The following is a 142527-nucleotide window of genomic DNA, read 5'->3' as shown; positions in this document are numbered from 1 at the left end:
CCCGCCTTTATTACTTTCACAAGTAACTCATAGCGGGGAACGTATCCTTCCTCCTCCTATTTTCCCCATAGCAACAACAACTCTGTGAGGCAGGGGGCTGTGGGGGGCTGGGCTGAGAGAGAGGGGGACCGGCCCAAATTCACCCAGCTGACATTCATGGCTAAGGTGAGACTAGAACTCACCGTCTCCAGCTTTCTACCGTGTGCCTTAACCACTAGACCAAACTGCCTCTATAAAATAAAGGTAAAGGTTCCCCTGCACATGCGTGCTAGTTGTTTCCGACTCTAGGGGCCGGTGCTTATCTCCGTTTCAAAGCCAAAGAGCCAGCGCTTGTCCGAGGACATCTTCGTGGTCATGTGGCCAGCATGACTAGACACCAAAGGTGCACAGAACGCTGTTACCTTCCCACCGTAGTGGTCCCTATTTTTCTACTTGCATTTTTGCGTGCTTTCGAACTGCTAGGTTGGCAGAAGCTGGGATGAGTAACAGGTGCTCACTCTGTTACGCGGCATTTGGGATTCAACCCGCCAAACTGCTGACCTTCTGATCGACAAGCTCAGCGTCCTAACTGTCAGAATCCATTTATATCATATTCATAAATGTATGTTTAAAACATTATTCCATGGATCCTGCCATCTCCCGAGGAGGAGGGAACGGATGTGTATTGAGCCTGTATTAGGCATTTCAAAGGAAAAGAGAAGCCTTTTGAACTGGGGGAACAAAAGGGTGGGGTTAGGGTAGGAGCATCTGGCTTGTGTCACGGAAGAGAGCAATAAACATAAAAGGTCCTAAGTTCCTTTTTCCCACCAGACGGATGATACGAGGTAAATGATGGGGGACTGACCAAATGGGGTTAAGGGGGGGTTGAACCGGGAACTCTTTATAAGGGTTTAGTTTGTAGAACAATATTAAGTCCTGTCTTGTATTCCTACAACCAAGCATGTCATAGTAAAGATTTCTTTTGGACTAAGATTTGGCTCCAAGAGCTTTGTCTTCCTAAGACGTGATTTGGGGTGGGTCCTGACACCGCATCCCTTCCCTCTATAAAATACTTTACTGTAATTCTGTTGCTGCAGACGGGAGGCTTCCTGACCATTGCACCAGGACTCTGTAACAAAGGATGTGATTCTACCAAAGGAATGACTGAGGGTAAAATACTTTGCCTGAAAAAGTCCTCTTAAGAAAAACATACTGCCTTGCATCTCTGTATTTATGACGCAGCTTTGAGGAATGCAAGATTTGAACATTCTCACTGAATGAGTGCCCGGGTAATGATAGCGGTAGCTGAGCTGGAAGCTTCTGAAGAACTGCTTGTCTACTTTTATCTGATCCACTCAGGGAAATTAAAAAAAAAAAAGAAGGTGAATCTTTAGAAATCAAATCCAGCTTTTCTTTCCTGGCCTAATTTAGCTGCGAAACGTGTTTGGAAAATGAAGGACAGGGACGTTGCCTTAACAAGCTTCTTAAAACTCCTTGCAGGAGAGAAATACGGCTCTGGGAAATCTGACCACATGGAGCTGGGAATGGTGGGTTTTTATACCTTCTTGGGCTCTTGTGTTTGGAGTTGTTCCTGTGGCATGAACTTTGACCTGAGGTTCAGTGTGCCTTTCTGGTGTTCTAATGTCCCTATTATGTCCCAAAGGTCGTATCCTGCTTCCCTGGGACTGTGGCTGATGACTTGTCCTGTGTCGGATTTTTTGAGTGAGGGGTTGTTGATTCTAGGGATCTTTGTCTTTCTAAACCTATCAGCTCTAAGCTTCCTGGCTCCAGTCTTTTTGACAGGATTATCACATCTGCATTTCTACAGACCTGGTTTCTGCTTGGGGCAGAGAGACATGGAGGGAGGGGGAAATGGGGGTTTCTGCCTTTTAAGATCTTCTCCATTATTCCTTTGGGGAAATATAATATTCTGCCTTTTTAAATATTCCCCAAAATATTTCTTTCTTGGTGGGGGGGGGGGGGGCTGACTTCACACACAACTATTTGCTAAGCTCAGATTCCCAGATTTCATGCTGGAAAGATCTGATGCTTTTCAGAAGCTTTTCTTCCCAGAAAATCTTAAACAGCTCCTTCTGATTTTTGTTTTCAGAGTTATTTACTCTCCAGCTCCAATATTTCTATACTGTAGAATCTACTAAAAGAAAGGAAGAAGTTCACGCAATGCTGCCATCATGTGGCTGAGCATCACCAATCAAATCATGTGACGAAGACATTCATGGAGGGTGAGAGAGCGATATAAACCCCACTCAAAGTAGGGTTTCTCAATCTTGACACTTTTAAGATGTGTGGACTTCGACTCCCAGAATTCCCCAGCCTCCTTCCTTCCTTCTGTGGGAAGAATCCAGAGAAAGAAATATTTTGGGAAATATTAAAAAGGGAGACTATATTTCCCCAAAGGATTTTAAAGGCAGAAGCCAACCCAAACACCCACCCCCCACCCCAAGTCTCTTTGCCTGTTGCTCAGGACAGCTTATCAGCTCTCAATCAGAAAGTCAAAGGCACACATCTTTCGATGTTTGCATTTTGTAACTTTATCTTGGTGTGGCTGTGATTGCCTGGAAAACAATCAAGTGCTCTATTTGCTTATTTGGGAGGATATATAAGATAAGGTTGGATGGAGAGGAGCCACGCTGGATTATGGTAACACAAAATCAGGAATTAGGTACCAGTCTTTCTGACCTTTTGTGTCTGTGTGTGTCTGTGTGTGTGTTTGTGCCTTTGAACCAGTTTAAATTTCTGGAAACCGCCTGGACGAGATTTCAGAAGTGGTTTGGCGATGCCTCTTTCTTAGGGCTGAGGGACGGAGTCTGCCCCAAGGTCACCCAGCGGGGCTTTGTAATAAAGCACAACTAAAACACCGCTTGCACCAAACCAGCTTCCCAGTAACCTGCTTCATTAAAAGGCTTCAATTTCCAGGAGCTGCAGCTCCCATCCCCCCATGGCCAGAGCGACTATCCCAAAGCCAGCTGGCTGACCTTGGGCCAGTCTAGCGCTCTCAGGCCTGGGAAGGAGGCAATGTCAAAGACTTCTGAAATCTCATCCAGGCAGCTTAAGGAAAAGAAGGACCAGGGTTGACATGATAGCAGTGTTCCAATCTCTCAGGGGCTGCCACAAAGAAGAGGGAGTCAAACTATTCTGCAAAGCGCCTGAAGAAGCAATGGGTGGAAACTAATCAAGGAGAGACGCAACCTAGAACTAAGGAGAAATTTCCTGACAGTGAGAACAATTAACCAGTGGAACAACCTGCCTCCAGAAGTTGTGGATGCTCCAACGCTGGAAGTTTTTAAGAAGAGACTGGACAGCCATTTGTCTGAAATAATCTAGCTAGGGCAGATTATTTCAGATTAAAAGACGCTTACTCCTCGGGAGGAAAGCCATGACAAATCTAGACAGCATACTAAAAAGCAGAGACATCACCCTGTCAACAAAAGTGCGTATAGTCAAGGCTATGGTCTTCCCAGTTGCAATGTATGGCAGTGAAAGTTGGACCATAAGAAAGGCTGAGCGCCAAAGAATTGAGGCCTTTGAACTCTGGTGCTAGAGAAGACTCCTGCGAGTTCCTTGGACTGCAAGGCGATCAAACCGGTCAGTCCTAGAGGAGATCAACCCTGATTGCTCTTTAGAAGGCCAGATCCTGAAGCTGAAACTCAAATACTTTGGCCACCTAATGAGAAGGAAGGACTCACTGGAGAAGAGCCTAATGCTGGGAAAGGTTGAGGGCAAGAGAAGAAGGGGATGACAGAGAATGAGGTGGCTGGATGGAGTCACTGAAGAAGTTGGCATGAGCCTAAATGGACTCCAGTAGAGGACAGGATGGCCTGGAGGAATGTTGTCCATAGGGTCGCGATGGGTTGGACACGACTTCGCAGCTAACAACAACAACAACAAGGGCAGGGGTAGGGGTAGGCAACCTTGGCTCTTTGATAAACTATGCTGGCTCAGGAATTCTGGGAGTTGAAGTCCACCAGTCATAAAAGAGCCAAGGTTTTCTAACTTGGCGGAAATGGCAAAGATTTCAGCATATTTGAAAGACCAATCGCAACAGAGATACATTGTGGAATGGAGGAGATGGATTGATTATATTCAGAATAAATATGGGACCAAAAAATTTCATCTAGCATTTGAATAAGTAGTGGATCTATAGGATGTATAACTAGTTAGTAGTTGTTTTATTAAGAGTTAAAGTGCGATAGAATTTAATGTTTTGTTAGCATATTTTAGATTATGTTTATTTGTATTTTTATACCCTGTATTCAGCTCTGGGAAGTCGGGGAGGGGGGAGGGGAGGGCAGGGAGGGGTTGGGGAGAGGGGAGGAGGAGTTTTTGTATTCAAAAATGTATTGTAAAACGTTTCAATAAAAATAAATAAATAAAAGAGCCAAGGTTGCCTACCCCTGAGCTAGGGTTTCCAGCCTGAGCAGGGGGTCGGACTATCAAAAGACCTTCAAGACCCCCCAACCTCCGTTCATTCCGCCGGGACCTGAAGCCCTGGCTGGCTCTTTGAGCTCTCTGGCCCAGGCTGAGAATTTTTTAATTTTAATTTTAATTGGGGGTTGTTTTTTTTACTGTTCTCAGGGTTTTATTTAATCTTTTTAAAATTTGTTTTAACGTTTGTATTGACTCTCTTTTGAAGTGCCCTGTAAACCGCCCTGAGTCCTTCGGGGGGGAAAGGGCGGTATATAAATTTAAATAGATAAAATAAATAAATAAATAAATAAGGTCCCTTTCAACCCGTCTCTTATGCCAGCGTTTCCCAACCTTTAGGAACTTGAAGATGCGTGGACTTCAACTCCCAGAATTCCCCAGCCAGCATAGCTGGCTGGGGAATTCTGGGAGTTGAAGTCCACGCATCTTCAAGTTCCTAAAGGTTGGGAAACGCTGTCTTATGCTGCTTCCTCAACCGTGGCCCCTTTAAGAAGGGCCTACTTCCACTCCCAGAATGCTCCAGGCAGCACTCTGCCTTGTTGAATCCTGGGAGTTGAAGTCCACCCCTCTTAAAGATGCAGCAGCCGCTCCGAATCCCCCTTTTTCCCCCAACCCGGGCTTGCCTGGAAGCCCCAAGGCTGGCCTCCGTGGCTTGCGCTTCTCCATCATCTCCATCGGCTCGCGCAGGTGAAGCGGCTCCCAGCCTCCGCGGAAGAAGCGCCTCTTCCCCGCCCACCTTCTCCCGCTGCTTCCCCGCCCTCCGTCCCTGCTGGCCGGCTACTTCTTCCTGCTTTCCTCCGCTGCGCTTGGCAGGCTCGGCCGGGGCTATGGCGTTGACGCGCGCCGAGCGCTGCCTGGTGCAGGTGCTGCGCGCCTTCTCGCGCGCCTTCCTGGCGCTGCTCAGCCTGGCGCTGCGCCTCGCCGACTTGCTGCGCTGGAGGAAAGCCGAGGGCGCCGGTGGATCGCGCCTTGCGCGCGCCGTCCCGCCGCCCGACCAGCCGCTGCTGCTCCTTTCCGCCGGGGAGCTGGCGCGGCGCATCCGCCGCAGGGAGGTAAGGAAGGGGGAAAGAGACCGACCGACCCCCCCACACACCCACACACACACACACACACACACACTCACACCCACACTCACACCCACGCGCGCGTCCCCCCCCCCAGGCTGCGCGGGCGCCCCGTAAAAAGTATTGAATAAGTATTGATGTGATATTTATTTTATTTTTTTAATTCCATTTATATCCCGCCCTTCTCCGAAGACTCAGGGCGGCTTTACAAACTTAGCAGTAGCCTTCATTCTATGTATATGCCTGCTTGTTAGGGCTTTCACACACACACCCCCAAGCGGCATTATTACAAAGTCAGCTTAATTGCCCCCAACAATCTGGGTCCTCATTTTACCTACCTGGGAAGGATGGGAGGCTGAGTCAACCTTGAGCCTGGTGGGATTTTTTATTTTTTATTTTAATTCCATTTATATCCCGCCCTTCTCCGAAGACTCAGGGCGGCTTACAAGCTTAGCAGTAGCCTTCATTCTATGTATATGCCTGCTTGTTAGGGCTTTCACACACACACCCCAAACGGCATTATTACAAAGTCAGCTTAATTGCCCCCAACAATCTGGGTCCTCATTTTACCTACCTGGGAAGGATGGAAGGCTGAGTCCACCTTGAGCCTGGTGGGACTCGAACCTGCACTAATTGCAGGCAGCTGGTGTTACTTAAGGAGGCATTGCTTGTAGTTAGTTTATAAGAGTTAAAGTGCGATAGATTTAATAGTTTATGGTGGTTTGCATAAGGTAGATTATGCTTGCTTGTATTTTTATACCCTGTATTGAGCTCTGGGAAGTCGGGGAGGGGGAAGGGAGGGAGGGGTCGGGGAGGGGGTGGGGAACGGTTTTGCTTTGTTAAAAAATGTATTGTAAAACTTTTCAATAAAAAAAAAGTCGGGGGGCGGGGGTGGTGGTTTACTGATCGTCGCTAGTTTTGCAAACGGGGAAAGTCCCCTCGAGAGAAACAGAACGGGAGGGGAGGGGAGGGGGGGGAGAGAAAAAGAAAAAAAAAGTTCTAGGAAGTTTTATTTATTTATTTATTTATTTATTTATTTATTTATTTATTTATTTATTTATTTATTTATTTATTTATTTCATTGGATTTGTATACCGCCCTTTCCCGAAGGACTCAGTCAGGGCGGTTTACAGGGTAATTAAAACAAGAAATACAAAAATTAAAAACAATGAAAAAGATTACAACGGTCCCTGAAAAAGTAAAAAAAAAAAACCCTTTAGGATTGCTAAAGAGTTTTGCAAGCAGGAAAACTCGCATCCAAGGGAAAAAAAGGTAGGAAAAAGAAGAAGGAGGAAAAAAAAAGGCAAGGAGAGAAAGAAGAGGCGTGCTTTTCTCCATCCCTTTCTATATCCCTTGGAAAGGTCTTTCAAGAGCGCCACCACTCCTGTTTGATCCGTGTGTGGGGTTTATAGGTTGGGCTGGGGGAGAATAGCCCGCCCAGCTGATCCTCCGTGGATTTGAACCTTGGAGCGTGTGTTCTCTCCTGCTTCCCTATGCCCCATCTCTGTGGGGAAAAGGAAAAAGAGGGTGTTCTTATTTATTTATACGCTGCCTTTATTGTTTTTATCCGAGCAGTTTATTGCATTCTGGAGGGCACTGTGCCATGCTTATTCCAGGTGTTCCCCTAGAGTTAGACTACAAGTCCCATCACTAGGCAAGCACATTTCGTGGCGATAAGAGAGGAGATCCAGCAGTGTTTCGAGCAATGCCTTTTATCTAGCCCGGATACGCCACCAAGCGGTGATCCCGCTTGTGATCAGCCACTTCCAAATGGCCTCCCCAATGTATTCAGGCGCCTGAAATAAATGGTTAAAGATGGTCGTGAGGAAGAGAGCTTCAATGTTCGTGTTAAATAATGATCTCTGCCTCCCTCTCTGCATTTGGAATCAACGGATGGGGGTCTGTCTACATGAAGCCCAAATCCATAACGAGAAGCATAACTAGGGCTTTCATCTTTCGTTCTTTTAAAAAACAGAAACCCGCTCTCTAAATAAAAACCGCTAATCTGGGATTAAGGAGAAAACATGCCCCGTTTCTTTAAAATCTAGAGATTTTCCAATCCTGAATTGATGAGAGAGAGAGGCTGAGCAGGTTTCAAAAACCTCTTTAGGAAATGCTGCCATAAAATTCACTTGATAAGATGGAGGCGTATTCGCCTTTTTTCTTTTCTCTAAAGTTCGTATGTTGGTTTGTTTATTCAATGCATGCGTTGGCCACCTCGCCAGTAGGGCAACTCTGGGCTCTGAGACTCTTTTTCTAAATTTGAATTCATTTTTGAGGGAGGGCGTAACGTGTTAGTGGGAGTCCTATTTTTCCTATATTGATCCTCCTGTCTATAATAGCCGTCTCTCCCCCTGAAATAGTCTCTCCTGTTTTGATTTAGACTGATTGAAAATTGGCGGGTAATACTGAGGGGGCCCTTGGTGCTCTCTGAGCTGGGTTGTTTTCTTGCAGACGTTTCATTACCAAACTAGGTAACATCATCGGGGCTAGTGAGTGTTTTTGGACATAGTTCCCAGTGCCTCGATGACAATGGGTATCACTGTTACATGTTTCATCCATAATCGCCCAGTTTCGATGGCCAGGTCGCAAAATTTCGTAATTTTTCCCAGTTCTTTTTCTTCGACTCTTGCATCTCCTGGTGACAGCAATATCAATCAACTGGATTAGTTCAATCAAGTGGATTAGTTTAACAACTCGGTCATGTCTAGCTTTGTAATCAGTTTGCACGATTTTGCTGCACTCACATATTAAATGTGAAATAGTTTCAACTTTGTTGTTGCAAAGTCGGCAATTTGGATTGTCAGTTATTATTATTATTATTGTTGTTATGATTGTTATTATTAGATTAAACCTGCTTTCTGTATGGGGAAAGCAGGGAATTGCAGATGCCTTTGTACAAAGGGCTCCTATTTTATGTCCCCCCCCCCCGGCATTGATAAGAATGCCAAGCTCAAAAAGCTTTACCCTCCTTACAGGAAATATCTGAATCTTGGGATCAAGGAATTTAAAATGGTCTCTTTTTGTAGTCTGTAAAGAAGGTAACAAGGCATTTGCGTCAGTAGCATCTTAAAATTCAGGAGGGACTTTAATTTACAGGAACTGTGCAAGTTAATAAGGAAGATTATGGTTTACAAGAAGTTTTCCTGGTGGCAAAACTCGTCACTATAGAGGCAGAATTTAATAAATACTAAACAGGTGATCAAGATGTGGGAATTATATCTTCTATTCCTCCTCCCTTCTTGCAGACACTTTAAAATAAATATTCCGCCCCTTATAGGTTTTATTTTACCAGATGCAATGGTAATCCTTGACTTACAAAAACAATTGAGCCCAAAGTTTCTGTTGTTAAGTGAGACATTGATTAAGTGAGTTTTGACTCATTTTATGACCTGTCTTGCCACAGCTGCTCGGTTGGTAAGTTAGTAACAAGGTTGTTAAGGGGATCTGGCTTCCCCATTGATTTGGCTTGCCAGAAGGTCGCAAAGGGGAGGGGGGAATCACATGACCTTGGGACATGGCAAAGGTCGTAAATGCGAACTGGTTGCCAAGTGTCTGAATGTTGATCACGCGGCCATAGGGATGCTTGCAAAGGTCGTAAGTGTGTAAAACTGTCGTACGTCACTTTTTTCGGCAACACCTGCGGCCGGCGTTAACCTCCCTCCGTCCAGTGCGCTCCCACAGAGAGGGCCTCCTCAGGGTGCCACCGAACAAAGAATGCTGATTGGTGGCCCCCAGGGGGAGAGCGTTCTCTGTGGGCGCGCCAGACCTATGGAACCGCTTACCGGTTGAGCTCCGGATGGCCCCCGACCTTCGCTCCTTCCGGCGCGATCTCAAAACCTTCTTTTTCGAACAAGCTGGCCTGGTCTGACGGGATGGGGTTGGGTTTTTATAAATAGTTTTAATTTTAATATGTATTAATTTTGTGGGCACAATGGTTTAATGGCTTTTTAATTTTTGTATTCTGTTTTTTATTATGTATTGCCCTGTTCACCGCCCTGAGTCCTTCGGGAGAAGGGCGGTATACAAATTAAATTATTAAATTAAATTAAATTAAATTAAATTTTCTGTGTCGTTGTAACTTGGAATAGTCACTAAATGAACTGTTGTAAGTCGAGGACACAGGTGTGGACACCTGTCAGGTTTAGTTCACCTTATTCTGCCATAAATCAAGGGCAAAGGTTTTGGGCTACCTAATTGGCGTGCGTAGTTTCCCTGAAGTCTTCTGAAATTAGTCAGTCAGAATTCCCAAGAGTTTTCACGGGTGCCCTTGCTGTCACCTCCCAATCCTGTATATCCAGTTTCATGTTTTTTCATCGAACACATTATTATTTGTTTGTTTACGGAACTCTGGAAAACTATAAACAATAATTTGCTGAGATTGGCCTGATAACACCAGCTGCCTGCAATTAGTGCAGGTTCGAGTCCCACCAGGCTCACGGTTGACTCAGCCTTCCATCCTTCCGAGGTAGGTAAAATGAGGACCCAGATTGTTGGGGGCAATTAAGCTGACTTTGTAATAATGCCGCTTGGGGGGGGTGTGTGAAAGCCCTAATAAGCAGGCATATACACAGAATGAAGGCTACTGCTAAGCTTGTAAGCCGCCCTGAGTCTTCGGAGAAGGGCGGGATATAAATGTAATAAAAATAAATAAAATAAAAATAAATCTTCGTGGAGACCTGGGCAATGTTTACAGTAACTAAAATATTGATTCTCACTCATTTCCTTTGAGAGTTTGCTCTTCTCCTTCGCCTTTCAAGAGCATTTTACGTCATCTGGGTTACAGGGAATGAAATGGGATTGAAAATGGGGTAGCCTTTTCTCCTTTTTAAGCACGCTGGAAGGGCCGAGCCCTTGCCCCCGAACCAACATGTGCACAGATTTATTTAGCAGTTTTTCCAGTAGCTTCCTATCTCGCCCCAAAGAGCAGGAGAGCACCATCCCTAATCATAGGCTAGTCAATCTCTCAGCTCTGTCCACCTTACAGGGCTGTTGTTCTGGGGGAAATAGGGAGGAATGTTAGGTAAGTTCTTCCACAGAAAGGGGCCATCATTGAGAAGGCTTCTCTCCTGGTCCCTGTGGGTGGCATTTTATGAAGGAAAGGACTCTCGGGAAAATTCTATTCTATTCTGTTCTATTCTATTCTATTCTATTCTATTCTATTCTATTCTATTCTATTCTATTCTATTCTATTCTATTCTATTCTATTCTATTCTATTCTATTCTATTCTATTCCAGACAAGATGATTCTATTCTATTGTATTCTATTCTATTCTATTCTATTCTATTCTATTCTATTCTATTCTATTCTATTCTATTCTATTCTATTCTATTCTATTCTATTCTATTCTATTCTATTCCATTCCATTCCATTCCATTCCATTCTTATTTCTAATTCTATTCCGTTCCATTCCGTTCCATTCCATTCCATTATTCTATTCTATTCTATTCTATTCTATTCTATTCTATTCTATTCTATTCTATTCTATTCTATTCTATTCTATTCTATTCTATTCTATTCTATTCTATTCTATTCTATTCTATTCTATTCTATTCTATCCTATCCTATCCTATCCTACCCTACCCTACCCTACCCTACCCTACCCTACCCTACCCTACTCTATTCTATTCTATTCTATTCTATTCTATTCTATTCTATTCTATTCTATTCTATTCTATTCTATTCTATTCTATTCTATCCTACCCTACCCTACCCTACCCTACCCTACCCTACCCTACCCTACCCTACCCTATTCTATTCTATTCTATTCTATTCTATTCTATTCTATTCTATTCTATTCTATTCTATTCTATTCTATTCTATTCTATTCTATTCTATTCTATTCTATTCTATTCTATTCTATTCCATTCCATTCCATTCCATTCCATTCCATTCCATTCCATTCCATTCCATTCCATTCTTCTAGAATCTATGGTATTCTATTACGTTCCGTTCCATTCCATTCCATTCGAATAGACAGTCATGGATAACCGGCCCTTGAGCCATGAAGAACTTTAAAAGGGGTAACTGGACCTTGAATTCTCCCAAGAAGCCAATTAGTAGCCAGCTTAGCTGCTGAAGTAGCAGGGTCATAGGAACAAACATCAATCTTCCCATAGCTGACCACCTGAAGCTTCCCTGCAGAACAAATTGCATCAGTCCAAACTGGAAGTGGACCAGGCTGCTCTTGACCATCAGCTGCCAGAGCATTATCTGACAACCCTTTTGAGGCGTCCTTCAACCAGGTCTACATCCTTCCGATCTTTGTGTTCCATCTTTTTCCAGGGTGCTGAGATGCTAGATGTAGGCTGGGAGAACTACTGTAGAAGGTGCCTTCTTTAGAGATTAAAAACGTGCTTCCTGGCACCAGTGTTAGATGCTTGCTGTAAACCCCAGCCAGTAAATCAATGTATGTAATTAAACTTTGTTTTCCTCATTCCTCCCAGTTGAAGTCTGTCGATCTTCTTGAGGCATACATTGAGAGGATCAAGCAGGTGAACCCACTCATCAATGCTCTTGTTAAAGACAGGTAAGCTGGAAAAACCTCGACTTTCTGCCCAACAGGTTCTGGGCTATTACCTTGGGGAGGAACGAGCAGACAGGTGAGGCTTGCTGGAGAAAGATTTCCCCTGTTTCAAATTCTTGCTGTTCCTTTCTGCAACGGGGCTGGGCCTTGAGAATTCGTCTTCCAAACATCCCGTTCTACTGACTTGCTACACAGGCCTAGCAAAAGTAATTTTTTTTTGGTAATCTTTTCTCCTTCCAAGCCCTTTCTCACCATTTCACTGACCTTATACACCCTGAATTCAAGATAAGAGGAGAGGGAAGGGGGAAGACTCCATGCTCAGTTGAGCAGCTGATTGGCTGTCTCCAAGATAGAAACATCCTATTCAGCAATTTTGACCTGAAGCATCTCACAGTCAAACAGTTCTCCTTTTGAATAAGGCTGTATTTACTTCCCACCATTGGCTCACCGCCTTGACCTATTTTGTTGGTAGATAAGAGTAGGATTTCCATATCTGGGTTGCAAAATTACACAGTTGATCAGGGAGGAAGGGCGGGGTATAACTCGTGGTCATTCAGATGAATTTTTTTTCCCCAACTCAGATTTGGTAGGAAAACAAGCGACTAACAAAGCTGATTTAACTGTGAGAAAGTCTTTTAAAAAAGGAACAAAGGATCGGTCTGGTGTTCCTTGCTTCAGATTGCAACGTTCTCTTCTGCATCTTTTGAATTCTGTTAAAATGGGAAGTGCTTAAAAAGGAGATAGGCACCTACGGTCTTCCATATAACAAAGCCCAAGGTGAAGCTTTGTGAAACAAGACAGTGTTCGTGAGGTCCTTGGTGATCTTCGAGCTTGGTTGTTTTCTTGCAGACGTTTCATTACCAAACTGGGTAACATCTTCAGTGCTGGAAGGGAGCAGGCTTTGTTCTCATTATGAAAGAAATCAACCAAGTAAAAAAGATGTCGAGACTCTAGAAAGGGTACAGAGAAGAGCAACAAAGATGATTAGGGGGCTGGAGGCTAAAACATATAGGGAACGGTTGCTGGAATTGGGTATGGGTAGTTTAACAAAGAGAAGGACGAGGGGTGACATGATAGCAGTGTTCCAATATCTCAGGGGGCTGCCCCAAAGAAGAGGGAGTCAAGCTATTCTCCAAAGCACCTGAAAGCCGGACAAGAAGCAACGGATGGAAACTGATCAAGGAGGGAAGCAACCTGGAATTAAGGAGAAACTTCTTGACAGTTAGAACAATTAACCAGTGGAACAACCTGCCTCCAGAAGTGGTGAATGCTCCAACACTGGAAGTTTTTAAGAAGAGACTGGACAGCCATTTGTCCGAAATGGTATAGGGTTTCCTGCCTGAGCAGGGGGTTGGACTAGATGACCTCCAAGGTCCCTTCCAACTTTATTATTATTATTATTATTATTATTATTATTATTATTATTATTATTATTATTATTATGTTCAGAGTGCACCAAAGACCTCACAATTCAACCCCGAGCTTCAAAAGTTCTCTTCCATCAGGACCCTATCAATTTTCCCCCCCATTTTCCTTTTCTTTTCCTCATGCATTTTCTGCCACTCGTGAAGGGATTGTCCTCCTCCTTGAGTTGCTCAGATGCAAAACAGAAGCAACGTTTTGGCTCAACCAACGCCAGAGATATCCATGTTTCCAGGCTGCTTACACAATGAAAGGCTATTCCTTTGGTTCAAAAAGTACAGCCCGCTCCTCAGAATACAGAATAACAAGAGTTGGAAGGGACCTTGGAGGTCTTCTAGTCCAACCCTTTGCTTAGGCAGGAAGCCCTGTACCATTTCAGACAAATGGTTGTCCAATTTCTTCTTAAAAACCTCCAATGTTGGAGCATTCACCACCTCTGGAGGCAGGTTGTTCCACTGGTTAATTGTTCTGTCAGGAAGTTTCTCCTTCATTCCAGGTTGCTTCTCTCCTTGATTAGTTTCCATCCGTTGCTTCTTGTCCTGCCTTCAGGTGCTTTGGAGAATAGCTTGACACCCTTTTCTTTGTGATATTGGAACACTGCTTATCATGTCACCCCTGGTCCTTCTTTCCATTAAACTAAGGTAAAGGTAAAGGTTCCCCCGCACGTGTGTGCTAGTCGTTTCCAACTCTAGGGGCCGGTGCTCATCTCCGTTTCAAAGCCGAAGAGCCAGCGCTTGTCCGAGGACGTCTCCATGGTCATGTGTCCGGCATGACTAGACGCCAAAGGCACACGGAACACTTACCTTCCCACTGGAGTGGTCCCTATTGTTCTACTTGCATTTTTTTTACGTGCTTTCGAACTGCTAGGTTGGCAGAAGCTGGGACGAGTAACAGGCGCTCACTCTGCTACGCGGCACTCGGGATTCGACCCGCCAAACTGGCGACCTTCTGATCGACAAGCTCAGCGTCCTAACCCACTTGAGCCACCGCGTCCCACATTAAACTAGACCTACCCAATTCCAGCCACCGTTCTTTCTATGCTTTAGCCTCCTGTCCCCTAAAACGTCAGCCTAGAAATCTCCCTTTTTTTAAAAAAAACCTCCCTGCTCTTTCCTTACCCATCTGCTCAGGTTTGAGGCCGCCTTGCAGGAGGCACATTCGGTTGATCAGCTGCTCTCTGAGGGACATGAAGATGAAGAATCACTCCGGAAAAATTTCCCCTTGCTGGGCATTCCTGTCACTATCAAAGAAGCCTTTTCATTATATGGTGAGTAGCTGGATTTGGATTTTTTTCCTTTCCATTGCTTTTGACTTCTCTCTTCAGCCTAAAGGTGTGGTAGAATGTAGTCCAGAGTTGCAGGAAGGGGGCGAGGGGGGAGGGGGGGTCTTTTCCAGGAAGCAAAGAGACAACAAAGTTTGGAATTTTTGATATGCAGAAAAAGGGCGAGGGCGGGCCCTCCTGAGCAGTTCAGTTTTGCAGTTAAGTGCTCTAGTCTGTAAGATTATTCTCTATACTACAGGAAAGCAACAATTTAACAAAAAAAAACTACTCGGAAGTGTATTACAACGAAAACAACAACACATATACACATATTATCCCCCCCCCCGTAGTTGAATACTGATTAATACATTGCTACACTTTTTTTTCTTTTCATGCACCTTTTTGAATGTCTTGTTTCTTTTGCGTTTTTTGTTTAAATTTTATGGAGTTTCGTATTTTAACTTTAAATAGAAGGAGAAAAAAATAGATGAAACAAACAAACAAAAAAAGAAACAACTCCGAAGTAACTCCTTGTGTCATTCTTGGTTCCTTGGGTCCACAGGGTGTGGGGAGCCATGGGGAGGTGGTCCAAACATAAAGCACGTCCTTCTGTTCTGTTCTGTTCTGTTCCGTTCCGTTCCGTTCCATTCCATTCTTTAAAAATCCGACTCTATTCTCAATAAAGATTCTCTTCTCTTCTCTTCTCTTCTCTTCTCTTCTCTTCTCTTCTCTTCTCTTCTCTTCTCTTCTCTTCTCTTCCCTTCCCTTCCCTTCCCTTCCCTTCCCTTATTCTATTCTATTCTATTCTATTCTATTCTATTCTATTCTATTCTATTCTATTCTATTCTATTCTATTCTATTCTATTCTATTCTATTCTATTCTATTCTATCCTATCCTATCCTATCCTATCCTATCCTATCCTATCCTATTCTATTCTATTCTATTCTATTCTATTCTATTCTATTCTATTCTATTCTATTCCATTCCATTCCACTCCACTCCACTCCACTCCACTCCACTCCACTCCACTCCACTCCACTCCACTCCATTTCCAAAAAGCCTAAGAGATGATCAGCACAATTTAAAGACTGCCTGCCTGTCTTCCTAACATTTGGATGCTCACTTTTGCTAATGCTGAGAACAACATAGACTGAAAATGAAAAGAACCCCAGAGGATTAGGAACAAGAACAAACAAAACTTCAACTACAATAGCATTGACGAACCGGCACCAAAATCTTTTTTTTTTTTACTATTTGGTAACTTTCTTGGAAAAAAAATTCCGGTTGGCTGGCTTGACTTAGCAGCAGAAGAGATGAAAGGTGGTTTCCCATGGTAACTCCTAGAGGAAGTCAGAAACGGTTTCCTAATAAGATAACGCCTGTAAAAGAGAAGGGAAGATTTTGCTTCAGGGCTAAACATGCTGCAATTAGGAGTAAAGCCACGTTGCTCTTTGAAGAACCCTCTGTTTTGCGTCCCCCCCCCCAGTTTTCCTTATCTGTGGGTTCTTAGATAACGTGTGAAACGCTTTCAAGCCTTTGTTTCTGTACCTCGGTAGGGATGCCCAATTCCTCTGGATTGATTAACCGCCGCAACGTGATCTCCACTACGGATGCTATTGTGATATCCCGGTTGAAGCAAGCAGGCGCAATTCCCTTGGGGGTGACCAACTGCAGCGAGCTGTGTATGTGGTTTGAGTCGAGCAACGTTGTCTACGGCCGATCTAACAACCCCTATAACCTTGACTGCATTGTAGGAGGCAGCTCAGGTCAGTGGATGAGTCCATTCTGGATATGCTGCAATTGGGTGAAAACTGGAATTCTTAACCCACCAAGTTAAAGACAAAAGTCTGAGCAGAAATCATTTCTATGTTTGAAGTTGCCAGAAAACCCAGGGCTTCTTCTTGAGCTGATTTTGAGAGAGTCCTGGTTCACACAGCATGCTCTAACCATAATCAGATTCATTTGGTTTTAGCAGTGTGGGTTGTGCAAACTCACCACTGGAGCTTATTCGCTAAGCTGCATTGCTAAAACAAGTCATGGCTGAATGTAAGGCAGGAACCCACTCAGTAAAGTGGGTTGTGCAAGTGAGCGGGCACCCATCTAAATCAGTGTTTCTTTAACTTTGCAGCTTTTTAAGAAGTTGGCTTTCAACTTCTAGAATTGCCGTGGATTCTGAGAATTAAAGTCTGTGCATCTTAAAAAGTTGCCAAGTTTGAGAAACATTGACCTAAATGATTTGTTTAAGGAATGAGCAATAAATATGTTTATTAGAATCCAGAAACCCTTTGTGGACTTTTTGCTGATGAGTTTGATGATTATAAAGAGTAAACAATGGAAAAGTAGAAAGTTTATGTGGTAACTTTACAGAGAGAACAACACATAAATATACTGGTCGCTGCTGTTAAGAAGATCTTTATAATCTTCCCTTCCCTTCCCTCTCCTCCCCTCCCCTCCTTTTTTCACTTATTATTAACTTTACTGCCGTGTGTGTGTGTGTGTGTGTGTGTGTGTGTGTGTGTGTGTGTGTGTATGCATATCAGTCTCCCTTTAATTCTTTGTTAGCAATCTAAAATTTACACACACACACACACACACACACACACACACTATATATATATATAGTGTTTATTCTTTTAAAAATGTATTTACCGTAATAAAAATTTTGTGTGTGTGTGTATAAAACAGAAACACTGACCTAAATAACTTTATAAGCCAGGTGCGAGTAAAACCTGCATATCTCAGCTGTGGCCCTGGATGTGCATATTTTTGCAGATGAATCAACAAAATTAACATAAGCTCTGAAGTCGTCACTGCCAGAGTAGTATAACTGCTTTTTCCAGAACAGAGTTTCCAGGCTGTTTGGTCTTTATTACAGTGCCAATCGGCCCTTTGTTTCCACGCAGGAGGTGAAGGTTGCATCATAGCAGCTGCTGGCTCTGTGATTGGCCTCGGCTCAGACATCGGGGGCAGCATCCGTATGCCCGCCTTCTTCAATGGGATCTTTGGACACAAGCCCACCACAGGTACGGCCTGGTTATCCCTCCCTAGAAACGGTCCTAATTACAAGTTTGTTATTAGCAATAGCACTTAGATTTATAGACCACTTCATAGTGCTTTACAGCATTCTCTGAGCGGTTTACAAATGTTAGCATCTTGCTCCCCCAACAATCTGGTTCCTCATTTTACTGACCTCGGACGGATGGAAGGCTGAGTCAGCCTTGAGCCGGTCAGGATCAAACTCCAGGCTGTGGGCAGAGTTAGCAATAGCAATTAGCAATAGACACTTAGACTTATATACCACCCCATAGTGCTTTCCAGCCCTCTCTGGGCAGTTTGCAGAGTCAGCATATCGCCCCCAACAATCTGGGTCCTCATTTTATCAACTTCGTAAGGATGGAAGGCTGAGTCAAACTTGAGCCCCGTCAAGATCAAACTGCTAGTTGTGGGCAGAGTTTGCTTACAGTACGGCATTCTAACCACTGTGCCACTATGACTCTTATATAGCAATAGCACATAGACTTACATACTGCTTCACAATGTTTTACATCCCTCTTTAAATGGTTTACAGAGTCAGCCTCTTGCCCCCAACATTCTGAGTTCTCATTTTACCCACCTCGGAGGGATGGTAGGCTGAGCCAATCTTTAGCTGGTCCAGATCAAACTCCTGGCTGTGGGTAGAGTTAGCTTATACCACTGCATTCAGATCACTGCACCACCATGTCTCTTGTTATTCAGTCATGTCCAAATCTTTTGAGACCCCATGGACCATAGCACAGCAAGTCCCCCTGTCCTCCATTGTCTCCCCAAATTCATGTTCATTGCATATGACCCTATCTAACCTTCTCATACTTGGCCGTCCCCTCCTTCTTTTGTCTTCCCTCTTTCCCAACATCAGAATCTTCTCCAAGGAGTTCTCTCTTCTCATTTGTGGGCCAAAGTATTTGAGCTTCAGCTTCTGTATCTGCCCTTCCAAAGAACACTCAGGGTTGACTTCTTTCCTAACTACAAGAGACAGCCACAAGTTTTTATCATTTTTAAAAATGAGCACACCCGTGCTCATGAAAAAGCATCAGGGATTGTAAAATGAAGAAACGATGCATACATTACAGGGATTAAAATAAACTAAAGCGCGGTGGCTCAGTGGGTTAGGATGCTGAGCTTGTCAATCAGAAGGTTGGCAATTTGGTGGGTCAAATCCCGAGTGCCGCGTAACAGAGTGAGCGCCTGTTACTCGTCCCAGCTTCTGCCAACCTAGCAGTTCGAAAGCGCGTAAAAATGCAAGGAGAAAAATAGGGACCACTCCGGTGGGAAGGTAACAGCGTTCCATGCGCCTTTGGCGTCTAGTCATGCCGGCCACATGACCACGGAGACGTCCTCGGACAAGCGCTGGCTCTTCGGCTTTGAAACAGAGATGAGCACCGGCCCCTAGAGTTGGAAACGACTAGCACGCATGTGCGGGAGAACCTTTACCTTTACCTTTTTAAAGCATAAGAAAAAAAAAGAAAAAAAAGAATGCCAGACTAGAAGAAAGTGGTTTGTCAGGCAGGGCTGAACTCTGCTTCTGTGGGTTTATGCAGGCGTGGTGCCCAATGACGGCCAGTTTCCTAATGCGGTTGGTAATCGTACAAATTTCCTGTGCACTGGACCTATGTGTCGTTACGCCGAAGACTTAGAACCCATGTTAAGAGTCATGGCTGGACCAAGCATTTCCAAGTAAGTGGCTTTTGTTGATTCGTAGTCCAGGTCGTTCTCTGCTTAACAACCATTCATTTGGCAACCATTTGAATTTACAACAAGTGACCTACAACCATCACAGCATCCCCACAGTCACGTGATCAAAATCCAGGTGTTTGGTTACAAGCATGTATTTATGATGGTTGCAGTGTCCCCGGGACATGTGATGCTTCCTGCCGGTTTCCCACAAGGAATGTCAGTGGGGAAGCCAGATGGAAGTCAGAAGTCATTCCCACCTCCACTGCCTCTTTGGCCTAGTCATTTATCTGTTTAGGTTACTAAGTATTGGTTTATTTTTAAAGTTCATTTTGCCACTACAATTTTCTATTTATGATATCTATTTAGATGATCATGGCACTGTCTGTGCATATGGTCAGCCTAAAATGTAATGCTGATTGTAGTCACCTCAGACTGTACTACCTTTTTCTCAAAAGTTGACCCAACAGGTCTCAGGGCATCTAGTAGGTTGTATTCAATGAGCTGGACTAAACCAAAGCCAGTGTACACATGTCAGTTGGATTATCTTCCAAGGCAGGGGTCTTACTTGGCCCTTTTATGACTTGTGGACTTCAACTCCCAGAATTCCTCAGCCAGCTATGTCTGGCTGAGGAATTCTGGGAGTTGAAGTCCACAAGCCATAAAAGGGCCAAGTTTGAAGACCCCTGTTCTAAGGTAGGATAGGTCCCATTGTTCTTTGTAGCTGTCTTTTCCATCTTATTCCTTCCTTTTCAGACTGAAGCTGGATGACCCGGTATCTTTACAAAATTTAAAGTTCTATTCCATGGAACACGATGGAGGGTCCATTTTCCTCTTGCCAGTCGATAAAGAGATTCTTCAAACTCATCGGAAAGTAAGAAGTTGTTGTTTTTGGTTGCTTCAAAGCTTGAGTGCTGTTGCAGAAATCAAAAAGCAGATTCAATAAACAGCAGTGTTGTTAGCTAGGATGAATTTCATTGGTTAGATCGCTCCTGTAGCTCAGTAGATCTGGACCCTGTCTTGCTGAGAATCATAAAGAGGTCTATAGCCAGTGGTGGGATTCAAATACCTTAACATATGGTTCTCTGTGTGGATGCAGGCCTGGGCCTCTTGAGGCCTAGAATGGACTTCCGGAAGTGATATCAATGCACTTCTGATGGGCCATTCTAGGCCTGAGAGGCCTCCTCCAGGCCTCTGAGGCCTAGAATGGACTTCTAGAAGCAGCATGGGTTTAGCTACTGGTTCTACCAAACCAGTGTAAACCAGCTGAATCCCACCACTGCCTATAGCTCAACATATTGAATCGCCAGTTTTGTGCACAGAAGGTCTTGGGTTCAGATCTAGGCTTCTCCCAAATATGGAATAGAAAGATAGATGAGTTGACATCTGGAAAGTCACTGTACAGGAAATCCTTGACTTATGGCCGTAATGGACTCAGAATTCCTGTTGTAAACCATGACAGTTATAAATCAAGATCCCCAAGTGAGCGGTCCCAAATTCTACAATTTTTTTTGCAGCAATCGTTAAGTGCATACCATGGTCCTTAAGCCGATCAATGTAGTCCTATAGATGATTTTTTTTTCTGAAAAACTTTTTCTTCTTTCAGACTGTTGAGTAGCCCTTTAATCAGCAGAGTTCTGACTTCCATCTGGCTTCCCCACTGACATTGCTTGTGGGAAACCGGCAGGGAGCATGACATGTCTTTCTGCTGTAAAAGGTTGAGACAGAAGCTGATGGCTCTTTTACTCCTTCTTTTTGCCATCCTGAAGGTGGTGTCGCACATAGAGACAGACCTGGGGGTTGAGGTGGAGAGTGTGGCTATCCGGAAAATGAAATACTCCTTACAGATCTGGTCAGTTATGATGTCTTCCAAGAGCAGTGATAAGCAGGTATGTCAAATGCAAATCTTCCCTTTTTCCCAAGGATTGGAAATCTACTGGAGACAGCCTGAAAAGCTTTCTTAGCAAATAGTATGTAGGCTCCAACAAAGCTGTTATTTCTACATAGCAGCTCACTCCTACTAGCTTGTAAACTGTTATGTATGATCACAATTGCAGCTTCCACATAGTCTTCTGAGTAGATTTTGTAACCTTTCTGAGGCTTCCTGGAATGTCTTGCAAAAGAACTTGGCCTGCAGTCCTCTTTAGGCCTTTGTTAGTTACAAATGAAGGCAAATATACATGTCCCAAGATAACGTTGCAGGATCCAATCTGGTTTGGCTGTACCTGCTCAGCCAACAATCTTAATAGCTGCCAAATTGAGTGCATGTCCTTGTTCATTGCAGTGTGAACGAGTTCATTGCAGTGTGGTCCTCGTCTGACCGCTCACCTGTGTTCTTCCAATCTGGCGGTTAGCTTCTCACGGTTTGCCCTACATAGTAGTTACAGTACACGCAGGATTGTGTGGATTGCCCCTGTGACTGTGTAGGAGGGAGCTAACCATCAGATTGCAAGATCACAAGTTTGTTGTCCGAGTAGGTACAAAAATAGCGAGGGGAATGATTGAAGTGTGGGAAACGGGCCCCTTATCAGTCAATCGGACTGCTGATTTATCACTAGCTTATCAGATAATTAAGAGCCAAGGGCTTGGCAGCAGAAGGAAACAACAAACAACCACTTACTTGCCAGCCATCAACTCCCCAATCAATCAATAAGCCACACCCAACTAGGCACCACATAAATACTACACATAGAAGAGCCCAAACTACATATTCCTATACAGAGGAGTTTTCTGAGGAGGGACACCAGCATGGGTCCGGAAGCTCAGAAGACTAAACCTCTGGTCCTGGTGACCAACCCAGATTGGATCCTGCAACACATTAGTTAACATGTCCTCTGAAAATTCAGATACAGCTACAACTTTCGATAAAAGTTGCTACTAAGAATGAAGAGATGGGCCAAAAAGAAGGAAACATCCTGGAGTTCTCTCTCTCTCTCTCTCTTTCTCTCTCTCTCTGTTTCTTTGTCCATGTTATCTTTTAGGAAAATCAAACCTTCAGTGATCTGCTTGCAGACCACGGAAAACCAGTCTGGCCATCATGGGAACTGGTAAAATGGATGATGAGACTGTCTTCTCACACTTTTCCAGCCATTGGTGAGAACTCAAGAGCTGGGACAGTTCTTTATAGTTTACTGTGCTGCTTCCATTTTTTTACATCTAAGGATTTGCCCTAGGCAGGAGGTTGGTTGGACCAAAAGACTTCCAAGATCCCTTCTATGCCTAGAATTCTATGATTCTGTGTCATGTGACTCTACTCAGTTGTCTAGTGTAGGGCTCTCCAGCCTTGACAACTTTAAGACTTGTGAACCCCAACTCCCCAAATTCCTCAGCCAACATGGAGATTGAAGTCCACAAGTCTTAAAGTTGCCACGGTTGGAGACTCTTGGTCTAGTGGAATTCCTAGGGGGAACTGCACCTCCCCAAAATCCAGACAGCCACGTATCTAGTGCCCACAACAATTGCATAGTTTTGTCTTATGAATTGATCTGTCTCAACATGGTTTTTTCCCCCCAGCGCTAGGATTAACGGAGAAGTTCACGAAATACAACTCCAAGGCAAATGCTAAGATAGCAAGCATGGCACAGAGGCTGCAAGCAGAGATGGTGGAATTATTAGGAGAGAACGGTGTCTTCTTGTACCCTTCGCACCCTGTGCTAGCTCCCAAGCATCATGTGCCTCTGGGAATGCCTTTCAATTTTGCCTACACTGGTAAGAAGCTCCCGTTGTTTGAACTGCTGTGATTCATGTAACACAGTTTGTGGGTGCTGCCCTTGATAGATTAGAAGGGGACAATTCCCTGCTGTGAAGACATTGAAATCTAACCGGTTACCATTGGGAAATTGGGTGGAAATGGTTGACAGAAGCAAGGAACATTGCTCAAGGAGGCATTTTGATGTAGTTATACCTGAATGTGTGCTGCTTTCTTGTTTCCATATTTTAAACAATATGTAAACTGCCCAGGGATGCTAGGAGTTGGGCAGCATATATAATTATCATTTTTTTATGGTTAATCTCACAATCGTCCAGATGTTTAGCTTGGGTTTGGCATTTTTATCCACCTATCAAGTCCTTCCCGAGGGCCTGGGACAGGCAGATGTGGAAGTGTTAAAGGTCTTGTTGCATTATTATTATTTTTATCAGGGCAGAATTCAACCCTCTTGCAACGTTGTCTTAGAAGCGACGTAGATTTCCTCTGATCTCTAGCAGTCGTGGGAGGGTCTTTCATGCTGGATGCTGCTTCACGCAGCATTCCTTGCATTCTTGCTTTAGATAAGTCCCAACAATGAAAGCTGGAATCTTCCAACTAACATCATGTCTAAACAATGATAATATGCTTTCCTCCTCTTTAAGGCCCACTCTGATCTCATAATCCTGGAGAATCCCTTTGGAAGCTGCAGTTGCCCTGAATGGTTTTCTCTTCAGATGCTTTATTCTGGTTTTACAGAAAAGTGCTCCAAACCGTTGACCTCCGTTGTCTTTTCCTTTTCAGCCATCTTCAACATCCTGGGCTTACCAGTGACACAGTGTCCTCTTGGCTTGAGCAAGGATGGACTCCCTTTAGGCATCCAGGTGGTGGCAGGACCCCATAATGACCACTTGACCTTGGCTGTGGCGCAATACTTGGAGAAGGCGTTTGGGGGCTGGGTTCCCCCTGGCCAGCCCTAACACGAATTTCCTGGGACCTGGAGACAAAAGAAGAACACCAGTACCCCATCTGTGAAATCTAGGGCTAGGTGTCTGGGCCTGAGGTTCTGAAGGGCCATGCCACCTTTCCTTCCCTACGCAACCCAAGGGAATAGACATGGGGTCATGAGCTTGTTCACCAGGCTAGATCATTTCTCCCACGCCAGCAAAGCCAAAGTGGTGAAGGAGTCAACTGGCTCTTCTCTTTGACTTCCTTGCTAGATTTGGGGGAAGACGCTGTCTCAGGGAAAGCAAGGCTAAGAGCAAACGACGGGGTTGTGAGATGCCCTTTTGGCCCTTTGTTCTGTCTTGTTTAGACAACAGCAGTGGTAGAGTAGGATTGGTGCCCTCTGTGGCTCTTAACTTCTTTTTTTTTTTGCTGCTTAGAAATAATGTTAGACGAAGAGAGATCTTTATGGGATTGCATTCCTCTGATAGAAAGAACGTGGGAAATCAAGGTTCACAAGTCCCTCTCAATTTGCACAGAGAAAGAGCCCTGGGACCTTGGCTTTGCTTCACCTTTTCATGGACTCAAGTGAGGGTTGATGTTGACGATATTGATGGGAGAAGCACAGGTCAGGTACCAAGCCCAGTGAAAGACACATATGGTTAGGCTCAAGAAAACGTCTGGTAGAATCTGATGCGTCTCAGTGCTTCTGCCTAGCCAGCTTCTTCTTCTGTAGCACTCAGATGAGGGTCTTTAGAATCAAGAGTTCAAGTCATGCTTTATGTTGACGAAAGGACTTTATCCTGTTAAGGGTTGAACTTTACTGCGTTGCACGCACTACTTTCTGGATTGGGGGCCCTGCAATGGAAAGCTGTAGCCCCTCACTTGGTTCTCATGGGCCCAGTAGAATGAAATATGTATGGCTGTCCTGACAAATCAATATAATGTAAAGTATTATCTGGCACTGGAGATCTCTAGTCTTGTTGATTTTTATTCACTTCGAACCATTGTCATCTCTGAACACCATCTATTGCCGTTATACCTGTCATGAATCAAGTGGCTGAAATGTGCTCATGGCTGAATATGTGGGCGCCTGTTCTCAACACTAGGCCTGTGTGAGTGTGTCAAAATGCATTTCCAAGATCTTGTCAACAAGAGGAAGTGCTGTCCGAAGAGATCTTTGAACACTTTAAACCGGGAGAGTCAACCATCGCTGGGGATTTGGGAGGGCTCCCATGAAATGACTTCCTGGGTGGGCATAGCCAGCTGTAGACCACCTGCTTTTCAGAAGTCAAGCTGCTGATGTTGGGTCCCTTTGCCAGTAACTCTAACAAGTGTGAAGACCACTTGTTACGTTCTAGTTAAGGTGATTTATTGCTCATGCCTATACAAAGAATCTAGTCAATTAGCAGTCAGCACTAAATTGGTGCTAAGCGAGAGTCAATGGAATTCAAGAGGATCTGGACCACTTGTGGGAACATAACAACTCCAGGCTGATTCCTCTCTTGACTCCACCCACAAGCTCTGCCTTCCTTCTACACCCCCTACGCTACATCCTCTGCTGATTTTTATTGATTTTTTCCCCTAGGCAATTGAGCATAATTCAGTTGAAACTATAAAGTAGAGCCAACCAAGACTTCTTAAGAGGGCCATGATTATAAATAATGAGTGTGATGTTCCAAAGCGTGTTAGTTTGCCTTTTTTGAAATGTTTTTAGATTGGTGGGGCAGACAGCCCAACTGATACCAAAGGTTGTATCAGGATGCCTACCCAACTTTTCATGCACATTGCAATTGTTGGGAACAATTCTGCAAGGCATGGTATTATTATTATTATTACATTCATATTATGGGAGGAAGATAAAAAATATAATGGCTTGCTTGCATTTACAAAGTAGCTGTAGCCAAATGAACTTGCTTGGAACTTATAAGTCAGTTTTCACCTTGTTTCTTTTTATTTATTAAGAGCCGGGATGGCACAGTGGTTAGAATGCAGTATTGCAGGCTAACTCTCTGCTCACTGCCAGGAGTTCGATCTTGATGGGCTCAAAGTTGACTTATCCTTCTATCCTTTTGAGGTTGGTTAAAATGAGGACCCAGATTGTTGGGGGAAATTGCCGACTCTGTAAACTGCTTACAGAGGGCTGTAAAGCATTATGAAGCGGTATATAAGTCTGCTGTTGCTATTTTGGGTGTGTTTTGTTTTCATGGAGAAGCTAAGACTTACGTGGTTATGGAGCACTGTCAGTCTTCTCATTTTTAAATATTAATATACTTTAATGAAACTGAATATCCAACCCCATGCAATATTGCTCAGCCCTTGGCGTTCTGCTGCACACACCTTCCATATTTACGGTAATCTGGAGAAGATGCCTTCCTTGGTTAATGCCGCGGGTGAATTACAGATTGTAGTACTACATCTCACAGTCACTTCATACAAAATGTTGAACGCAACCAGTGCAACTGTCCAGAGGGAGACAAAAAAGGAGCGTATGCAAAGTTCTCTTCATTTGAATTATCGATTGGTTTAACAAGGTTTAAGGCCTGTCTTAATCCTAGTACAGTCGGGGTAGAGAACGAGAAGCACAGGCAAACGTTAAATTAGCTGCAAAAAGCAATAACAAAAGAACGCTAGCTGAAATTTCTGTGACAGCCACTCTTTCTAGAGCCTGCAGTGTGCAAAGGGAAGGGCCTGGACGGACAGGAGGGAAAACTACCAACCCTGATACAGAACTCTACACTCGGACAAGACACACTCTGGGGACGGAGGAAGTGTATTTAGACTTGCAAGATTCTGTTACTGTCCCTTTATAATTAATACTGGTCTACCTGCCTGATTTTCTAGTCGGGTGCACCGTGAAGCCGCAAGCGTCATACAGGTCGTAGTTTAGACCGTCTTTGAAATGGCTGAGGAGGATGTCTTCTGGCCAGTTCAGCTTGCTGGCGATGGCTCGGAATTCTTGGGTATATTCGGCCACTGTTCTCCTGCCCTGCCTCACCGTCTTGATTCTCTCCCGGGCCTTCCGGTCAGCCAAAGGGTCCTCAAATCGTCGCCTCAAGGATGACATGAATCGGTTGAAGTCGTTGAGTTCTGGGGCGTTGGAGTCATGCAGGTTTACCACCCAGTCTGCGGCCGTCCCGTCCAGGGCAGATTGCACAATTCGGATGCGTGTTTTGTCACTGGGGATGTCCCGTCCGTACTCTTCCATGTAGCTGAGGACTTGGGTTAGGAAAAATCCCAGTCGTGATGGCTCCCCCTTGAATTTTGCTTCCAGGGGTGGGAATCTTTGGCTGGATCGTTGTCTGCGCCGCGGAGTGTATCGCTCCTCATCTCGATCCCCATCTGTGGGTCTGGGGGGGGTGGGTACCGCTGAGTCAGCGGCTCCTGTTCCATTGGACGGCCCTGGGGTTTCAGGTGTTGGGTCCCTTCTGTTACCCCTCCAGTTGCGACCCCAGGTGTTGTGGTTTCCAGCTCTCTCCTCCCTTAGTGAGCTCAGGGTTGTTTTCATCAAGTCAATAGCTTTTTCCAGAATCCGCTCTTCCTCACTGGCGTGCAGGGAGTTCTCCATCTCTTGTTTCCATTCCGGTTGGTGGTCGCTCCGTCTCAGGGTCGCTTCTCTCGAAGCCTTTTTCCACTCACTTTTCCTTCCAACGCCCATCGACCACCTGGGTTTTTGTTCGTGCTGCTCCGTTTCCTCCCAGGAGGAATATGATGCCTCAGCTTCCCAATGTTTCTGGGAGTTCGGCTGGGGGGAAGGCTCCTTCTCCGTGGGGCTTTCTTCCCTTCTTGCTTCATCGTCAGACATCATATTTATTTGCAAAATCCCCCGGTAAGGTTCTTCTTCCCGGGTTGATTTTCGTTGCAAGCCCTGTCTAATGTCAGGACCCACCCCGAACCACGTCTTAGGAAGACAAAAACTCTTGGAGTCAGGGTTTTAGTCCAAAAGAAATCTTTACTATGACATGCTCGGTTGTAGGAAATGAGACAGGGCTTAATATTTCCACGATGTAAACCCTTTTAAAGAGTTCCCGGTTTAACCCCCCTTAATCCCCATTTGGTCAGTCCCCCCCATCCTTCCTCTCGTATCGTATCATCCATCTCGTGGGAAAGAGGAAGTTAGGACCCTTTTGTTTATTGCTGACAAAAACCAGATGCTAGCCCCCCCTTTTGTTTCCCCAGTTCAAAAGGCTTCTCCTTTCCTTTGGAATGCCTATTGCCGGTTCAATACACATCTATCCTCTTCTCTTCGGGAGATGACAGAATCCATGGGATAATGTTTGAAACATTCCATTTATGAATATGATATAAATGGATTCTGACACCCGCCAAAAGTGCGTTGGACAGGCCAAAGCTGCCTTCACTTGCTTGCAAAATGCAAGAAGGTTGGGGGCCAAACACACGTGCAAAAGGTCCAAGGTGGTGGTAAGTACGTATGTGAAGGTCAGCCCATTCTCCTTCTCGGACGCTGCAAAGCCGAACATAGCATCCTGCCATCTTTACGCTTGTTCCATGAGCTTTCTACCCTATCCGAAATAATGTCTTAACAGATCAGAAGAAGGCACTTCTGAGAAATAAATAAAGCACTCACCGCAAAAAAAGGAAGGGACCGTGCTGATTTCAAGTTTAATGGATGCCCTTTTGAGGGAGGAGGCAGGGCAGCGCAAATTCTGCTGTGTGCTTTCTGTCGCCCTTAAGAGGTAGATTTCCTTGGCTGTGACACTTCCTCATGCGACGCAGGATTCTCGTGCCACTTCTGGATATTGGCAGGCAGTTTCACAGTAGTCCTTCGCTTAAAACCATTTCATTTAGCGACCAAAGTCATGAGTCATGAAAGAAGTGATTTCAAGACCCGTTTTCACGCGACGGTTGCAGCATCCCCATGATTACGTGATCAAAATTAAAATGCTTAGCAACTGGGATGTATTTATGACAGTTGCAGTGTCCCGGCGTCGTGGGCTCACCTTTTGCGATCTTCTGACAATAGGGAAGCCAGATTCAATTAACAACCTTGTTACTAACTTAACAACTGCAGTGATTCACTTAGCAATTGTGGTTAAAGGAACGGAGCAAAGTTCCCTTAACTGTCTTGCTTAGCAATAGAAATTACGGGCTGCGTGGTAACCTTTAACTTCTAAGGAATGTAATCCTCAGCCCAGACAAGTTCAGTCAGCTCCCGCCATTGTTAAGACGCCCCACCCTTTCAGGCACCTTCACTTCAGGAAGCATGGAATAATTTAAACGTAGGCAGCACGATCCCATGCAAATAGATATTTATTCAGCCCATTTAATCAGATGCTCAGCAGCTTCCAATGTCCTCTTTTGAACTGGACTTCAACCAAGCTTTCTTGAAGCAGAAAAGCTTTTAAATGGGACCGTTGACTGTACAGTAAGGTTAATGGTCATTCAGTCAGGGCTTCTGAGGCTGGTGGGCACCTCTACAGTTCATGAAACTAGGAAGGATATATTCTGACACATTCGCCTTGCCTCTATTCCTTCTGTGAACTTAGCTGATGCTTGTCTGACCATTGCTTGGTCTACAGTCTTTTTCACCTGTCCCCCAAGGTCATTCACACACATTTTACAAATGCAGCACTGAGTTATCCTTGCCGATAAAACTTAAGGCAACTATGGAAATTACTCCCCTTGCAGAGTCAATCCAATCTACCTCTTCTTGCTTTGGAAGGATGCTGAAAAAGTGTCGCATGTTCAGAAAGCTTTGCGCAATAGAGGACTCCGATGTTTTCCCCCCTATAATTATGGGTATTGGGCATGGTTTTTCCCCTTACAGATTTGTTGTGCTTGTGTCTTCAAAGCTGCATTAGGAATGTTTTTGATAAAGTGAGATCTAAGCAAATGTATCAAGTGTTTCATGGATGTTTGCTGGTTGAGGAGGAACAGGGAAAACCATACTTCCGCATCCCAGCCCTTGCATCCAAGCCCTTCCGCATCCAAGCCCAGGCCCCATTTTGCCCTGAACTAGCCATAGCGGTAAGACTTGATTAAATACTTTTAATCTGAAGATGCCTGACATGCAGTAAAAAGGAACAAATTGAAGACAGGGCAGAGATGGATGTGATTATGGGCAAGGGAACTCAAGCAACAATAAGGTACTCCAGGTCAAGATGGATGGGCATTTGAGACCATCTGTCATTCTCCACTTCTCGCAGATGAGCCATAGATGTATGTCTAGAGGGAAAATGAATCTTTCAATACTGAGGATGACAAATGAGTTTCAGAAAAAATGCCATAACTTTTTTGAACAAATTCCCACAAGCCTTTGTCTAGTTTCCTGCAATCAGAAAGACTACAGAGAAGTGGACTCTGCCATAGCACGGGAATAACCTGGGGGGGAGGAGGAGGAGGAGGAATAGGAGGAGGAGGAGGAAGAAGAAGAAGAAGGAGAAGGAGGAGAAGGAGAAGGAGGAGAAGGAGAAGAAGAAGGAGAAGGAGAAGAAGAAGAAGAAGAAGAAGAAGAAGAAGAAGAAGAAGAAGAAGAAGAAGAAGAAGAAGAAGAAGAAGAAGAAGAAGAAGAAGAAGAAGAAGAAGAAGAAGAAGCTGTTTGTGGTTCAACTACCAAAAGAAGCTGAGTTGGATTCCTATATGAACAAATAGAGATGTTTGGTCTTCTAAAGAGTCCCCACCCCATTAAAGTATTAGATCCAAGATCTAATGATCAAATCCCATGGGATAGAGGGAAACAAGAGATGGCAGATGCTACTTTTGGATCATCCAGCCACACTATGGATCTTCCAATATTGTTTGTTTGTTGGGTAATAACACATTTTGGAATACATCTAAATATTTGCTTTTTGACCCTAGTTAGACACAGGGTGCCAGGCACAAAGGATCAGGACCCTAGGTTAGGTTTCCATTCAGAAAGATTTGTTACTCAAGCCTATACACAAGAATTTAGTCAAGTAACAGCACTAAGGTAAGGGTCAATGGAATTCAAGAGGGGGTGAACATGGATCTCTTGTGGCAATGATAATCGTAAGAAGAATATGATTCTTGAGCAGATGGACCTCAGCCAACCAATCAACAATTTTATATCCAACCAATCAGCATTCGTTGAATAGGAACGAAATTTCAAGATAGCAATTGCTAAACCCAGGATCCCAATTCAAGCATTTCATACAACTTGATGGAGGTTTTGTTTTCTAAAAAAATGATGCTATATAACAAAATGGAGGTTTAATGTTTGGAGAAAGTGCACCTGTAAATGCCCAAACGTGGAGTGGGAGGATTAGTGAGGTTATGCTGTAAATGTGGACTTCCTAATGCAGTGGCCCCCAACCTTTTGGGCACCAGGGAGCAATTCTGTGGAGAGAAGTTTTTCCATGAACTGGAGGAGATGTGGTTTCTTGTGCTGCCACGGATGGGGCTTCGCTTGTTTGTGTGGCCTGGTGGCTGGCATGCCAAGGACCGGTGCTGGTCCACAGACTGGGGGTTGGAGACCCCGCTCCTAATGCATAGATTTGAGCATTTATTTTGCCAGGAACTAGGCAAAAAAAGGTTTGGATTACAGTGTTAGAAATAGATAATCCAGGGTAGAGTCCTGCCTTTCTGAAAGGATTATGGATTAGGAATTTTACAACTCTAGGCATAGTCTCTTGTTTATTTCAAATCTGTAGAATGTAAATGAAGTTAAACTGAAGACAACATTCTTGAGCCAATCATCAACAGCAAAGGATCCACCAGTCAAAAAATACACTGCAGATCAAAAAAAGATTCTGGGAATGATATTTAAATGCTTTGATACGTCTATAACAATGAAGTTCAGAATGGGTTCAGGCAATGATTTTTTCTTGCTAGATTGTATGGATGTGGGAGTTGGACTTTGAAGAAACAAGATAGAACAAACAATTGAACTTTGGTGCTAGAGAAGATTTTTAAGCAAGCCACGAGCAACCAGAGAAACAAACAAATGAGTCATAGGGAAAAAAAATCCTCTGTAATTCTCAGTGGAAACAATAATGATCAAGGCAATATAATATTTTGGATGTATCGGGTGGAGACACAGTTTCCAGTTAATAATTGTAGGACAAGTCAGTTAGAAAAGAGGAAGAGACACAGAGCAGCAAAGAGAATCAGTTAAGCTATGAGATTGTCATTAGCAGACCTAAAAGGCCAAGTTGAAGACAGACCGTCCTAGAGAACGCTCTGGAGAACAATTATTAACACCAACTGGATGGTTCTTCATCAATCAATCCATCAATAGAAGCAAACAAAGGCAGTCAAGTAACATCTTCTGGAAGAGAAAAAGGCTGAGTCCTACTATAGAATCACAGCCCCATTATAACAATTGTGATACCTGGAGTCTACACTACTTTAACAAATCCTTCTTATTCCTTATGTGTCATTTCCCAACTCTACCTGTTGTGGAATCAAAGTTGAAGGACTCTTGATTCCAATGAAGCTTTATATTAGGTTGCAGGAGACGTCACGAAGGGAGAGATATTAGTAGCATGTTCCTCTTTTTTTATGGAAGGGGAAGATATTTTATGCACAGCAGCAGTGTGTAAAAAGGAAATGCTGATTAGTAACTAATACCTAAAGAAAGCTTACATCCATTTTACTTTCAATCCCATTCAGTCCAGGCCAAAACTGTCAATTTCCACAGGTATTTGACGTCAATTCACTGTTTCTATTCCAAGTTTATCTAGATTGAAATAAACAGTGATGAAATCTCCAGTCCAGACCAAATATTTATTAAGGGCTACCTGTTCAAGCGATGATACAACTGAAGCACAAATGGTGACGGTGAAAATGATGCACCAGCATGACAAAATGTGCATTAACGCTTGTTGGTTTGTCACTGAAGGGGATGGATGGCTTGGACAATGAGAGTCATTTGCAAGTTGATGATAACGTATTGATCCTGCAGAGATAGATGGATGGAGAAAGTATAAAAAGGATCCTTTCTGCTTGGGATTCTCATGACTGATCCAAACTGCAGAGGGAGCAAAAAGCAACAGAGATGCATCCCCAGATGTTGTATGCCCTGTTTATGCTTTCAGCAGGCTGCTGTATGAATGCTTATCCAGTTTATCCAGATATTGATGGCATGCAAGGTAAGGGCTGTTGCTTATCATGAATCAGAATTAGGTTTGTTTCATATTAGTGTTCAAGTGCAGAAGGTGTAAAAAATAACCTATTGAATGAGGTCTTCTCTCATTAGCTGCCCTCTGTCTGGCTAGCCTAGGAACTATGGGCTTTGTTCTTTCAAAACATCTGGAGAATGATAGGTAGGGGAGGATTGGTCTTAGGTCCTCTCTGGTTTGCTCTAGTGGCCATGAATTTGGGGAGTCTATAAGTTAGATTATACATTCAACAACATTTCCCATTACTGCATCCAAGCAATTGGCTTCAGTATTGTACAAACAAGTCCCATGTAGGAGGAATAAAGCCAGCCTCCAGGTTTTGTCTAGTTCAGCTATAAAGTTATCTAACACAATGTTCTATTATTAAAATACTGGATGAATAGTAGCTTTATGGAAACATACTTCTGGGTGTCTACCCAAAGTTCTTGCATTGTAAAAGAAATCAAGATGACCCTGACCCAGAAAAACGTGGTGGGTTTTATAGTAGTTCTGAATCCAGTGTGAAACTTTCTTTGGATTCTTCCAGATGAAGGAAATTGGCTTAAATTTACCTCAGAGTCTTTGGTCCTCCATGGAACTCATCTCTGACGTGGGTTGACATTATTACCAAGACAATCTTTCCTAATAATACCATAAGCCCAAAATAGAGACCTTAGCTTCTGTCTTTAGTATTGTCCATTTGTGTACTGCTTTGTCTACTTCTTCTTAAGATATTTGTAGAGTTGGAAACCATCCCACCCCATCACTTCTGCTCAGATTTTGTGCCTACAGACTTTAACTTGGTAGACAATACAATGAGCTTCGTACCTGATGATGTACCTTCTATTGGGCTTCGTCAACCTCGGAATATGAACTCAGCTCACTCTGTTCTGGAAGAAGAAACTAATCAGATCCAGAAAGGTGGATGGTGGAATGGTTAGTGAAGATGAATGGTTTAGCATCCTCTCCTTCCCTTTGCTCCTCCCCTCCATTGGGACAATGCACGTCATGTGTTGAACAAAACTGCATCTTAATCTCAGTCCTCATTGCATCTCCATCTTCAGTAACTATTTGAATAGTTTATTTGAATAAACTAAGGACATCCTTACTGCATAATTTGTTTTCTCTTTTCTTGGGGGGGGGGAAAAACCAGGAAGTACTTCCATATCGGATACAATCAGCTATTTATTTGTAAATGTCCTTCTGCAGTGTAACAAACACTTTTGTTTCTGCTCTAAGTTTTTCGTGTTCTTACAGCTACCCTTACAACTAAAAAAAATAATAACGAACCAACGTGTGAAAAAAATGCAGTTTGATTTAATTTCCTCTCTGATGCCTGAGAGAGTTTACCTTCCTCCCTTTTCTTCCGATTTTTTAAAGTCAATTAAAAATCTGAGAATGTCCATCCCTCCAATTTACTCTGTTACCTTCTTACATACAACGGTGAGCTTAGATACGATAACTGCATGGTTATTAACAAAGAACTCAGTTGAGCTAGATTGTGTTAATAGTAGTCAGTCCATCCATTTAAAATATACATCTTTAATTGTGTTTGGATGAGGCCGTTCCTAACGGCATCAAGCAGGGGTTGCTCAATCTGTCCGTCTTGGTTTTTCAAGACTTTATTTACTAATAAGAAGGTAATTTTATGAAACCTTCTTGAGAAACAGTACTTAGTCAGATGCAAGCTTAACAAAGATTAATAGATCCACGGTTTTCTTGAAATTTGCATTAGCATAACATGGGCCAACTCAAATGTTATCCGATTGTGGCTATTTCCAGGAGCTCTTCATCACTGTATGGAGCAACTTCAAAAATCAAATTAAATCAGTTATTCTTAAAGTAGAAAGGAAGAAGGAGACAGCAGGCATTCATATTCAAATCTATTTGGTGATTTGATGGGGTCAAGTGACAGATGCATAGATCTTAAAATGTTTGACTAATTGTCTTCTCCTTCCGTTGTTCTTGCAAAATTACTATGCAACATTTCATTGGTGTAAATTTTTATTTTCTTTCTTTCTTCTTTGCTGTTTGTGGAGATAACTATTTCTAGATCTCTTTGGTCTCTTTGTAGGAGGAAAGGAATCAACCCAGGATGATGTCCCTGTGAATCTGGTGAGACAGTCTGTCCAATTTGTTGTGTGTAAAAAAGGACTAATTTGCATAGTGCATATCTGCTGTGTGCGCAGAACAAGCTATTGCCTGAGGCTAGCAAAATGGTTGAACTCATCCAATTCATTTTTCCTCATTTTCTCATTCTTTCTGATCATAAGTTCATTTCCTCCGGTCTTATTTGGATTTGAAGATTTTTTTAAAAAAAAATTGAAAAAATGCAATTGAAATTTCTGTGAAATTTCTGTGAAATTTCTGTGCATATTTCTCCAAGCTGGTGTTTTCCCACTTGCAAGATTAGCCGGTGTTCATGAGTTTTACAGATAATTCCACCCACCTCCCTCATGTCTGGAACACATATTTTCACAAAGATGCCCTGTTTGTTGATGGAAGACATTGCAACATTCAGAATAGCACATCTTGTTTCTCCCATAACCAAGAGGTTTAACAGGGTCATTGTCCACCGCTCATTGTCGCACTATTATTATTTTTTTAGATCGAAGATGTCAAAGCAATACTATGGAAATTGGAGGCTGCAGATAAGGTCCGGACCCAAGCTTTTCTCAAAGCAGACCAGTCTCCTCAAAAACCAAACAAGAGAGGTGAGCTGTCTTTGGTCCTCCGTGGAGCTGAGTTCAGCCACTGGTGACCTCACGGACAACTCCTGGAGATGTTTAGACAGCGCTTTCTTGCAGGACGTTTTCTTTTTCCCAGCTCCTCAAATTAGTCTTCAGTTCTTGGGACTTCCTGGTGATCTCCCACCCAAAAATACAACCAGACAGATCTGGCTTAGAGATCAACCAAAATTAACTGGGTTGGAGGAAGCATCGCCCATATAGAACAAGGATGGGCAATCCACAGCTATTGACTTTCAGGTGACACATACCTTGGCCCTGAAGCTTACTTGTAGATCTCAGAGAATCTTGATATTGTAGCGCAAGCAAAATATTTGCATTGGGGAGTTTTTGTTTTTTTTAAAAATTCAATTCTTAAAAATAAGAGCGGAAAAGATGTCCTACACCGCTGAAGTATTTCCTTTTTAAAAAAAACGGGCCCCAAACAAGCACACAGAGCTGCCAACTATTTATTTCTCCTGAAGTAGAAGCTACACTATGTGTGCTAGAGGGGCATAGGGTGATCTGTGTATCATGCCTTCATCATGTAAATGATGGGACTGACGTACTGGATCAGATGTCACAGCCGCAATACGTAATTGCACCATCGGCCCATTGTGATTGTGACTTGTGTTTTGTCATCCTGATGTCATTGTAGATTGACATGGGCACCACTGAGGGGACCACTTTTTGCCCATAGTTAACAGTTTTGGTGGCGGTGGGGGAGCTGACTGCATGGGTGGAAACACATCTCACACATGGATGAAGATTTGGGGGATGGGGGGAAATTCAGGGAGATTGATTGCTTTGATTTAAATCTCCCCATAGGAGAGTTTCCTCTAACATAATGCGCTCCCGATGTGTGGACACCAATCCCCCTAATTCTCAACCAATGTGGAAGCTTGTTAGAGGACAAAGAGAACTCATAATACTCCTATTCTAACAGCAGAATTCCTTTCCAAAGGAAAAGAAAGACCAGATTATTCTTTTTTCTTTTTTCAGCTTGTTTCTGGAAGTATTGTGTCACCAACTGAACTTGGGAAACGGCTGTGCCTTGTCTGCTCAAGCCACGATCTCCACCCCCAGAAGAACATCTTCAGATCAAGCCTTCCAGAAAGTGGGCTTTCACTTTTACAGCCACTCATCCCTTCCCCATCTACCCTAATTGTTGGTCACGATTAAATATTTTGCATTGCACTGTAAATAAAACACATCTGATCTCTGTGAGCTGACCCCCTCTTCTTTGTGGCAGCTCCTTAGCTATTGGAACGCTGCTATCCTGTCATCCTTGGTCCTTCTTTTTATTAAACTACTAGATGAACCAATTTTCAGCAGCCTTTCCTTATTTGTTTTAGCCTCCAGTCCCCTGATTATCTGTTTTGCTCTTCTCCGCACTCTTTCTGTCTAGAGTCTCAACACATAAAAAACAACAACATTTTTTTACATCGTGGTGACCAAAACTGGGTGCAGTATTCCAAGTGTGGCCTTACTAAGGCATTGTAAAGTGGTATTCACACTTCAAGTGATCTTGATTCTATCCCTCTTTTAAAGCAGCCTAGAACTATGTTGGCTTTTTTGGCAGCTGCAGCACACCGTTGGCTCCAGGTAGCATCTTTTCAGATATTGATTAAAAAAGATGATCCTACAGCTCATTTCATCAACTGCAAAAAGCTCCATGCATCTGATGAAGCTTGTGGATCCTCCACGTTGGATGAAGTGACTCACAGTTTGCGAACGTTTATGCTTTCAATAAATTTTATTCCTCTGAAAAGATGCTACTAGGGACTTTCTGATTTCTGGCTACCACTGTCTGTCAGGGCTCTCCTCCTGAAACTTTAGCTATTCATTTTTAATAAGTCATACTTGAAACGGCAGGCTGAAACTTCCTTCTCATGGAACAACGGGAGATAAGATTTAATTTTGCTTCTTGGGCAAGGAGGAAGAAAGCAAAGTTCAACAGCCTTTCCAACAGATTTATGATATTTAACAAGCTGGAAGAATATTATTTCTAGTCTAGTTCTCCTTCCTGTTCTACCGGTTTTGTAAATATTGGGTGGGTGGTTTAGCCCGAGTTCTTCTTTTTTTTTCAGATGAAAACTACTCAGAATGAACTGGCACTGTAGGGGAAAGGCTGGCTTACAGTCTTATTTTGGTCTGAAATATCAAATTCCATTTGCATCAAATCTTAAGCAATATTTATAGCAGTGAGCTTAAAAAGAGCTCCATTATTTCTGGAAGTGTATGGAAATTCTCAGTCGTTCAGGTCACGGTTGTCCCAAAGGTGCTTTTTCAAAAGGCCACTGGACTTTATTTGTTTTTCCTTGAAGACATTTTCCTTTCCATCCGAGAAGCTTCTTCAGTTCTAACTGAATGGTGGAGAATGAAAGGATTTATATTCCTTGCAGTCATCATTCACAGAGAGTACTAATGACGAGATGACTGCAAAGGAATATAAATCTTTCCATTCCCCACCATTCAGCCAGAACTGAAGAAGCTTCTTGGATGAGAAGCAAAAAGTTGCCTTTTGAAAAAGCACCTTTGGGACATTATTTCTGGAAAATGTTTTCTGTTGGGATCTCTGCATTTTTGCACGCAATGTGTGGCCTTAACATCTTCCAAACTGGCTACATTTTAGCTGAGTGGTTTTTTTTTGTTTGATGGAAAGAACACTTTGAAACTGCATGTTTATTTTATAAAGGTAAAGGTTCCCCCGCACATGAGTGCTAGTCGTTTCCGACTCTAGGGGCCAGTGCTCATCTCCGTTTCAAAGCCGAAGAGCCAGCGCTTGTCCGAGGACGTCTCCGTGGTCATGTGGCCAGCATGACTAGACGCCAAAGGCGCACGGAGCGCTGTTACCTTCCCACCGTAGTGTTCCCTATTTTTCTACTTGCATTTTTTACGTGCTTTCGAACTGCTAGGTTGGCAGGAGCTGGGACGAGTAACAGGCGCTCACTCTGTTACGCGGCACTCGGGATTCGACCCGCCAAACTGCCGACCTTCTGATCGACAAGCTCAGCGTCCTAACCCACTTGAACCACCCCGTCCCTTTTATGTTTATTTTACATATCAGTAATTACCATATATAACATCTAAGTCAGCAGTGAAGTTTGTATATAAAATAAAGTTTATTATCATTACAGAAATACAAAGTAAACAGGCACATCTATATTGGGGGGGGGGAAAGGCCAGGATTTTCTTTTCATTATTGCCACATAGGAAATTGAAAAGCTCTTAGAGATATTGTGGCTTAGTGTTTTGTGACGGCTAATGCGTGTCTTGCATAAGGAAGTTGGAGAGCTGACTTAGGTTAAACGACGGCTTTCCCTCTTCAATCCTGCACAGTTTCCCAGGAGTTTATGAATATTTGTACTTTTGCTTTGCAAAGACAATTCTTATTCATTTACAGCAGGGGTGTCCAAGCTTGGCAACTTTAAGACTCGCGGACAACCAAGCTGGCTGGGGAATTTTGGAAGTTGAAGTCCGCAAGTCTTCAAGTTGCCAAGGTTGGACACCCTGATCTACAGTATCTTGTTACGTCACCTGTTTATATGATGGACAACTTTAACTTGCAAAACACTTTTCCCACCACCCCCACCCTCCCCAAGAGAGGTCCCAGGGCAGAGCCTCGATTGCAAGGAGCTTGAAAAGGGTACAAAATAATAAACAGGATTATAACAGTTCCCTAAAGTCCTAACCAGACAAGCCATGGCTTGACTGGCATGTAAAGCTAAGCCAGTTTTTAAAAAAAAGCTCGTTAAACAAACCACATTGACTTGCATGTCATGCTGAGATAAAAACAAGCATACCCTATAATGGTTTAGGATAATGTACAAACTAGGTTTATGGATGTATTGCAGTCAGTCACCCCAGTCAAACACAGATCTGTTTCCACCTCCGTCTGAGCGTGTCAGTGCTGAGCGGAGCCAGCAAGTCCTGAATTTACAAGACTGAAGTGAGGAAGCTTCGAGCTAACTGGGTTTGATCTTATGGGTTTCAATTTTCAGGTTTGAGATCTACTACTTCCTGTTTCCTGCCTGCCTTCCCAGCAGCTCTTGGTTTCCTTTTCAGAAGAATACATAGCTGCCCTGCCAACATATTTTCACAAGTTTAAGCCAGGCAAACCCCACCCACTCCTCTGCCCAACTAAGGAAGAAGGGTTACACCTTAGTTGCACTCTGTTTACTTTTAGCAGCTCTTCTTGCTAAGAGCAGAGAACATTGACACAGGCCAACCATAAAAAAGACTTCAAGCAGAGGTGGAGAACTTACAGTCCTAGTGTGTGCCCCAATTTTAAGAGTTCTCTCCCAGCAACTCACAGAGTCCTGTGAAAAGAGCTATCTGGGTCTTCTCTAGCTGTAGGCTGTGGTTCAGAATGAAAATAAGAAAGGGCAGGAAGAGACTAAGTAATCTTATCTCTTTAGTCTGTAGCAGGGGTCGGCAACCTCAGCTCTTTTATGACTCGTGGACTTCAACTCCCAGAATTCCTGAGCCAGCTAATATATATATATTAAAAAGGCTAGTATGTGAGGAGTGTTCAGTTTGGGATCAATACTGCACACCCAATTCCCTGGTGGACCTTTGCAGGAACCAACTTCCAGAGCTTGGTCTTTAGCTCATCTTCTTAGCCACGGTGGCGTAGGTGCGTTCAATCTCCTCATCAGCTGGACAAGTGTGGCTGAACTCATTCCGGGCATAAGCCTGGTGGAGATAGCGCCATAGTGCGGTCATCTCCAGTGGGATCTCAAAGTTGCGATACCTCTTGGCAGCAACCTAGAAATTGGGGAGAACCAATGACGTAAAAGATGTCGATGAGAAAATGGGCAGATCACATCTGTTTGGTCAAGTGTCAGGGTAGTGACTGGATGCCCAGGCAATTGGTTCTTTTGGATCTGGAGACAACGAGCAAACCAGTAAATAAAGAAGATTTTAAGCTTTCTTATTAATCCAAGCAGACAGATTTAAAGGCATAAGAAAAACATACATAGAGTAGTAATAGCAGGCTTATAGACTGCCTCACAGGCCTTTACAGCCCTCTCTAAGTAGTTTACAGAGTCAGCCCCCACCAATCTGGTTCTTATTTTACCAACCTCCCAAAGATGAAAGGCTGAGTCAACCTTGAGCTGGGGAGGATCGCACTGCTGGCAATCGGCAGAATTAGCCTGCAATACTGCATTCTGACCACTGTGCCACCACAACTCTTATATACCAAGAAAGAACATACCCAACGCTCTTATAAGCTGTCAGGATTATAACAACAAATATCTCAAGAGCGGCCAATTTCCACTGTACCGAATGCTAGGTTCTATGCAGAAGATCCACACAGACAGCAACAACGCCAAAGTTTTTATTAAAAACCTGGCACCAGGACTTCATGGCTGTGCTATGGTCATGAGGCTGAAAGGCCTGACTGTCTCTGGGTGACACATGACTGAGATGAGGGCCATCAAAGAGCGAGAAACATTCACCTTGATGATGTTGAGTTTGGGGAGAAGGTTGCAGTCTGCCAATGTCATCCGGTTTCCATCCAAGAATTTCCTTTCGGAAACCAGAAGGTCTTCAGCGCAATTCTGATCAATTTCTTCAGGCAGCGGGATTCTTAAGTAATCATCCAAGCGATGGAACTCTTTCAGCAAAGCTCTTTCTAGATCTGAAGCGCAAGAAAAACCAATGAACTGTCCTTCGCTTCTAGTGGGTTATAGGTAGTCTTTGATTTACAGCCACAGTGGGTTGTCAAGTTAGTCGTGCCCAATGTTACGATCTTTCTTTATCTCGGCGGTTAAGTGAAACACGCGGTCGTTGAGTGAAACCAACTTTCTCTTTTGACTTGGCTTCTTGGGAGCCATCTGGGAAGGTCAGAAAGGGCGATCACGGGGCCTGGGACATTGAGCCATCTTAAGTACAAGCCAGTTTTACAAGCCAGAATCATGTGAGCATGGGGAACGGTCGTAAGTGTGAGGTTTGGTCCTAAGTCACTTTCTTCCGGGTTGTTGCAACTTTGAACGGTCCCTAGTTTTACTGGTTTTACTTACTAGACAAAAACATTTGGAAGAGATTATTATTATTATTATTAGGGACGCGGTGGCTCAGTGGGTTAGGACGCTAAGCTTGTCGATCAGAAGGTCGGCAGTTTGGCGGGTCGAATCCCGAGTGCCGCATAGCAGAGTGAGCGCCTGTTACTCTTCCCAGCTTCTGCCAACCTAGCAGATCGAAAGCACGTAAAAATGCAAGTAGAAAAATAGGGACCACTACGGTGGGAAGGTAACAGCGTTCCGTGCGCCTTTGGCGTCTAGTCATGCTGGCCACATGACCACGGAGATGTCCTTGGACAAGCGCTGGCTCTTCGGCTTTGAAACAGAGATGAGCACCGGCCCCTAGAGTCGGAAACGACTAGCACGCATGTGCGGAGGAACCTTTACCTTTACCTTTACCTATGATTATTATTATTATTTATAAAAAAAAGAATCACGAGAAAAACATGCATATGTTTTGCCCTCTTTCTTACTTTTATTTGCTTCTTTATGGGGGTTCTTGATGTAAGCGGAGAATTTGGCGAAAATGTTTCTGCCTACATCCATGGACTCCTTGTTTTGGGGAGTGAGCTGTGGGTACCTTATGAACAAGAAATGCGAAGTTACTTTTCTACCACGCCAATGAATAACACAACACCTTTGCTTCAAAATCACTGTTTTTAGAAATCAACCTCTGAAGAACAAGGAGACAAGATTTTTAAAGCAGAGTTACAGCGATAAGATAGGTAAATAGAAGAAATTAAAAATTTTGGCCACTAGAGAGCAACATTAGCATGCCATCTACTTCCATGTCCTTCCATTGGCCTCTGGACATGTTAGTAGTGCCTTTTGGGTGAGGTCCCCCCAATGTAACTGAGGAACAGAGCATTGAAAAGAACAAGATTCTCCTGATACCATCTATGGCAGTTTCCCCACTCTGGTCCCTTGTCGAATGGGTTCCTGCCATTGCTTATGCATTAAATTTCTATGTGGCCCTGAGGATTATGAGTGTTGTAGTCTGAGACATTGGAAGGGCATGCATTATTGCGATCCCATTTCACGGACTGCAGTTCCTGTGATTGGGTGTGTGTGTGTTTCTGTGTGTGTGTGTGTGAGAGAGAGAGAGGGCGGGCATGAACTGCCTGTTCCTTTAGAAAAGGCAGATTATGCCTCTCTCTCCCTCTCTCTCTCTCTCTCTCTCCCCCCTCTCTCTTTCCCTCTATCTCTCTCTCTCTCTTTTCTCTTTCTCTCTCTCTCCCTCCCTCCTTCCCTCTCTCTCCCCCTCTCTCTCCCTCCCTTCCTCTCTCTCTCTCACCCTCTCTCTCTCTTCTTTCTTTCTCTCTCCCTCCCTCCCTCTCTTCTCTCTTTCTCTCCCTCCCTCCCTCCCTCTCTCTCTTTTCTCTTTCTCTCTCTCTCCCTCCCTCCTTCCCTCTCTCTCCCCCTCTCTCTCTCCCTCCCTTCCTCTCTCTCCCCCTCTCTCTCTCTTCTTTCTTTCTCTCTCTCTCCCTCCCTCCCTCTCTTCTCTTTCTCTCTCTCTCCCTCCCTCCCTCTCTCTCTCTCTCCCCCTCTCTCCCTCTCCTCTCTCTCTCTCCCCCTCTCTCTCTCCCTCCCTTTCTCTCTCTCTCTCTCCCTCCCTTCCTCTCTCTCTCACCCTCTCTCTCTCTCTCTTCTTTCTTTCTCTCTCTCTCTCCCTCCCTCCCTCTCTTCTCTCTCTCCCTCTCCCTCTCTCCCTTTCCTCTCTCCCTCCCTCCCTTCCTCTCCCTCCCTCCCTCTCTCCCTCTCTTCTCTCTTTCTCTCTTTCTCCCTCCCTCCCTCCCTCTCTCTCTCCCTTCCTCTCTCTCTCCCTCCCTCCCTTTCTCTCTCTCTCTCTCTCTCTCTCTCTATCTCTCTCTCTATCTCTCTCTCTCTCTCCCCTCCCTCTCTCTCTCTCTCTCTCTCTCTCTCTCTCTCCCCTCCCTCTCTCTCACACACACACCCATGTGACACACTGCAAGGAATGCTCTCCTTTGGGGCTCTTGTCCTTTAAAGAGCCTCCTGTTTACTGCAGCTGCAAGTCAGACAATTCAGACAGTGGCTGCCAACAATGAGCGCATCTTGGCCTCCCTCCGAACCTTTGGAGCTGAGCGTTTCTTTTGGCTCCCTGGCTCGGTTTCGATCCTTAAAAGAGAGGAGGAAGGAGAGAGGGGATTTTTCTGGAACATCCCTGCCTCCGTGGCCCTGCAAAGAAACACCAAACCTAACCACAAATGTGACCTTTCTTGCAGCATTTGGGCCTCCTTGCGAGAAAGCTCGCCCAGCTTCCTCTTTTCCCCAGCCCTTCCATTTGTCCTCTCCTGTCCGATATTCAACTTCCCTCCATTGTTTTTCATCTCTCTGGCCACCACATTTCCTCCCCGATCCTGGTGGGAAACAGATGGCTCTCGCAAGCTGTCCCTCTCTCATCAAGGACCATCGGATGGCAGCCTCTCTGCCAGAGGTCATCTCTGCACCTTTGTCTTTTCGGTCCTTCGATGCAAGCAGGGTTCCCATGGCCAAATTTCCAGGCAGAGGTTAAATAACCCTGAGCAAAGCAGACCTGTGAATGTGCCTGACCTTATGCTGAGACCTTGGAAAAAGCGCAAAGAGGGGCAAATGAGATAATTAAGGACCTGGAGGCTAAAACATACGAAGAAGAAGAACGGTTGCAGGAATTGGGTATGGCTAGTCTAGAGAAAGGAAGGACTAGGGGGGTGACATGATAGCAGTGTGACAATATTTGAGGGCCAACCACAGAGAAGAGGGGGGTCAACCTATTTCCCATAGCACCAGAAGACAAGAAACAACGGATGGAAACTAAGCAAGGAGAGAAGCAACCAAGAATTAAGGAGAAACTTCCTAGCAGTGAGAACAATTAACCAGCGGAACAGCTTGCCTCCAGAAGTTGTGGCTGCTCCATTACTGGAGGTTTTTAATAATAATAATAATAATAATAATAATAATAATAATAATAATAATAATAATAATAATAATAATAATAAGAAGAAGAAGAAGAAGAAGAAGAAGAAGAAGAAGAAGTAGTTGGAAGGGACCTTGAAGGTCATCTAGTCCAACCCACTGCTCAGGCAAGAAACCCTATACCATTTAGGTAAATGGCTGTCCAGTCTCTTCTTAAAAACTTCCAGTGTTGGAGCATTCACCACTTCTGGAGGCAGGTTGTTCCACAAGAAGAGATTGGACAACCATTTGTCCAAAATGATATAGGGTCTCCTGCTTGAGCAGAGGGTTGGACTAGAAGACCTCCAAGGTCCCTTCCAACTCTGTTATTCTGTATTTAGATTTAGCCTTGTTTGAAACATGACTTTGAACATCAAAATCCCCCCAAAGCGCTTTTTTTTCTCCTCCACAACAGAGTCTGCCAAGAATGCAGATCTGAAGTAGGGTGATAAAGACACAGCAGTGACATTCTTTTGCAGAGAAATTTGTAGCAGGGAGTAAAAAATGGAGTGGACATTGGAAATTGGAAAAGAAGATACTTAGGTGGCGAGAGAGTCTGCTCCAGGAAATCCTCAATCTTCAGAAAATCTGTTTTCAGCTCCTTGTTGAACACTAAAAATGGAGGGTTGGTGCCTGGGGCCAAATCCTTCAGCTCCTCAGGCTTCCTAAGGGGAAATTACAATGGAGAGGAAGAAAACAATAAATAAATAACGACGCTCCTGGCCTTGGTTTTATCTCCCCACCTTACCACTACCCCCTTCTCTTCTTTTTTTTTTTAGTTCATTCTTCATTCAGCTCCTGAGATTATCTAGTGATCCACCTGCAAGGGTCGACAGAGATCTCAATTTCACTTCGCCGATCTTGAAAAATATCTAAGTTTGCCTTTGTTTTGATGGACACTTGTCCAGCCGTTTGCCTGAAATGGTATAGATTTCCTGCCTGAGCAAGAGGTTGGACTAGAAGACCTCGAAGGTCCCTTCCGACTTTGTTATTCTGCTATCCTTCCTTCCTTCCTTCCTTCCTTCCTTCCTTCCTTCCTTCCTTCCTTCCTTCCTTCCTTCCTTCCTTCCTTCCTTCCTTCCTTCCTCCTTCCTTCTTCCTTCTTCCTTCCTTCCTTCCTTCCTTCCTTCCTTCCTCCTCCTTCCTTCCTTCCTTCTTCCTTCCTTCCTTCCTTCCTTCCTTCCTTCCTTCCTTCCTTCCTTCCTTCCTTCCTTCCTTCCTTTTCCCTCATCATCACTGCAGGTTTTCAAGAAGAGATTAGACCACCATTTGTCTGAAATGGTATAGGGTTTCCTGCTTGAGTAGGAGGTTGGACTAGAACAGACCTGTCAAACACAAGGCCCGGGGGCTGGATCCGGCCCGCGAAGTGGTTTCATGCGGCCCGCGAAGCCATCCTGGAAAGAGTGAGGGAACGGCCCCCACTGCCTTGGCCCTGGCCCAGAGACCCTCAGATCTGTCCCACTCCTGCCCAGGACCCCATAGGCACCCTTGATGCCAATGATGTAGAGCTGGCCACGCCCACCCAGTAGGCCATACGGGCTCTAGCCATGCCCACCCAGTAGGCCACGCCCACCCAGGCCATACCCACCCGGCCCCTTGAGGGCAACCGCAATGCTGATGCGGCCCTCAATGAAATTGAGTTTGACACCCCTGGACTAGAAGATCTCCAGGGTCCCTTCCGACTCTCTTATTCTGTTGTGTTATTCTGTTAAATATGTCTGCAATAGAGCTTCCCCCCCAGATATGCTGCCTCTTTTAACTATTTTTTCACAAACCTAGGCATTTTTGTGCAGATTTTGTTCTTAGTATATATTTCAGGATCTGATACAAGTGCACACTCCCATTATTAATATTCAACCAGGTAGCAGGCTGTGTGGCTGTTCTCCTTGTCACCTTCTCATCTTCCCCACCTCTCATCTTTCCAACTACCTTCTACTATTGGTGTCTTATGATTTATCAATTATTTGTATCTTATGATTTATGATTGTATCTTATGGTTTGTGATCTGTGACTTATCACTTTGCAGTGTTGTTGTTGTTTTTTAATGTACCCTGAGTGCTTATGCACCGGAGACAAATTCCTTGTGTGTCCAATCACACTTGGCCAATAAAGAATTCAATAAGTCATTTTCAGATTCCAGTATGGTTTCAGAACAAGACCTTAGCTGTGTTTGCAATGAAAGGCGAATGCATGAAAACCCTCTTACCTTGTCATATCCACAGTGGTGACATTAAATCTGACACCTTTGAGCCATAACACCATAAAGAGGCTTTGACAGAACGGGCAGTTCCCGATGTTCTGTCCATCCAAGCCAGCCTGCCGTAGGAAAAAAAAAAACACAAAACAAAGCAAAATAAAAAAGCGATGTATTGGTTCTGAGTGACACTTTTCCCCGTGACAAGCGAGTAGATTGGATCCAAATTGTCCAGCTTTCCTGATGCTGGGTCTTCCATCTCTGCAAAGAGGTAAAACCCCTGGAGCTTCATGCTAGCATTTCTTTTCTGTTTTAATCAATTCAGCAGAGAAATGACACCTTGATGACACTGGAGCTCCTTCCTCCGTGAGAATGCTTGAAACATGGGGGGGGGGGGAATCCCTCAAACCTTCCTAAAGGGTAGTTTCCCTCGCACATGCGTGCTAGTCATTTCAACTCTAGGGGCCGGTGCTCATCTCCGTTTCAAAGCCGAAGAGCCAGCGCTTGCCCGAGGACGTCTCCGTGGTCATGTGGCCGGCATGACTAGACACCAAAGGCGCACAGAACGCTGTTACCTTCCCACCGTGGTGGTCCCTATTTTTCTACTTGCATTTTTTTATGTGCTTTTGAACCGCTAGGTTGGCAGAAGCTGGGACGAGTAACAGGCGCTCACTCTGCTACGCGGCACTCAGGATTCGACCTGCCAAACTGCCGACCTTCTGATCAACAAGCTCAGCGTCCTAACCCACTGAGCCACCGCGTCCCTATTGGACTACTAGAACTATATAAATGTATTAAAAACTATATTAAAGTTTTAATCTTTCTAAATTTAACTTAATAAATGTCCCCCTTTCTAGGTCCTGCATTTACGACGTGAGATGAGGCCAGACAAGACTAGCACTGATGATGTTACCTAGTTTGGGTAATGAAATATCTGCAGGAAAGCAACCACCAAGGACCCCTCAGCCTACCCACCTACCCAGAAACAAGAGGCAAATACAGGAAGTATCATAAGTAGTAGTAAGAAGCAGTAAGAAGCAACCTCATCAGTCTCCTGATTCATAAGTCGATGCTTTGTGATGGCCACGCCCATGATGGAAGCCATTGTCTGAATCAGGAAACCCTTCCCCTCCAAACAGGACGACTATTGTGTGATAGTCCTATATTGTGTGATAGTTCCCCACCCGAACAATTCAAATAACCTTCCAAATAACCCCACGGCACCAGAAGTGGAACAGCGAAGATTGGTGGAGGAGAAATGAAAGTTACATTCTTCACAACAGAAGCACTCCACAGGGCTACTCACTCACTCACTCACTTGAGAGAGCCTGAAATGTAGATCTAGATTTCTCCCTTTAAAGGAGAGATCTAGATTAGGAGCTTCTCACTTTCTCTTGCTCCTTCAGAACTCTATGGAGATTCTCCGTCACCCAGGACATGGTTGTCCCAAAGATTCTTTTCAAAAGGCAACTGGACTTCCTTGGGCATTGTTGTCTTCTTCTTCTTCTTCTTCTTCTTCTTCTTCTTCTTCTTCTTCTTCTTCTTCTTCTTCTTCTTCTTCTCTCTTCTTCTTCTTCTTCTTCTTCTTCCTCTTCCTCTTCCTCCTCCTCCTCCTCCTCCTCCTCCTCCTCCTCCTCCTCCTCCTCCTCTTCTTCTTCTTCTTCTTCTTCTTCTTCTTCTTCTTCTTCTTCTTCTTCTTCTTCTTCTTCTTCTTCTTCACCTTTCACTTCTGTCTAAGAAGTATTTTCAGATCTAGATGAGAAGCGAAACGTTTTCAAGGGTATAACCAAGAAAGTCCAGTTGCCTTTTGGAAAACCACCTTTGGGCTCCTTGATAAGGTCGAACCGGTCCTGTTTCAGGCCAATCCTCGCTGCTTGAAAAAAGCCTTCCTAACTGGAAGCAAGTATGATTGTTTCATCCTGTTTTCAAGGCAAATAGCACATGATTTCCGTTTCCTTAGGCGCGGGCTGGATCAGGGGTGAAAGCAATACTGAAAAGTCCCAATGTGGCTTGCCAGCCCATTGTAGCCCTCTTCATCTTTTGGAGTTTGCGATTGTGAGTTGTTCAGGAAATGAGATTAAGGGTGGCTGGGCACAGGAGGTCCTCTCTGTGGGGAACCTTGGATACTACACAAAGTGTTGATGTTGTTGGCTTGCAGCGAAGGAGGAGGGTGGGGGCGGGGAACCCCAGAAGGAGAGGTGTGGAAGGAAAACACAAATGTTTTCCTTAATAGTCATGGGAGACTTTCTCAATTCCCCCCCCCCTTTCTATTCCTTTTGATTAGATCTTATAAGGAAGTGGTAGCTGAACTAATCAGATTTTTTCCATGAGTGTTCTTTTAAACTCTGAACATACAAGGTGGAAAGAACTTCTCGCCAGCTTGCTTATTTCCGTTTCTCTTCCCTCCCCAAACAAGCCTGCTTGATAGATTAAATTAAAGAGAGAGATTTTTTCCCCGATAAGGGTCCCAGTTTATAGTATCAGCTGCTAGAGGAAGCTAGAGGAAAATTTAAAAGCCCGTTTTTGTTGCAGAACCGAACATTGGTCCGCCAGCTAGAGCTGAGTGCCAAATTGTAGCAAACGGGAGAATCAAGACACTGAAAGCAGAATGGCTGCTCTATTACACACACGAGGAACCCTAGCCAGTTCCCATGTTGCATGAGGTCTTTATTTATTTCTTAAATGCTTCAGTCACATTCAGCTCAATGCTCAAACATGCTAAAGCTTAAAGCCTGGTTTACAAGCCATAATTGGTGGAGCAGTGGGCTAATGCCTCCTTAAGTAACACCAGCTGCCTGCAATTAGTGCAGGTTCGCATCCCACCAGGCTCAAGGTTGACTCAGCCTTCCATACTTCCCAGGTAGGTAAAATGAGGACCCAGATTGTTGAGGGCAATTAAGCTGACTTTGTAATAATGCCACTTGGGGTGTGTGTGAAAGCCCTAATAAGCAGGCATATACATAGAATGAAGGCTACTGCTAAGCTTGCAAGCCGCCCTGAGTCTTCGGAGAAGGGCGGGATATAAATGGAATTAAAATAAAATAAATAAATAAAATAAATAATTTGGGCTCACCCAAAACATCAAGTCAAAACAGTATCTTCTGCTAGAAATGGATAGATTAACCATAGAAATCCACAAGATGAGCTGCATCCGCTTTTTAAATCAGTTGCTCTTTAGATTTGTTGGGGGACAAGCTAGGAAGATCTGTCTCTGGCCATTAAGGAAAACGAAAACTCCTCATGTATTTTGGTCCAGATTGTGAGTAATAGAAAAATTGCCATGGTTACGTACAACCACAGCATTGCCCAAAACTCTGATTCAGAAAAAAAGGAAGAGGCTGGAGTTTAAGGGTGTTGTAGCCCCAAAACAACTTGAAATTGTGAAAAGGTTTAAGGTGAATTGTATGAGCCAGAAGTATAGAAAGAATGAAGATGCCTTTACAGATAAGTGTAAGAATGGAATCTTTTCTAGGCGAAGCCAACCAACGTTATTAAAATGCCACCCAATTTACTGTGGCATCAGTTTTTATGGATATGAATTCATTTCATCAGAACCATATTAGTGCACGGAGTATGATACTTGCACATAATTCTTTTGGAAGGGGAGGGGAGAAGGAAGAATAATTTAAAAAGGATTAGAAAGAGAATGACTTTTGGTGTCCCGTAAGTTGCTTAGCACAGAGAGAAAGAAAACTCCATCTCTATTTTTTGCCTCTCTAAGAGCACAGTGTTAAGTTTACTTGTGAATTCTAACTCAGATCAAATTCTTGTATCAGAGTTCAGGATTACCACAACACAACACAACAGTGCAACAAGGATAAAGTGTCATCTCTGGCTAGATCTCACGGGATTTTTTCATCCTCCCTCCCGCATCTCATCCGTGCTACTTTTATCTTTCTCCAGTAGTAAGAATTAATTGCAACGAGATCCCAAGAGGTTTTCACACAACATCTGTCGATGTCCCAAAAAAGTATTTTGATCAGCAGAATGAGCTCTTGACCATTTGGTCAGCTCCAAGCAAGAGGTCAAGTTCTTATGGGAGATTTCTTAATGGCTACACCCAAGCTCTTCATCAAATAATTAATAAGATAGAGATCATCAAATAATTAATAAGATCATCAAATAATTAATAAGATAATTAATAAGATAGAGCAGGTACCAAATGTCCAGAAACCTTAATTTAATATATCAATGTAGTAGCATAGTTTCATTGTCGTAGACTCTAGACTTAAAGGTCTTAGCCACGCACAATCATGCACATTACGTTTACGATTTGTTGTTGGGATCTGCCAGTCCTCGGATATTCTGCCCCACAACCTGCTTGTTCTTCTGAACAAGGCCCCTGACACCTGACCCCAAAGTCTACCTTTGCAACGAAGAGGAACTGACCTTTACAAACAGCTCAATCTCCGGTTCCTTTAGGGGATTACGAAGCCAACTTGCCATCCTCTCTCTTTAGCTGGTCACCAATCCTTGCCAAAGAAGTCCCTTCCACCACGGTATGTTTGCAAGCAGGCTTTCCCAACGATGCACTGGGTGATTTTTTCAGGGCAAGGACTCTCTAGGGGAGATGGTGACCTTCCATGGTTGAACCCCACCTTTGTGGGAAGCTGCTTTGCTGTTCCTGTCTTCTTTCAGGCTAAGCCAGAAGTCATGAGGAGGTGAGCCGAGCAACCTGCTACCAGCCAAAGGGGGATCTCCGTAAAGACCTCCCAGCCATGACTCAGCAGCACGGTTTATCAGAAAGCCACATACCACGTTCTCCTCCGGTCTATCAGAAGAGCCAGATGTCTAATTCTCAGAGAAACAAGCCAGAATACGTCCTTTGCTGGAGCGCCACTCCGCAGCTGCCAGAGTTTCTATAACAGGAAGTGAGTCGGGAAGCATCTCAAACCTCAGTAGATAGAGAGGTCACTCACTCAATATATTCCTGCCCTATGAGAATTCCTCCTCCACCCAAGAACATCCTACCTTTTATTTACAAACTCATTTTCCCCCAACGATGAACTTTGACATAGCTAAATGGCCCCGTCCACGAATCAAAGGAATGAGGTAAGGGACTTAGGGGGATTCTGAACATTGCAGAAATGAAAATGTAATTTCAGGTTAGAGACCTGGGTTGAGATGAATTGCTTAAATGATCCCATTTCCCAACCAGTCCTATCCAAGGTCCAGAAATCTCTTTAGAAAAGAGAAGGAGGACCGTTGAACGAGAAGAAGTGGAACGGTCTTCCCAAGAAGGAAACATGATTGGATGGTCTTCCTGAATAAAGATGCTCCATCTTACAGCATTTTATCATGAATTATGATTGGATGGATGCATGCCTAGATCAGGGCTTTTCAACCAGTGGTACGGGTACCACCTGTGGTACATTGGCACCTGGCAGGTGGTACGCGACCATCCTAGAAAAGTGGCAGTGGGGGAGGGGAATGAGCTGAACCGGTGGCAGCACCACACAAGCCTGAGCGAGAGATGGCTGGAGCTGCAGGGCTGTCAGGGCTCAGTGGAAGAGCCAGGATCAGTGCTTCTTTGGGGCTGTCAGGGCTCAGTGGAAGCGCCAGGATCAGCGCCAGGCTCCAGATGGAGCTCAGCACTGATCCTGGCACATCTGCTGAGCCCAGAAGAAGCGCCAATCAGCTGGAATGTTGCAGCATCTCCAGGGTCTTGTCATTTACATTCAGATGCCTGGCAACTGTATTCACATTTATGACAGTCACAGTGTCCCAGGGTCATTTTTTTTTTGGTCATCATGTTTTTGACACCTTGCTAGGCGGTACTCGGATGTTGCCATATCCTAAAAGTGGTACAATGGGTGAAAAGGTTGGCCTAGATAAATGGATGGGTGGATAGCTGGCTGGGTAGGTAGGTGAATGAGTGGATGGATATGGATGACAGACAAATAGACAGATTTGGGAATGGAGGATAGAATGGATCCTACAAGAGAGCATAGCTTGCTGGCTGGCTGAAATTCTCTCCCTCTCTCCCTTTATTCAATCATGTCTGATCCTTGGAGATCAAGTCCCTGCAGTTTTCTTGGCAAGCTTTTTCAGAAGTGGTTTGACATTGCCTCCTTCCTAGGGCTGAGAGAAACTGACTGGCCCAAAGTCACACAGATGGCTTGGTAGCTAAGGTGGGACTAGAACTCCCAGTCGCCCAGTTTCTGGCTTGATGCCTTGAAGAATGCCACCAAACTGGCTCTCTGACATTCTCTAGATCCAATCAATTCACCGCACCATTTGTGTGTGAGTGTGTGCTTTAAAACTCAGACGCGGAAAAATCTTTCCGCTTTCCTTTGAAAAGGGAGGGCTTTCCTTCCAAAACAATTTAATCAAAGCCCAGGCGCTGGAGGAAATTATGCTGCTGCTGCTGCTACTATTGTTTTGCTTTTTCCCAAAGCAAACCACGAGGAAAAGCTGGTGATGTTTGTCCCTTGACATTGCATCACACACAATGCCCTCCTTTCACAGCTCTGCTTAAGGAGCAGCCTCGGCGAGAAACATTTGCCTCTTGTTTTTTTGTCCTGGTTGACCTCCATTTCTTCACTCACTGTGAAAAGGGACAGATAAGGCAGAATCTTCAACCCTACCACCTTGGTGCTACCTGCTAGGTATTTATTTGCTGCTGAAAACTTCACCTTTTTAAAAGCGTCGCAGTCAGAAGCATTGGTTGGTTAGCCGAAGCATCTAGAGAAATAAATGTCTTTTGAAATGGGGACAAATTCCCTTCTACCAGATCTGAGCTTTCAAACTCTATGTCACTTTGCACATGGTTAAAGAACTGACACAATGTGTGTTTTGCTATCAGTGGAGTTCTTCCACTTTAAATCATTCCTTTCTTGGCAGGCAATCTCTGTGTTAAACTTAACGTCTTGGAGGCTCATGGCACAAAACAAGTCTTTTAAATAGCAATGTAAACATTGAATTAATAGATGCTCTACTGTGGGCGTCTGTGGCTTTCAGACGTTGCTGAATTTTAAGTTATCTGTTCTTTAGGTAGCATGAGCAATGGAGAGGGATCTTGGGAATTATATTTCAGGAACATCTGGAAAGCCACGGCGTGGTTTTTCCTCTGCACAGTGAGAAACAGAAAAGTGCCAAAACCATCGGGAATTAGAAACAGTTTAACGGAGGAAAACCCAAAGAGCGACGCTACCATAATGCGAAAAGGACTAATCTAATTAATTGGGGAAATGTTGTTGCTGAAAAAGAAGGGTAGAGAGTAAACAGTTCATTAAAATAACAGTTGTCGGAAGAAATGGGGTAACAGCTAAATGAGCTTTTGCTACCAAGTAAGAATGAAATAGGATTTCGCTGGTAGCGTTGAGCATTTCTGGATTTATTTATTTTTTTTTATGGAAGAGGTTTTGCTATTTTAAGTGCTGTGTGGCGCTCCCGTATACGTTCTGATTCTGGCTGTTGCAGGAAGGCCCGTGCCTCAAGAGTTCTGAATAGTTTCAATATGGAAAATATAGAACAAAACTGTTCTGTACCAGCCTGCTACCGGCAGGGACAACCCCTCCACAAACGGCAAGAGGCTGGAATTACGCCTGCCAAATTTATTGCAACAAAAACAAACAAGACACGAACCAAGAAACCGGAGCTTTAAGAAGCATGAACCATCCGAGCGGTTGCCTTCAGCAAACCAGCCCTCCCACACATTCCCCTTATATAGAGTTCAGGGCGTGGCTTCTCTCTGCCTCCTTCCGAGAAGCCCCATTGCCTTCCTCTGTTTACTCCTACTTGACTGCCTCCTGCGTCGGGCGTCCTTGAACAGGGCCAGCTGTGGGTCATCTTCATTCACACTGTCAGGCTCACACAGCTGGGTCTCCGTGGTGACCAAGTGGGAGGGGCCTGGCTGAGGGCTATCATCAGCAAGATCTTCAACCCCTCAGCAAGGTCTTCAACACCCCCCTCCTCCTCTGAGTCGTCCGACCCAACTGCCTAACCCACAGGCTGACCCTGAATCACAACAGAAACACCTATGGCTCACTAATATAGAATTTTACTCTGAGGAGCTGCACTGGATGATAGTTAGCTTCCAGGTGCAATCAAACCAGCTCTTTGCCACCAGGAAGCCCTTCCTGTTTCAGATCTTGGACATCCTTGAGATGCCCTCACGGGATCGAATCTGAATGTCTGGCAAAAACTGGAAGAGGGTCTTGTGAAGGGTCTCCACACTAAGAGAACACTTATTTTCGCTGACCACCTAGCTGTATTTTCTCAGTAATGGTCTCTTCAGTGGAATAACTTTCCCCCCAGACACCTCAATTGCCTCTTTTTGGGCTGGGCTTCCAAAGAGTTGGGAAGACAGCTGTTCAGGAAAGTGTTTGGGACAATATAGGATAGAATAACGGAGTTGGAAGGGACCTTGGAGGTCATCCAGTCCAACCCCCTGCTCAGGCAGGAAACCCTATCCCATTTCAGACAAATGGCTGCCTACTCTCTTCTTAAAAACTTACAGTGCTGGAGCATTCACCGCTTCTATAAATATAAAGCCCTCTGCTGCTGTTGGTAGCACTGCCAATGGATATTGTCACTATAATTATGGCGTTTATTGTTTTTAACCCATATTATTACTTCTATGCTACTTAACAACTTTGGGAATTGAATGGCTTAGAGTCTATAGAAGAATCTTGCAGGCACAAAAATCAAGTAAAATAATTTAACTCAGACAAGGAGAAGGTGTATATATCAGTGGAATAAGAAGCATTATTTTGGTTTTTAAGCTGGGGCCTGATGATGTTTAAAGCCAGCACAGGTTTACTGGATCTTTTTTAGTTAGCTAGCCACACACAAACACGCGCGCACACACACACACACACACGCTGCCAGCCACGTACAGAACCAGCTCATTGTTAATGGACAATAGGAGTGTTTAGTTCCAGCAGCAGAAGGAGATGAGAGAGAACAGCAAATTGCACTGGAGTCTGGGCTACATCAAGGCTGGCTATGCAGTGCCATGCCTGGATCTCAGCTAATGGGTTGGCTTTGGCTGGCTGCAACCGTGGTGAGCTTGTCCTGTTATCCAGCATTCCTGGAGGCAGCTCCTGAGTTTTCAGGTAAGTTTCTGAGATGATGCGCTAAAACTGGAAGGAAGGAGGGTCCTGATTTAACATTGTCAGTTGCTTTCTTCTGGCTGACTTTGGCTGCAGATGAGAGAGGACAACTTCTACCTCAAGTTCTTAAACATCTCTTATTCCTGGAGGGAAAACTGAGGCAATCAAAAGAAAGTGAGGTCATTCTGAGAGGGATAGTGGAACAGCTTCTTCTTTTGAATGATGACTACAAACTAAAAAAAAATCAAGCAAAATTTTTTTGTTGTCAGTGTTAGAAGGGACCTTGGAGGTCTTCTAGTCTAACCCTCTGCTCAAGAGTGAAACCCTATACCACTTCAGACAAACGGTTGTCCAGTCTCTTCTGAAGTTGCACCCATAACTTCTGAAGGCAAGTTGTTCCACTGATTAATTGTTCTCCCTGTCAGGAACTTTCTCCTTAATTCCAGGAATTGCTTCTCCCCTTGATTAGTTTCCATCCGTTGCTTCTCGTCCTGCCTTCAGATGCTTTCAGCTGACCATTGACTTGGATTCACCCTACCCTAACAGAAATATCTCTTTCCTATTTTAGAATTGCTAACCAACAGTGCTTGCATCACAACTATTTGTTTATCTTTCTATGTGTTATGTTGTCAGATCTTGGGTGCTTCGCTAGAAATTGGAAGTAGCAATTGTAGGACTCGAACCATTCTCACAACTAAGGCTGTGTTATTAAAACAGTAAAAACAGCAGCAACTCAGAAAATGACCTTCCTGTAATTAGAAATGCAAAGTTATGTGAGGGTCTGTCAAGTAGTAAGCAATAGCTTCACCACAAATGTTCAGTACTGTCCATCTGGGTTTTTTTAACTCAGTGATTTAAAGCCAATTCTGCCATATTGAATAGTAAATTTGTGCTGGAACAGACACAGTGCTGGCAGCTTTTGTAGAGTGGCTTGAAAATGGCTTGTGTGACTGAAGCCTTCAGAACCTTCTAGAATAGAGAAATCTGGGAATGCTAGTGAGTGTTTGGCTAGACTGTCTCAATTTTCCTAAAGATCAGTCTTTCTGAATGTTTTTTGGGATTGGCGTTCTAGACTATACAATGTGAGGGTAACGTCTTGTGTCTAATGCAGGGGTCCCCAAACTTGGCAACTTTAAGACTTCTGGATTTCAGTTCCCAGAATTTCCCACCCAGCATGGCTAGCTGCGGAATTCTGGGAGCTGAAGTCCAGAAGACTTAAAGTTCCCAAGCTTGGAGACCTCTGGTCTAATGTCAAGTGCAAGTAAGAATTTTAAGGTTTCTGCTGTCTGTGACCTTCTTCTTTCACAAGGCTACCTGAGGAAGGTTTTGAAGAACCACACTATCCACGCCTGTGATGGGGAGCAACTAACAATACTTTGCCCCCACAAGACCTCCATTGCCATACTTTCTGCTTTTTATGGGCGAAGGGTGCCCAGCCCAAACCTCTGTCCAGCCTCAGGAGAACTCTCTTGGGAGGACCTTGATTGCTCATCTGCAACAGCCCATCAGGTAAGACGTTCTGACATTGCAGAAGAGGTTTTTGGAGTTTTTTTGTACAGATAGTCCTCGATTTATGAGCACAATTGAGCTCAACGTTTCCATGGCTAAGCAAGACAATGGTTGAGGGAGTGGCGCCCATTTTATGTCCTGTTTGGGGGGCCCTGTTGTTAAGAGAAACACTACAATTGGTAACTGAACCATTTCTCTTCCTAGCATTAAGCGAAAATGCTAGGAAGAGAGAGAGAGAAAATGCATCTCCCTATCCTTTTTTTTTTTAAAAAAAAAAGCTGTTTCCCCCCTTTTAATGATGTGGAATCGTTAAGCAAATAAAGCAATCAAGAAGAATGAAGGGAGCATCAGAAGAAAAAAATACTGCTGCTCCTGCAAGCATTGGTTTCTTTGAGGGCAAAGGAAGAGCTACAGAGAACGAGGAAGAGCTTTTCTGGGTCAAGCCTTCTCAACGTGGGGCATCTCAGCTCAACGAGACCCCTGGCAGCCAATGCTGGAGATCCCTTTTCGACCACCTATCTCTTAAGGGCAACCGCAAGCAGCATATTCCCTCGTTTGATTGTTGGGTCGTCTGAGCGAAGGACAGAAATCCCTCCCGGAGAAGGTTTGGGGAAAGACAGATTGCCATCTAGTGGCTCGCAAAGCGATGCACTTGGGAGCGGCCCAAAGGCTTGGCTGGCGTTGAGATTTCTCCTGGAGATGGCTTGGGAAAGACCTGGGAAGGAATGTGCTGGCAAAGAGTTTTCCTGCTTTTGCCACAAAGAGCCAAACTAGACTTAAGGCATAAAAGGAAACCAGGCCACCAAACCATGCTGACCATGTGACCGTAGGGATTCTGCAATGGTTACAGGTATATGGAATAGAATAGAGTAGAGTAGAGTAGAGTAGAGTAGAGTAGAGTAGAGTAGAGTGGAATAGAATAAAATAGAATAGAATAAGGAACAGGACAGGACAGGACAGAACAGAAAAGAATAGAACAGAAGTAGAGAAGAGAAGAGTAGAGTAGAGTAGAATAGAATAAAATAGAATAGAATAAGGAACAGGACAGGACAGGATAGGACAGGACAGAACAGAATAAGGAATAGAACAGAACAGAACAGAACAGAACAGAACAGAACAGAACAGAACAGAATAGAATAGAATAGAATAGAATAGAATAGAATAGAATAGAATAGAATAGAATAGAATAGAATAGAACAGGAGTAGAGTAGAGTAAATCCCGAGTGCCACGTAACAGAGTGAGCGCCTGTTACTCGTCCCAGCTTCTGCCAACCTAGCAGTTCGAAAGGACGTAAAAATGCAAGTAGAAAAATAGGGACCACTCCGGTGGGAAGGTAACAGTGTTCCGTGCGCCTTTGGCGTCTAGTCATGCCAGCCACATGACCACGGAGATGTCCTCGGACAAGCGCTGGCTCTTCGGCTTTGAAACGGAGATGGGCACCAGCCCCTAGAGTTGGAAACGACTAGCACACATGTGCGGGGGAACCTTTACCTTTTACCTAGAGTAGAGTAGAGTAGAGTAGAGTAGAGTAGAGTAGAGTAGAGTAGAGTAGAGTAGAGTAGAGCTGGAAGAGACCTAGGAGGTCTTCTAGTCCAGCCCCCTGATCAAGCACTTGTGGTACATTTCTTTTTTCAATGCTGTTGTAACTTTGAACAATCACTATGCCAAAGGTTGTAAGATTTCCTGCAGACCCAGGGACAGTTCCTTTGGCCACGATTACTGAAAATGACAATAATTAACAGAGAAAGAGGAAGCTTTCAGTCACAAAACTCTACAGAGAATGCTGGGTTGTAGAGAACCTATGCACTTCTAGAGACTAGTTATGGTCTTTCTAAATTAGATATGGCTACACCTAACGCCTGTCCTTTTCCACCAGAAAATGATGGATGAGTGCCGAAAATGATGGATGAGTGCCAGGACCATCGATGGTGCCATTTCCTTGTCCACAGCCGAGTGTTTGGGCCTGATGCGTGCCCAGGAACACACAAATACTTGGTGGTTTCCTATAAATGCAGACCTGGTGAGTGACTTCAACAAGGCATTAAGGTGGAAAAGGAGAAAACTTGTAGCTCTACCCTACAGTCTTCTGGAGAATTGCAGGAGGTTCTCCAAAGCTGCTATAACATCATTAGTAGAGGCCAAAGGTTTAATCTATCTGGAGGGCTTTGGGAAAAGGGTGAAAGCTGGTGATGCAGATAAGAGACTTCTCAGAGGAAGGCTGAATAATTGGATCCAACAGACCATTTGTTCACATAACAAGAAGTGGCACTCTTTGCATCCCACTAAAGTTAATCTGAGAGAGCCAGTTTATTTTTTATTTTATTTATTTATTTTTATTTTAATTCCATTTATATCCCGCCCTTGTCCGAAGACTCAGGGCGGCTTACAAGCTTAGCAGTAGCCTTCATTCTATGCATATGCCTGCTTATTAGGGCTTTCACACACACCCCCAAGCGGCATTATTACAAAGTCAGCTTATTGCCCCCAACAATCTGGGTCCTCATTTTACCTACCTCGGAAGGATGGAAGGCTGAGTCAACCTTGAGCCTGGTGGGATGCGAACCTGCACTAATTGCAGGCAGCTGGTGTTACTTAAGAAGGCATTAGCCCACTGCTCCACCAAGGCTCCACTGCTCCACCAAGGTGTCGTGGTTAAGGCATTAGTCTGAAACCAGGAGACTGTGAGTTCTAGTCCCACTTTAGGCACAAAACCAGCTGGGTGACCTTGGGGCAGTCACTCTTTTCCAGCCCTAGTTGAGGTAATGCCCAACCACTTCTGAAAAACCTTGCCAGGAAAACTCATTTATCCAGGTAGTCTGGAAGAACTGGACACAGTTCAATGGAAGAGAGAGAGAGAAAAATGGTTTATCTAATCACCTGTTGAATTTCATCCCATCTAAAATTAGGATAAGTGATTTTTGAAGCTTTATCTGGAAACACATATAACTGAAAACAAAATCAGTTGATTAAAATCTTTGGGGCTAAATCACACTAAATTGTAGTTTGACTAACTGTAGTCATTGAATCATTGCATAAAATGCAGTTGTCCGGGTCTACGCAAAGCATTATCCAGCACTTACAACCTTTAAGAGCTGATATCAGCTCAAAAGAATTCCTTTTCAGGTTTTAACCTGTTGTTCTGAGAGTCAAACCTGTCTTGATAGTCCCTTATCTCAAATATGGCCTTAATAAAAGGAAAAGGGATTTTAAAATATTAGGGAGCAAGGAGGGGATTGAGACTATGAGGAATGACTGTTTTTCATTTTCAGCCAATTTTCGTCTCAAGACTGTATGTGAAAATGACAAGATGAGGCTACAGTGTCGGAGTAACTCAGTTCTAGCTATTTATTCTTCGATCTATGGACGACCTTTGCGAGGAAAGTTGGAGTGTAATTCTATGAACGGGACAGAACCTGAAATAGGTCAGCATCTGCTAAGACAATCCTAAGCATTTCTGCACTTGGTGAGTCTCTGGCTCCTTCCACATCAGGATCTGGTGCCAGGTGGAAGGTTCCTCATGACCTCTGTATTTCCATCATGGCAACTGGTTGGAGAACTTTGCGCATTGCACCAAATCCTCTGACAATCTCCCAGGTCCTGAAAGGGGAAGGGTGGTTTGTTGGTTTCGTTGCTTCCTTTAAGCAGCCCAGTCCAGGCAAACAGAGTTGAAATTGATCAGAGTTCTATCATTGATCCTAGGGTGGTGTGAAAAATGCCACACTACTGTTTTTCCTCCTCCTTTTCATTCCCCCCCCCCCTTTAAGTTGAAGTGGAGATGAGGGAACCTTTGTTGTTCCTGCTGAGCCAATTGTGATGGATGCCAGCCTTCTGAAATGCTAAGGAGGCCTTCTGAGGCTTGGAGAGGGAAAGTGGTGGTGTAGAGGTGTTATAAGGGAAAGAGATCCCTTGAAGTATCACCTCCTTCAGACACACAACTCTGGTTCATCTGCCCTCTTGGATACCTCTTCTACCCTTCTGCAAGAGCCTGAAGACCAAAATGGGGCAATTCCACACTGGAGGTGGCTGCTGGATTGTTGGAATTCATTGTTAGAATATATTTTTGTGCAACAATTACAGTTGTATTCAGCCAGTAGATGGCAGTGTTTACAATTTTCGATTTATGGTATATTCTCTTATGTTCTTTTGTTTCCTGTTTCCTGTTACAGAAAAACAGTTAAGCAGTAAAGCACATGGTGACTGTACACTTTGTTCTAACAGAATTTCTAACATGGATGAATGGCAGATTCCACCTATCCTCTCCCTTGCTTTCTGCTTGCCACCCATCCATCTTCCTGATTATCATATTGATGTATTTATTCTAATTGTGTTCTTTTGTCATAGTTTATTTTATTGTTCTATTATTGTACTCCTGTTTATACTCCTTCATTTTTCTTCCTTTTTATTATTGTAAGCCACCTAAAGTAGCCCCACGGCAAGATAGGGAGCAAATAAATGTAATAAACAAACAAACAAATAACTTACCTACCTATGGATGTAGCCAGTTCTGAGCTGAGGCACAAAGAGTCAACTGGACACAAAGAGTCAACAATTGGTATTGTTGGCAACTGCCAAGAGGCACACTTTAGCAAGGGCTGATGGCGACCTCTCATGTCCTTGTTTTGCAACTCCTTTTGTTGCCTGTTTATGGCCTGCTCAGCTCTGGCCCTTTCCCTGGTTGGAGTACTGACGCTCCATCCGCAGAAACCAACATTGGCATGAAATTTGCTCTCCGCGTAGCCAACTCTATTCTCTCTTTATGGCTTATTTCAGCTGAAAGTTGGACAAGTGAGATGTTGAGGTCAAAAAGAATACACTTCACGATGACACTGTTGTGTTGCGAGACTAAAATTAAAGGAGTTTGGGCGCTTTCCAGGAATGCTTTCTACAGCAGGGTTTATTCAAATAATTCTGCAGGGTTTCCAGAGAGACAAAGGACAAAAAGGAGGAAAAATGCATGTAGGACATCCATTGTTAAAGAGGGAGTATTTGTTCTCCTGCAAAATCAATCAATAAATAAACCCACACCTGGTATTTTGTGAATTCGGGGGGGGGGGGTTGTTTGTTTTTTAAAGCTAATAGCTTCACAGCCTGAAAAAACTTGAACAGCCCACCTCTAGGGCGCCAAGTGTGATGAACTGGTCCTTCCAAATATTTTAACTCTAGGATCTCTTGAGCATCACCTGAGCAAAACATCTGGAATGCCTCTTGATAAACAGCTTTCTTCACTCCGAGAATCTGAACAGGATGAAACTATTTCACTGACGCCACGCCTGCATTTTGTAAACGATGAAGGGAAGCCATATCTAACCCTTACACCAAACTGGTGACTATCTAATGCATATCTGAGAGAATATGGTGCCTCAACACTAGCAAAACTTGTGATTGCCCATTTGAGACTGACTCTGGTAGACGGTCAGTCTTTGGGGCCTTGTTTGGAAAGTCCACAACTGAGCGAACCTCCAGAATCTGCCATTTCTCCACCCCCAACAGGACTGACTGCGTTGTGTATGTGTGTGATTTGTAGAATGCACAGTTCCTGATGCCTTGAGAAGAGTGTCCCAGAGATGCCACAAGAAGAGGAATTGCACCATCGTTGCTAACACGGCTACATTTGGAGATCCGTGCTTCCCAGGGGTGAAGAAACAATTGAGAGTGTCCTACACTTGCGGTAAGCAGGACGACAAATTCAACTGTTGATATTTGGGGTGGGAAGGACAAGCGACAAACCAGCTGAGTGAGCAGTTCTCCATTCCAAGTTAGACATGTTTAGAGCTTTGGCATACGGGTAGCCCTTGTCTTACAATCATTCGTTTAGCGACCGTTCAAAATTACAACGGCACTGTAAAAAGTGAGTTAGGACTGGTTTGTTGTTGTTTTTTTACACTCACAACTGTTGCAGCATCCCCATGGTCCTGTGATCAAAATTTGGATGCTTGGACACCAGCTCATATTTATGACGGCTCGTATGAGGGTCATACGGTTCCCTTTTGCGACCTGACAAGCAAAGTCAATGGGGGAACCCAGGTTCGCTTAACAAACCCTGTTGCTTGCTTAACAACTGCAGTGACTCACTTAACGATGGTGGCGGGAAAGGTTGTAAAATGAGGCAAGGCTCACTTAACAGCTGTCTCGCTTAGCAAGAGAAATGGTGGGGGTCGGTTGTGGTCGTACGTCAAGGACTACTTTTATCTGAAAAATAAAAATCCTTTGTCAAATCAAAGCCACAGCTTATGTGGCCCGGTACTTTCCCTCCTAAGGGTTGAACCATAATCCCCACCCCCCCAGGGCTAAGTGTTTAGTGACGTCCAGCTCTGTCTTAGTGCTAGTATAACCGATCGCTTCTTTTCAGAAATTCTATTTTTCATGTAGGGTTAACTTTGCCCCTGGGAGAAAATAAGTTTTAGACAAGCTTTTGTTTGCTTTTCCCATCACCTGCACCTCTGTGTGTCTTTCAGTGCCAAGGCAGTTGCTAGAAGAGGCGACACGTGAATCCCGAGGAGATCCCTTCTCAATCTCAGATTACACCCACGGTAATTATCCCGCCTTGATTTTAATCCGCAGTACTTCTCTGGATGGAGAAATACCTGGGAAAAGCCTCCTTCCAACCACCTTCTCCTATATCTATGGAGATTCATTCATTCATTCATTCATTCATTCATTCATTCATTCATTCATTCATTCATTCATTCATTCATTCATTTTTTATCCTGTGAAAATGTTTCACTTCTCATCCAAGAACTGAAGTGAAGAAGCTTCTTGGATGAGAAGAGGAACATTTTCAAAGGAAAAAAACAAACCCCAAGAATGTCCAGCTGCCTTTTGAAAGAATACCTTTGGGACATGGTGTACAGGCGACAGTCCTTGAACTTGTGAAGGCCAAGAAACCAGAAGCCACCATGTGTCTGCTAAAGAATAGAACAGCAGTGTGTAGGTGGAACTCCAAAGTTTGCTACAAGAACTTAACTCTCTTCTGTCCAAGAAATAGTTCCGTAAGGAATGAACCCGGTTAGTAGCCACCCAAAGCAAAAAAAGACTTGGATATGAAAAATAGAACATTAAAGGAAAGACCAATAATAATAATAATAATCTTTGATTGAAGCCCGCCAATCACAGGCTGGAAATATGAACAGGATCAATTGGAGGGATGATGTTCTGGCTACATTTTTCCATAGGTTCCCTCAAATTATCCCATCTTCAGGTAACGGGCCAAATTTTCACAGCCTGTTTTGCACCCAGCATAGAAAGTTACTTTAGAAAGGGCAGGTGCCCTTGGAATGGTTTTCCCAAAGGGGTGCCTTTTGTTTGGGGATTCTGGGACCCAAATTTCTAGCCCAGTGAGGAGGGTGCCAGTTGGGCAACGTTTGCCCTAGAGAAAAAGCTGGAAAGTCAACCCAAGGAAAGGAAGGAAGATGCTTCTTAAGAACCCTTGATGTCCTCCAGATGTTGCCATGATCTATCTCTCAACACCAGTTGGATTGAAGCAGGGTGAGACATCCTAGGGTTGGTAGCTCAGAAGGTCTGAAGGATCTCATATTCTCCACCCTTAGTCTGCGAGGTGGCGGGGAGGCCTTCCTCAGTGGTAGCAGGAAATGCCTGAGAAATGCAAGCAAGTGTTCTCCATCTGTGAAATCCATTCTCCAGCTTTTGAATGGCATCTCTTTCACCTCAGTTGCACTGGGCACCTCTGCCCTGAGCAGAACAGAGATCCCAGTGGATTCTGCTCCCCGCTCGGTGGCTCTTTTCTGATTTCCCCATCGCATGAGATTTCAGCTGGGCTCCCCAAGGGAAAACTGCATTCCCTCAAGAGGCCTGTTGCATTTCCATAGATAATAAACCTGTAGCAGCCTGTAGGACTGACATAATTCCCTTCTATTAGAACATAATCCCTTCCCAGGATTTTGCTGCTGGAACATGGAGGCACATTGCCAAATCATAGCAAGATAATTTCCGGCTGGCTTCTGATGAGAAATGAAACGACTGTGAATTCCCACCACATAATAAGCTTGTTTAAAGGGTTGCTTGGCTCTTTTGTCGTTGATTGCATAGCATGTTGTACATCGCAGGCTATTAGGTTCAATGCAGTGTGGCAAGCCGGAATGCATTAATCGGGTAACCGGCTGAAGCCTATTGGGCCAATGGGGCTGTTATAACTGTGAGCAGACCTAGCGGAGTGTCTTGCCTGAGGTCACCTGCAGTCAGTCTGTGGGAATGGAGTCATAAATATATCTTCCATTTTTGCAGAGTTTAGAGCTTTGGGATGGTATGGGCAGAGGCGCAAAATGGCTGCCTTAAACTTTCCTTGCTCCCTCAGTAGGACCTGATTCCACTCCCTTTGGAAACATGGTCCTTCTTCTCATACCTTCTACCTGACCAAAGTTGGATATTACTGGCCACATTCATCTGGAAAACCTCCTATGAGATTATATCAACAGAACATCACCGTGAAAACTGCATCAGCGAGGCTATTGGCCTGATGATCTCATCAGTGAGACACACCCACTTCCTTGGCTGATGTCCTTTCTCCTCCCTCTGAAGCCCTTGGCCACTGAATCCAGTGGCACAGAAGAAGACATAAGTTTTGTTGGTCAAAAGGTCACCCATCCCCTATCTGGAAGGTGTGGCCTTCGAAAGATGCCTGAGCCAGTGAGTTTGTGCTTGTCCCTTAAACGATCCAGACTAAGAAAAGAAACTTTCTTTTCTTACTACCGGAGGCATCCTTAGTAAGATCATCCTATCCCTTATTTGCTACAGGTGGCTGGTACACCGGGCCGAGGCTGTCCAGGCGCTTCCAAGAAAATCTGATGATATTTACTAACTCTCTGGAAACAATAGCCCATATCTGGGGTATGTGTGATCATTCTTGGCCCTACAGGAGTTCATGGTGTGACAAGAGAATTTCATCCTACATGACACAACCTGTAATCAGATTCCTCCACGCCTTCTAGTGTGGCAGAGCTTCCAATGTACTTGAAGCGTTCTTCAAAATGTTGCGAGAAATTCAGAGGTGTATCTGCCTTGAAAGTAACACATGTTGAACTATATAGCACAATCAAACATCAGCAGCTGTCCCCAATAAATGCTTTGTGATGTTTTGTATTCGGTTCTAACATGCTTTATGATAATTTTAGGTTGGAAAGCGTTTTATAAAATTTGCCAAATTTCAATTTGATGGGGTCCTGGATTTTGGATGTATTTTGTAAGTTAGCCAATTTAAGGTACTTTAAAAAGGTTTTGTGCTATCATGCACCATTTTGCCTAGTTAAAGGTTACAGACACAAGTATTTTAGTAGACTAGATTTTCATAATCCTTTGGGATTCAAGTAGTCCTGTGACTCTTTTTCATTTCTCTCCCACCGTTGAGAATTTAGGGCAAATTTATACCCAGCCGTGAGACCAGAAAACTATTTAACTTTTCATCTTCAGGATTGAGGGATTGGAAGATGTGGTATATATCACATGCAAAGCCACACTCTGTTGGCTGAACATAGTAGAGAAGAAGCAGGCTAATTATATTTATTTTTCATTAAACTTAAGAGAAATTAAGTTTATTTTTTTCTCCTGGCCGCATCAGTTACTTTTTGGATTGTAGGACCCAGGAGGGTACTACAAAGCCAAATATGGTCCTCTGCCTGGACAAACACTGAACATTCCAGGGAACTGTGATGGGTTCAGTAAACGAGGTTTGAACAAGCCCTGGCTTATAGCAGTTGGTGAATTGAGACTAACTATAGTGAACATCATCTTCTCTCTTTGCAGGTGTTCCTGAAAAGGTGGGCTTTTATTTCCTATGTGGGGTATCTGGAGGGCTGGTGCTTCTCCTCCTCTTCTTCGTCCCCAAGACAACCTTCTTGCGTGACCTCAAGGGGGCCTTCAAAAAGGCAGATGTGACTGACTCCTTGCAGCTGGAGACAACCAAGTTACAGGATGACCAAGATGAAGAAAATCGGGAGGAAAGCTCTTCAGAGTCCTCTTTCGGCCATCTTACCTCCAATTACCGGAACACCAACATTTTTGGGCCGGAACTGACTGCAGCCTTGGAGGGGGCAGCTGATGAAAGAGGCCACATAGGAGATGAGATTTGGATCCCCAAGGAATCCAGCCCATACGCCATCCACAAAATTAAGTCAGCCACCAAATGAAAAGAACCAACCTTGGACGTTGGGCAGAGCGAGCTGCACTGAGTGAATACAGCTAGACCTTGACATAATTAGGATGACAAACTGGGACCAGAATAACCACAGTTAAGGGAATCATGGTCATTAAGAAAATCCGGCTTCCTCCATTGACTTTATTTGTCGGAAACTGGCTGGGAAGGTTGCAAATGGGGATCATGCGACAACACCCCCCCCGGGATTCTGCAACCATGGTAAATATATGCCTACTGCCAAGCATCTGAATTTTGACCCTGTGACCAAAGGGATGCACCTGTTGTACCTGTTGTACGTCTCCTTTTTTCAATGCTGTTGTAACTTTGAACCATCACTATACAAATGGTTGTAAGTATGTGAACTTCAGAGTTTGTGAGGATGGAGGGCAGTTTGTTACACCACCCATCTTAAAAGGATTTGTGCATGGGGGGGGCGAGATACAGTGGGCAGAGGTAGATTCCCTGCAGACACTGGTTCAGTTCCTTTGGCCATGGTTACTGAAAACACTGCTAATAATGTAACAGCGTATTTTCAGTATAATTTTCCATATACGGGGGAATTCACTGGGAACAGCAATGATGTTTGGAAGAAGTTAGCAATAGAAGGAAAACGGGCCGCCAAAGAACGTGGTGGCTGGACGCTATCAAAACTGACACCAGCCAGAGCATAGAATAACTCAAGGAAACAGTGCAGATCAGAAGACACGGAGAGTCCTGGCCCACAGAATCGTCAAGAGTCAGACACAGCTGAATGGGTAACATCATCATCATATTTTCGATCTGTAACTTATTAGGTTGCTGGAAGTCGGAGGGAAATATGTAAATTCTCCTTCCTCCCACTTCCAACTGATGTCAACCATGTTTGGAAGCCTTGACTTCCAGACATTTGGGGGGGGGGGGGTTCTGTCTTTAAAGCCTGAAATTTTGCTAATGAAAGCAACTTCCTGCCACCAGCCAGGAGAAACCGAGGTTGGGATAAGTCCAGATTGTTACTTTCAGATTCTCTTGCTTATTTTATGTAGTGAACCGTGGATCTCTGCCTCAAACGTTTTAACCCTGATAGCCCCAAGAATAGGGGAGTTCAGCCCTCAGAGCCTTCTAATTTTTTTTTCTGCATGTTCCACTAGTGCTGTTTGTGTGTATTACATTTCTCACACATAACCTGAGCTAAAACCTTAATGCGTGCATTCACATAAAAATAACGAACATATTGTTCAAGCTGTGTGAAAATCAAAATGGGTGGGTTTTTCTTTTTTTAAAGAGGCATCGTTGTTTGTGGGACATAATTCTGCATGTGGATTTTCTGTGCTGTGTTATTAAACTTGGAAACTTCAACTTTAGTGATCTTGGCAACGTAACAGCGCAAGCAAAGGCAACTTGATGTTCTCCAAGTATCTCAGAGGACAGCCCTTAGTTTTCTCTTCTTTTGGTCACCGACTGTCATGGTAGAAGCAGGTAGAAAAAACAGCTGTCGAAATATCTCAGACACTAGAAGATGAACATTGCTATGCTAGTGTTCCGTCGAACGTGGACGGGGAAACGTCTGAATGGGTGGCAGACGGACCTCCAGATGGTGCTGTCTTCATAGCTTTATATAGACCGTGATTTAGATTGATGAAGTTCAGTCCAAAGACATTTGGAGGGCCCTAGATGATTTGAGAAGACCATCCTGATAGAACACATTTCCCCATCTCTTTAAAAAAAACAACAACAGGGAGCATTTTCAAAGGATATAATAACATTTGCCCTGTTTCTCTTTCCACTTCAATTTCAGTGGAGTGAAACCTACTTAATGGACCAGTTGGGGAGAGAAAAAGATGCCATTACTGCCAAATGTTTACTACATGACAAAGTGTTGGTGCTGATTTATGTCATTTGGATCCATCGGTGTCATCCATCTAATGCCATTATGCAAATGAGAATAGCTGCAATTGATGGCAAATTCATGTAAATTAACGGGCTTGCCTGACACTTCTGCGAAGAGGCGTTCAGATATGGAAATGGGGCCTCTTGCATCTGAAGCTTGCTAAAAGAGTCATCTTAAAATCAAGATTTCAATGTGCACCTTCTCTCACCATCTGGTTTTGCTTCTTATTACTGTTAATGGTTTACTGGAACAACAACCCATCCTAGGTCTCTTATTTATTTATTAAATTTATGTGCCACCCACCTCACCGACTCTGGGCCGTTGATTAGGGTACAGTTGTATACCTGATGGTTCTGTACTCTTGTATAGTTAATATATGGCAAGAGATCAATAATAATAATAAAGTTGGAAGGCACCTTGGAGGTCATCTAGTCCAACCCCCTGCTCAGGCAGGAAACCCTATACCATTTCAGACAAACGGCTGTCCAGTCTCTTCTTAAAAACTTCCAGTGTTGGAGCATTCACCGCTTCTGGAGGCAGGTTGTTCCACTGGTTAATTGTTCTAACTGTCAGGAAGTTTCTCCTTAGTTCTAGGTTGCTGCTCTCTTTGGTTAGTTTCCATCCGTTGCTTCTTGTCCTGCCTTCAGGTGCTTTGGAGAAAAGCTTGACCCCCCTCTTCTTTGTGGCAGCCCTTGAGATATTGGAAGACTGCTATCATATCAACCCTGATCCTTCATTAAACTAGACATACCCAGTTCCAGCAACCATTCCATATATGTTTTAGCCTCCAGTCCCCTAATCATCTTTGTTGCTCTTCTCTGTACTCTTTTTAGAGTCTCAACATCTTTTTTTACACCGTGGTGACCAAAACTGGGTGCAGCATTCCAAGTGTGGCCTTACCAAGGCATTGTAAAGTGGTATTAACACTTCACATGATCTTGACTCTATCCCTCTGTTAATGCAGCCTAGCACTGTGCTGGCTTTTTTGGCAGCTGCAGTACACGGCTGGCTCATATTTAAGTGATTGTCCACTAGGACTCCAAGATCCCTCTCACAGTTGCTACTATTAAGCAAGGTACCACCTATACTATACCTGTGCATTTGATTTTTCTTGAACTTTTACTTTTTTCATCATTGAATTTCATTTTGTCAGATAGCACCCAATGATATGTGATGTTTCAAACGATATATGTGATGTTTCAAACGAAGGGGCATCCTATGTACACCAATGGTTAAAATATTGTTGCCCCCTAAAGAGATGTGGTAGGTGGACACTGGTTTCATCCCCAAACCTCTGAAGCAGCCTTGTACTACCTAATACACGTCTTTGGTGGTGTTGTCCTCAGCATGCAGAGAGCTCAGAACTCTTCATCAAATGTCCAGCCAACTGGTCACTGAGCTGCAATTCAGCATCCCAATTGTCTCCTGGTTTGTCCTCAAAGTCTCCTTCAAGGCCGAACTGATCCTCCTGCCCTGCAGCTCAGCATTAAACAGCTTGCATGCCCCATCCCACCCACCCACCCCCATCCTGCCTCACCTGTGTCAATGAGGACAACAGGAATAAAGCATCAAACTTGAGCTGCCAGAAATGTTGCATGGACGGAGCACGGATGATGTTACCTAGTTTGGGTAATGAAACATCTGCAAGGAAAGAACGCAGCTCAGAGGGCAACCAGGGCCCCCTCAAGGAGAACATCTGGCCTTCTGTCCTGCTGATGAAGTCCATCAGACAATCACTGGTTTCTCCTTTCTGAACAAATCAATCAGTGAATCCAACTTTCCCCGACAGGGTGGGGCTTCCAGTCTTAGAATACCAAGTGTGGACATTTGCAACCAATTGCAGGAGATTGAATCTGAATGAGCCCAAATCTCACAATATTCCGTCTGCTTGAAAGCGTCAACCACATCTGCTATTTATTCTTTCCTATGAATACAATTGACACTTGGGACTGCTGGCTGCCAACCTTCCCTCCCGCTTTATGTCCAGCTGGTGCCAGGAGATTTCATCACATTTTAGTCAATCTTTTAAGACATTTAGATATTGTATTTACCAAGTTTGCAAGGAGTAAAAAGTGCAACATTCAGAAATATAGGGAAAAGTCTCTCTTATGCATTTCTGGATACTGTACAAGAGTTAGGATTCAAAACTAAAAGTATATCCCACATTTCAGTTTCGCATCACCATGCATTAAGGGATTTTTTTAAAAAAGAAACAAAACAAAATTTTTCCCTATCTTGCCACTGGCTTATGGCGAGACCAACTAGCCTAGTCAATAATCCTAAAAAGGTAAAGGTAAAGGTTCCCCCGCACATGCGTGCTAGTCGTTTCCGACTCTAGGGGCCGGTGCTCATCTCCATTTCAAAGCCGAAGAGCCAGCGCTTGTCCGAGGACGTCTCCGTGGTCATGTGGCCGGCATGACTAGACGCCAAAGACGCACGGAACGCTGTTACCTTCCCACCGGAGTGGTCCCTATTTTTCTACTTGCATTTTTACGTGCTTTCGAACTGCTAGGTTGGCAGAAGCTGGGACGAGTAACAGGCGCTCACTCTGTTACGCGGCACTCGGGATTCGACCCGCCAAACTGCCGATCTTCTGATCGACAAAGCTCAGCGTCCTAACCCACTGAGCCACTGCGTCCCTTATCTCATAATCCTAGCGGGGTTTTAATGTAGGCAGATGACTTAGGTTACCTTGTCCATATACAAGCTTCTCAGAGAAAACATGTTTAAATCCATCTAGGTGTAGAAGGAACAAAAATGAATTTCCAAGGGTTACTGGAGGGTGCAAGGGAATCTAACATACACAAAAAATAGTAGAGAAGCAAAGCACTGGCATCCTGCAGCAAAATAAAAGATTTTATTCCTTGATAGACAGATTGTTAATGTCAATATTATACTGTGTAGGGCAGTGACCAAGTCGCCGCAGCCAATTCACCACGGCCAGCTGACCCCAGACAATTCACTGCAGGACAAGGGTGATGCTCATATCAAACAAATGGTGGAACAGAATCATTAAAGAAAGGAAGCCAAAGGAGAGACAGAATGAAAACAATGACAAAAATGAAAATATTTTTATTTATTTATTTTAAGGAACTAAACTGAATTGTTAAATTGTCCCACGGTGAAGTTGTCCTGCGGTGAGTTGGCCGTGGCGGGCTGGCTGTCCCATTCTGACTTGAAGAGGTGTGGACTCCAAGAAGTCCCCTGTTAAAGTTGTGGTCCACACCTTTTCAAGTTGCCAAAGCTGGAAACACCGGTCAAGGACAGCCTTAATCATGCAGATCATGCAAATCCACTGGAGGATCCGATCTTTAATAACCCTGGTTGGAGCAACAGTTTAAAAATGACTTCTGTAGAAAAAACAAAAGAGGTACCGAAGTGGTTCTCTACATGAAAAAAAAAAAGCCAATGTTCAAAAATTCTTGCAAACATGAGTTTGCAACCCTTATCCAAATTCAGATTGCACAATGATTAACTTTTTAATTTCACTCTTTTTTCCTGAGCAGTTCTACGCAATAACATATGAGGTTTAATAATGTTTAATCTTCTTGGTCACATAGATCTACAGTGATTTGCCTCTGTAACAGGAATGTGTTTTGATTCATCTCTGATCATTTGAAACAAGGCATTCAGGGATGTGTCATTCAGGGACGTGTGAATGCACCTGGCCAAAATATAAGATTCATCCTCATGATCAGTTACTGTAAAGTGCTTCTTTAAAGTCTGGGGCAGGAAATCATAATGGTTTGAGAACATTCTCTCCTTCTTACCATACTGGAGATATGTCTATGGAGATTCTCAGTCATCCAGGTCATGGTTGTCCCAAAGGTGTTTCTTTCAAAAGCCAACTGGACTTTGTTTTTGCTTGAAGATGTTTTACTTCTCATCTGAGAGGCTTCTTCTGTTCAAAAGCTTCTTGGAGGAGAAGCAAAATGTCTTCAAAGAAAAACAAAATCCAGCTGCCTTTTGAAAAAGCACCTTTGGGACAATAATGGTGATATAGTCAGAAGAAATAAGATTTCAAGATACCTTCAGATAGACACAAGCTTCCTGTTGTTATTTTTTTTTTTTGCTAAACAATGGGAGGGGGGGAAGCAAGGGTTTGAGGAGGAGCATTTATTTGACTCAGTTGTGAGCTCTGATACATTCACACACTGCAGCAATTAGTCAAAATGTCAGCTAGCTGTCCAGCTCATCCCTTCCTCTCACTCCTGCCAATATCCGTTCTTATTAGTTATAATTTCTCGGGGAAGATTTGGGCCAAATAGTCCTTTTTTAAAAGAAAGTCTAGTGGGAAAAGTGGCAGAAAGGCTAAGGGAGGCTAACTAAAATTGGCTTTTGTCTGTGGGAAGTTTGTTCCCTGCTTTCTCACCAAAGAATTTAGGAATAGCCAGCTAGGAAAGTAGTTCATCTTATCAAACTGTAACCAATTTTCTAGGTCAGAGAGAGAATTCAGGCCTAGGATATTTTATCTGTCCTGAAGATGAAACTTCATCTAACGTTTTGGAAATCAAATGGCAGTCTTGCTTGTCTACAAAAAATAATAATAAAATTCAAATTTGACCTTGAAAGAAAACCAACAGTGACATCTCATAAATAAATCCAAAAACAAAAACAAAAAATGCAAATCCCATACATGTCTACTCAGGAAAAGAGTCTCTCTATATTTGGTGAGCATCTGTTACTCGTCCCAGCTTCTGCCAACCTAGCAGTTCAAAAGCACGTAAAAATGCAAGTAGAAAAATAGGGACCACTACGGTGGGAAGGCAACAGCCTTCCGTGCGCCTTTGGCGTCTAGTCATGCCGGCCACATGACCACAGAGACATTCTCGGACAGGCGCTGGCTCTTCGGCTTTGAAACGGAGATGAGCACCGGTCCCTAGAGTCAGAAACGACTAGCACGCATGTGCGGGGGAACCTTTACCTTTACCTTACTATGTTTGGTGAAGCCTCTTTGCTAGGAAACATGTCGAGGATTATAGGTTTAACTCTTTAGATTCATTAGAAAGAACTTATTATATTAGGAATCACACTGCCAAGCTAAATACTTTTGAACTCCTTTTGGTCTAATGGAGTCTACAGTTAGGAATAGGAGTTTGTACATTCACACTTTGCCAAGCAAATCTGAGCCATCTTCCTGTCTTCCTCCGCCAAGTTCATTTAAACAAGTGCATTGGGTAATGGAATGTGCACTTGGAGAAGCTTGGAAGTAGATTTGGCCACACAGAGCTTTCCCAAAGGGGAGCCCAAGACAAGAGACAGCTTAGTTCTGAGCTAAAGGAGAAAGGAAGATAGACGTTCAAGGTAACTACACCCTTCCCCTATATCCCAAACCCCCTTCAACTAGTTCTCTTCTGAAGATGGCCACATTGGAGAAGAGAAGAGAGAAGACAAGCGTAAGCAGCTTCACCTCCCCTAGTGTTCTACAGTTATGTTTGGACCAGAATGTTGGATGGTGGAATTCTATCTTCACAACATCAATAGAATGGAGGGCACCTCAATAGCCATCTAGTTGGAAGAATTGATAGAAGTCTGTTACCTATTCCACCAAATTGCACACTGATGCTCAGCTGCTCTGCAGTAAAGAAAGTAAAAAGCCAGCCGTACTGATGGGAGAGGTGAAAAACTGAGTCTCTTCCATCAGGACCTCACTTTCCAGCCTGAGTAAAACAGTAGCAAAGAGAGGAGAAAACAAAGGAGAGGGGGGAGTGTTCAGAGAACTTGTCACGATCACCCAAGCACATTTTTATGATATATATATATATATATATATATATATATATATATATATATATATATATATATATATATATATATATATATATATATATATATATATTCTCAACTTCTGAGCCAGGGACGTTAATTACAACTCTTGATTGTGCAAATCCATGGCAACGGATTGTGGAATGTGTAATTAAAGCCCAACGAGCAGGGAGCTAAGTGCCTTTCTGAGCAAACTTTGGTTCGTCTAAGCAGAAAGGGATAGGTGATGATTCCATCCTGTGTACAAAGGATTATTAATAGAAAGGATGGTGGCTTCTCTGAAGGACAATAATGGTGCAGAAGTATCTCACAGAAGAAGGTTATGCAGAAGAACAGAAGGACCAGCCTCTCCCTGTTGGCCTTGGCATGAACAAAGCTCATGAAGACATTCTTAGAACTGTATTAACAGACAGTAGAAGGAGGAAGTACCTCCTCAAAGAATGAAGTAGATTAAGAAAAGTAAAAATAAATAAATAAATTATGCTATAATGTTGCTTGGCATTGCAGGATAGATTCATTTCATGAACATGTATCACAAGAAAATTTCATTCCCGAGTGTGATATCCATGACTTCTAATAACACACTGATTCTGAAATGAACTTTAGTACTGTCGCCACTATCCTGATTATTTCTTAAGAGATGTGGATCTCTGATTTCCAAAATTACCTAGGAAGTCTGCTCACTATGGAGAATTAAGCAAATCTGGTGTCTTCAGATCAGTTGGGAAGAAGTGAATGTTAATCTTGGCTGGGAAAGAGAGTTCACACAAGTTCATCATCGGGATGGTCCACAAGAGATTGGGTGAACAACTGCTCCTAACCAGGATGTCACAAAGAAAGAGTGACCATTTGATACGGTTGCCAAACAGTGGACAGGCACTTGCAATTAGTTACAACTTGCTAGGTCTGAGAAACAAATTGCAGGAGAGAACTCCAAATTAATCAAGAAGAAGTTGAAGAATCTCTTGTATTCCTTCTGTCCTGGATGAATACAGTCAATCCAAGAACCGAACGCAATCTTCTTGCAATGTGTTACTTCATCAAGTCACACAGACATTATAATATAAGGGAGAACTTATAGAAGAAGAAATAGTGGACTGAGAAGACCAAAAAGGAATGATAATTCTCTTTAATGGGAAGGACACATGAAAGACCATCCAAGGTCCTATAGATCATTTGATGCAATTCCCATATCTAGAAAAGGGGCGTGTGTGTTTAATTGAGGCTGCCCAACAAAGTGAACGACTTATCAGCATCACAGGGCTGAAACAATCTAATGCCCTCTTGGATAAACTAATCTACAAAGAGGCAGAAGAGCGAGTTGTGGTGCACCCCCTTGCTTTTTCACAGAAAAACTGCAACACATCCTTAGCAAGGAAGAAGCTTTGTGGGAATGTCTTGGGTTCAGAAGAAGCTACCGCAATAAGAGATAAGCAGCTTGCTGAAGAACAACCTGCACTCCACACTGGCCAACGAAGACAACTTGTGCCGAAGGGTGCTAAGTGCTTAACACATGTTGTTTCGGTAACTGATCAGCCACAAAAACCCAAAATGGACCTTGTGAAAACAATGCTCCTCTTGTTTGCTATAAATATTGGATGGGAACTTCAACTTCTGCTCTGTGCTTACGTTCAAGGCCTAGCCCAATTGTACAGGAGGCGTTCCTGAGACACCTCGATTGTTAAATCCCTTGACCGTCGCTTTCTTTTCACGGCTCTTGGCTTCGGTTTTCTTCATCCTAACAGGATATTTCAAACCAGGTATAGTCAAAATGAGTGCAATAGATTTTATTTACGGACAAGATCTTTGGAGCAATAGGAGCTGCTAGTTCTTTTCCCTCTTATGTCTGGTCAAACATAAGCGCCCTTCCTTCCTTTTCTTTTCTTTTCTTTTCTATCTATCTATCTATCTTATCTCCCTATATCATCTCTCTCCCTCTCCCTCTATGTCTGTCTCTGTCCGTCCGTCCATCTATATTATCTCCCTATATCATCTCTCCCTCTCCGTCTGTCTGTCCGTCCATCCATCTATCTATCTATATTCTCCCTATATCATCTCTCTCCCTCTCCCTCTCTGTCCATCCGTCCGTCTGTCCATCCATATTATCTCCCTATATCATCTCTCTCCCTCTCCCTGTCTGTCTGTCCATCCGTCCGTCCACCCACCGATCTATCTATCTATCTATCTATCTATCTATCTATCTATCTATCTATCTATCTATCTATCTATCTATCTATCTGCTGGAAGCTTATGTTTTACCAGAAACACACATAAACACACAAACTCCATCCTTCCCCCCCATCCTAACTTTAAAAAAATAACACCACCAGACTGAAGAAGAGTTGTGAAGTGCTCAACCTCTTGGAACAATCTGAGCCTGATAAAGGGATCAGCCAGTTATTAGTGAGGGAACCAGATAAAAGAAGCTGCAGGATTAGTTGGCTCCAACAGGATTTGGTGTTCTCACATCAGTCTCTATTTTGAGACGTGGGTGCTGTTAGTCTGAACCCTATTTCTCTCTGCTTGATTATTTGGGGCTCCCCGTGGCTATAGTTGCCCCAGACAACTGCCCTTCCTTCTCAGCACAGCGCCTGCTATGGGGCAGCCCAAATAGAAATGTCCGAAAACAGCAGCCCAGATACTCCCATGTCTACTGCTCCCAGCTTTCAAATTGTACAATGAATCAAACACCAATCTTATGGATGTAAATTAATCTGATCAAAGGAAAAGAGAGAATCTCCGCAGTTGCGTGTTATTTTCCCTGCTCCAATTATTTCTAAAATCCAACTTTCTGACCAATTTAGGCCCAGAGAAAAATGTTGAGCCCCCAATCCTTCAAGTTTGCTTTGAAATAGATAAACAGCCCCATCTTTGCAATCGCCAGTAGACTGAACTTGGGTTTTACATGTTTGTGTGTGGATGTGTTGTGTATCTATATCTCTATATCTATCTATCTATCTATCTATCTATCTATCTATCTATCTATCTATCTATCTATCTATCTATCTATCCATCCATCCATCCATCCATATATATACACACACAATACATACACACAGTGACTTCTGTTCTCAATATGGATTACTGCTGAAGCCAATTTATGATTCTCCATTATAAGTTATAGCCCTTGAGGATATTTCCTGAATTTTCTGTATGGGTATGCAGGCCTGTGTGTCTATGCATAGATATACCGTTCATTCTTTTATTAATTCAACCCTTCTCAACCTTATAATTAATTCAACCCTTCTCAACCTTATAATCCCATGTTTTTTCTAACGCACCGCTCAGTTAACTGCAACAAGACGACTCCATCCCCATTCTTCAAGACCTTGAAGACGAGGGTTTTGTTCAACGTTAGCCACCATCTTCTCCAAAAATGTGCATATTCCATCTCTTTCTCTCCATCCCTTAATAGCGGAACCTCACTGGGGCAGTTCTGCAGGGACAGAAAGTCTATTGAATCGTAGGAGATGCTTGGAAGTCTATTCCATTGGGGAAGAATTTAAACCTTGGCTTGCTTTTTATGCAGGTAACCACTTCCTCTCCTTCCCCCCCTTTTTTTTTAAAAAAAAGAAAGAAACCACAATCCAGACAGAGAAAATTAAATCCTGATACAATCCAGCAATAAATTGAATATGCTCAGGCAGGATATGTTGAATTTCATACAGGCAGGTAAGATACAGCAGGATTCATAGAAAACTAAGCTTTGAATACATATATTTCTATATACATCTATATTAAACAAAGTCACCCTGTTTCACTCTGCATTTGTGACAAATTGCTGTGGGCTCCTGGTAGCAAGTTGCTAAAGGTCCTACCCTGTTTTGTTAGGGGCACTTTTTGGTAACAAGGAAATCAGAGGCTGCATCCACACAACCATGCTTAACTGAGTTACGGGAAATAACCCATTCTTTGGGTTTGCACAATACACTTCATCATCATTAACTAAACTGGGCTTGCGCCACACAAAGCCACATCCACCTCCCACACACACACTTAAACCGAGATTAACACAAACCAAGCTCAGCACGTTAGGTGAATGCAACCACTTGGCCTTTCACTGGCGTGGTTCAGCAGGATAAAATCCAGGCAGTCCTCGACTTAACAGAGTTCCATTTAGTGATTGTTTGAAGTTACAACGGCACTGGAAAAAGTGACTTGTCCCCACTTTACACACTTCACAACCATTGCAGCATCCCCCACGGTCAGGTGATCAAAATTCAGATGTCTGGCAACTGACTCATATTTGCGAGTTACAGGGTCCCTGGGGGGTCACCTCCCTTTTGCGACCTTCTGACAAACAAAATCAATGGGAAATGCCAGATTCACTTAGCAACTCTGGCAGGAAAGATCGTAAAATGGAGCAAAATTCACTTGGCAACTGTCTCCGCTTAGGAGGAATGGAAATTTGTGGTCGTTAAGTCGAGGATTACCTGTAACACAATGTTTTCTAAATCTGTTAGGTTAAAACTTCCGAAGCAGGAAATTGAACTGGAGTTTTGGGAATAAAACGGATGGGGATTCTCAGCATGCAACACTTCAAGTTCTTGGGGGAAAAAGCATTAATAAAACGAATGTTTGCAGTGAGGGTTGTGTTAGTTATAGCTGTTGTCGTCTCACTCTCCGCCTGGACATGTGGAACAACTCTTATAAAGAGCAACGCATTTAGAAAGGTTATTTTTTAGGCAAAGGAAGGCTAAGGCCGGCAAGCTATACCATCCATGTCATCTCTGCTAAAATGAACGTTGTGTTCCTTTCTCTGTCATGACTCCAAACCGAGGAATCAAAGAACTTTGGAACTGACATTTTGTAAACAAAATTCAGGGTCAAGGGAGGAAAGGGGTGTTTTGTCACTGTGTAGGTAGTCCTTGACTTAGTTTAGTTTCAAAGTTACAACACTGAAAAGGGTTATTTATGATAGGTTTCCATGGCAGCGTCCTCTTAGTCACGTGAGCCAAATCTGGGCACTTGGAAACTGGCATGTATTTAGGACAGTTGCACGATCCTGGAATCGTGGAATCACTTCCCAACCATCTTTCAACAGGCAACGTCAATGGGAAGCGCCGTGATTTACTTAACAACTGTGGCAAGAAGGCAACAAAGTTGGGCGTCACTCACTTGAGAATTGTCTTGCTTAGCAACAGGAATATCGTGGTTGTGAGTCGAGGGCTACCTGCAATCCCCTGTGTCTATAATTCCTAAGGTTGTTTCAGGAACCTAACATTCATTTCAAGTTATCTAAAATTTGCCATTCGAAATCTCGCTTTTTGAAGCAAACGAACAAAAAAACAAAATATCCTTTGGCAAATCTTTTTTGTCCAGTAAGACCATCCACAACTCTTGAATTTTGTTCTAATTTTTTTTTTCTGCTGGGCGGTGGGACTATGTTCCTTCCAATGTAGAAGGTTTGTCCTCCGAGCATGTGGGTTGGTTTCGTTACCAGGCTAGTTAACATCTTCAGTGGAGTTGAACAAACTCCGCTGAAGATGTTACCTGGAGATGTAACGAAACATTCAGAAACCAACCCAGAAGCTTGGAGAACGAATCTTCACCTTCATCCGACACCCAAGCTACAGATACTTGCCACTATTGCGAGTCATCTTGTGTTAAAATGACAAAGATAGAACAGTAAGGGTTATGGATGTCCCCACTGGTAATTTTCAATTATTTTCTAGAGTCATTTGGTCATTGTTGCGCCAAAATAACAGTAATCAGGACAGGTTCTGATGCTATGAAGCCTCTTTAAAGAACTAGCAGGGAAATGACCAAAACAATGTCCTTCCACCCAGTTTTTAAGCTATTATTTTTAAATTCTGCTGCAACTAGACCACACAACTGGTTTTGCTATTTGTTGCGCAAGAAAGCATCCTGGAGAAATAACTTTGCATTAGTAAGGTTTCATTATTGCAGGTGCTGTTTTGAACTTTTGATTCATTCCAGAATGAACTAACAGGATTTTTTTAAAAAATAGTATTCTGCCAATTTATTCAAAACATTAGATACTAGGTTTGTTCAAAACACACATTGGAATTATTGTATGTTTTGTCCTAATCCTCCATGTTATGCTACACCCACAGAAACATGAAGAATAGGGACCCAGAGACATAGAGGAAAGGCGATAATGCATGGATTGCTGTTTGTTTGTGTGTGTGTCTGTGTGTGTGTGCAGCACTGTTTCTCAAACTGGGCCACTTGAAGATGCGTGGACATAAAACTCCCAAAATTCCCCAGCCAGCAAAACTGGCTGGGGAATTCTGGGAGTTGAAGTCCACACATTTTCAAAGGGTCAAGGTTGAGAAACACTGCTAGGTGCTAATAGCACAGAGTACTGGAGGGAAGTCCAGAAAGCAGGAAAGGCTACATTATTGAATAGCAAGCATGCTGGGTATTTCTAGTGATTGTCTTTGCATCTAAACTCATCGTCCTCATCTGTTTTCTGTTGCCTCTAACACACTCACTGAAGGAGTTTAAAAAAAAGGCCATTAGCAAAAAAAAAAACAAGACATGCAAGTCATGGCACAACGGAGGAGGTCATAGCTCAACAGGTAGGCTGAGGGCTCTGGTCTAACCTATTGGTTTTTCTACGCATCAGATTCCATGGACTAGTGAAGGAAATCTGATGCTGTAATTAAGCAGTTTAATTTCCAAGGCGCTGTGGCAAACGGACTAGCATCCAAATTTGGTTGGGGCAAGAGTAGAGCCGCTGAAATCAAGAGGACAAATTGGTCATACATTGAACACTCACCGAATCTTCTTCACCGAACTGAGTTGGATGCAACTCCTAATATAGCCTGTGAGGTTTTGCTTTCAAGAGCCATTTGTCGGCTCACCTCACTGGAGGTTTTCAAAAAGACTGGACAACCATTCTGTAAGGCCCCTGCCTTGAGCAGGGGATTGGATTAGATCTCTGAGGTTCTTTCCAGCCCTATGATCCTATGTTGCACAGGCCAGGCAAGTCATAGGATAGGCTATCCTTATAGGGCAGCAAAGTGGTTTTTAAACACAGCTAGCCATTTTTAGCAGAGTCTCATGCCTCCAAACAGAGGTGTTTGTTTTGTATTTCGATACTTTGCATTCGCAATAAATGAATCTTGAAAATAGAGCAGGCCTCGTTTTTCATATATCATACATTGAGATATGCAAAGTGCACCGATCTGTTGACAGGAAGCATTTTTTTTAAGTCAGTGGGGAAGGGGGGGCATGAGTACATGACTTCTTTGCCAGAATGAAATCTATGCAGTTTTCCGAAAGACAAGGTGTTTCTCGTAGAGGAACCATAAACTAAGACAGAGTATGGAAAATGGTAGCCTCTGGATGACCAGAAATAGTTTCCACTAACTTACCCAAGAAAGCCTAGGAAGTCTTGAAACATTGCTTTTGCAAAAGGGAAGAAACCTACCGATATTTATCTCCAACTTTTTTTCCCCCATTCTTCACTCCAAAGAAGATTGTAAGCCGCCCTGAGTCTTCGGAGAAGGGCGGGATATAAATGGAATTAAATAAATGGAATTTAACTCGCTAGAGACATCCCGTTAAGCACTTTCCACCCTCTGTGTGGGACCATCAAGGGGAGAGCAAGCAACAAATGCAATGTCGCATCGTTGTGAAACAGGCTCTGCCCCATTTGTACCTGTGTTTGACAGCATTTCATCGTTTGGACAAAAGCACTGTGCCCAACGGACAACTCGGTTTTCAGCCTCATCTCTCTAAAGTGACTCATTGGTCAAAACTCTTACAAAGTTTTACAACCCAAAGTAAAAACAAAAACAAAAAAACAATAAAAGATCAATTGTGTGTGTGTGTGTTTAAAAAAAGAAAAGCCACAACAGCTGCATATTATATCCTACAAGCACTTAAAAGTACCACATGCCAAAGAAACTGGACAGTTCCAAGTTAGCTTTGTTGCGGAGAAGAAATCAAAATGGGGAACTCCCAATTTGTACACCTGGAAAAGAAAAGAGAGAAAGAGAGAGAGAGAAAGAAAGAAAGAAAAAAAAGAGAGAGAGAGAGAGAGAGAGAAAGAGAGAGGGGGGAGAGAAGGAGAAGGACGAGGAGAGAAAGAGAGATTTTGTTCCTCATGCAATCAGGGACGAAAGTGTTAGGTCCAACTCTGACACCCACCTGTGATAGCCCTTTCTAGGAACATCCATTGTGCAAGTCTCTTTTTCTAACCCAGGAAACAAAATAAAAACTCTGTCCCTTATAAGGAAAAGTGTGGGGCAAATTCCACAAGGGATGGGTGTGCTCTTCATTTAAGACACTTTTCTTGAATCTACAGAGTCATCTCCCCATCCTCACCCACCCACCCTCTCTCCCAGTAAAAACCCGGGAAAACTTTTGGCTGCAGGGAACAAATCAACCCGGGTGCTGAAGCTTCAAGGGGGGGGGAGACAGATTCACTCCTAAGGTCAAGCTTGGAAGAGGACAAGAAGGATAAGGAGCATATACTGCAAAGACAGTTCTTTCAAGAAACTCAGGGCTGAATTTTGGAGCTTGGGATTGTCCCATCCACAGCAAACTCAGTCATGACCCTCCGAGCCAAGGGGTTGGTGGTCTTGAGAAGTTCAGCTGCAGATGTTCGGATGCCTGAGGCCCCCTTGCCACTTTTCTTCTGAAGGAGAGCCTTGAAGTCCTCGTTTCTGCTCGAGGTTCTGCTTGTGCTGGAAGGGCATTCATTGATCATAAGCCCTGCGGCGTTCTTGATGGGCATCTGGGAATTTGGTCGGTTGCCAAAAGAGTCGCTGGGTTCCTTCCAACCCAGTAACTTCCTCTTGGATCTGTGAACAAAGGGATGATGAGACAAACTCGAGGGAGAAATAAAGTGATGACCACTATTATAACCAACACTTGATAGCCTGGGAGCCAGCTGGAAGCTAGGGAAATATTTTCAATGGTACGCAAGCTACAAGTCATCCATCTATCCATCCATCCATCTATTATGCCATCCATCCATCCCTCATTCCATCCATCCCTCATCCCTCATCCATCCACCCATCTTCCCATCTGTCCATCCATCCATCATCCCATCCGTCCATCCATCTATCCCTCATCTGCAAGAGCTCAAAGTACCATAGAAGAGAATATTTGTTCATCCCACAGGGTTGAACTGTGGGGTGCTTGGTTCTCTCCGCGCTTGGCTGTTTTCTTGCAGACATTCCATTACCTGACCAGGTAATATCATCATTATCTGAGGTTGGGTAATTAAACTGGTGGGACTGAAATGGCCGGTTCCTTTTGTTTTCAACTTGGGAAGGGTTGGGTAACTTTCAAAGAAGTAATGTTAGGAGCTGAACGGGGGGCCTACCATGTTTATGTAACTTCTCTATTTTTCTAAGACAAAAATGGCTCTAATCTGGCAGTTTGTCACCAGATTTCACATGTGGGGCTGAGGGGGAGGGTTCTGCAAAAAAATTAAAAATAATAATAAACAGGAGGAAGGCTGGGGCCCATAGCTCAAAGACTGGCAACTGTGAACGGCTAGGAGACCTTCTGCTCCTATGCCAGGTCAACTCAAGGAGCAACAGAGACACCGACCAAGAAAGATGAACTGAATCTAAATCTTTTTCTCACTCAGGGCAGACTGGCTGGTGGGAAGGGAGGGAGCTCCAGGGATCTGGGTTGGGCAAGCAGCACAAAACGGTTCCTCAATAAACTCCTGGATAAACTCCCACCTGTGAATGACAGTGAATAAATCTTCTGTGGTTCGGGTTGTCACAAAAACATCGTCATCTTCCTCAGTTATGGACTCAGCTGTTTTGTCGCTTACAAAGTGTTTCTCTCTGCTCCTCAAACCCACAGAATTCCCTACGGAAAAGAAAGCGAGAACCTTGTGGGGGGGGGGAAGAATAGGTCGCTTCCACGAGTGGGATTCAGACAGCAAGTAGGACGCAAAAAGAAACAGGGTGTTCCTCAAACAGCGATAGGCAGGCAGCATTTGCGTATGGCGGAAGGGGAATAAAATAGGGTACAGTACTTTGTTGGAAAGATATTGGTTTGAGTCTTCCCACCATCTTCAGGAAACCCATCCAGTTGACCACAGAAAGGCGAAAACAACATTCTTTCTCTCTTTGCTGCCATCCAGTGGTTGACTGGATTTTTTGCAACCCTAATCTGTAAGACCTGCACCATAAATGTCACATTAGTCCACAATCCCATTAGCGTACATTAGCCGAGTGTCTTGTCCTACACGTTCTGCAGATATTTTGACCAGTGCCTAGAATTCCATAGCACTCAGGAAATTTCTCTTTAGTTTAAAGTTACTCCTTAACTGAGCTAAGGCCTTCCCTCAACACCCTGATGTAGAAAAAGCAAGAAGGCTTACCTGAAATGTCACCCCATGATAGGTCTGTGGGAGTTGGACTTACATTCACCTCACTGGCAACAGGAGACGGCACTTGGTAGGTGGTCAGTTCTGAGTAGGCAGAATCCTCATCTAGCATGATAACTGGGCTAGGAGGAAACCTCTGATCCCCAGGACAAGGCCCTGGATGGAGTGGGGAAGTCACCAAAGGCAGGTAAAGTACACTAGGCTTCTTTGGGACAGGAGGTGGGACTTTAGTTTTACGGCTCTCTCCCCCAGGCACCACCTCGTCGAGAGCCTTAGCCTTCATCTGCTCGTCCTCCTCCAAGCTGTCCTCAGAGAGCCTCCGTGCAGTGGAGAAGAATGTCCCTGTGGTGCCTTGTGTGGGAGAAGCTGCCCCCTCAGCAGAAGGGGATTCTGTGGGGCTCCACGTGCCTGTATCCCACAGGTGATCTGGCCTCCTGGCCACCATATAAATGTTCTCTGCAGGGACCAACTCTTGGGGTGCGGCTGGAGACGTTGGGGAGCTCACAGGAGACTCCTCCTGGACTGGTGGGGTTTTATGCAACAGCATTGGTGGCCTTCGGGAGAGGGGTGGCTTTTCTGCCACTGGGGGCCGGACCTTCTTGCCAGGTTCCTCAAGTAGCTCTGGGCTGTCCAAGTTATCCTCAGTCTCAGATCGGCTGACAGAACGCAAACGGACAGAGCGCAGGTCTAGCTGGGTCACCATTGGCATCACTGGCTGCACCGGACTCAGCTTCGGGCCCAATTTGGCTCCAAAGGTAGAATCCGAGTGGTGTCGGCTGACTTTGGCTTTGCTCTTGTGCGAGATCTTCAAACCCGAGAGGTCCAGATGTGTCGGTGGGGCAAAGGGCAGGTCGAACGAGAGACGAGAGTTGGGGCTTCGTTCCATAGGAGAGACAGGGGGAAGGGAGGACTTCCTCTCCGGCACAAGGGGCCTTGTCCGTCCACTCTGGTGAGGAGCATGACCCAGAACCATGGATGTTGGAACGGTTGGGGTTGGCGTTTCAGACTGACTGGAGTAGCCACTGGAGGGAGACATTACCCCTGTCAACCTGCCTGGGGAAGAGGTTTTCAAACTCATGTCAGCACAGAGGTGAGACGGGGTGGTGGCCCGGGAGATGGAAGGAGATGGGAGGGACTCAGAACTACCACATACCTTGGACAGTTCAATTACAGTAGTCCCAGTAGCAGTGCTGGATCCGGACAAGGAGCAATAAGGATCCCCAGAATTCCATTCAGGCATAAAGCCCTGCTGGGCATATGGCCTGCTCTCCAGTTCCCTTGTTGGATCACCTTGGACTTTGGTGTGGACCTGTGGATCAGGCAGCAAGCAAAGACTTTTGGGTCTCTGATCCTGGGGCAGTGCCTCACCACTCACTTCTGCTTGGCTGTTTTGCCCTTCTTTGATCAAGGAGACGCTGCGCATGGGTGGGCAAGGCTTCTTCTTGGCCTTCTTGAGAGAGATGCTCTTGGTTCGCTGTCGGCGCTGCTTTCGGGCCTCTTGCTCCAGAGCCAGGGAGATGTTGTCTGTGCTGGTGCTCCCCTCCGAGCTGGCACTGGGATAACTAAGGCCACATGTCTCACTGCCCCCAATGTCCACTGAGCACAGGGAGGCTGTGTCCGTAGGGACAGAAAGTGACCTCTCGCGGAATTTGCACATGATTCGCTCCCTCTCCAGGTGGGACGATTCCTCTTCACTTGAGTTGACAAGGGCTGCAGGGACTTTGACGTCTCTTGTTCCACACCTCGAGCTTCCTTCAGTCACTAAGGGGGACTCGGGAGAAGTGCAAAACGTTCCACACTCATTCGCCCCAGCCATATTGTCTTGGCTAATGAAGAAGGAAGAAAGTTGATCTGCCTCTGGAGTGTCCCTGGGTGTGCAAGGAGACATCTGCGATGCGCTCTCTGCTGCCACCTCATTTTGGCTCACAGAAGAGTTGGTGTAGCAGAAGGAGGATGTGCTGCAACCAGGAGAGAAGATGGAGTCCTCTTTGGGGCCGTTGCACAATGGGCTGGCATACATCACTTTGGGGTTCTCAGCACGGCCTGCTTGGATTTGGCAACCTCGTCCCTGTAGAACTCCCCCAAGATCACTGAAGGTCTTTCTCAGCTGTGGTCGGGACTGAGGAGAACGGACTTGGCGAGTGGAACTCCTGCCATTGACCACATCAGAGACAAAATTGCAAGAGATGGACTCAGCTATGGTGGCCGGTGGGTTGACAATGGGCCCATTGCTACTTCCTAGAGAAGGGTTAGAAAGGCAAGGATGAAACCGAGTAGAGACGCTCTTTAAGACCTGTGGACTTCAACTCCCAGAATTCTGTCTGTTCAAGCCAGCTAGGGAATTCTGGGAATTGAAGTCCACAAGTCTTAAAAGCTGCCAGTGCCTTGCTTAGATACACAACATGGCACTGATTAAAGAAAAGAGCCTTTTATTCAGCTTCGGGTGCACCTTATCCTGCGACGTATATTTTAAATCAGCAAATAAAATAAATATCTTTACGACTGGCCAGCAAAAATCAGAAGAACAAGGGAGCAGCTGCCCCACCAGTTGGTCACCTGGATCACGTAGAGAGAGGTGGGGGAAGCCAATCACGGTCCGTCTTCGGCGTAGCAAAGACTTGGGATTCATGGCGGTCTCTGTATTGAACAAGGAGTGCCGTGCGCTGGCGTGTCGTGCAAACGGCTGCCCTGGAACCAAGACAAAGAGATTCAGTGGTCCAAGCAGAGACTAGGAAGCCCAGAAGATGACAACAGACAGGAGAGGCAGATGACCTTAAGTCGTGTTTCTCAATCTCAGCAGCTTTAAGACGGGTGTTCTTCAATTCCCAGAATTCCCCAGCTGGCTTCAACAGAGAGATGGTTTGCATGAAGGTGTGTAACTGTGACAGGACTGGAGGGACAAAACCCACCAGCATCCTCTTAAAAAAATCTCAAGCTTTTGCTGTGCCGAGTTCGAATTTATTAGATGCCGAGGGTGATAGGACCACAAATGTAGGCTAACATTACACGCAGCCCTCGTTTAATGACCACAGTTGGAACCAGCAACTTGGTCGTTAAGTGAAGAAGTTGCTAAGTGAAAAACCCTGACTGTATTTTCAATCTCACTTCAGCTTTCCTTTGCTTTTACAGACCCGTGAAAGTCATAAATGAGAGGACGGGTCATAAAGTTACTTTTTTTTCATTACCACTCTCGCTGAGAACAGCCACTAAACGAGGCAGCTGCTAAGCAAGGACTGCCTGCACGTGCAACACTGACAAACAAAATACCCGAAATGAGAAACCCCAGACGAATGCTCTAGTCTAGCGGAGCACGTTGCACATTTGCACGTACAGAAGTCAAGATGCAATGCTTCATTCAATGCCTGTTGGGTTTTTCTCTCTCCTGAACTAACGTGCTGAGCTCAAGATGCTTTTCCCTGCAATTCCTCCATCGTTTCATTCTAAGAAACTGCCCTTACACACACACACACACACACACACACACACACACACACACACACACAAACACACAAACACACACACTCGATTCTACCTGAGACGTTGATGGGGATGATGTTTGCTTGGGTGGAACAGGGCTGTTGTAATCTCTTCTCCTCCAGAGCAGGCAGTGGGGTCCAGGCTATGTGTCTGTCTGGGGTAGCAGGCAAGCTAAGCGAAGGCTCCACCACTCTTACCCCAAGGCTCGTTGTTTCGTTCTCCTTCACTTGCTGGCTTGTAGGCTGTCAGAAAGTGGTATGGATGGGGGAAAGAATCAGCTAAGCCCCCAACATTTCCCTTAGCAAGCTACAAAGCACCAGACTCACCATGAAGACGAACTCCATGCGTTTGTTGGGTGGAGGGCGAGGGCTGCACTCGAGATGCCTGTCCACTGAAGGAGAGCTGGCATAGCGGAAAGTTTGGCCAAGGTTCTTGGCATCCGAATATGGCTCCTCATACTCTTCTGGAAGGAAGGAAGGAAGGAAGGAAGGAAGGAAGGAAGGAAGGAAGGAAGGAAGGAAGGGAGGGAGGGAGGGAGGGAGGGAGGGAGGAAGGAAGGAAGGAAGGAAAAGAAAGAAAGAAAGAAAGAAAGAAAGAAGAAAAAGAAGGAAGGAAGGAAGGAAGGAAGGAAGGAAGGAAGGAAGGAAGGAAGGAAGGAAAGAAAGAAGGGAGGGAGGGAGGGAGGGAGGGAGGAAGGAAGGAAAAGAAAGAAAGAAAGAAAGAAAGAAAGAAAGAAAGAAAGAAAGAAAGAAAGAAAGAAAGAAAGAAAGAAAGAGGAAGGGAGGGAGGGAGGAAGGAAGGAAGGAAGGAATTAAGGAATTAAGGAAGGAAGGAAGGAAGGAAGGAAGGAAGGAAGGAAGGAAGGAAGGAAGGAAGGAAGGGAGGGAGGGAGGAAGGGAGGAAGTTAGGATAATTTGCACACAAACCATTCTTCACCTATCCTCGTCAAGGGCACTTTCATTTCCTCTTTAAATGTTTTTCAATCCGTAAGGTTGAGTCACAACCTTTTCAAAATGGCCTCTTCCACATGCGATGTCTTCTCTTTTAATACTATAACTGCTTATCTGATGAGGAGCTCTGTAAAATCTGGCAGTTTGGAATTCTTTTATGTTATTTTTGTCTGGATTTTGCAAAGGGGTGACTAGCTATATTTTTTTACCTTCCTTCCCAAAATGTGATATTGCAAAACGCCTATTTTTTCCACCTCCCCAAGATGGCCTCTTCTGAGGTAATAACACTGGTTCATAGAGGAGTGGATTTGGCCTGATGAAGAAAGGAAGAGGGAATAAACCCTAACCCAACCTATAAGATAGATAGATAGATAGATAGATAGATAGATAGATAGATAGATAGAGGATGGATGGATAGATAGATAGATAGATAGATAGATAGATAGATAGATAGATGATAGATAGATTCAGTACCTTGCAGCAAACTTTGGAGATTGAGCTCAGCTTCATGGTGCAAGTCCTCCACACCAACAGGTCGAGCCAAAAATATGTTGACGGGTTGATGCCATAACAGCTTGGGTGGGGTTGGCTTCTTCACATCCAGATCTAAGTTGGAAGTAGCTGGAGAGGAAAAAAAACAACAACAGAGAGGAAGAAAGAAAACAAAGTTTGTGTCAGGATTCAAAAGACACAAGAGAGATATTTCCGGATGTGATTGCACAACCCAACACGATCTACTTTTGAAATACAGGAAGTTCTCAACTTGCAACCATTCACTTATTGACCGTTTGATGTTACAGTGGCGCTGAAAAAAAGTGACCCATGACCAATCCACAAACTAATGACCATCGCAATATTCCCATAGTCATGGCATCAAAATTTTGGCACTTGGCAACCAGCATGTTATTTACAATGGCTGCAGGGTCACATGATCCCCATTTGTGACTTTCTTAGCTGGTTTCCAACAAGCAAAGTCAATGGCGAAGCCAGTTTCACTTAACAACACTTGATTCATCTAACAACTGCAGTGATCCGCTCAATGACCATGTAAAAAAAAGCTGTAAAATCAGGAAGAACTCAGTTAATAACTGCCTTGCTTAGCAATGGAAATTCTAATCCCAACTGTGATCATAAGGCAAGGACTGCCCTTACTTAAAGGTAAAGGTTCCCCCGCACATGCATGCTAGTCGTTTCCAACTCTAGGGGCCGGTGCTCATCTCCGTTTCAAAGCCGAAGAGCCAGCGCTTGTCCGAGGACGTCTCCGTGGTCATGTGGCTGGTATGACTAGACGCCAAAGGCGCACGGAACGCTGTTACCTTCCCACCGTAGTGGTCCCTATTTTTCTACTTGCATTTTTACGTGCTTACGAACTGCTAGGTTGGCAGAAGCTGGGACCAGTAACAGGTGCTCACTCTGCTATGCGGCACTCGGGATTCGACCCGCCAAACTGCCTATCTTCTGATCGACAAGCTCAGCGTCCTAACCCACTGAGTCCCCTGCCCTTACTTAGTTCTTGCCATTTGCAATAATTTTCTAGCAGGAGAGTGAAATATTAAGCCTAATCCAGCAAAATCCAAGCAGATTAATCACTGTAAATTGAAACCATTGATCTGATTTGGCTCAACCGTTCATCCAGCTTGCTTGTGAACTGAACACTCCCCCAGAACTGACTATTCACACCATCTTTTTCCAAATGGTGAGATTCAAATATGTGAAGAACCAGTTCTCTGTCTGGATGCTGCTTCCGGAAGTCCATTCTGGGCCTGAGCAACAAAAAATTAGCTACCGGTTCTGCCAAACTGGCTGAATCCCATCACTGATTATATGCAATCTTCTCTTTCTTCCAGTTCTTCAAATGGGTGGTATTTTTTTTTCTTGAGAAGGTTGCCTTGGAACAATCTTTTACTGCTTTAGCTCAACTGGAGATCAAAAGTTTAGCACACTCACTTGACTTTTATTTAATAAACAAAGACTTGCAAAATATGACAATACTTATTGGCTTTATTAAACAAGCCAAGACTTTTTTCTCCCTTTTGTAACCATGTTATCTCTATGGGATGCATAAACAACTCTGCTGGAAGGAAATGAATTGAAATGCTCGAGTAGGGGAAAAAAATAAATACAGAGAGATACAGCATCTCCAGAGAGTCAACTGTGATCAAGAAATGTACAAATAATTACTATCAAAGTGGCTGTAGGAGAGATTTTCTTCCCCCCCTTTCTAAATCTTATGTTCCTTCCTTCCTAAAAGCTCTTGTTTTTTGAGTGGGAAGCTGAATTTCCTTTCACATTCCTTTCTCTCCAAAACAATAATCCATCCTTGGTTTCAGTGGGTGGGAAATTATTCACACTGGTGTTCTACAGGAAGAAGAGGGCTGCTATTAAGGAATCCACCGGGTTTCAGACCAACTGTTCTGATCCAAAGATTCAATTCTTTGGGGTTTTATTGCACCTAGGAGGACCCCCATTGCAGTCCATTTTCACCAAAGGCACCGTTCACGTAACATGAGTTGAGGCTGAAGCAGTCTTTTATATTTTATGAGGTTGGGTGAACATCCACTGTATTGAACCTTAACCTCCAATCTGGCATGGTGCAGCTGATTACTGGGGGGGTGGGTGGGGAATAGAACAGAACAGCAAACATAATTGCAAATACTGATATTGTCTTTGATTAAAACAACAGGTCTCTGGGAGCTCCTTGTAAGAAAAGTAGTGGCACAGCCTGGAGGCAGAGTTAAGAGAGGGGTCAGCCTAGAATCCCTACATAGCCACAAGCGAGTCCAATTCCCTTGAATTCTATGGATCCTTATCTAACTCTAAGCAGCTTTTGTTAGTTGAGAAGATTCCTGCACATAGGCTGCTTAACAATAAATCAGATTAATTGGACCTTCAGCTCTGGACCGGGCCTTTGACTCCTGACAAGCCCAGCGGATCCAAGATCTTTTCAGGGCTGCATGAAGTCAAATAAATAAATATTTTTAAAGTCCCAGTTTTGATTTCTGATACAATAAATAGTGAGAGGCATAACCCTTATAACCCAAAACGTGTTGAAATCCTCAATTATTCTGAAGGTGGCAAAGAGGTCCAGAGGCCAAAATGTTTGAGAACTCCAGTGTTAGAAGTGTGCATGAAAACGCCCAACTTCATAAGGATTCTGAGGTTCGGGGAATAAACAAAATATTCTATAATACTGTATACTTTTTTGACAGAACTCTGTATGCCGGTGCGAAGCTCGCTGGTCATGTTCTCCTACAGAACCGCCTTTGTTGTCTTTAAATTTCCAAACATACTAAACGGGTTTCCTTGAAAATTATCACTGCTTACATGGAATGCTTATAGATGTTTTAAGACCTGATTGTTCAATAACCTCCAATTGCCTTGCATTATTTAAAGGTCAGCAGGGGAGAAAGGAACGCAGAGAGTGAAAAATGGCGACTATATTAATTTTAGCATGCAGCGATACACACGTTGCCCTGAGTGGAAATTCAATTGGTAGCATGCAAATCGGATGAATAAATAAATGTGTGTCCCAAGGCAAAGGATGCCGCAAGAAGCTAATTACAACTTGAATTTTTCCGTTCCAGTTGCTCAAGTTGATTTGCATGGTATTCGTCTAATTACGCTGCTACTAATTCATTTTCGGCAACAACGCCTCTCTAATAATATGGGGAGGGGGGGGATTCGCAGGAAAATCTAGCAAGAAAAAAAAGAAAAGAAAATGGCCTTCCTGTTTGCGATGGTTCCAAACCAGATCACAGGGAATCCCTAGGAGAGCAATTCCATCAAGGAATTAAAGAACTCTAATGGAAACATTCTGGGGAAAAAAAGTAGAATATACAAGTTTGCCAGCAGGTGTGAACGTGTGTTTGGGGTGGGTAGATTTAGCCAGGCTAAAAGATCAGGCAGAGATGGGAGATCACAACTGTTTTCTTCTCCAGAAATATCAATGCACACAAAACAGCGTTGCAAGGATAAAAGAGAAGGAACTAAGCTTAAATCATCAAGCTGTAGAGAGCTAGTGGTGGGTCCTAAAGCATGAAGCAAAACGTCGCCTTCAAGTTGAACTGGGACTACCCAGTCATGTCCATGTGGTTTTCATCACAGCGGCATGTTGAGTCTTGCCACTGTCTACTTTCACATTTTATTTTTAAACTTCACAGTCTAACTTTCAGACTTGAAATATCCTGGCAGTCCTCCATCTCCAGTCTTCTGGTCTTGCATAGATTAGTGTTTCTCAACCTTGGCCATTTGAGGATGTGTGGACTTCAACTCCCAGAATTCCAGTTCCAGTTCCAATCTATACAATTTTAGCAGAATTCTAAAGAGCCCCAAGCAATAATCACCCCAGCTTTCCACAGAGGCAGAAGGGCTATGTGGTCTCAAAACATGATTAGGGGCCTGGAGGCTAAAACATATGAAGAATGGTTGCAGGAAGTGGGTTTGTCTAGTCTAGAGAAAAGAAGGACTAGGGGTGACATGATAGCAGCGTTCCAATATTTCAGGGGTTGCCACAAAAAAGATGGGGGTCAGCTTATTTTCCAAAGCACCAGAAGGCAAGCCAAAAAAGCAATGGATGGGAACTAATCAAGGAGAGAAGCCACCTGAAATAAAAGAAATTTTTCTAACAATGAGAACAATTAACCAGTGGAACAACTTGCCTTCAGACGTTGTGTGTGCCTCATCCCTGGAGGCTTTTAAGAAGAGACTGGACAACCACTTGTCTGAAACGGTATAGGCTCTCCTGCTTGAGCAGGGGGCTTGGACTAGAAGACTTCTAAGGTCCCTTCCAACTCTTATTTTCTTTTTTTTGATTTTCCTTCCATTCATCTGGAAACTTGGCGGTGGCAATCATCCTGCGCATGTTGGGCAGACTGTCCTCCCCTACTCAGATCCTCTTTGCCTCTTCCGTCTGCTATCGTCCGTTCGTGTTATTCAGGCATGAAAGGCAGCCCTCCTCTTCCTCATTTCAGATGAGGATTCATGTCAGAACCTGGAACAACCTGGCTTGGTTCCAAATACCTATCCTGACATTGGAAGGAGAGCATCAATGTCCTTCAAAGAGCCCAAGTTTTGTATACAGTAGAATATGCCTCTTTTCTTTTATTTTTTACCTGATGTTTACCATGCGTCAAATGAACCACGGTTCATCGCCCTCTGATAGGGAAGTATTAATTTATTTTCCCTGACAGGGGGAACCCCAAGTGTGATGAGCAAATAAAAACATCCCATGAAATAAACCAGGAAGACCCCAGATCACCAAAGAAGAAAGCACTCTACAGGCAGAAAGGAAGAAGAAAGTCAGAAACAAACCTTCCATCTTTCACAATGCACGCAAGACAGTTCGGAGTGAAGGATTGCGGGTCCTAACTAGCTTGTCCCGAGTAAAGAGGAACAGCCACAAGCATGTGCTTTAACACTAACTTTCCTACTCAAGGAGCACCACGGCATGAGCATAATTTATTTCCGTCAATTTTGGATTTTCCAGCTCTGCAAGCAGACCCTGCCTGCACCATCCCTGCATAATCAGTCACTGGCAAAATTAACTATTCGAAGGTGACTCTCTTACCACATTAGCCCTTAATTTCTTAGCAAAGCCTACAGCTTTGGCCCACAGTAGAAGTGTGTCACAGACAGCCTCATACACAATTCCATAAGCCCACTTTTGTAAGTCTCCAGATGTCAAATTATTATTATTTACTACATTGCAATTTTTAATATGACCAAAGGGTTTAATTAAAGACCAAACTGGAGACTAATTTTATTGTGTTTAATTTTAATTAACGGGCAATAGAGAGAAATCTCTCTCTCTCATTTTGCCCAATTCCTATTAGCCACTTTCCAGCACTCCTAGGATGTCATCTCAAGGCACAGTGTCCTCCTTGGCCTGCCCAAATTTCTGCATCCGTGGCTTTCTGCACATGCTCAGCTATCTTCTAACCTTTGATTGCTTTCCATTAGAAAACCATTCAAGTTTAAGAAATTGAGTCCATCTAACTTGAATCAAGGAGTGCAGCATGGGATAGACTAACCTGCAAATTTGGAAGAGAATTCTTTGTCTTTTAAACCGCCCTTCCTCTCTAGATATTTTAGACTACACTTCCCATTATCCACAACCACTGGCTGCGGTCTTGAGTCTGATGGGAACAGGAGCTCTAATTAAACAGGAGAGGTTGGTAAAGCTGCTTTAAAAGGAAAGTTATGTTGTTTTAACCCTTTCTTTGCATTTGTGGGAAGCATTTGTTTCCCAGTTGACATTTTGTGGAGAAATTATGTGATCGTTTATCCAGACCAGAAGTTTGATTGGATGTTTCCGTACAAAGATAAAGGTAAAGGTTCCCCCGCACATGCATGCTAGTTGTTTCCGACTCTAGGGGCCGGTGCTCATCTCCGTTTCAAAGCCAAAGAGCCAGCGCTTGTCCGAGGACGTCTCCGTGGTCATGTGGCCGGCATGACTAGACGCCAAAGGCGCACGGAACGCTGCTACCTTCCCACCGGAGTGGTCCCTATTTTTCTACTTGCATTTTTACGTGCTTTCGAACTGCTAGGTTGGCAGAAGCTGGGACGAGTAACAGGCGCTCACTCTGTTACGCGGCACTCAGGATTCGACCCACCAAACTGCTGACCTTCTGATCGACAAGCACAGCGTCCTAACCCACTGAGCCACCGCATCCGTACAAAAGAGGGTCATAAATAATACACAGCATTGCCTCCCTCTGTGGGAGAACCGAGACGCCTCTTCTGAAGAAGAAGCTTGCCATCTGCACTTGTTCTGCATTCTTCTGTTTCCTAAATTGCAGCTTTTAAACTTGCATCGCGTTGCTGCCTTATTTTTCATTGCCTTCATGGATCTAAAAGTCTCCCTTGGAAACATTTTACTTTTAAATAAAGCACCAAGGGATTTTTTTAAAAAAAAAACAGATTCAATTAACAAGCCATTCCATATCTTCAATTCAAAGATTTGAAGCCGCTTGATCTCAGACTTTACTTTAAAGGTTGCAATGCTACACTCTTGCGATTTACAGTTGAGGTTCTAGCAAAGCATCCCATGTGGCTGGTGCCATATCTAGACTGGATCAGAGACAAGGATCCCACTCAGCCCTTCCTAGAATTAGCCAAGATCAAGATCTAGTCTAATGAAAAGAAGGGCTGGGGAGTGACATGACAGCACTGTTCCAATATTTGAGGGGATCCTACAAAGATGAGGGAGTCAACCTATTTTCCAAAGCACCAGAAGGCAATGGTTGGAAACCCAACCAAGGAGAGAAGTAACCTAGATCTAAGGAGAAATTTCCTAATGGTGAGAGCAATCAATCAATGGGACAACTTGCCTTCAGAAGTTGTGGGTGCTCCATCACTGGAGGCTTTCAAAAATAAAAGACTGGACCACCATTTGTATGGAATGGTCTAGACTCTTCTGCCTGAGCTGGGGGTTGGACTTGAAGTCCTCCAAGATCCCTTCCAACTCTATTATTCTATGTTCTAAGATGTGGATAGAAATCTCCATCAGAGGTGGGAGTGAGCAAACTAGCTGGTGTGGGGGGCTTCTATGGTAAGAAGGCTATACAAAGGGCTGGACATCTAAGGAGCTGGTTCAAGGCAATTTGCTTGGTTTAATTATGGAAGCAGGAGGTTACAATCTGACTTTTTCTGCATCCTACAACCGGGATCCGTTAATTTCACATTCTCACTGCTAACAAGGAACCAGCTGCATTATTCCAATCACTCTGTCTTGCTTTGGGCACACTTTGGGCCAATGCAAAGCAGCGCCAGGTCACGGTGATCTTGTGACCACCAGCTTTATTCAAAACCTCAGTTGCGGCTCAGCTAACCGCATATTTGCATATTTAAAACCGGGCTAAAACTACCTTTCTCCTTTCTTTGAAACTGGGCAGACCCCAGTTTTCAGAAGCTCCCAGCTTCAGTGCTTTGGGTCTTTTAAGGGGAAGGGTGGCTTGACAGATTGTTTTTTTTCCCCCCAGCTCTCCCTTGTGGGAACTGTAGAGGTATTTTGGGACATATGAGCAGATCACAGGGCTGTGAACTGGGAGTGAGGGAGTTGCAAACCGTGACTGTACTGAGTGTGGATGAAAAGATGCTTGATAATGTAGGGCATGTAACACAAGCCCTCGTTTCTGCTCCTCCTCCCCAGCACTTTGAGATTAGCAGATTATCAGTTCCTTCTCTACCACCTAAGCTGGGTATATCAATTCTGGCTGATAATTAAGCTTACTGTCACCAGTCATGGTGTTTTGAGCAGCACAGAGTCAAATGATTCCATTTCCCACAATGCCTTGGTGCTGCACTGTTTCAAGGACATTATGGGAAACTAAAAAAAATGACTCGGCTGCCTGCTGCTGAGCCAGCCAAATGATAAAGGTTAAAAAAAGAAGGGAGGGAGGGAGGGAGGGAGGGAGGAAGGAAGGAAGGAAGGAAGGAAGGAAGGAAGGAAGGAAGGAAGGAAGGAAGGAAGGAAGGAAGGAAGGCATACTTCAACTTCACACTTTGTGGAAGTATTAGAGTTTTAAGATCCACACAAACTTTAGTCATAGATCCTGGGACTGGTCTCTCCTTGTTGAGCTCCAGTTCTTCCCAAAATATTGGAAGAGCAGTATCACTTGCTGGTCTGCCTCAAGTCCTAACTTTTTCTGTAAATTAGCAAGTAAGGCCTTGAGGACCAAAAAAAATAGCTTCATTGGGATTTTTGCATTGAAAGCACTCTATAGGAGGGGGTGGGGGAAAGAGGATTTCCGGTTGCAAATGGTTTCCTGTTTGTTGTTCATGAAGATATGGCTCTGGAAGTGGAGGAGAAAGATCCCACAATTGGTCTTTTTTGCTTACGTTTGCTCAAGTTCCAGGAATGTAATATTCATATTCTCTCTCTCTCTCTCTCTCTCTCTCTCTCTCTCTCTCTCTCTCTCTCTCTCTCTCTCTCTCTCTCTGTGTGTGTGTGTGTGTGTGTGTGTGAGAGAGAGAGAGAGAGAGAGAGAGACAGAGAGAATCTCCTTGGGATCAGACCAATAGACAGCACCATGCAAAAATTCTAGCATTAGCATTCATTTGCAGAAAGGGACTAGCAGTCCAGATGAAATGTGTACAGGGAGTATTAGAGCTTGACAGTAATTTGTATGTTATCCCTTCCCTTAAGACCTCTTCCATCTCCAGATGCATGAACTTCAACCTCCAGATGTCCCAAACTGGAATGACCACTGACGAGAATTCTGGGAGCTGAAATCAATTGCACAGCATCAGACTGAAGATGTGTACCCCAAAGGACTGCGTTACAGTGAGGCAACGTTACAGTGAGGCAACAACAACACACTAGTATTTCTAGGCTCAGTGCAGGAAAGAACAAACTGCCACTCTAAACCACAATGTCCATCTAAAAAAAAAACCACAGCAGTACTAAGATGTCGCAACAAAATCTAGAAAGGATAAAATTTTGATCCCACGTGGTGAGAGGATTGTGCTTCCAGCAAAAGACAAAAAAAAGGAAACGAACCTTTTCGCCTCTGGAAGTGAACCATCCATTGTCGATATAGCCCTTCAAAGCTTTTCCCCAAACTGGTGCTACAAGCCAATCATGAATTGATGTTGCCATAATAAAGGCGTGTAAAGAATCCTGATTTACTGGTTTCTACCAAAATCCAGAAGTCCACCATCAAGAAGAGCAAAATGATGACGGGGGGGGGGGGAGATGCAAAATGGTGGATAGAAAGTAGTGGCCAATAATCAATAAGCTTTGTATTTCCTATCCTCACCCCTTTCAGAAGAGAATTCTACTGCTGGTAAAGAAGCCTAGAACGGAAAGAGGTCATCTCTGTAGGCCTCTCACATCATTTCTCACTCGCCTACCCCTAGACCAGGGGTAGGCAACCTTGGCTCTTTTATGACTCGTGGACTTCAACTCCCAGAATTCCTGAGCCAGCATGGCTCAGCTTGGAAACTACTCCCTTTCCCCTCAGCGTGGCTGGCTCATGAATTCTGGGAGTTGAAGTCCATGAGTCATAAAGCGGCCTAGGCCTAGGCCAGGGGTAGGCAACCTTGGCTCTTTTAGGACTCATGGACTTCAACTCCCAGAATTCCTGAGCCAGCATGGCTCAGCTTGGGAACCTCTCCCTTTCCCCTCAGCATGGCTGGCTCAGTAATCCTGGGAGTTGAAAGTCCACGATTCATAAAAGAGCCAAGGTTGCCTACCCCTGCCCCTAGACCCAACTAATGATGGGCAAGACCCAGCATTCATTTGTCTCACTTCACAAAAATCTCAAGGAGTCTCTCTCCACATTCTGGGCAAAGTGATTCTAAAATCAATTATTCTGATGATGTAACCAAGTCAGGTAATGAAACATCTGCCAGCAAACCACCAAGTTCAGAGACCACCCAGGATTCCACAATTCAACTCTGAGCTACGGATATTCTTTTCTCCTGGGATCAATTATTCTGCCACTTTGTAGGACTCCCCGGATGTTAGCAACAATTGCCCAAGGCGCTTCTCCCAGCACGGAAAGGCAGCCACAAAGCAACTGCAAGTGACAAGTCTTCTACCCTACTCTTCGAAGCAACAATCAGTGACCCAGCGAGAGTCTGCTGAAGACCCAGATTGTGGCATGGAAAATGTGTGCGTGTGTGTGTGTGTGTGTGTGTGTGTGTGTGTGTGCTGGCAACTCCTCTGTTTTGCAAATAATACCCAGACAATCCTCTCATCTCCCAAATTCTGGAAGTGAAGTCTGTCTCTATTTCAGGAAAATCTCAGGAGCACCCAACACCAGGCTGATAGGTATAGGGGGAACAAAGGGGGTTGTGCCAACTTGCAGTCCAGAAGAAAATGTTCTGCCTTTTGCGCCCACTTGCTGTTTGAATTGAGGTTGCTGTGGCAACCTGACATCCTGCAAGACTGCTTCTCCCCCCCCTTAAATAATTTGACTTGTTGCCGTGCCAACAGAGGGAGGGAAGCAGAAGCAAAACCCGAATCCGCTTCCCAATTCTCTGTGGGTCCAAGAGGATCTAAGCATCATTCAGCAAATGCAACCTGACCATGGCAGCTTCGTTTGAAACCTTTAAAAAGTTCAAAGATGCATTTGAAAAACAATATATATAAACAATATATATAAACAATATATATATGTGTGTGTTGAGAAAACAACACATATAAAAGCCTTTTTTCCACATGAGGCATTAATGACCATCAGTGATTGCTGCAAACACTTCTCATCGCTGACCCATAATCCTTTGCAGATCATTGGTGGAAAAATGTTATTCTGGTTTATTAAGAATGGAGAGGGTTCTTCTGAAGCTTATTGATTATTCCTGGGTGAAAGGGCCTCAGAAACAACACCAAAAAAAATTGCTGCTGCATTCACATAAAATGTTTCATTTGGTTATGGGAATGAAACATTTTCTGAGTTCACACAATACTTTCAATATGTGGGTGTACTCCGCTTTGGAGAAAAAAAGCTTCCTGAGCATTGGAGAGCGTGAAATCCTTAACCAAACACAATGCTGTGTTTACATAGGATACAATGGTCAAAACAAATGAACCAATTGTGTCTCAATGTGATGATTTGGTTCACACAATACATAAGTGACAACCATGTCTAGGTTTCCAAAACATGGGGAATCCGAAAAGATCCAATCCAACTTTTGCTTTTGCCAATCTGATTCCCTTTAGATGTGTTAGACTCTTACCATCTAAAATCCTCAACTCTTAGGGGTACTTGCAGGGCATGTCAAAAACATCAAGATGGCGATTGCAACAGGACAATCAAACCTGTCAAACGTAGTGCAGAACTAGCAAGATTATTAGATGCACAAAGGTGCAAAGAGTTCTGAAATACCCACAATGGAGGAACGCTTGGCGAAGAGGACAGAATTTGCGGAGATGGGAAAATCAATTTGTTTGATTAGGGAAAAGACAGTAACTACATTTGTCAATGTTTGGAAACCGTTTATGGACTTTTTGCCAAAAGGCAGATCAAACTAAGGCAGTGTTTCTCAACCTCAGCCATTTTAAGATGTGTGGACTCCAAATCCAGAATTCCTTAGCCAGCTGCACATCTCTACATGGCTGAGATGGAGAAAGATTGTTGTAGATCATTCAGGTCTATGTTAGTGCAGTACACAGCTGGACTGGTGTGCCCAGAGACTGCTTTCACAGGATGCTGAATAGTTACTGAAGCCCTGTTTCTGGTTTCACATCAAGTAAACTAGGCTGGATTGCACAGCCCACTAAGTTACATACATGGTCCTAATCAAAGCAGATAGTACAATTGTATCTTCTAGGTTGCCAGACCTGATTGATGGTGCAGCCTCCACTGTCATTTAATCCCATGAGTGGCACCTGGACATCACCACCACTGGTGGAATTCTGGAAGTCTGCACATCTTCAAGTTGCCAAGTTTGAGAAACACTGATCTGTGTTGTTCTTGATGCTCACTGAGGCTGGTTGTTTTCTTGAAGACGTTATGATTACCCAACTAGGTAATGTTACTGATGATGTTACCTAGTTAGGTAACGAAACATCTGCAAGAAAGAAACCCAACTCAGAGAGCACCAACAACTCCACAGTTCAACCCTGAACTAGAAATATTCTCTTCTATTGGAAACACCGATCTAGTCCAACTCTGTGCTTGGTGGCAGACTCCACTGCTAACAGAATTATTCTTTGATACAATAAAGAGAAGGATATCATTCAGTCAACATTGCTCGAGTTAACCTGCACCCTAGATAGAAGACCCTAAGGTGGCATTTCCAGCCCACCTTGCAACTACTGAAGCTAGCCTTGGCCAGGAGCTGCCCAGAAGCTGTCAAGTAAAAAATGGATATACCTCCTTCTGCACCAAGCAGAGAACACTCTCGTATCCATGGATACCGAACGTCTTGTCCACACCAGGTACAAAGAGTCTCAGAATAACCGGATCGAGGCGTTGGGGTTCGAAATCCAGAGGAGGGGAGAAATGAAGCTTGAGACAGGACACCTTAGGAGCAACAGATCCATGCTGGCGTGCAATGCGGGCGATGACCTCCACGACTGACAGATGTGATCGAGGGCTTCCAAAATGAAGGAACTAAAGCAGGTTGAAAGGAATTTGCCAGGCTGTCCTCTTTCATAAACAGCACTTACCCAAAAGGAATGAAATCTGCAGTTATGTAGCTTCGGGTACCTTGCACAGAAGGACAATATCTGCAACTCCTCATGCCTTCCTTTGGTTAATGACAGAGCTGGTTTTCTGGCTAGGCCAAAGGACCAGCCAGGGTTTGAAGGGATGGGAGCTTTGTGACAGGCAGGAATGTAGCAGGACTCACGAGCTTTTGCCAGCCCTGTTAGGAAAATTCCTTCATTTCTAAGCTTGGGTGACAAAGATCAGGGCTTACCCTCAGGGGGTGGGGAAAATAAAGAAGAGACTTAAAACTAATAGTTAAAATGATATCAATCTTCCAATATTTGAAAGGCTATGATAGAGAAGAGGGGGTTGACTTATTCTCCAAAGCACCCGAAGGCAGGACGAGAAGTAACAGATGGAAACTAATCAAGGAGCGACCCAACCTAAAATTAAGGAGAAATTTCTTGAAGGTGAGAACAATTAAATACTGCAGGGGTAGGCAACCTCGGCTCTTTTATGACTCGTGGACTTCAACTTCTAGGAGTTGAAGTCCACGAGTCATAAAAGAGCCGAGGTTGCCTACCCCTGCGACTAGTGGAACAGCTTTCCTCCAGAAGTTGTGGGTGCTCCATCACTGGAGGTTTTTAAGAAGAGTCTGGAGAGTCATTTGTACCAAATGGTTTAGGGCCTCCTGCTCGAGCAGAGGGTCAGACTAGAAGTCCTCCAAGGCCCCTTCCAACTCTTATTCTGTACTTCTGTAAAGAGATCTTCCAAATATTGGAGAACATGAGTTTGAGGAGCAGAGGGGAAAAAAAAATTAGGGATTTATTTCTGCATCTTCCGTGGCTGAGAGGGCTACATGTCAGGGCAAAAGAGGGTCATGGTGATTTGTTGCAGCCTGTTTCCAAAATATTGACGGGGAAGAGAGCATCTGGATGAAGAGTTCAACCTACCTCCTTAACCTTGAGTGCTTTCTTCCCACATATTTTTCCAGGCACAGCCTAGTAGTCTCTGTTCCTTACCTAATGCCTAAAGATGAGAGTCACGTGTGCTGCCAGTGCAGTAAATCCAACCTGACCTGGGCCATATGCAAGGGCTGTTCTCACTTCCTCTTCCCAACTTTCATTGAAGCTTTTGAGAAGCTCTGCTTGTCTGCTTTGAGAATCAGCCCAAAGATTGAACAGCTTTCTCCGAAATGGAGCAAAGAGCTCAGCGGAACAGCAATTGTAATGGATCCTGGGAGAACATTGCTCAATGGTTCTTCCGCTATTAGCCCAAGGGAGGGGATAGCAGAAAGTGAAATGAATCCACTGGCAGGATGATTCACCGGCATGGAGGGAAACCTAGAGATGGAATCAATGTCTTTTTTTTTTAATCCCATTTATATCCCGCCCTTCTCCGAAGACTCAGGGCGGCTTACAATCTAAAGCACAAATCAATGTGCTTAGCAATAGCCTTCATTCTATATATATGCCTGCTTATTAGGGCTTTCGGGGGGCCCCAGCGGCATTATTACAAAGTCAGCTTAATTGCCCCCAACAATCTGGGTCCTCATTTTATCTACCTCGGAAGGATGGAAGGCTGAGTCAACCTTTGATCTTCATTCCTTACTCAATCAATCAGTGGAGCGGCTTGCCTCCTGAAACTGTGAGTGCTCTATCACTGGAAGTTTTTAAGAACAGATTAGACATCCATTTGTCCAGAATGGTATAGGGTCTCCAGCTTGAGCAGAGGGCTGGACTGGAAGACCTCCAAGGTCCCTTTCAACTCTAGGCTAGTAAAAGGTTCGGTCCCTTGTTCAAGGAGATTATTATTATTATTATTATTATTATTATTATTATTATTATTATTATTATTATTATTATTATTATTTATTATTTATTATTATTATTATTATAAAACTTTTATTCATAAAACATGAAACTCAGTCAACTGAACACTCAAATTGACTGGCACTAATGGTTGACACGGGTTGCTGCCAGCATCCTAGGGATCAACCAGGTATCTCCTTAAAATGTAAGATGTTCCGAGTAGCGCAGTTTTTTTGTAGCTTTGCTGGAGTTATTGCAGCAAGCTGCCATTTCTTGATGTATTTTGCAAAGTTTTGGGACATAGTTCCCAGTGTCCCGATGACAATGGGTATCACTGTTACACTGTTACTGTTGTTGTTGTCGTCGTCATCATCATCATCTTATTTTTTTAAAAAATGAAGCCGGAAGCCTAATCCTTTAAAATCCCAAGGGTCCTTGCAGCGTTTTGCAATATTCTATTTACCAGCCCATCATGTCAGTGCAGAAAAAAACACCCAAAAACCTCCCACCAGGAATTCAAGAGGGGAGAGCACTAACAAGTGCACAACCATGGCACCCCATTTTCCACTTGCAGTTATCTCCCTGCCAGGCTATCGGAGATCTGTGATCCCATCTCCTCGCTTACTTTACAGCCAGCGAAATGGCTTCTAATTTTTTTTATCATGGTTGCAACACTCGGAGCAGTGGGTGTCTCTCTCTCTCACCACCACCTCCTTCGCTTTTTGCTGTTTCCCTGATCTGAATCTCCTGCCAAAGAGTGAAGAAATACAGATGCCGATAATAGGCTGTTATTTGTTACACCCTGGGAGGCTGATAGCAGCCTAGGAGAAAGGGACAATGGGTTAGTAGGAACCCCTGACACCTCTATTCAGGGGTATGTTTTTTATGGAAGCTGAAGGGCTGTCTTGACTAAGCTGGTTTTAGGGTATAAAGGACACAGGGTGATTTTTTTTTCCCCCTCCATCCCAGGTCTGCAAAGGTTGCTCCGGCTACAACATTAAAAAAAATCATAGAACAGAAGACCTTCAATGATCCAAAAATATCAAATATCCATCAAAGCATCTCAGTGCAATTTGAATAACCCCTGCTAATGAAAGTCCTTCTTTCAAGAAACCAGGAAGTCGGAGGTCAGCCCTTTGGGGTAGACCAAATTTGACTAACCACGTTGTGAATGTGAAGACTACTTTTATTATAGGGTCAGAAGAAAAGAACCTTGCAAGCCCACACTTTCTGTCTCTACCCTAGAGAGAACAGGGAGCGTCAGAGAGATGCCCTTCCAAATTACCTTTCTGCCCCAGACTCAAATTTCTCTTAACTGATGATAACTGCTTTGGCTGCAGCTCTTCTTTCTGTTGCTCAAGGTTATTCTCACAGTCCATTAAAGGTAAAGGTAAAGGTTCCCCCGCACATGCGTGCTAGTCGTTTCCAACTCCAGGGGCCGGTCCTCATCTCCGTTTCAAAGCTGAAGAGCCAGTGCTTGTCCGAGGACGTCTCCGTGGTCATGTGGCCGGCATGACTAGACGCCAAAGGTGCATGGAACGCTGTTAGCTTCGCACCGTAGTGGTCCCTATTTTTCTACTTGCATTTTTATGTGCTTTCGAACTGCTAGGTTGGCAGAAGCTGGGATGAGTAACAGGCGCTCGCTCTGTTACGCGGCACTCGGGATTCGACCCGCCAAACTGCCGACCTTCTGATCGACAAGCTCAGCGTCCTAACCCACTGAGCCACCACATCCCTCAATTAGCTACCAGCAGAAAGATAGCAGAGATGGGACTTGCGTGGTTTCTTTGGACAATGATTTCTGTAAGGTAGGAACAACCATACTGTGGGAACAATCCAGAGAAAAGAAATATTTCCCCAAAGGAATAATGGAGAAGATCTTTAAAAAGACAGAAGCTTCTCTTCCCCCCACCCCCCAGCCAGACAACTAGGCAGAAACCAGCTTTTAGAAATGCAGATGTAATAATCCATTCAGGAAGGTTGGAGCCTTCCAGCTAGAAGCTGAAGAGATCAGGAAGACAAAGACCCTTAAAATCTACATACCTCACCCAAACTCTAAGACAGGACATAATAGGATTAACCCACCACCATCAGAATACCAGAAAGGCACACTCAGACTCAGGTCAAAGTTCATGACACAGGAACAACTCCAAACAAAAGCCCAAGAAGGTATAAAAACCCACCACTCCCTGCTACATGTGCTCAGTTTTTCCAGAGCCATCTTTCTGTCTGGCTCTCCTCTTCAATAAACTACAGCCTTCTTTCTAAAGCAGTCTCCATGTTTGTTTATTCCCGGCTTGGACTGGACCCGGATGAAGATTTTTCTTTCAACATTACTTTCCTCTAAATGTTCAGGCAGAAGGCAGCAGATTCAATCCCTAATATCACCAGCTTTAAAAGAATTAGGTAAGAGATGTTGGCTTACATAGCTGCGGCCAGAAAAATAGGGTGAAGACACCATCTCAGTTAATCTGGGCAACTTCTTAGGTTTTCTTTGCCAAACACCCCCCCCCACATGCAATTGCATAAAAAATTTAGCATTATCTTTCTCCATCAAACGAACAGGGCTTAGCTTACCACCCAGCAGCAAAGTTTTAAGTCCCTCGCTTGAGCCGCAGTTCCCAGGAACAATGTGACCCGTGCCCAAAACTGGGTTTCTCTTTCCCAAAAAGATCGCCTCCACCCATCCCACCCTTCTAAGCTAAAGCACCCACCCATCTGTCATCACGAGCAAACCACAGTGTTGCAAATATATAGCTTGTGAAATGGGAACTTCAAAGAGGAAGGGACTATTTTGACATAGATAAGAGGCTTTCAAAGACAAGGAAGACAAGAGGTTACATTTTTCTTGCAGAAAGGGGCAGAAATAAATAAGGCAAAGTTGCTTGGTTCTCTTAGTTAGAAAAGCTATCAAAGCCCTTGCATGCAAAATCATGGTTTGCAGAAGGTGGCTGTTAGTGCACTGAATTCTATAGGCAACCTGGGTGTGAATGTTACAAATAGTCACCACAGGATGCCTGCTCTCTGATATGCAATGCAGAGTTTGCATTAGTGTTAATCCCCAAATGGATATCCCATCTGGATATCCCATTCACGTGATTTGCACAGGAGTCCACCAAAGCACTGACCCAACCCAGCTTAGACTGAGCAAGCAGGAAACTGAGATGTTTGGATGTTGGTGGAATAATATATATTCAAGGGACGTGGTGGCTCAGTGGGTTAGGACGCTGAACTTGTTGATCAGAAGGTCGGCAGTTTGGCGGGTCGAATCCCGAGTGCCGCGTAGCAGAGTGAGCGCCTGTTACTCGTCCCAGCTTCTGCCAACCTAGCAGTTTGAAAGCAAGTAAAAATGCAAGTAGAAAAATAGGGACCACTACGGTGGGAAGGTAACAGCGTTCTGTGCGCCTTTGGCGTCTAGTCATGCCGGCCACATGACCACGGAGACGTCCTCGGACAAGCGCTGGCTCTTCGGCTTTGAAACGGAGATGAGCACCGGCCCCTAGAGTCGGAAATGACTTGCACGGATGTGTGGGGGAACCTTTACCTTTATATATATCATCAAGTATTGCTGTTCTGCAGAGTTTCAAACAGTAGCAAGTAGTTTTCACAGCCTAATGTGAAAATGATGGAACTCCACTGAAATCTAACCATGCAAAAACTTTATCCACTGAATCATCTTCCTAAGATTGGCGTAGCGTATGTATAGGTAGGACCACAACACTAGTACGTTCAATTCTTCCACAGAGGGCCCAAAGAAATTTGCATAGCATTGCTCACTTGCATACAGGAAATGCTCATCTTACAACCATTTAACAACTGTTTGAAGTTATGGCAGCGCTGAAAAAAAGTGAGCTACGACTGGTTCTTGCATTTAGGATCATCACAGCATCCTCATGGTCACGTGATCAAAATTCGGCTGCTGGCACCTGGCATGTATTTATGACAGTTGCAGCATCCCAAGGTCATGTGATCGCCATTTGCAACCTTCCCAGCTGACTTCCGACAAGCAAAGTCAATTGGAAGGGGGGGGGGCAGATTCGTTTAACCAACCTTGTGATTCGTTTAACCACTGCAGCAAAACAAAGGCTATAAAATTTAACAACCTCATCACTTAGCAGGAAGTTCCAGATCCAATTGTGACTGTAAGTTGAGGACTACTTGTATGTTCATCCAGTGGCACTCAGCCTAAAATATACAGCTGCCCAAACCTCCACCCGCTTCAGCTACATCTATCGTCTTACTTTTAAGTTTTCCTTGGCTCAAAACAAAAGGATTTGCAGCACAGATAACTCCTAGCATTAATTCCCAGCGTGCTGAAAATGCTTATTTATTTATTCTTAAAATGACTTGTGTCCAGGAGACACAAACGTTATTGAAACAAAACCCAACACAATACTCAAAAAGTAAACGCCAACTCAAACAAACGACAAACAGAATAAGATAGCCTCACTATTTAATATACCGGATTTTTTTGTGTTTGTTTAAATAAGCATTGGGAGGTATTCCTGTCCCTACAGAACAGATCTACTTCTTAGTGAGTTGGCCAAAAACATGTAACTTACAACACCTAGCAGCCCCAGGTCCAAACATGGATTCTGGGAACTATAGGTCCGACAACTGCCACAAGCTGTATCAAGTCCGCCACCGCTAATTTGACAAAGAAGGTAAAGGTAAAGGTTCCCCCGCACATGCGTGCTAGTCGTTTCCAACTCTAGGGGCCGGTGCTCATCTCCGTTTCAAAGCCGAAGAGTCAGCGCTTGTCCCAGGACGTCTCCGTGGTCATGTGGCCGGCATGACTAGATGCCAAAGGCGCACGGAACACTGTTACCTTCCCACCGTAGTGGTCCCTATTTTTCTACTTGCATTTTTACGTGCTTTTGAACTGCTAGGTTGGCAGAAGCTGGGACGAGTAACAGGCACTCGCTCTGCTACACAGCACTCGGGATTTGACCCACCAAACTGCCGACCTTCCGATCGACAAGCTCAGCGTCCTAACCCACTGAGCCACCACGTCCCTCCCGACAAAGAAACTATAGCCCAATTGCTTTTATGAAAAATTCAAGTGGGGAGGGGTCTTGGCGAGTGGCAGCATCACTGGGTTCCAGCTAAGGTCCATTTGCGGAAAAGGATACCTTGTATAGCTTGCTGAGAAGGCAATAACTTCTCTCTAAGCAGGGACAAGATAAAAATCTCCCTCCCTACTCCAAGAGACTCTGCTTAATGTGCAAGAGCCTCCCCCCCCCCCCCCGTTCTCCCCCTCCCCCACCCACCCACCCACAGATCTCTCTGCAGAACAAAAGAGACAAAACAATGCATCAAATCTAGTTTGGCAGCAGCAGGAAGGGGGGGGGAAGGACAATGGGACAGCAATTCCACTCAGAATCTGCTGTAGCATTTGAGAATATTCAGTGGTTTGATCCTTTCCCTTCAAGGCATTAAAATACAAGCCCAAAAGTACCTGGGGTGGGGCTCAGGGAGAGAAATTCTGATTTATCATGCCATGCAAGAGGAAGAGGACACAGGGACCCTAGGCAGTGAGAGGGGAAAGGGAGTGTGTGCATTGAAGTGATCATAGGAGACAGAATATAGAATAACAGAGTTGGGAGGGACCTCAGAGGTCTTCTAGCCCAACCCCCCTGCTCCAGCAGGAGACCCTATGCCATTTCAGACAAATAGTTGTCCAGTCTCTTTTTGAAAGCTTTCAGTAATGGGGCACCCATAACTTCTGAAGGTAAGCTATTTCATTGGTTGGTTGCTCTCACCATTAGGAAATTTCTCCTTAGTTCTAGGCTGCTTCTCTCCTTGGTTAGTTTCCATTGTTGTTTCTAGTCTTGCCTTGGAGAATAGTTGGACTCTCTTGTCTTTGCAGGAGCCCCTCAAATATTGGAACAATGCCATCATGTCTCCCCTAGTCCTACTTTTCATCAGGCTAGGTAAAGGGTAAAGGTTCCCCCACACATGCGTGCTAGTCGTCTCCAACTCCAGGGGCCGGTGCTCATCTCCGTTTCAAAGAAGAAGAGCCAGCGCTTGTCCGAGGACGTCTCCGTGGTCATGTGGCCGGCATGACTAGACACCAAAGGCGCACGGAACGCTGTTACCTTCCCACCGTAGTGGTCCCTATTTTTCCACTTGCATTTTTATGTGCTTTCAAACTGCTAGGTTGGCAGAAGCTGGGACAAGTAACAGGCGCTCACTCTTTTACGCGGCACTCGGGATTCGACCCGCCAAACTGCCAACCTTCTGATTGACAAGCTCAGCGTCCTAACTCACTGAGCCACCGCGTCCCTTCTTCTTCAGGCTAGGCATACCCAATTCCTGTAACCGTTCTTTGTACATTTTAGCCTTTGGAATGGTTAAATTCTGCTTCCAGAATTGTGAAAGATTTCTCAAAGGCTCTGGCTGAAGGTATGCAGATGCATGCACAGCCCTTCCCTCTTCCGTCTGCACTGCATCCCCAAAGAGTGCAGGAGAACTACAGCTTCATTCAGGCACATTGTGCGCAGTTCCACAATGCTCAGCTGGGGCAGAAGGCCAAGGAAACTGGAAGAAGATTGATGGGTTGACATGACAGAATCCAGAGAGGATTCTGTGAAAAGCCAAATTAAACTTGTTATAACTACAGCCCACGATACAAACCAAAGGTGAAGAGCCAAGCCATCCAGGAAGGACCAGCATCTCCTAAGTTATCTCTGCAGAAGAAGTCTCTTTGGTACCCAGAAAAAGGCGGAAGATGCTCTTAAAACAGGGTTGCTAGGCAACCCAGCCTCCTGCCCTCAGAATCTTGGCTCAGCCAATGGCAGCATGCCTCAATGACATCATCAGCCTTCTTTGGAATGGACTTACTGGCGTGTGCCTGGCTGGATACACTTGGCAAAGAAAAATGGATCGCTTGGCAAAACTTTGGGGGTTGTCCTGCAAAACCATTTTCTCCTTCCCTTTTGAAAGAAGTGAAGTGGCTGGGTTGGGGGGGGCGCGTTAAGGCGCCTAACTTGCTCACAAGCACACTGAATATCCCACCCATCCTGAGGCATTCCTATCTTCAAATGAGAGATTTGCAAACCAATAGGTTGCTTCCATGTTCAATTGACTGGAGAGTTTGCTGGAAAAAATTCTGGGGAGAAGTGGGTTGATTTAGTTTCAAAAATACTCCCCAAATTGGAATTCTCCCCAAATGACTATACAGGTGACACCTGTTTTTCTCTACAGCAGCCTGCTGGGAAAGAGACAAGGGTGACCCCCCACACACACTCCCAAAATGTGCCAGGAGCCCAGTTCAAACTCCCTCCCCATAGATAAGAGGGGGAAAAACAGCCCTATCTCCTGATTTAAATGCACTTGGCTGAACATAATTTATTAGAAGCCAACTGGCCATCATTTCTCTCTATAAATATTTCTCTATTCAAGGAGTAGGATTGAAAATTGTGTTGGTTTGTGTGTGTACATGTAGAGAGCCAAAAGAGAAACAGAGAGATAAAACTCAGCCCAAAGCTTATCCAAAGGAATTCAGTTTTTGGGAAAGGAGGGGAGAAGTTAAGGGATGGAAAAACAAAAGACAGGAAAATATCCATGCACTAAAATTTGGAGTATCGGAGGAGGACACTGATTCTGTGGAAGCGATATAAAGGCACATCCTTTAAAAGCAGCTTTTTTTTTCAAACTTGGCAACTTGGAAGATGTGTGGACTTCAACTCCCAGAATTCCCCAGCCAGCATGAAACTGTTTAGCTAGAAATTGTTCAGCTAGAAACTGAAGAGATTAGGAAGACAAAGACCCTTAAAATCTACATACCCCACCCAAACTCTAAGACAGGACATAATAGGATTAACCCACCAATGCCAAAAGGGCACACTCAGACTTAGGTCAAAGTACATGACACAGGAAATACAAAGCCTCAAACAGGAACAGGAAACAACCACAAGAGCCACAGAAGGTATAAAAGCCCATCACTCTGCTGCATGTGGTCCGTTTTTCCAGAGCCATCTTTCTGTCTGGCTCTCCTCTTCAATAAACTACAAGCCTCTTTCTAAAGCAGTCTCCATTTTGATTATTCCCGGCTTGGACTGGACCCTGATGAAGATTTTTCTTTCCACAAACAGGACTAAAAAAAATGACTTTTGACTGTTTTTTTCACACTTATGATCATTGCAGCATCCCCATGGTCACATGATCAAATTTGTATTTATGACGGTTGCAGTGTCCCAAGGTCTTGTGATCTCCTACGGAGACCTTCTAACAAGCGAAGTCAATAGATAAGCCAGATTCACTTAACAACCATGTTACTAACTTCACAACTGCAGCGATTCACTTAAGAACGGTGGCAAGTAAGGCCATCAAATAGGTCAAAAATGATTTAACAACTTTCTTGCTTAGCAATGGACATTTTGGGCTCGATTGTGGTCAAGGACTACTGTGCACAAGAGTCTAATAAACTTAAGTTCAATACTTAATTGGCGCCAGATACGAGTCAACGAAATTCAAGAGGTCTGGACTTGGATCGTTTGTGGCAATGTAATGATTCTAAGCTGCTGACACATTTAACTCTGTCCCCTAGCTCTGCCTGCATCTCCTACATCTCCAGATTTGTTGGATTCAAGCAGCTATGTTTCCTACCCTGTATAGATTGGACCAAACTTTTGGAGATGGCAGCAGAAATGTTACTTTACACACTGAAAGGTAGCAGATTCTCCATCAGGCCAAATTAGAAACTGCTTTGCACAGAAGAACATCTGTTTTGAAAATCCTGGGTGTGATTTACAACCCCCTTGCCTGGACAAGCTGCATTTCCTGATTACTAAAAGGAAAAGATTTTTTTTCACTCTCCGGCCAGCCTATCTTTGACAAACAGCTATTGAAATCTACACCCCCCCCCTCTCTCTCTCTCTCTCTCTCTCTCTCTCTCTCTCTCTCTCTCTCTCTCTCTCTCTCTCTCTCTCTCTCTCTGCTTTTTCACAAAGGAAACATCTTTCATCTCTGTCCCAGTGTTTTAGAGGGTTGGTATCACCATCCAGCCACTTCAGCTATTTGGATCTTATTTAAAGAAGAACACCAGCTAGCAACTTTATTCAGAAATGACCTGCAAATCTCCAGAGCTTCAAGGGCCCGAAGGAGAAGGGGAGGAGTCTTCACGCAATCTCATGGTGAATTCTTAGGAAGTAGTAGGGATTCTTTGTCAAAAGCCAGCAGGGAATTTTCAACTGTGCCCAAATTACTCGGTTGCTGAGATTCAGGAGAACTTCAAACACTTCATGAAGTTTCATGGGCCTTTGGATCTAGCCATGAGACTCCGCTGCTCTGTGGCCCAACCTCCAACCCTTGATACATACCAAACACAATTCATGGAAATTGCCTACAAGACGAGTGGGAGGAAGGAGGCCCAGGGTTCAGGCCAAGAGGTGAGATCAGAGGCAGAAAGACAATGCACAGCCAGGCTGGGTGCCTGTCTAAATAGCAACTTACAAGCCCACCTTCCATCTCCCTGTAACACAAGATCATTGAAAAGCAGCAAAGAGTGGTCCAATCTTCTAATATAAGAACTTTGGTTGAATTTGGTTCTTTAGGAAAGGAACTATCTCTTCCACTCAAGCTCAGTTCCTGACGACCACAAGATGGTTGGAAACAGGATGGAAGTGATTGCCCATGTCTTCTTCTGGGCTGGTTTTCTCAACTTCCCGCTCGATAGCCATGGACATCATTCCTTCGTGGATGATCCCATCCCATCCAGTTGAATCCAGCTCAACTTCCGAGCCTATGCAAAGTTGTGGAGTCCTTGGTGCTCAGACACTCCACAACTCAATCCTGAGTTGCAGATATTCTCTTCTGTAGCTACACAAAGTTTCCCAGATGTTTCTGCCTGCTGCTGGGACCAAAACATAGGGGCAGAATAACAACTGTACTGTAGCTCTTTTTGAGAATTGTTTTCTTTTTGGGGGTAATCTATAGGGCACATGGTAGGTGAGTCTGAAACAAGCCAGTGGGGGTCAGAACAAAAGAGGGATTATCTACCTTCCCCCCGCTTTCCCCCCTTTTTGTTATAATATCCATTTTTCTCCTCCCTAGCAGCAGACCGTTCTTTTCTGATAGGAAGCCTCTTTTTGTGGTCAAAAAGTTGCTCACCTTTTCTCTACTGATGCCTTGAGAACACCCAAGAGTTACAGCAAGACGCTAAACAAACTAAGGTCGAAGGAATGCACACAACCCTTTACATGCCCAGCATTGTAAACATCTCAGCTACACAAAAAGTGAAGAATTTGTACTTTGCAAGCATTAATCAGGGTTTTGCAATCTAACACAGGTGTGCATTACAAACTGTCTGTTTTTCCGAGACAAGGTATAAAAAGACACAATTATCTCTCCCTGGCTGGAAAAATCCCAGGCCTTTTGTCACAAGCAGATTGTAAAATCCTAAAGCTGTCTCCAAGGAGATCTGAAATAACTTTGGGCTTTGCTGTGATCTTAACTACGGGTGAAGAATGACCTAAGTCGCCCCTTTCTTGATTCTTTGATCGTCTGCCACTGGGGAAAAAAGAGTAAACTGGCATTTCCTCAACAGTGATAGCTAGCTAGCTCCTTGAGAGAATCTATGGTGTGTTTTTATTGCCTTTATCTTTTGCTTGGGACCTCAAAGCTACATACAAGAAGAGCCTCTTAATGTTGTTCCAACCACAATCCTAAAAGGTAGGCTGGGCCAAAAAACAGTGCCTCACCCCCAAATCATCCAGAGATCCTTTGTGGCTGAAGATGGGCATAACTATGGTTTAGTTCAATCTTTTTCAACACTTTAATCACTGTGCAACACAGCTCTACCTAACACACTAGTCTGTAATACCATTTTTTTAAAAAAAAAACCCAACCCAGAGTTTTCATCTACTTTTTTTAAAAGCAACATTTTTTTTTAATGTTCATAGAAAACACTTTCTGAAAATCGGCTTTCCTGTTCCCCTTCCATACAGGAGGTAATAAATCTTCTAAAAATAATGTCTTCCACAGGACGCATGTAGAAAAATCTCTGTCTCTCTTGCTTCGTAACAATTGGTTTTCATTCTTTGCACGCCTAACTTAGGACATTAAAAAAAAATCACATAAAGTTACCCCAGGGTTTAAGTCTGGACTGAACAGATTTAGTAGCTTGGAATCTGCCCAGAGAAAGGGTCGCTCAATTACACTACTCTGTGTATTATTTAAATAGAAAAGCAGGAGGAATATGTTTTAGCTTAAGACTGAATTCAATCTTTGGATTTTTTTAAAAAAAACTTTTGCAGGAAAAATTCAGCGCAGCTACTGCTTTTCAGTCTCCAGTGCATTCCCAGAGTGTAGCATGCATGATGTGGTTTGTTGGCTTGGGTTTTGGTAATGTTGTGTGAACCAAGCCCATGTGATCAGTTCAAGGAACCATGCTAGAAATAAGGTTTAAGAAGATCCAGGATCCCATGCACCAAGCATGCAATGCACAATTAGAGCGCCTTATCACCCACTCCTTGCCTGTCACTCAACCAGCTTTCTTTTCTCTCTTACCTGCTCTGTGCAAAGCAACAAGCAAAGATCCCGCCTTCTCCATATCCACCGACCCCAGAGGCTGCAACCGATGGTCTCCAGGGATCCACCAAGCATGCACCCTAGAAACGCCAACTTGTTTCACAGCAGTCCACTTTCGGCAACCTCCTGACTTCCAAGCTCGGCTTGCAGCAACAAGGAAATATCTGCCACAGCCAGGCGCAAGTCCCAGATGGGTCCCTTCACCACCTCACCGGGAGGGAGTTCTCCCTTTTGTTCCCTGCTGGAGCCTGCTCAACGCCCTCCCCCATGTCCAGCAGCCCCTGGTCTGAGAGAGGAAGTCACCAGGGCTTGGATGTTTGAGTCAACTCCGGCTTGCTCATTGTCACTGCCTCGTCCAGTCTTCCTTCCTAGCAACAAAGAGAGAGAGAGCGAGCGGGCAGATTCTGAGCCGGTCAGGAACTCGGCCCTGATTTTGACTTTCCCAAGTTTTGAAAAACACCAGAGTTTGAACCCTGAAAGCATTCTGGGCTAAATAGGGCGTTATTTTGCCTAGAAAAAAAAACCTCAAAAGAAATCCTGCAAGATTAGAAGGAGTGGAGAGACCTGTCCCATAAAATTGCCAAGTGTCAGACACCACTGAATGGATAACATCCTCATCAACATTTTAAGAAGGCGACGAGTTCATCATTTCCACTGACCTTTCCAGACAGGTCCTTCCACGGAGAACCAAAAGATCTGTTTTAGAAAGTCCTGGACTTACAACAGTTCATTTAGCGACTGTTCAAAGTTACAACGGCACTGATACTCATGACCGTTTTTCAAAGGGACGACCTTTGCAGCATCCCCATGATCAGGTGATCAAAAATTGGATGCTTGGGAACCGGTCCATATTTACGACCGTTATTGTGTCACAAGATCACGTGATCCTCCTTTGTGACCTTCTGACAAGCAAAGTCCATGGGGAAGTCAGGTTCACTTAACAACTGGGTCGCTAACTTATCCCCTGCAGTGATTCACTTAACAACTGTGGCAAGAAAGATCATAATATGGGGCAAAACTCACTTAACAAACGTCTCACTCAACAACTGAAAGTTTGGGCTCAAATGTGGTCGTTAAGTGGAGGGCTAATTGTAGTTATATTTGGACTTCAGGGCCTCCAGCTGCCGATTATATCAACCAAGAGCATCTTCTTGATGTGTAGACAACTCCACACGTTCCCAGTGAAACTCATGAAACATTATCCAAATAGTGCACTGTGCAGGTGATCCATCCCATTTCTTCTGTCCATTAGCAATACAACAGTCGTCGACATATGACCACAACTGAGCTTAAAATTTATATCGCAAGGCTGGCTGGGGAATTCTGGGAGCTGAAGCCCACAGGTCTTCAAGTTGCCAAGGCTGGGGACCCCTGAGGTAGGAGATGGTGGGAGAGTCCTTGCTCCAGAATAGAAGACAACATTGAATCAAGGGGATAGTTGGACTTAAGTGACCAGGTCTGCACATCACACAAAGCTAAGACTTCTTTAACTACCGTGTACTAAATAAATCATAATTGCTGGCTTTTGCGTAGTAGGTTAAAGTCATAAAACCATGTTGCAAATCTTCATGACCACATGCATATAATTGAGCGAAGCCATTTTGTGTGTTGTTGGTTTGGAGCTTTCTATGTTACATGAACTATAGGTCAGTTTCCATTTAGCTCAAGAAATAATTTATAAGCTAGCGAGAAGAGCTGTGATGGGTTTGGTACCCCAACAGGCTAAGAAGGAGGAACTGAGAAGGTAATGGATACCCCAAATGCTTCCTCCTTCCTCTCCAACCGTGAGCGTCTACACACACACATACACACACACACACAAACAGCAGATTGTGCTAAACACAGAATCAGGTTGTTCTCCCCAGAGAATGAATTCAATTGCCAAGAAACTTCTTTCTGGCAATTGGGAGTTTAATCACTGCAAGGAAAACACCTCCCTGGAGCAAATTCATACTTTGAGAGCTTAGTAATCATGCATGGCCCAAAGGCTCTTAGTGAAAAAATGTCCTCCCCCTCCTATCTTTGCAGAAACGAATTTCAAGATATGCACCCAAGGCTGTAGGTATTTCACAAAACAGCAGCAGAGCCACCAAAACAAGGATTGCCAGGCCACCTGCCTCTATCTATCTTCAATCTCTCTTTCCTTCATGCCTACAGATTGCTGGAAATCGTGCTTCCCTGCAATTCCCCTCCTTTTGGTTTTCCGTGATTTCACCAGAAATGTCCTGCATGCTTTTTTAAGGCTCGTTTTATTTTACCACCTTGAGGGCGAGAAACTTGTTTTCCTTTTAATAGCACTGAAATGATCAGTAGATCTTCCCAAATCCCAATCCTGTACTTAAAACCTATTGTAAGCTTCACTTTCCATTCAGTGGAGAACTACACACAAGGAGGAATTTGGGAAGGGGAAAAAAATGTAGAAATTGGGGCCACTCGGGGCTGGAGGTGGCATGAATTGCAATAGTATTTTTTCCCCGCTTTTTCCCGTTTCTCGCATGGAGACACAACGTCCCCGGAATGAAACTGCCACCTGAAAGAGCCTCGCTGTGAAGTTGGACTCAAGCAAAATCAAAGTAGGAGACCAGAAAAAGGAGAAACGACATTGCAAACCCTGCTTCTCCTTCTCAGTCCCTTGGCTTCTGCAAAGGGTCCCAGCAACACCCTTCATTCCTAAAAGATGAAGGCAAAGATTTTTCCCAGACCAGTCGTGTCCAGGTCTAGGGCACGGTGCTCATCTCCTTTTCTTGGCTGGGTCAGCCAGTGTTGTCCGAAGACAAATTCTGTGACCATGTGACCAGCATGGCTATATGTCAAAGGCATACGGAACACTGTTACCTTCCCACTGAAGTGGTACCTATTAATCTACTCACAGTTGCATGCTTTTGAACTGCTAGATGGGCAGGAGCTGGGGCACGTAACGGCAGCTCACCCCTTTGTGTGGTGGAGCTCGTGTCTCCAACCTGGGCTGTCAGCTCTCCAGCCGAGAACTCAGCCTCTTTTAACCTTCATTCCTAAGTCCCATGAATTTAAAGGAGGATAAGCCCTCCAACTTTCTCCGGGAAGGGCTTGTGCAATTCCTTAGCACCGGAAGCCAACTTTGGCACCTCCAAATCCATTCAATCCCTCTCTTCAAGGCTGGACAAAGCAGAGAAAAGAGATCTGAATTCTTTTGCAGGGCACATTCAAAAGGATGCTGGAATTCTTCTGTCTTGGGCAATCTGGCCTGCATAGAAGCGTCTCTAGAACAGGGATGTGTCCAACCTTGGCAACTTTAAGACTTGTGGACTTGCAACTCCCAGAGAATACCCAGCCAGCCATGCTGAAGTTGAAGCCCACAGGTCTTGTGGACACCCCTGCATTAGAAGTTGAAAACCAAACTGCAACAGTTTGCTTTAACCTCCCAGCCATCAAAATGGTCTTTTAAAAAAAGGGGGATGGAGCTGGGATGATCTTTTACATCTTTCTCTGATTCAACATGCAAATATCTTTTCCATAGCCCGGCAGGTCTTTCCAGCTCTCTTCCCCCCCCCCCGCCCCACCCCCAATTGTGGCTTAAGCTCCTCTCCCCTTCACCTGCACTGCAGGAGGCAGGTAGGAAAAGAAACAGCCAGCCTCTTCCCTCCCCAATCTACAGCCAATCAGCTCAGGCATCACTTCCGCCATCCTGCTCACACACCTTGCGGATTTGCTGGCTCTGTCTGCTAATTAGCAGGCTAAAAGCAATCATTTGGGGAACCATGACAACAGCTTACAGATCCCTCCACCCACCCACCCACCAATGCCTTTTGGATGAGTTTTGTTTCCAAAAGAGGCTTCTTAAAGGCAAAACCCGCCTCAAAGATGGAGGGGAACAAAAGAGAGGAAGGTGGGTGATTGATTTTTTTGGGGGGGGGCTGCTCCTGATCCCTCCCCCTCCCCTTCAAGGACTGTGTGGCTTTGCATTCAGCTTGGTTGTCAGTTTTGTGAATGAACTTATTTGTGCATCTGCATGCATTACATAATCTAACAACAATAGGTATAACAATAAAGACATTGAGGATCGTTTTTTTTGCATGCCAACTCCCTCGGAGGCCATTACTTAGAAATATCAGGAGAATAAAGGAGAATATTTGTAGCTCAGGGTTGAAATGAGGGGTCCTTGGTGCTTTCTGAACTTGGTTGTTTTCTTGCAAGTGTATCATTACCTAAACTAGGTAACACCATCGTTCGTATAGCCCACTCCCTCCTAGCACTGGTGGTGTTAGCTCGTGTGAGTAATGACATGTCTGGAAGAAAACAACCAAGCTCAGAAAGCACCAAGCAATCCTCAACTATCCGGAGAGAATCGAGCTTATCTTGGCTGATATCAAGAAGAATTAAGTATAGTTTGAATGGGACTAGCCGATTAGTACTGGCTGGGAGACCACCATGAGTTCTCCCCGATGTTGGCTACAAAAATACATCTAGGAAGAGGGTAACATCAATTCCTTTCCACATGGTTCCCAAGTCACTTGTAAGTCACTTGTTCCGAGGCTGTTGTAACTTTGAACATTTGTCGTAGTCGTAAGTTGAGGACTACTGATATCTGCATCCTCCTGGCAATTCAGGATTATTTCATTCATTAAGGAAGTGGACTTGGTTGCTTCTAAGGGACCAGAAAGCACTCTGTGTTTGCACATGTTGATGCATGATCTTCTCTTTAAGACTACTCAACACTGTGAAGTATAAGCTAACAACACTGAGTAAATGCAAACAACATAGTCAGCCTGGTTGCTGAATTAAGCCATTTTCTGCATTCACAGAATATATTGAGCCATAAATTTACCAAACAGAGGTTTAGGGCAACATGCTAAGCCTTGAACCATTCCAAAAACTGGAATTGGATATTCCTTCTTGGCCAAATGTGATTGGACACAACAGGAATTTGTGCCTGGTGCATAAGCTCTCAGTGTATATACAAACAACAGAGTGGTAAATCTTACATCACAAATCCTAAGATATAATAATAAATCCTAAGATACAAACAACAAGTGATAAATCCTAAGATACCAATAGGAGTAGCTGGTAGGAAAGATGAGAAATAAGAGAAGAAAAGGGAAAGCCAATGGTGTCCAGCAAGGAAATTCTCATATTTATTTGGAATAAGTAGCTAGAATTTGCAAGTAACTCTTCCTGTTCCAACTAATTTCAAGACTGAAAGTCTGAAGATTGCAAAAGATCTGTTTCTAGCAAATGCTGGTAAAGGTAATCCTTGATTTACAATCATTTAACAACGGTTTGAAGTTACAACAGGCTCAGAAAAAGTGACTTAGGACCTCTAAGTTGAACTTATGACTGTTGCACCACCTTCCTGATCGTGTGATCGGAATTCAGGCGCTTGGTCAACTGGATGGCATTTACCACCGACTGCAACACCCAGCAGCATGTGATCATGATTTGCAACCTTCCTAGCCAAGTTTCCAAAATTGGAGAAGCTAGATCAACTTGATGACCATGTGAGTCGCTTCACAACCATGTGGTTTGTGATTTGCTTCACAACCACGATAAAAAAAAGGTCATAAAATCGGGTCCGGTCCTTCCTCAACGACTTCATTGCGTAGCAACCAAAATTCCACTCCCAATTGTGGCCACAAGCAGAGGGTTAACAGTACATGACTTCTGAGCAAAAGGTAAATGGTTGCTTTCAAACAACCTTGAATAGGGAAGAAATTGCAAAGGGAGGTGGGCAGCAGTTGACTTCAGCAGTTAAGCAGAGGCGAGTTTGGTTAATACTTGGATGGGAGACCTCAAGGCAAAACCCAGAGTTACAGGTTAATCAGGAAAGTCAAGAGAAAACATTGTGGATAAAGGCAGCCTCCTTTTATGCTGCAGACAAGAAAATGACCACCAAAGAATTGAAGCCTTTGAACTCTGGTGCTGGAGAAGACTCCTGCGAGTCCCTGCAAGGCGATCAAACCGGTCAGTCCTAGAGGAGATCAACCCTGACTGTTCTTTAGAAGGCCAGATCCTGAAGCTAAAACTCAAATACTTTGGCCACCTAATGAGAAGGAAGGACTCACTGGAGAAGAGCCTAATGCTGGGAAAGGTTGAGGGCAAGAGAAGAAGGGGACGACAGAGAACGAGGTGGCCGGATGGAGTCACTGAAGCAGTTCTGAGGTACATTCCAGGGACTGCCGTGGCATTTAATTTCCATCATATGTATCTCCACAAAAGCCAGTTTGGTGGAAAGCACTGGGAGACTGTGAGTTTAGTCTTACCTTTGCCACAAAACCAACTAGGTAACCTTGGGCCAGTCACTTTCTCTCAGCCCTAGGAAGGAGGCAATGGCAAACCACTTTGGGGGGGGGGGAAACGTGCCAAGAAAACTACAGGGATACGTCTAGGCCATCTCCAAAAAAAAAAAAAAAGCAGACACAATTGAATGGAATAAATGGTATATTTAACGTAGCTTTAATGAATTGTATAGCAAAAGGGGACTGGTACTTAAATAACTAAGAAATAATCACTTTCCTATTAGAAAGCATGATGAAATTCTCAACCTGTTCACTCACTGCGGGGGGGGGGGAAGAGGGATGGAGGCAGTTATGCAAATCAGCTCTGCAGGATATCAGTTTGTAACAAAAGGAATGTGGGGTATAAAGTCTGCTCAGCATCTTCGCAATCCTTTTCAATCCTTTAAACAGTCTATAAGTATCCAAAAACCGCAGGCATAACACAACAGATGGGCCATCTTCAGGACACAATGTGTTCCCATCTTACGGCTGTGGGGTGTGATTATTTTCAGGCATTGGAAGGACAAGGAACCCTGGTAGGCAGTAGACTCCAGTCTCTGCTTCTTAAACTGAAACTCCTATAGCTGCGTTCACACAACCTATTAAGCAAGAAGCCGGGTAATCCACCATACAATAGCCTGTGCTATGCAAATCTGGGGATTTGCATAGCACAGCCAAGAGAACTAACTCACCACCTTTTAAGCTAGCAAACCCAGCTATTGCATCCGGTTAGGACTGCATCCTGGTGGATCCCAGGTAGTACATCCCAGGCACTCTTTGGCCTGGAGGAAAAGAGAGAATTCTGGAAAAAGCATCCATAGAAGAGAGTTATTCCCCACCCCACCCCCTTTCTTTCCATCCCCTCCTTTCCCCCAATTTGCCTTCAGGCCTGCAAGAGGCATTCATACAGCCTTGAGAGAAGACTTCAGCAGCAGCAGCAGCAGCAGGTCTCCTGAACGACCTTCTTCCTAAGGGCAAAAGCTTTCCAAGGGGGTTGGGTGGGTCAAACCGTCCTTGTTTCTTCCGATTCTCACAACCGTTCGGACATTCACTGGAGACGGCCAGGATTTTTATTTATTTATTTATTTATTTATTTGGGGGGGGGGGAGAAGCGCTGGTGCGAGTGTTAGCCCCGCCAATCCCATCCCTTCTGAACGTGTGAAGCAGCCTCAGCGAAACCCCAGCCTTGCGCTCAGGGGTGGGTCGAGACTTTCTCGCGCGTCCGAAGTTCAGACCCTGAGCGCAAGGCTGGGGTTTCGCTGAGGCTGCTTCACACGTTCAGAAGGGATGGGATTGGCGGTGGGGGAGAAGCCGGGGGCGGGAGAGAGAAGGGCACGACGGCCCTTCTCCAACCTGGGGCTTCGGATGATGGGAACTGTAGTCCTCCCCCCACACACACACACACAGAGAGGGAAAGACTGGCAAAGCTGTGAGCTGGCACGGCGAAAGCTGAAGACGGGGTTCTCCCCACCTCCCCCCCAACACACACACCCTCCTCATCCCCTTCCCGGTCGACCCCCGACCCCTACCTGTTGGTAGCTCGGGCCGCGTGGCCGGCGAGGCGGAGGAGGAGGAAGGCGAGACGGCGGCAGTCCGCTGGGCTCGCTTCCCGCGCGGCGTCTTCCCCAGCATCACCGGCGGGGAATTGCCCATCTTGGCGACGCGAGGCTCCTGCGGCGGCTGCTGCTGCTGCTGCTATTGCGGCGGCAAGCCGTGGAGCATCGCCGAGCCTTCGGGCCGGAGCCGGGAGCCAAGCGACCTCCGCCGGGGCTCCGCCGCCGAGCTGCTGCCCAGCTCCGAACCGCCGGATCCGCCGCCGCCGCATCGCCGTCGCTCCCTGCCCCCGCCCGCGGGCGGGCCGCGAACGAACCGTGGGGAGGGGGGGGGAGAGAGAGGAAGGAGGGGATCTCCATCGGCCCCACCCCTCCTCCGGAGCGGAGACGCGCGTGGAAAAGCGGGAACGAGCGCCCGCCCCCAGGATCCAGCCTGCTGCCGCAGCCGCCGCTTGCCACGCTGGAAAAAGGGCTACCGAGCACGTGCAGAGCGCTTTCCTTTCCCACCGCCTTGCCCACGCGGCGCTGCTCCGGTGGGCGAAAGCGAAGGGTGCTATTCCCGGGTGGCCCGTCCCGTCTGTAGCCATCCTCGGGCAGCCAAGGGTGGCGATGGCCAAGGCCAGGGAAGTGCGCCTGATTCAATGCACCCGCGCAGCCACATCAAAATACCCCCCTCCAAGATTTCCCTGGGTGGGACTTGGGGGCGGGGGGGGGGATCAGATTGCAAGCAGAAGCAGATGCCCGCCTCATGAGCCGCCAGGGGAAAGAGTTTTTATTTATTTTTTTATTTATTTTAATTCCATTTATATCCCGCCCTTCTCCGAAGACTCAGGGTGGCTTACAAGCTTAGCAGTAGCAGTTCTCAGAGGCCCCGCAGCCTTCCTCGCTCTTCCTCACTTATATACCGCTTCGCACATACACAACCTTCTCTAAACTTAGCCTCTTGCCCCCAACAATCTGGGTCCTCATTTTACCGACTTCGGAAGGATGGAAGGCTGAGTCAACCTTGAGCCCGGTCAGGATCGAACTGCTGACAGTCGGCATTCTCACCACTTAGCCACCAGGGCTCTTCCAATGTTGTTGGACCACAATCCCCATCAGTCCCTGCCAGCGTTTCCTTATTTATTTGCTCTTCCTGGCCTCAAGGCTGCTGAGTCCTATGGGACAGCTCCTTCCTATGGCTCTATTCTATCGGGAGGTGGATGTCCTTCAGAGACCGAACCTTGCATTCCGCTTCTGAATTAAGCAGGAGGAACCACTGCAGGCTAATGTTAACTCCAACATCCCGACGTAACTTTCAATCCGTAAACTAGCGTATCTCAACCTTGACAACTTGGAAATGTGCCCATGCTGGCTGAGGAATTCTGGGCGTTGAAGTCCACACATTTTCAAGTCGCTACGGTTGAAGAACACTGCCATCGACAATCGTGGCAACCCCATCACTCTACCTGTTTGTCCTAGTGGTTCTTGCAAATGGCTCAGCTCCAGCATCAAATGACTTGCAGGAAGTCACGGAGAGAGGCTGAAACTTCTTCCTAGACCCAGGAAGTAAAAGCAAGAAGCTGAACACAAGAATCAGCCTTGCAGGCCAGCAGTCTATAAGGAAACACTTCTCAGTGGTGCAACACCTAATCCTGTCCTGGAGACAGTGCTGGGTTCAACCCCCAAGCTTTAGTCTTCCAATCAACAGGAAGAATCAAGGGGGTATAATGCTTAAGATGCTAGACAAGTGTTTCTCAACATCAGCAAGTTTAAGATGTGTGGACTTCAACTCCCAGAATTCCCAAACCAATCTTCCTCGACCAAATTCTGGGAGCTGAAGTCCACACATCTTAAACTTGCTGAGACTGAGAAACACTGTGCTAGACCAGGGCTTTTCAACCAGTGGTACGGGTACCACCTGTGGTACATTGGCACCCAGCAGGTGGTACACGACCATCCTAGAGAAGTGGTAGCGGGGGAGGGGAATGAGCTGAACCGGTGGCAGCACCGCACAAGCCTGAGCGAGAGACGGCTGGAGCTGCAGGGCTGTCAAGGCTCAGCGGAAGCCCCAGGATCAGCGCCAGGCTCCAGCTGCAGCTCGGCACTGATCCTGGCGCTTCTGAGCCCAGAAGAAGCGCCGATCAGCTGGAATGTTGCAGCATCTCTGGGTCTTGTGATTTACATTCAGATGCTTGGCAACTGATTCATATTTATGACAGTCACAGTGTCCCAGGGTTATGTGAAGTGACCAAAACCTGCTGCAACCACCCAGCAGACAGGGGGAATAAAAACCAAACACCCCCACCCCACCCCCTGCTGCCAATCCTCAACAGAAATGCTCACAACAATGAAAATCTTGGACAGGAGGAAGAGCGCCGGATGTTGCCATATCCTAAAAGTGGTACAATGGGTGAGAACGGGTAGGCAACCTCAACTCTTTTATGACTCATGGACTTCAACTCCCAGAATTCCTGGGAGTTGAAGTCCATGAGTCATAAAAGAGCCGAGGTTGCCTACCCCAGGGTGAGAAGGTTGAAAAGCCCTGTGCTAGACCAAGACTGGGAAGACCCAGTCTTAAGCCTCCCCTTCCTAAACTGACTTTGAGCGAATCCCCATTTTGCAACCCAGCCCACTGGGAATTGAGGTGGTTTGTGACAATGAAATTGAAAAAGGACTCGTATGTACAGTATGCGTTGTCAACCACCTGCAAGGAAGCTGATTGATTTCATAGCAAGGATTTTCCTACTGTGGTTCCTGCTTTTAAGAAGGTGACAAGCTAAAAATTCAGTGGGGTGTTTGGAAAGCTTTAGGGATCTGCACAAAAGGGTGGAGAGGAATACATATTGCCCATCTAGTCTAGAACAAAGGAGACATTTCCCGACAGTGAGAACAATTAACCAGCGGAACGGTCTGCCTTCAGAAGCTGTGGGTGCTCCATCACTGGAAGTTCTCAAGAAGAGATTGGACAACCATTTGTCTGGAATGACACAGTCTCTTGCTTGAGCAGGGGGGGGGGTCGGACTAGCTTCTTTGTCACTCGATTACTCTGCTTTGGGATGCTTTTCAAAAATGATTTCTAAGTCTATCTTTCAATCTTAAGACTTGGTGGTCTTCCACGCTGATCAGATCCAACTCTTACTACCTTTTAGGCTCACCCAAGGTGGCTGCCCTTCCTTGAGCGTACCCACAGTCCAGGTTTTAAAGACCGAGGCCAAGAAGTGATAAGGGAAACATCATTCTACAAATAAACGTGAAGGACCAACGGTCTCGTTTGATGATGATGAAAGATCAATCATTAAGGGAGAAGATAGAACTGACAAGCCTGTAAGTTTTAAAGGTAGGAGTTTCAGACTGAAGAATATCTACTGATCTGCAAAAAAAAAAATTGCCTGCTTTCAATGAGAGAAGCTATCTCTCAAATCAGAGATAGCTTCTCATTTTACCAGTCAGCTAAGATCCATCCGTTTCTTGTCTCTGACAGATGAAGGGCGGAAGTGCTGGTCCTGTGTGGGAGATAGCACAGAGATTGACACCAGCACATGTTAACTAGGAAAAGAAGGAGAGAGAGAGAGAGAGAGAGAGAGAGAGAGAGAGAGAGAGAGAGAGAGGGAGGCTAGACACATGAGTTGTTGGGTGGATCAGTTTGGAGATTTGGGGATACTTATTTCTTGGGGGAGAGGGTAAATGGTTCACCTAGGGAAAAAAATGACAAAGCTTTTTTGTTGTTGTTGTTGTTCCTTGCTAGCAGAAGCAAACCTTCCACCATCATCTGTGTTGAGAAGATGGAGTACCAGAAAGCCCTGGGAAGTTGCTATGGAAACAGATGCAAATTGGATCAGTACTTGGCATCCCTTTGGCAAAGCAGCTTCTCATTTCCAGAAGCATTTGTACTGCAGATTCTAGCCTCAGGACCAGCCGGTTGCCTCACACCAGCCACATGAGATGATGCACAGAAACACAACGGTGTTGAAAAAATACCGAACCCTTACAAACGATGCATTTGTGCAAGGCTGGCTCATGACCTGTAGTTGCATTTGCAGGTAATCCTTGACTACGATTGTGATCAAGTGTGGAATTATAATCGTAAGTCTGTAATTCTCTAACTGCATCAATCCACCAAGGGTTCTATGAGAGAATAGCCACTTTGGAGACCAAATAGAGTCATTTACGTTTTGACATCCCCAAATCAGGAGGCACTCCTGTCAAAAACTTTAGAAAGCTATAGCTCAGGGGTCTTCAAACAGGCATGCTGGCTGAGGAATTCTGGGAGTTGAACTCCACAAGTCATAAAAGGGCCAGGTTTGAAGACCCCTGCTATAGCTAATCTGTGCCTTGGTCCACATTTTAAATTAAGCCATAGTTTGTTGATTGAATAAGCCACATTAGTTGGGCCCACATACTCTGCTGTGCCGAAAGCAAATCATAATGCACTTGCCACAAGCCCCATTAGCCAATGATCTCCAGGTGTATTGGCTTGGCTGAAAAGTCCAATTGTTCTCAAGTAGCAAGCCAGGTTGGAGAAGCTTGATCTAGAAAAACCTAGATGAACTCACATTCTGATTTCTTTTAAGACTGCTTACCATGGTGGTGGGGAAGAAGCAGTGTGGTGCAGTGGTTAAGGTGTTGATACAGGGCCAAAGAAAGTCAGGTTCAACCTCAGCCAAAGAAATTCAGTGGACTAGCAGCTACTGTTTCTCTCTCTCCGTCCAACCTATCTTAAAGAGCAGTTGTGGTGTCTAACCCACACTGAGCTCCTGGACTGTAAATGTAACAAAGGGGTCTTCAAACTTGGCCCTTTTATGACTTGTGGACTTCAACTCCCAGAATTCCTCAGCCAGCCACGCTGGCTGAGGAATTCTGGGAGTTGAAGTCCACAAGTCATAAAAGGGCCATGTTTGAGGACCCCTGGTCTAACTGATACAGCAATAATAGAGAAAGTGTTACACTTTGTCTTCACACCACCAATGACTTCCAAATGTTCACTGTTCCAGAAAGCGCACAACCCAGTTGGGACAGAGAGACATGTGCTAAAACTGAATGGTTGAGCTTTGAATCATTCATCAGTGCACCCTCAAGTCCCATCAACCTGGACCAAACCAAGCTCCATAGCACCAACATCCTGAGGTCCACCTCGTAAGGCACAGGACCAATCTCTTCCTTTCATGTCAGTTCTTTTCATCCAGTGGGATTCTGAGGCTGCTTCCATCAGAAGGAAGCCAAAAGGATCTCAACAAACTCCTCCTCTTCCAGATCCTCCCTCAGTCAGGCACTGAAGGATCTCATCCAACTTCTACGTCTTCCAGCAGTGAATTCTGAATCAATCAGGCTCAGAAAGCTGAGATTTGGTTTGACAACAGTAGTCTTTGCCCTGTCTCATTAACCTGGTTTTATTTCCCTCTCAATTGGAAGCCAAATGTTTCGAGAGAGGCTCCAGAGAAGGATGTCCAACCTTGTCAACTTTAAGACTTGTGGACTTCAACTCCCAGAATTCTCCAGCTGTGTGGGGAATTCTGGGAGTTGAAGTCCACAAGTCTTAAAAGTTGACAAGGTTGGACACGCCTGGTATAGGAACTTCCAAATTGATAGTAAAGAACAGGAATGGATGGGGGGAAAAGCTGCTCTTTTCACTCTGGCCCAAATCTTCTGCCAATCAATTTAATTGGGAGCCCTGAATGGAAATGTTCTGACTGGACATCAACCCCAGGCATGCTTCTGTGAGCCTATTTGTGTCCTCCGTTGGAAACTTTGCTGAAGAAACTGTTGGGTTTATTACTGTTGAAGCAGCACTACTATTTTTTGGTGCCATCTGAATTCTGGACATTTTAAATCTATGGGAATGCTGCTTAGAAGCTTTAGCTGAGTCTTTTGACACGGAAGACTCAGTGTTAAAGATCCAAAGATTGCAGTGCAATGCAGACTTACAACTGTTGGTTTCGTGACCGTTCAAAGTTACAAACGGCACTGGGGAAAAAGCGTCTCGCAACCATTTTTCGCAGTTATGACATTTGCAGCATCCCCGTTGCCACGTGATCAAAATTTGGAGGCTTGGCAACTGGCATGTATTTATGACGGTTGTAGTGCAAACGTCTAACAAGCAAAGCCAATGGGGAAGCCAGATTCACATAACATCCGCAACTCACTTAAGAAGCGTGGCAAGAGATATTGCAAAATAGAGTAACACTCACTGAATAACTGTCTCACTTGGCAATGTAAAATGTGGTCATACGTCAAGGACTACCTGTGGTGCACACCCAGTCCCCCAAACCCACAGTTGTGGTGTACAGTTGTGGTGTTCCTCTTCCAGACTCCTCATCTCATCACCTTGGCCAAGCATGACCTGGTTCCTGCCCCTCCCCCCCACCATAACTTCTCAGGATCCTGCAAGGTCTTGGAAAACAGGTTTACCGTCAGTCCAAACAAGGTTTTATTTGTCGAAGCCTAAGATTCAAATAGAAGCAAGGAGGAAGGCTGGAAACAGATGGCGGGGTGGGGGGGGGGTAGAGAGAGAGGAGAGAAAAAAAATAGAAGAAAGTGGGGAAGCGAGCATATATTACAGTTTGTACTTTGTTAACACCTTCCTTGCCTCTTGGATGCACAAATCTGCACGCACAAGGGGAGAAAAAAAAGTCCGATGGGTACAAATGCCGACAGAAGCCTTCCACACAAATCAGCTGTCGAACGTTCTCATTTCAGCAAAATAAATAAATAAATAGAAATAGCACCTTCTGAATGCCATTACGCAGAGCTTTTCTATCTCATCGCTATCCTGGTTTGGTTTGGTTTTAACACCCGGGATATTTTGTTCATTTGCAAATTAAACCGAAGTGCAGTTTCCTTGCATTTCTTTCCCAAACCCTCATCAGCATGGAAAAGCTGGCAAGAACAGTCTTTGCTGGCCTAGTGTTCCTTTCAGATGTTTAAGAACTCTGACTCTGATGATTGCTCCCCTGGTTGATTGGGAAGACGCAGCCTCAGGGCGGATTGAATTGACAAAGGCATTGTGGTCACCACAGGACCAAACCTTCAGTGCCTACATCAATTTTAATCTCCTGCTAAAGCCAAAAGCTTTTCCGTGATTGGAAAAGACCAGCCTAATGCAAATAGTTAAAGTATTCAACTGAGGTCATATTTGGAAGGCAGCAGGAAAGAGCAACAAAAATTATTAGGGGTCTGGAGGCTAAAATGTACAAAGAACGGTTACAGCAATTGGGCATGTCTAGTCTAATTAAAAGAAGAACTAGGCGGGACATGATAGCCGCGTTTCAATACTTGAGGGATTCCGACAAAGATGAGGTGGTCAAACTATTTTCCGAAGCACCGATAGGCAAGAAAAAGAAACAATGGATGGAAAGTAACCAAGGAGAGAAGCAACCTGGAACTAAGGAAAAAATTCCTAATGGTGAGAGCAATGAACCAGTGGAACAGCTTGCCTTCAGGAATGGTGGGTGCTCCATCACTGAAGGCTTTCAAAAAGAGACTGGACAATCCCTTGTCTGGAATGAATAGAATAGAATAGAATAGAATAGAATAGAATAGAATAGAATAGAATAGAATAGAATAGAATAGAATAGAATAGAATAGAATAGAATAGAACAGAACAGAATAGAATAGCAGAAACAAGAAATAGAATAGAATAGAATAATAGAACAGAACAGAACAGAACAGAATAAACAGAGAATAAGGAATAGAATAGAATAGAATAGAATAGAATAGAATAGAATAGAATAGAATAGAATAGAACAGAACAGAATAGAATAACAGAAACAAGAAATAGAATAGAATAGAATAGAATAATAGAATAGAACAGAACAGAACAGAATAAACAGAGAATAAGGAATAGAATAGAATGGAATGGAATAGAATAGAATAGAATAGAATAGAATAGAATAGAATAGAATAGAATAGAATAGAATAGAATAGAATAGAATGTAGAATGTAGAATGTAGAATGTAGAATGTAGAATGTAGAATGTAGAATGTAGAACAGAAGCTGGAAGGGACCTTGGAGGTCTTCTAGTCCAGCCCCCTGCTCAAGCAGGGTCTCCTGCTCAAGGAGGGGGTTGGACTAGAAGACCTCTGAGGTCCCTTCTAACTCTATTATTTTATGTTCTATCTTCAAATCCTCGAAGGTCGCTTCTATGAGTGATGCCCAACATGATCTCTATCAGTATTTCTAAGACCTGTTAACTTTAAAATGTGTGGACTTCAACTCCCAGAATTCGCCAGCCAGCATGGGAAAATTTATCATCTGGTTGTTTGTGATCAACCCGTGACAACCACAATCACAAAGCAACCATTTCCCTTTGAGATAAGAACAGCACCATTAAATAACTGCAAAAAAAAGAGTGCGTCTAAACTCCTATGGCTGCTTTAGGAAACATTTTTTTCTGTCTTGATTTAACTACCTGAAGTGAAATAAAAGGTTCGGTAAATAGATGCAGCAGTTTTATTCCCTTTGCAGCATCCGAACTACGGAGTGCCAGAGCACATTTACACACCAAAACCAATCTTTTTAAGAATAGTGTCGTCTTGTTAATCAAACTTTTAAAATTTGCAACGTGCATTTATTCTGGAACAGAAGATTAGAAAAAGCATGAAAGAAAGGCAAACCCGTGAAGAAACCGCTGCCAACGATTTGATTACGTTAAAAGCAAAGACACTGAGTGACAGCAAAATTGACTCCGTTACCCCTGTAACACAGGCCAATGAATCTGGACGGCGGTGATTTTATGATGCTCCCAACTGTATTTTCCTTCTGGCCTCTGCCCTTTTATTTCACTTGGTACTGACTGTGCATTAGCCACCTTGTGTGCGCTTCTAAAATGACAGGGCAATACATTGCATTGCGTAATTATGCAAAGGCAGTTCAGATGCTCACACTCGCCATATTGAGAGACTGCCGAATTCTGGGAATCGGAGTCCCAGAATTCGGCAGAATGGATTCTAAACTCCGGCGCAACTCCTTACTGAGAGCATAACATGACAGGATAGTTCGGTTCACGCAACCGGTTAAGCTAAGCTAAAATATGCACGAGCGATTCAGCCTGTGCTGGGAACTTGGCAAATGTTTTGCTGGGCTGAATAACCCAGCCACTGTATAAATAATATACTTTTATCTGTTTGGGCACAATAAACAGTTATGACACATTCACATCTGTTATATGAATATGGCCATTATATTTTACAGTTTATTTTTAAGCAATTCATTGAACAAGGAAAAAGCAAAAGCAAAAAACAAAAAAAAACAACCAGTAAGTAAAAGGGAAAGATATTAAAAGCTTATAAATCAATATAAGGAACTTATCAAACTTTAATTTTAACATAGTTGGCTAACTCAGTACCAGGTTTACAGTTTATTTCTCAACCTTAGCAGCTCTAAGATGTATGGACTTCAGCTCCCAGAATTCCCCAGCCAGCAGAGGAGAGGAGCTGAAGTCCACACATCTTATTTATTTATTATTATTTTATTTATTATTATTTATATACCGCCCTTCTCCCGAAGGACTCAGGGCGGTGAACAGGGCAGATATATAAAAATACAAAAATACAAAAGTTAAAAAAGAATTAAACATGTGCCCAGCTAAAAACAATAAATACATATAATAAAATGAGGATAAAAAACCCAAACCATCCCCCATCAGGCCAGGCCGGCTTGTTCAAATAAGAATGTCTTCAGATCTTAGAACTGCCAAGTTTGAGAAACCCTGGTTTAGGGTGACGTGGGAATCCAGCCAACACTACTACCTGCCCAGCAGCTCTGCTTGTACAATGCTTTGTGTAGAAGGAAAGCTGCAAACATTCTAAAGGGTTTCTGTGCCAAGGCTGAAGTAACTTCCCACCTTAATTTTGACAGGAAGTGGAAAGAGAACCCTGGTATCAAGGCTAAAACAGGGACTTGGGGTTTATATACCCTGCATCAGGGGTCCCCAACCCCCAGGTCTGTGGACCAGTACCGGGCCGTGGCATGCCAGCAACCAGTCCACACAAACAAGCAAAGCCTCATCCGTGAGATGCAGGCAGCACACAAAACCACGCACTCTCCGGTCCGCAGAAAAACTTTACACCACAGAACCGGTCCCTGATGCCCAAAAGGTTGGGGACCTCTGGCCTACATTGTGCTGCTTTTCAGGATTTCAGACATAAGCCCTACTGAAGGCTTGCCTTGAGAAGTTGTGGGTGTTCCATTACTGGAGGTTTTAAAGAAGAAATTGGACAATCATTTGTCTGATGTAGTAGAGGGTATCCTGCTTGAACAGGGGCTAATAATAATAATAACAATAACAATAACAATAATAATAATAACAATAATATTTATTTATTTATTTATTTATTTATTTATTTATTTATTTATTTATTTATTTATTTATTTATTTTATTGGATTTGTATACCGCCCTTTCCCGAAGGACTCAGGGCGGTTTACAGGGAATTAAAACAAGAAATACAAAAATTAAAAACAATTAAAAAGATTATAACAGTCCTTGAAAGAGTAAAAACCCCGATATATATTATTATTATTATTATTATTATTATTATTATTATTATTATTAATAATAATAATAATAATAATAATAATAATAATAATAATAATAATACGAAGAAGAAGGAGGAGGAGGAGGAGGAGGAGGAGGAGGAGGAGGAGGAGGAAGGGACCTTGGAGGTCATCTAGTCCAACCCCCTGCTCAGGCAGGAAACCCTGTACCATTTCAGACAAATGGCTGGCCAGTCTCTTCTTAAAAACCCTCTAGTGTTGGAGCATTCACTGCTTCTGGAGGCAGGTTGTTCCACTGGTTAGTTGTTCTAACTGTCAGGAAGTGAGAAGACTCCCAAAGTGAATGATTCTGCATGCTAAGCTGAATAGCAGAGATGGATTAGGTCTTATATTCTTGATTCAAGGCATGACCAGGCATGACTCAAGCCCTGATCAGCCTCTTCTTCCAGCTTGTGCCAACAAAGCTAGCGACTGCTTCCTAAAACCCCTGTCATCAATCCCAAGAAAAAGTAAGCATTAGGTGAACCAAAGAGAAGGGCAAATCAAGGATGAAAAAAAATACTGATCCAACCATACCTTCTCTTCTGCAGCTTGGATTCTCAGTTGCAAAAAAAAAACAAAAAAAAAATCAACCCAAGACCGTGGATCGCCTTGTATCAAATCTGCTTGGCTCCTTCCCACTCGCAAACACAGCCAGCGTCAAGGACTCCAAGTCGCAAACATTGAAGGACAAACTTAAATATCATCCTCTCCAGCCCACCATGAAACAATTGACCAGTCAAAGCAGAGCCTCCCATTTTCACATGACGGAATTCTGCCTGCCTTCGGCTCTCTTCCAACTGGTCCTTCGCCGCCTTGATCTCCCCCACCCACCGTCTTCCAGGGTGGAGCTCCTTGGCTCTTGTCCAAACCTTGAAACCAAAGAGACTCCACCTTTGAATGGGAGGCGAGATTTCACCACACCAGAAACCCACTCTTGGAGTTGAGACCAAGGATCAGGCAGCTGAGCAGATTCAAGAGCAGTTGTGGTGAGGCAACAGATCTTATCAATGGGCTGGGAGGAAAAATGGAATTTGGAAGCGGGGAGGGGGTGGAGGGGGGGGCAGGCTGTCTCACATGACAGCTACCCCTGCAAGACTGATCTTCAAGTCAGACCTTCAAGATGAAGTTCATACTTTCAAACATCTCTGAATAGCAGAGATGGATTAGGTCTTATATTCTTTTTTATTAAAGAGTTTTACAGATACATTTTGAACATAAAAACTCATCCCCCCCACCCAATTCCCCCTCCCTCTCCCTCCCCCCCCCTGACTTCCCAGAGCAAATACAGGGTATTAACCCTAACAATCTTAAACTATAATATGCAAACTAACTATAATAACACTTTAAGTCCTATCGCACTTTAACTCAACTTAAAAATAACTAAATAATAACATATCTTCTAAATCTAATACTCATTCAAATGCTAAATGATACAAATGCATCATCATATCCCGCCCCCCCCCCTTTTAATTCCAGGACTCAATTCTGTCCATATTTACTCCTTCCTAGTCCCCGAATCCACAGCCATAGCTGGTGTTTCACAACCATGACATACTTAAAATGTGTGGACTTCAAGATCCAGAATTCTCCAGTTGAAGTCCTCATAACTAGAATAGGTCAAGGTTGAGAGACACTGTCTTGCAGAAATATAACATTCTCCCTTCTCATCTCCAATGTCAGTCTAACTACCACTCTAAACATCTGATGAAGTTCGTGATGATAATGTTTTTTAATAAAATTTGTTAGTTGGAAAAGGCGCTACTAAGTTTCAGCGGTTTGGCTACCAGATACTAACACAACTCCTGCGACGTTCTCCATGCAATCACATTTCCCCCGGAATTATCCAATTTCTCCAGGACTTTGTAAAAGAATGTCAGCACACCGGAAAAAAAACATTTCTCTAACTCTCTCTTCTTTTACAGGACTGACTACCTGAGGCTAAGCCGAGGAATTCCTTGCCAGCAGCTGTAGTGATGGCCACCCATTTAGAAAGTGTTTAAAAGAAAGTCAAACAAATTCAGGGGAGGATTATCTTTATCAACAGCAGCTCATTTGGAGTGCTTAGGAGATTCTGAATCACAGGCTAAAAGGTCAGGTTGCGTCTCCTTCAAGGACGCAACTTCAAGCTTATCTCCATGTTGTTTCTTTGGCAGCTGTGCAGAATTTTTTTGGCTCTCTGAATCCTTTTGAGAAAATTTCTTCTCCAAGGAGAACTTCTAGCTGTGGTGGTCCCACATCCAAAAATAGTTAACTTTTGCTTATGTTCCAACCCCTTAGGTTGCTGCCGGGGGGGAGGTAAAATCAGTGACCACTTTCAGAAGAAACGTATGCCAGGAGTTTCAACCAATGGGAATTGCAGAGAAACTGATTTGGGGGTCCTTAACTTAAAGATCTCAGCGCTTTGTTCTCAAGAGATGGTGTCTTCTTTGTTGTCACTGGAATGTAACCGGAGGTGTCTAGTAATTTGTCACAGAGATTGAAGGGGCTTCTTCAATCACTGAGCATTCATTAAGCAGGAAGCTGGACAATACGACAAACACCGCCCCCCCCCATCTTTCCTAGCTTATTTAGAGACTGTGATATCCTTGATAATGAAGGCAAAAATGTCCCCCAAGTTTGGGTTGTGTTTTTTTTTAAAAAAAAGGTTGGTTTCCAGTGAAATTGCCACATTGGGTTTGCAAAACTGCTCAGCCATTAGATTAGCGCTTCTCATATTTAGGAACTTTAAGTTAGGTGGACATCAACTACCAGGATTCCCCAGCCAGCATGGCTGGCTAGGGAATACTGGCAGTTGAAGTCCACATTATCTTACAAGTTGCCAAGGTTGGGATATACTGCACCTTTTGCTGTCCACTGTGCTTGCTTGAATTTTTGCAGACTAGATAACCCTTTTTTAGAAGCTGATCTGGACTCCTCAAGCTTGGCCCTATTGCCTGGGGGTTAGTAGAAGTTGTTCAGACTATCTGGATGATGGCGTAGGTCAGGGGTAGGCAACCTTGGTTCTTTAATGACTCGTGGACTTCAACTCCCAGAATTCCTGAGCCAGCAAGGCTCAGCTTGGAAACCTCTCCCTTTCCCCTCAGCATGGCTGGCTCAGGAATTCTGGGAGTTGAAGTCCACGAGTCATAAAGCGGCCTAGGCCTAGGCCAGGGGTAGGCAACCTTGGTTCTTTTATGACTCATGGACTTCAACTCCCAGAATTCCTGAGCCAGCCTGGTTCAGCTTGGAAACCTCTCCTTTTCCCCTTAGCATGGCTGGCTCAGGAATTCTGGGAGTTGAAGTCCACGAGTCATAAAAGAACCAAGGTTGCCTACCCCTAGTATAGGTTATAAACTGACCCTATCTCAGCCAATCATTACTGATTCCTCTGGTCTTCTTATCTCTGTTCCTGGGAGGGAGAGGACAGTAGAAGGTCATGTGCATCCTCCTGGGAGGAAGAGCTGGAATGCAGATGTTGAGGTCAAGATCTTTTGAAGCTGTTCTCTTGCAGCACCACCTGGTGATGCTTTAGGCGACCTGCAGCTCTGACTTTACCGGCTTCCCAATTCCATCTGAGTTGATTATCTTTAAGGATTCATTCAACTGATTGTTTAAAACTAAACAGGAATATGGAAAGCAATATTCTGCTTGCAGGAGACCGATAAGCAAGGAACTATTCACTCTATGTGTCATTCTGGGTTATTTATTTATTTAATCTGTCCATCTTTCTATTTTCACAACAACAACAACCCTGTGAGGTGGGTTGGGCTGACAGTGGGGGACTGGCCCAAGGTCGTCCAGCTGGCTTTTGTGGCTGTGGTGGGACTTGAACTCACAGTCTCTTGGTGATTAGCCCAAGGTTGCCCAGCTGGCTTTCGTGGCTAAGATGGGACTTGAACTCACAGTTTCCAGCTTTCTAGTCTGGTGTCTTAACCACTTGTCCAAACTGACTCTTTGGGCCCAACATTAATCTTGCCAGCCTAAATCAACCATCTGCAATAACTATAGAAACAGTCTGTGAATTGCTAGGCAGGATCCAACTTTGCTCTCTTCCTGCCCACCAGACATTCCAAGCTCCTTCTAACTCCGTTGCCCATCGCTCTCTAGAGTCTAGACTACAGAACAAATGGCCCCTGTTTTCCTCCCTCTCCTCCCTTGCAATGTCTTGCACACTTGGGGGGTGTCCCTGTGTGCACAACAACACCCCCACACACACCAGAGTGAACAAACAAGGCTGGTGGAAGCTGACGATGCTCCATCTGTCCATTCTTGTCTCAAACTGGCACTCTTGAGTGGGCAGACTGCTTGGCAAGGAGGAGAACCAATCGCAAGGCGCTGTGGGAAATCTCCCAGGAGCCCCTGCAGAGGTGTCAGCTGCTGTCTGAACACGCAGGAAAAATATCTTTTTATTTCTGTAAGTCCAACATCATTCCTCTCTGCTTTCCTGAGACAGGCATATGGGAGATATCTAGAGCAGGGGTCTTCAAACGTGGCCCTTTTATGACTTGTGGACTTCAACTCCCAGAATTCCTCAGCCAGTCATAAAAGGGCCACGTTTGAAGACCCCTGCTTTAAAACAACACTTTCTCTCTCCAAAACCTTCTCCCACCAGCCCACAAACTTACCATGCAGGAAAGGAGGAACGGATGCGAGACATCTAAAAATAATCTTCCTACGTCTGTCTGAAAGATGCTTTTTCGAAAGGACTTTGCTTTCTCCCCCCGCAAAAAAACCCAAAAGATTTTGGTCAAGAATACATATATGGTTAGAGAAAATGACAAATAGATAGATTGGTAGATAGATAGATAGATAGATAGATAGATAGATAGATAGATAGATAGATAGATAGATTTTAAGCCAAGATTATTTTTCTTAGGTATAATCGTAGGAAATTATGAGAAGGAATGTGTATGTTTAATGTTACATGTATTAACTGCAGCGAGACTTGTATTTGCTCAACAGTGGAAAGATGAAGCATTACCAGCGGAGGAAGAGATCATTAAGAAAATCTTGGATTGTGCAGAAATGGACAGATTGAGATTGAAAATGAAAGAGGAAGAAGATTCAGAATATTTCGGAACATGGGATACATTTTATCATTGGCTAGAAAAATGAGGTAGAGAGAAAGGAGTTTACTACGTGACAGTAAGCTAAATATTGAAACCCAGACAATATGTTGCTGATAAAATATGAAGGATCTGTGATTATTAAAAAAAAACGATAAAATATTGAAGAACAACAACAAAAAAGGCAACTGGACTTTGCTTTTCCCTGAAGGTGACTCGCTTCTCATGCAGTTCTAAAGAAGCTTCTAAGATGAGAAGCGAAACGTCTTCAAGGAAAAACAAAGTTCAGATGCCTTTCAAAAAACCACCTTTGTTTTTATTGGGTATTGTTGTAGATTGTGATGTTAAAGAAACCAATCTGATGTTGAATATGATAACAGCAGCACGGTTACTGGTGGGACAATATTGGAAGAAGGATAGTTTGCCCACTATAGAAGAATGGGTGTTTAACGTTTCGAATCTTGCAGAAATGTCTAAGATTTCTGCTTATTTGAAAGATCATTCACAGGAAAGATATATTTCAGTTTGGAGGAGATGGATAGATTATATTCAGAACAAATACGGGACTAAAAAGTTCCATTTAGCTTATGAGTAGATTTTAGTGGGATATTGTTATTGGTACTTTGTTTGTAGTTATGTTAAAGGGGAGTTAAAGCACATTATGAATTTGGTTAATTGTATATTATGCATAATTTTTATTTAGAATATGATTATTGTAACTATAATCCTGTATTTAGCTCTGGGAAGTGGGGGGGAAGTGGGTGGGTTTGGGGTGGGGGGGATTTGGGGATATATTGTAAAATTTTGTTTTTGTAAAACTCTTTAATAAAAAAAAACACACCTTTGGGACAACCATGACTTGGATGACTGAGAACCTCCATAGACTCTTGCAACCTCTGCTATTTTAAAACCCAGATTTTTTTTCCCCTTTGGCTTTCATGTCAGCTCTTTGACCAGGTCAGGAAACAGACACCGCAAAAAGCAATAGAAATCTATTGATTTTGGCTATCAGAACAGAACAGAACAGAATGTTAAAATCCTGCAGCGCTGCCCTCTTCCTTTCTTCCTCTATCAAGAGAGTCACATGCAGAGCCAACCTTGAGTTTCTTTCTCATCCCATCCTGTCTTCCTGGACTAAATCGATATTTGTGTAATGGCTGCCAGACACGTGCACTCCTCGACTTACGAAGAAACAATTGGCACCAGAAATTCCACTGTAAGTCCTGGTCATAACTCAAGTCGGACCTGATTTTACGACTGTTTTTACATCGTGTGTTAACCGAGTCGTGAGGTCATAAAGTGAATCCAGCTCCCCAATGAACATTTCCCCCCCCCCAAATAGAAATAGCAGGATCATAAACGTGAGGTGGTGGTGGAGTTTCCAAGAGCCCAGATTGAAATCATGTGACCAGCAGGTAGTATGACAGTTGTTAAGTAAGAGTACAGGTTATAAGTCACTTTTTCCAAGCCGTTGTATCTTAGAATCATTCTTAAAGAAGTGGTCATATGCCGGGGACTTCCGACACTTTTTTCAAAGCTTCTGTATCTCTGTGCTCCTCCATGCAGTTCTGAACATTCAGTGCAACTTTTAGACATGTTTTAGGACAGGAAGAAAATGCCCGCTTTTCTCGCCATCTACATGTATACATAATCCGAACTAGATGGTGTTGTTTATCTGTGTCATATAATATATGTGGGTATATTAATAATTCTGTATTTATTTATCTATTTTTGTCATATATATGTAGTGTATATTGGAGGTGGTGACCCTTTGAGAGCTGTATGCAACAAAATTTCATTTTAATGTATGCCGATTAGTGCACATTCAAAGTGACAATAAAGATATTATTCTATTCTACTCTACTCTACTCTACTCTACTCTACTCTACTCTACTCTACTCTACTCTACTCTATTCTATTATTCTATTCTATTCTATTAATTCTAATTCTAATTCTATTTCTAATTCTATTCTATCCTCTATCCTCTGTTCCATTGCAATCTATTCTAATCTATTCTATCCTATCCTCAGCTAAATGCTAGATTCCCATATTGCTTTGCTCCATTTCAACAAAGGTTAATAGACTAAGCACCAAAGAACCGGGATCATGCATCATGCTGAATCAAGGTTTATAATCACGAGGCTGAGAATCACCCAATGCTCCTTAACGGCCGAACTTGAAATGTGAATCCAATAACCCTTCAGCAACCTGTCCTAGGTGGCCTTTTCAACCTGGAATAATTGCACCTCAAGCTTTCCGTAGCCCATTTTGGCACCTCGTTCCCATTTTTTCTGCTCACACCAATCCAATTCAAACACGATTGTGGTGAGTGAACGTTGGAAGTAAATTGTCCTGTATATTGTCTCAAAGCTGCTTTTTATTTCCAAAGGCAGCTGGACTGTTTTGTTTTTTCCCCTTGAGGAAGAAAAAAAACTTTCTGCTTTTCATCCAGGAAGCTCCATCAGTTCTGATGGCAAGAGGGGCGGGGGCAGGGAAATGGAAGGATTATATTTCTTTGCAGTCTTCTGGTTGTTAGCACTCTCCCTGAGAGCTCTTGAGAATGCTAATGACCAGATGACTGCAAAGAAATACAATCTTTCCATC

General features: G+C 44.2%; 4 protein-coding genes and 1 long non-coding RNA gene across 9 annotated transcripts; 2 read left to right on the top strand and 3 right to left on the bottom strand.

The window, feature by feature from the left end:
- Window positions 1-5009: 5009 nt before the first annotated feature.
- FAAH2 (fatty acid amide hydrolase 2) lies at window positions 5010-25245 on the top strand. Its single transcript, XM_083371826.1, has 11 exons — window positions 5010-5477; window positions 11937-12019; window positions 14569-14705; window positions 16257-16466; window positions 17604-17723; window positions 19278-19413; window positions 20167-20284; window positions 21180-21299; window positions 22392-22503; window positions 22924-23118; window positions 23900-25245. The coding sequence occupies exons 1-11, from the start codon at window positions 5253-5255 to the stop codon at window positions 24073-24075; spliced, it is 1632 nt and encodes a 543-aa protein (XP_083227952.1). The 5' UTR covers window positions 5010-5252; the 3' UTR covers window positions 24076-25245.
- Window positions 15304-17904, bottom strand: LOC310645816. The gene is made up of 3 exons (XR_014493594.1): window positions 17891-17904; window positions 16249-16494; window positions 15304-16079 (listed from the first exon to the last, which is right to left on the bottom strand). It is a non-coding gene; the product is annotated as an uncharacterized lncRNA (long non-coding RNA).
- Window positions 25246-38947: 13702 nt separating the features above from the next.
- On the bottom strand, window positions 38948-51788 carry CLIC2 (chloride intracellular channel 2). Of its 3 annotated transcripts, XM_083371830.1 has the most exons (7): window positions 51411-51786; window positions 48340-48773; window positions 47034-47143; window positions 45367-45492; window positions 42349-42455; window positions 41312-41493; window positions 38948-40616 (listed from the first exon to the last, which is right to left on the bottom strand). In XM_083371830.1, exons 3-7 carry the CDS (start codon window positions 47087-47089, stop codon window positions 40455-40457), a joined length of 633 nt encoding a protein of 210 aa, XP_083227956.1. In that variant the 5' UTR covers window positions 47090-47143; window positions 48340-48773; window positions 51411-51786; the 3' UTR covers window positions 38948-40454. The 3 variants fall into 3 exon arrangements, with proteins under 3 accessions (XP_083227956.1, XP_083227954.1, XP_083227955.1); XM_083371828.1 differs by lacking the exon at window positions 48340-48773 and having other exon boundaries at window positions 51411-51788; XM_083371829.1 differs by lacking the exon at window positions 51411-51786 and having other exon boundaries at window positions 48340-49778.
- A 4011-nt stretch (window positions 51789-55799) lies between these two features.
- Window positions 55800-69069, top strand: LOC310645945 (protein eva-1 homolog C-like). The gene is made up of 8 exons (XM_083372031.1): window positions 55800-56080; window positions 57387-57586; window positions 59484-59607; window positions 60857-61009; window positions 63112-63255; window positions 64043-64117; window positions 66339-66431; window positions 67344-69069. The coding sequence occupies exons 1-8, from the start codon at window positions 55981-55983 to the stop codon at window positions 67724-67726; spliced, it is 1272 nt and encodes a 423-aa protein (XP_083228157.1). The 5' UTR covers window positions 55800-55980; the 3' UTR covers window positions 67727-69069.
- A 9890-nt stretch (window positions 69070-78959) lies between these two features.
- NHSL2 (NHS like 2) lies at window positions 78960-124604 on the bottom strand. Of its 3 annotated transcripts, none has more exons than XM_083371976.1 (8): window positions 124342-124604; window positions 90596-90742; window positions 89498-89634; window positions 89227-89413; window positions 88251-88382; window positions 85689-87932; window positions 85039-85171; window positions 78960-84144 (listed from the first exon to the last, which is right to left on the bottom strand). In XM_083371976.1, exons 1-8 carry the CDS (start codon window positions 124463-124465, stop codon window positions 83841-83843), a joined length of 3408 nt encoding a protein of 1135 aa, XP_083228102.1. In that variant the 5' UTR covers window positions 124466-124604; the 3' UTR covers window positions 78960-83840. The 3 variants fall into 3 exon arrangements, with proteins under 3 accessions (XP_083228102.1, XP_083228103.1, XP_083228104.1); XM_083371977.1 differs by having other exon boundaries at window positions 89498-89631; XM_083371978.1 differs by lacking the exon at window positions 124342-124604 and adding an exon at window positions 116541-116663.
- Between the last annotated feature and the right edge of the window lie 17923 nt (window positions 124605-142527).

Source organism: Vipera ursinii, assembly GCF_947247035.1.
Source record: "Vipera ursinii genome assembly, chromosome: 12".
In the NCBI taxonomy this organism is placed as follows: Eukaryota; Metazoa; Chordata; class Lepidosauria; order Squamata; family Viperidae; genus Vipera; species Vipera ursinii.
This window is presented reverse-complemented; position numbering and strand designations above follow the sequence as displayed.

What these genes read in the sequence shown, in the direction of transcription:
- NHSL2 (XM_083371976.1), bottom strand. Translation starts at nt 124,465, where the DNA reads ATGGGCAATTCCCCGCCGGTGATGCTGGGGAAGACGCCGCGCGGGAAG. An exon ending in GCGGCCCGAGCTACCAACAG is followed by an intron (nt 90,743 to 124,341) that starts GTAGGGGTCGGG and finishes TTTCCTCTCCAG; the next exon opens with CTACTTCCAACTTAGATCTG. An exon ending in ATCATGGGGTGACATTTCAG is followed by an intron (nt 85,172 to 85,688) that starts GTAAGCCTTCTT and finishes TCTTTTCCGTAG; the next exon opens with GGAATTCTGTGGGTTTGAGG.
- FAAH2 (XM_083371826.1), top strand. Translation starts at nt 5,253, where the DNA reads ATGGCGTTGACGCGCGCCGAGCGCTGCCTGGTGCAGGTGCTGCGCGCC. An exon ending in GCTGGACCAAGCATTTCCAA is followed by an intron (nt 19,414 to 20,166) that starts GTAAGTGGCTTT and finishes CTTCCTTTTCAG; the next exon opens with ACTGAAGCTGGATGACCCGG. An exon ending in TCACACTTTTCCAGCCATTG is followed by an intron (nt 22,504 to 22,923) that starts GTGAGAACTCAA and finishes TTTTCCCCCCAG; the next exon opens with CGCTAGGATTAACGGAGAAG.
- LOC310645945 (XM_083372031.1), top strand. Translation starts at nt 55,981, where the DNA reads ATGCCTGGATCTCAGCTAATGGGTTGGCTTTGGCTGGCTGCAACCGTG. An exon ending in CATCTGCAACAGCCCATCAG is followed by an intron (nt 57,587 to 59,483) that starts GTAAGACGTTCT and finishes GGATGAGTGCCG; the next exon opens with AAAATGATGGATGAGTGCCA. An exon ending in TTCCTATAAATGCAGACCTG is followed by an intron (nt 59,608 to 60,856) that starts GTGAGTGACTTC and finishes TTTCATTTTCAG; the next exon opens with CCAATTTTCGTCTCAAGACT.
- CLIC2 (XM_083371828.1), bottom strand. Translation starts at nt 51,467, where the DNA reads ATGGCAAGTTGGCTTCGTAATCCCCTAAAGGAACCGGAGATTGAGCTG. An exon ending in AGATTGAGCTGTTTGTAAAG is followed by an intron (nt 47,144 to 51,410) that starts GTCAGTTCCTCT and finishes TTCCTACGGCAG; the next exon opens with GCTGGCTTGGATGGACAGAA. An exon ending in CCAAACTCAACATCATCAAG is followed by an intron (nt 40,617 to 41,311) that starts GTGAATGTTTCT and finishes CCCAATTTCTAG; the next exon opens with GTTGCTGCCAAGAGGTATCG.